Consider the following 137451-nt stretch of genomic DNA (forward strand, 5'->3'; position numbering starts at 1 on the left):
CCCAATTAATCATGTATTAAGTTGATAAAAAGATATTATATATTTGGTAGATGCACCTAATATATTGCCCCTTTATTATTATTTTTTTCAAAAAAAAAAAAAAAAAAGGCTAAATTGATGGTAGACACATAATTAAAAGGGGTAGATTAGGAAGTGTAGTACCACTCATAACAAAACTTATAAAAATGTTAAAAAAAGAAAAAAGTCATTAGTTTTTAATTAATAATTAGAGTGCTTTTTGATAGTGATTTTGAGAAGTATTTATAATATTTATAATAATTGAAAATTAAAATTTTTAAATATTAGAAAAATTAAAAATATTTCATAGAATCACTGTCAAACACACTCTTAGGGTGCGTTTGAGAGTAATTTTAAAAAACGTTTCTAACATTTTTAACACTTGAATGATTAAAATTTTTAAATATTAAAAATATTAAAAACGCTTCCTAAAATCACTATCTAGCAGGCTCTTAGAATTTGATTAGTAGTGATTCTATAAAAAGTTTTTAGCCTAAAAAGTGTTTTTGAAGAAAAGATAAGAATGCGTTTAATAATAAATTTCAAAAATGTTTTTACCATTTTTAATATTTGAAAGATAAAAATTTTCAATTGTTAGAAAAATTAAAAACATTTATTAAAATCATTATCAAAAGCATTTTAAGTTTTTGACAAAATTTAGAAAACACTTTTAAAATTTGAAAAATTACTTGAAGTATTAAAAAATCACTTGTAGTGTTTTCTAGAGAAACACTTGATACGTGTACTTATATGACTTAGACGTCTTGTATTTCTCGGAAAGGTATTTTGATTGAGAGAATTTGGTATGATACTTGTGAGATTAATTATATTGATGAGATTGATATTTCTTCTTAGAACGTATTGATTTTAACCCATAAGCGGGACCACCATCCAATAGCATGTTGTCGCCATAAGTAGAACTCATATTTTTTTTTAGAAAATCTCCTAATTGTTTCAAAGTAACTAGAAAGAGATTTTTTAACAAAAAAGAATTCAATTCAGATATAAGATATCTCTCTAGAAGTTTTCACAACTCAATCATGTACGATGGAATTATAAAAGATTTGATATTTTTGAACTCTGTCTATAACCACTCACTAGAGACTCTTGAGAAACAAATAGAAGATGCGTATCAACGAGATCTTAAAAATATTTGTAAAAAAAACACTTTTACTAAGGACACTTTGAATAAAAACATGTCAAACTCACTCTTGTGTTAGCCGATTTAAAAAATAAATTAGCTAATATAAAAAATATTGAAAAGATGGTAATTAATTATTAGTGATCATTTGCTAAAAGGTAATGTATAAAATGTGAATAAAACTAAAATTAAAGTGGATTTGTCAAATAGTAAAGATTGTTTAAATTAATTATAACTATAAAATTAACAAAAATAATAATATCAAAGGAAGGGCATATCATTTGAAAAAAAGAATTAGGCATTTTGGAGAATGCATTATGTGATGAAGATATGAAATAAGTGAAATAGGGAAAAGTGTCTGGAGACGACCCAGAACTCATCCAGAATTCGGGCTTTTGACTCCAACCCAAAATTAATTTCATTCTTGTGGTAAAACTTTTAAATAGGAACGAAAATTAGTCCATGTAACCTTTATAATTCTCTCAATGATCTTAGTGGGAGTCTCTACCAACCTTTCAAAAGATTCATGATTCTAATCTTGGTAGAGAGATAGAAGTTTCTAAGGATTGAAGATGGGTCTCCATGTAAAATCTTTTCATTATGATCTTGGGTCATAGGAAAGAGGTTTGATATAATAGCTAAAAGGTGTGTTTTTAGGTGACATATATGAATTCAAATAAATTATATTTTTATTTAATGAAAGTATCTTAACGTATATAAACTCATCAAATTAGGTCATCTTTTAATAGAACTCTTGATGAAGCCCCTCATATAAAAGCTCAAGACTTATATGATGAGAGACTATCCTCTCGAGTATAGACTCTTATAATACATTAACCTATCATATTAGGTAGCCTTTAATTAGATTGTGATGGCTCTACAATGATAAAGGTCAAAGAATTATTTGATAGAGGACTTTATCTAATTCAATCTATAAATAAATCATTCCTTTTTCATAGAGCACTTCCAAAAAAGACAATCATTTGTGAATGTTGTCTTCCTTTATCTCTTATATCTTGGATGAGACTTTTGATTTTTAGAAGTACAATGAGGGTGTGTTAAGAGATTCCTTCATGCTAACTTCATCCTATGTATGTAAGTATTTTTTAATTCATTTAAATTACATACTTGACTATGATTAGTGGAAAGTACTCTAATATTACACTACTCACATACGTAGGTTGTATACTTCCAACCTTGATTGAATAGTGCAACCTTTGGTGCAACATACTTATTTATCAGTCCATTTAAAGGATATCAAACTGCTTACGATATGTGAACGGTCATTAAGGATATATTTGGACCTCTATTACCAAAGTATGTGCATTGACTCTTAGATTTGACACCTATTAGATGCTCTCAAATCAAATTATAAAATTGTACCTTGAAAACTTTTCATCTATAATATATGAACTGAAAATAGTTGGAAATAACCTTACCACTAAACAATGTCTAGATTGACATTCATTTCCCACTTGACTTACAGGAGCATATGAAAATCTATATGATGTAGAATAAAAACATAAAACATTCATTGACTTGTTGCATAATTTGGAACATGAAATTGAGCGCTTAGAGGCTACTAAGGCTTATAGCTCCCATCCTGCAATGGAGGGAAATTCATGCAAGGGACTGAGCCTTAAACACAATAACTTTAAGAGAACTTTGTAAAAGGGAAAAAATGACGAACTTAAGTCTCATAAATCTATAACCACCAAGCATAAGCTAGATAAACATAGAAAGAAGAGAAATGTTGGAAAAGCTAGCATGCTTCAATTGTGGTAAGAAATGAGACTTTGCTCATGTTTGCATTGAGTCGATAATTGTACTCCCTAACTCAACGTGTGTACATATCCTATTAAGTAATCAATAGTTATAACCTTTTTAGCATGAATAGTTTATTAGTCTAGCATGGATGGTTTTATTTGGGAATCTTGTTTGGACTATTGGGTTTGTGTTCCTAATTTTCTAGTGTCTTCCCTATGGTATCATTACTTAGCTCCTTTATTCTTGTATTTTTTTTTCTTACTACTACTTGTAGTACCTAATGATGAAAATATCGGTTTTGATGGATATATTAATAACTTGATTTTAAAGATATATCGAGATATATTGGTGAATATGTTAATACAAAATACCAATGGATGAAAATTGATTAAAAAAATCATAAAAATATGAAAAAAAAAACTCAAAAAATGATTAAAATAATAACAATAATACATATATTAAAGTCATTTTAACAAAAAATTGATCTATATTGAAGGATGTAATTAATGTATGTGTGTGTGTATATATATATATATATATATATATATATATATATATTATGAAACTAAAAGGAAAGTAAGTAGGCCTATCAACAAGGGCCTTAAATTGCATGTAAAAGATCAGGGTTCAAGTGCCCCTAGATGGGGAGCAAAATGAAGCCATATTCAAGCCAACCTCCCAACATCCTTCTAGGGAATTCTCTTTTGACTGCAACCTACATCTTGAACCAAGTACCTTTAGAATCAACCACTTACACTCCTTATGAGTCATAGACAGGTAGCTTGACCTACCTCACTTATGACCTAGGGTTACAAGTTATATTCAAGCTAGTTCCCATAGATATGAGAAATTAGGCTTTTGTAAACTTCCAACAATTTAATTATTTAACCAACAAATTGCCTCATTTATTAAATTTTGCACATTTGGTGTCATTTAATCAGATAATGGTCGAGAATTTTTCTTGACAAGCAAAATGGAAGCAACTAGCGCACCAGAATCACATTAAGATGGTCTATGAATTATTCCCTATTATTACTGGATTGTCCAAAACATCTTTTTGCAAAATGGTTTTGGTTGTCCCATTTTCTTTCTTGAAAGTTGAAACTGGCCATTTCATTATTTTGTCCTGGAAAAAAAAAGGTCACAATGGTACTTGTTGATCAGGTCCAAGAACTTGGATGAAATTGTAAAAGCAAAGTAAAAGTGCTCCAAACATATGAAACAACTGAATTATAAAGGCAAAATGTTATCATCCATCTAAACATGAGGATGGCTGTTTCAAAGCTTATATAAATTAGAGGAATTTCTTATAGAGAAAGCAAATTCTTTTCATGAACAAAGCTCCCTACATAAAAATGAAATGATATTCACATAAATGTTGTGTTCTTACTAAGAACTCTGGTGATGTACTTACCAGGATTGGGCTTCATAGACAACTCTCAATATCACTCGGCCGAGAACAAAATCACTGCATGAGGAGATGAACTGGGGAAAAAAACCTTAGTAATTTTTGGACGACTGAGAGTTCCCGTGCCGCATTAGAGTACATTATCTCCTGCTTGTTTCCATCTTCTCTAGCACCTTTGCATTCTTGGGCAAATTAAAAACTCTATGAATGCAATTACAAATCCACTGGAACTATGGATCGGGTTGGATTCAACAATCTAGATAATCATAAGGTGCTGCAACAAACACTTGAAACTCCTCTCTTTGATGTCCAGTAGCTCATTCGCAAATCAACAAAAGTGAACAAGTCCTCGATAATTGGATCAAGTAAATAATCCTACAGAAAGAACACATGAAGCTAAAATTTTCTTCCAATTCTGATTATAATGTTATATAATAAGAGTAGATATGAGACCAACTTTAACAAAAGAATGAACTCTAATGGTCGGCTAAATGAGTTTTCTCTACTTAGATCATGTCAGTTCAACTAAAGATTTTGGAAGCTGAAGATATTTAAGGTGTATATATAACAGTATAGTCATCTTTTCTTCTCCAATCAATACATCCAGCTAAGGAATAACCATATTGTTCAGATCGAGCATTGTCCTTCGTTAAAGCTATCACACTCAAGGATATTATAAACTAAGCATTCAACAGTAAGAAAGTTAACACAAGGTCGACCTTGAACTCTGATTGGATCCTGGAAGCTACCAAGTAAAGAAAAGAAATATATAGAAGGAATATATATCAATTTTTACGCCATGGATGCTAAGATTATCATTAATGAAAATGAAATATGATGAATGCATGTCAAGAGACCAAATGCAAAGAATGAGATTCCTTAACAGAAGTACGGAGCCCCACTTGACTAAGTTTTAGAAGGATCACTCTTAAGCGTTGCTGTACCCAACAAACAATAGAATTATCTTTAATCCATAAACTTAAGATTGATGATAGCATCAACCAAAGAGGGTACGTCCAGTAACTGAAACTTTCTCTTATAGGAATGCCCCAAAATTATTAAGACATCAGTGCATGGTAGGGTACCAATTAATTAATTCCATGATCACCATTTATTTATTTATTTTTAGAACCAATGTGAACTGTGAAGCGCATCAAAGCCCTCACAGTTACTCAATCCCAAGAGCTCCAAATGGGGACTGCCAAACAGAATCTTTTGGATGGCACGTATACTCCCACTGATGAATGCAGACCGACCTGATTGATAGACTTCGGAGGAAAAGGCCAGCTAACTGTACCAGAAGGCTGAACATCGACATAGCTGATAGTCAATGTCTTCATGGAATTGTCGTATATACGAACTGAGGCAACACGCAACTACAAATGCTGCCCCTAAAATCCCATGAGCGGAAGTAGACTAGATCACTTAGTTGTAAATTCAGAGCTTCAGCGGCTCTTCTTGCTGCCCAATTCGATGGCAAACTGTTTCACTTGAAATCACAGCTGTCTCGCTTTTCAATCTCTGTGCTAAGTTATCTCCGCCTTTGTACTTTCACTTGATCCTGTCACTCAAAAACAAAAATAAATAAATAAATACATAAAATTATTTGTATTCTTCCTGCATTTTAAAAATCAAAATAAAGCAAACAATTTATTTCAGTTTTTGGAATTTTTACGTGATGGACTCACTCCAAATCTAAAAGAAAATGAAATAGAAATTGACACTACCTATACAAGAAAAAAAAAATTGTCACTATTTATAATTATCATTTTGGGTTTTTTGTATGTTGGCTATTCTAAAGTTTCCTGTTTTAAAGAGCATTAGAACACCCACTCGGTATTTAATGGAATATTAATTTTATATATATAAATATATTATTTAAAAAAAAAAATTATTTGTCTCTTCTTTGCACTGAAAAATGTGATTGTGTTGCTTCAACATCATGAGCAAAAAAGGAAAAAAAAATGCAATTTCAAAGGATGGAAAATTGTTGTGGTGATTCCCGTAATTATTTTTTTCTCATTTTATTAATGCTAGAGCTTGCTCTTTTTAAAAATATTTTATCTTGTTGTGAATAAGTTCACCATCAATTATATACTCTCTCATGCATGCATGGTTCTACCCACAATTCTTTTTGGTTTTCCTATAATCTCCGCATGCTTTTGCACCTTCTTTCGTAATATCAAAGAATATCATTAATTAGAAAATTAATAGAACAGGAGATAGTTACATTTTCCATTGCATTTCCACCATATTGCATCATTCCAAACACAAATGAATAATAATACTTTTAATAAATGCAAATTTGTTGATTTGATTATGATCATATTTTTCTTTCTTTTATTTGTTGGTTTATATGATAACTTTTTCTTCCTCTAGAAAGGCATCAATACAAAGACCCAATTTCTCCTATTTAAATGACCAAAGTAAATATGGGTGAATATATATATATATATATATATATATATATATATATATATATATATATATATATTTATGTATTTTTATTTGGTGTCTTAAATATTTCACTTGATTCTAATTAGCTTGTGTCGCTAAAAAAATAAATTTCGGAAATCCTTTAGAAATGTGAAAGACTATTATACTGAAGTAATTAAACTATAATTCTCTTTTTCCTATTTATTTTACCAATTAATCTGATCATAATCCCCTTTTTCTATTTGAAAAGAACTGATTTTTCCAACAAACAGGCAATTTAGTGAAAAAGAAACCTAATTGTTGAGGTATAACAACTAGGAATCAGAATTTCAACAGATCAAAAGGATCATTCAACTAGCTTTGTTGCAAGCATAAATGTGAAATGTTTCATGTACTAAGAACATGATCATGAGATCCGGTAGAACGATCGATTTCATTGCAACATATATGAGACAGTCTAAACATACATACATCTACCAAAACTATGCTTTACTAGCAAGCCTGACTCACTTCATGAGAATAGACTAGCTAGCTATTGAAAGTTTGAATTTCCCACACACAAAATTAACTAAATTCATTCATGAAGTTAAGCCAGTACATATGAATAAAACTACTGATCAATACTAAGTATTCTGGTTACACAGACCTATCGTTAAGAAAACTGAACTAGCGCTTTACGAGAAGCTCTTCTGAAGGTTAATAATTTTTGAGCTACTAAGCCTTTATCAGTGTTATATTCAATCTCTGGTGCATAGATAGAAATTTTTTCTAGTACCTTTGCATGCTTAAGGAGAGACCTCACGAGTGCAATCACAATTCCATTCCTATCATGGATTTCATTGAATCCAACAATTTCAACAGTCATGAGGCGTTCCAACGAATGTTTGGAAAGCCTATTCTTGGGCGTCCAGCAGCTCTCAAGAATAGTATAGGAGTCTGGATCAAACTGCAGCTGCATATATATGAAGAATACATCAGGCTGAAATTTTGTTCCAATTTTGATTATGATAATATCATATCATATTTTTAAGACTATTAGGGTTGGAATGGCCCACCATTACATTAGCACCTTAAGCTTCTGGGCTAGTAGCTTAACATGATATAAACCTTGTTTTATGGGACATTAAAAACTAGAACCTGCTCACTTGTTTATTTTCCTCCTTTATCAATAATATATGCAAACTCAAAGAAGGTTGCCCATAAGATAATGTATAGAGCACAGGGCTTAAACTTTTAGATCAAATTGGTAACTTAACAAACAGTTCTAACCCTCCAATATGTATGACATATATTATAGTCCAACATTATCTAATAGTTTAAGCTTTTGGGTAATATAACAAAGACTGTAGCTCGAATACCTTCAAATATTAAGATTGCATGAAGCATATAGTTCATTTCATGAAAATAAATCTGAATGGAAGAAAATTTAGGCTCTGCAGAATTATTTAACTCGACTAATTCTTCTACTGCATTACTTTGGTATCAGAGCATTCCATAAAACCTTGTACTTGTCTTCAAACCAACCCAACCTTCTTCACAATGGCCACGAGCAACAACAGTATACTTTTTAACTATCTGTTCCAATTTTTTATGGAGAACACAAATATTAGAACATTCGGATGCAGACAATCTTTACTTACCAATAGATGGGTTTTCAGTCCAAAATGGCTATAAAAAATCAACAATATCATGGTCAATAGGAACACAATTGCACAACCAAAGCAGACAGGTAAAGTGAGCCAAAGGCTTTGCAGCTTATTCACTGAGAGGTAAGCATTCAGCAAAAATATTTCACCTAGAATTATGAATGCAACTAAATCAAAAGATGCTCAGGATATTTTAAGAAAAGTTTGAAAGGTCTAAGAGATCTATCACCATTAAAAATCACTAGGGAGGGACTCATAATTTACTAATGAGATAAAGTGAAAATATTAATTTAATAGTTTTTCTCTGAGTTATAGAGATCATCAATCAAATGGGAATCCTTGATAATGACATTCAAGAGAAAAAGAATTGCAGAAATTTTTTAAAAAAAGTTTTCTTTCAAAGTTCGACCACATAGCTACTGCAACTTAAGAATCCAAAAAAATATTGGTCAAAATTAATTTTCATGAGTTAATGGAGTCCTTTAAAATACATGAACAAAGAATCAACGAGCATTCCATTGCACTGGATCAATCTTTACAATCAAAATATAATGTGTCTAAGAACAAAGTTTCATATCAAAGCAAGTAAAAGGAAGAGGCTTCTCTCAAACAAGGGACCAGCACACAAGCAAAAGAAAGAACTAGAAGGAAAGTAGATGAGATTTTCACAGATATTGCAATGATAATTCTCGGTTTTTTATTTGAAAAAAATTTGGTCATGATTCGCAAAGACTGTCGATGTTTTGGTTTAAAAATAAAATGGGAAAGAATTACCTGAATCTTTCCAAAGAAAATGATGATTGATTATTTTCCTACATGAAAATTGAACAAGAATATTCACAGATATGGTACTAGGATAGTGCAAGGTCACAATATTGATCAGATGATAGGCAAAAAAGAGACCATTTTGTAGCTAGATAAGAAGGTGTCATCTCAGGTGAAACTTGGAGACGAAAGCATGGAAAGGGTTGAAGGAAAGGGCATTGTGCCTGCTTATGCAAAGGGAGATACGAAATATATAATTCATGGTGAGCATATATGCTGCTTGTTGATATGGATATAGTCTTTAATTTTAAACAAAAATAAGAAGCTTTTTCATTGTTTCTTCAACTCATTCCATATGTCAAATGTCAACAACAAATAAGGACTCTAAGCATAGGCCGCGATGGAGAATTCATTTGAAAGCTACTTTTGGATTAGTACAATGAAAAAGGCATATAGAGGCAGCTCACTTTTTTATGTACTCCTTAACAAAAGGGTGTGGCAGAAAGAAAAAAATAGAACCATTTTTGAAATGGGGAGAAGCATGTGTGTGTGCGTGTTTTTTCCGGTGTCAAAAGCTGTTGGTATAGTTGTTTATATTTTGAATTGGCCTCCTACAAACTAGATTAGACAAAACTCCATATACAGAATGGAATGGATGAAAACCTTAAGTGATTTTCTTAAACTATTTGGTAGTATTGTCTATACTCTTATTCCTTCACAAGAAGGAGAATTTTGATGAGAAGGGAGAGAAGTTCATCTTCATCAACTACAGTAATGGAACCAAAAGTTGGTAATTTCTAAAGACTGTATTTGATGAAGTGGCAACCTAGAACTGGGAGGAAAATCATGCACCAAGGCCAAAGACGAATGAACCATAGACAAATCCAGCGCATGGGGTTAATGCATAAACCTATCAAGTTCTCCAAGATCAAACTCACCTAGTTAATTTCTTTTTTTTCTTTTTCTTTTTCTAGATTTTGAAACTCTACAACAAAAGGAATCCTCAATAAGGGAAATTCATGAATCATGTGATATGTATATATATATATGGGATTTTGATTTTTCGAAGAAGCCCTGCATGAGGAAAAATGGAGAAAATCGATAGATGAAGAGATAGAAATCATTAAAAATAGAAATGATCATTAATTTGCTGGATCTACAGCCCAGTAACATCTTGGATTGAAGTGCATTTACAACACTAAATTTAATGAAGACAACTTTGAATTAAAACTCAAAGCTCACCTGGTAGCCAAAAGTTATTCACAACGGTCAAATATTTGGCTGAAAACCTTGCTAAGTGAGCTTGAAGTTGAAGTGGTCTCATCCTATGAGAACGCTATATAATAATCAAGAAGCAACTCATATCGTCTCTAATCTAGTTTTCCATGAGAACATAGAGGCTTAATACCTTAGAGAAAAGTCTTTAATTTGTTCATAAAAGGTAGCCATGAAAGGTGAAATAGAAATGATTATTAATTTGTTGGATTTACAACCCAATAACATCTCGGATTGAAGTGTTATGAGACTAAATTTAATGAAGATTGTTTTGAATCAAAACTCAAAACTTGCTTGGTAGTCAAAGATTATTCACAATGGTCAACTATTTGGCTGAAAACCTTGCTAAGTGAGCTTGAAGTTGAGGTGGTCTCATCCTATGAGAACACTATATAATAACCAAGAAGCAACTCATATTGTCTCTAATCCAGTTTTCCATGAGAACACAGAAGCTTAATAATACCTTAAAGAAAGGTTTTTAATTTGTTCACAAAAAGGTAACCATGAAAGATGAAATAAAAATGATTACTAATTTGTTGGATGTATAACCCAATAACATCTTGGATTGAAGTGCATTTACAAGACTAAATATAATGAAGACAATTCTAAACAAAAACTCAAAGCTCACTTGGTAGCCAAAGGTTATTCACAACAGTCAACTATTTTGCTGAAAACCTTACTATGTGAGCTTGAAGTTGAGGTGGTCTCATCCTATGAGAACACTATATAATAATCAAGAAGCAACTCATATTGTCTCTAATCCAGTTTTCCATGAGAACATAGAAGCTTAATACCTTAGAGAAAGTTATTTAATTCATTCATAAAAAGGTGGTCATGAAAAAACCTTTTACTTCATTATGAAGTGTCAAGGCTAGTTGGCTAACATATTTACTAAAGCTCTTCCTAGAGATAATATGCTCCACATTGCATTGAAAGGCTTGAGGGAGGAATTGAGAGAGCATTATGCTAACTATTAATTTATGGTAGATTAGACAATTCACTTGCATCTATATATACAATACTGATCTTACAACACTCAACTTTTGTTTTCATTTTGAAAGAAAAACTTAAGTTTCATCTTCTGGTCAAAATTCAGGAGTTTTCCAAAGATTACTTACAAGGGAATGTACAACGTAGAAGGGGGATTCATTTTCAAAAGAAGGGAATCAAGTCTAATAGTGCCAACTATAAACTTCTGTGATCTATGTCGATCACTCTTCCATTTACCTTGCCTAGAACTCCTGAATTCACTTTTTAATTCGAGGAAGTAATTATTTAAAAGAAAGCCTTTTTTTTTTTCAAAACTTGTTTAGGTTGCGGTACCTACCTATATCAAACAGCTTTAACATGGGTGGTCTACAATTGTAAATTGCCTTCCAGCTTCTTTCACTCATAACACAAGAGCTACTTAGGGGTGGGGAGAGGGAAACTCCTTTTAAAGGAAAAGGGATTCATGGACCAATTGGTTGCCTTAGCTTCCTTGTAATGCTTGGACTGCACTCATCTGCAACCACCCTATGCTTTTGCCTTCAAACAATTTTCTAGAAAAGAAGTACTAAAAGATAAACTTTATATATGTTTAATAACCACAAGATTATTTGAGAAACAATACAGAAAACAAGGTTTATAGGCTAAAAAAAAGCTTTGTTAGGACAAAAGCAAACATCTTATGTGTAGAATAATACCAAGATCGACTACTACCTTTGCAAAGTAGATTTCAAAGAAACCCCAGTGAGCCAACATTAATTGTGAAACACTAGGATCAGATTTCCCAATTGTTTGGCTTAGGATAATTCTTACAACTTGCAGATAGTAACTAAATGCAATGATAAAAACATCTGGTTCTCCATGGAAGGACAAACCACACACTACTACAAAAAAAGTAAATAATGATGCTTCATTTTTTTGGCACTTGATAAAAACATCCGGTTTCCCATGGAAGGACAAAGCATACACTACTAAAAAAATAAAATAATGATGTTTCATTTCTTGGCACTTATGAAGCATCAACATTTAATGTGGACAAATACTTGTACAAAATAGCTCAATCTTAATAGTAAAAAGAAAATTAGCTTAAACTTACCACATTTTAGAAGGATTTAATGGTGCTTATAGGAGTTGCAAAGCTTGGCGTGCATTTCTTGGAAGAGTTAATTAATAGAATTATTTTGCAATTGTAGAAAGCGCCATGTTCTAAAAAATGTCATGTTTCAACCTATCATATATAACTTCTAATTCCAATATCTCACATAGCCTGCCAAACATATCCCACATTTCTCACGCCTTGCAACAAACCTTTACTATTCTTCATCAATACTCTTTTGTGAATCCTAATTTTTTAATATCCAAACCACCAAAAGGAACAAATCCCACCTTTGTCACACCTCATGACAAATCCCTCACTGTTCTTCATCTTCTTCTTTAGATAACCCAATTTTTTGAAATCCAAAAGTTAAAGAATTGCCTCTCACATTGTTTGTCTTTTTCTTTTAATTTTAAACCCTAATTTATATTTTTGCTTTCATCCACCCTCGATCCTATGTACCCTTGAAGCTAGTAGACCCTAGTCGAAGGAGTGCTTCAACATTTCTTGTTTCAAAGTTGGTAACTTCCTACATATATATTCATATGTGTTTTTTCCTATTGCTTATTCTTTTTTTTTTTTTCTTTCTTGTTTGGGATGTTGTATGGATAATTTCATGGAAATCATATGCTATCTTAATTTGATTGTGTTTTCAATGTTCCATTTTATCATAGTAAATAGTAATTAGGAATCTTCCTCATTCAATTTTCCATATCCTTTATCTTTTTAATTTTAATCGAATTTTGTTGCTTCATAAACCACTTTGGATCATATCTAGGAACCCTAGTTGTTAGCATTTGTGAAAGGTTGCTTTCCATAGGGTGTACATCTATTATTTTCTTCTTCTTCTTCTTCTTTTAATTATTTTTACAAATTTTATTTTGTTTTTTCTTTTGTCAACTCATAAATTTTACTAAATTTGATTCTAGTATAGGGTTTGTTTGTGTTATTATTATTATTATTATTTTTCTAGTTTTAAAAGATGTGATATGAGAAAGGTTTTGAATTAGTTGACTTGAGAATTGAAGTTGAAGTTTTTGATATGATTTGTTGAGGGGGGTTTTCCTTCACTTTGGAGTAGAAATGTGTATCTTGTATGATTTTTATTGAGGGATATTAGTTTGATTTGAAGAGGGTATTTATTTATTTTTTTTAATTAGTTCAAGTGTGTTTGAATAGGTTGGGAAAATCTATATGAAAGAGGATTGAGTTTGGGTGAATTTCTAAGTATCTTGTTTTGGAATCCAAGGTTTGATGTAGCTTTTGAAGTTTCAACATTATTCGATTGACCCAAGAGTAGATAATCATTTCAAAAGGTAACTCTTCTATTAAAATGTAACATAATCATGATTACTTCCCCAAGATGACACTTTTAAGGAAGCATCATCTTATAGCTTGTATATATGATGCATACAAATCATCATTATTGTCCCCTTTTCCTTTAATATGCGTTGAATTGCATCGTCATTTTATTTGTGATATGGTAACACTAAAGAAATTTAGCTAAAATTTGTACATCAATGGCGGTCAATTCATAGATAGTTTCACATGATAAGCAATTGTTTCAAAGAAAAAGGTTCAAGCAAGAGCAATTGTAAGGTTGCTGCAAAATGAAGATTGGTGAGTTTTTGAACTTAAATATTGAAGCAAATTTTGATAATAGAATTTTCTAGGGCAAAGTTTTTGTAGCCTAAGACATATTAATTAGTTTCAAGGTAGAAACTCTCAAAGCATATCAAATGACAGTTTATAATAGTGCATGTTCACCTATCTAACAAAAAGTCCTTTCTTCAATTGTAAAATTCTGGTTAAAAAAAAAATCTAAATCAATGAAAAATCTCTACAAAATTATTCTAATCATTCTATTTGCAGCAAAGTATGTCGAAAATTCTACTTTAGAGCACAATAGCTTCAACAAAAGGCCTCTTCTCTAACCTCCAAAACTATATATGGCATTTTTAACTTATCCTATGTAAAAAGGTTGATCTTGTTCTTACCTTGGAAACCATCACTTGAATACATCAAACTAAAAAGAGAACACCAGTGATCTTGGCAATCAGTAGTAATTAAACTAGATGAGAATGATTAGAAGTCATTCTTTGCCAAAGCATCCACAGAAAATGAAGAATCAATAAATGACAGAGAAATGGGGAATGATCTATAAAATTGCACCTGTAGGCTGCTGGATGAGGTTTTCTGTGATTCAACCACTTTCCTTGAATTACCATGAGAGGAAGCCATGTTGATTTGTAATCTCTCCAATTGAGGTGAAGTTTGCAAGAAGCATGCTATATCTGAGATGTTCCTTTCTGTAGGCTCCACATTTAAAATTAAATGCTTGCGCGTCGACACTAGAGAAGCCCAAAATCTCTCTTTCAACATTGATAGAATCTAATCCATCAAAGAAAAAGGGAAAACAAATGGAGTCACAAGCTCTATAAATCCAATTCAAAGATAATTGCAGTACAAACTTATGTATTAACTTGTAGATTTCTACTAAGGTCTGCAAAACTTCAATGAGAAATGGGTTAAGATTGTTAATGAATTTTGTTTTATGAGCTTTGGCATACCTAACACCTAACTATCCAAAGCTTTGGACTATCGCATACCAATGAATCAGCGGTGTGTCATTTTTTTTTTTCTTTAATAACATAAGATGAATGGAGTTAAATATAAGTACATTTTCCAGCATAGACAACTTCTTCACATTTAATCATCAATGAAGAAAAAGAAAGAATTTGAAAGAACTTGAAGGAATGTCAAACCATGACTATTTCCTCTCTTTCTTTATTGAACAACCATATTTAATAGATGTATGTTATAATCATATGAAAATTTTGTCCTACACAACCTGCGTACTTTTGCTCATTCTAAGTACCAAGGTCGATATCAAATTTCGTGGAATTTTGGAATTTGTAGTTTAGAACCATGATTAATAATTTTTAGGGACAACAAATCATCCCACCTAGCTTGGAAGAGTTCTAACATTCAATTCTCACAACAACATTCTTGGCCAAGAAGAGGGACTCTGTCAAATTGCTAAAAATATCGCATTGTATTGTATTAATCCTAAAAGAAGAAGAAAACCCAATAATAAAATTTAAATCTTATGCAAAGGGCTAAATGAAAACTTAGAAGAATACTCCTAAACCATTAAGAAACCTATAAGGATAATCTAGTAAACCTTCAATTAAATATAGAGACAGGTGAAGGAGTTCTTCATCCCTGACTTAATTTGACAACCCCACACCATAAAATATTCCACGGTTCTTTTCTTTCACAAACATAGGTATAAATACAACAAAATTGTCCTGCAAAATTTCCTTCTCTCACCAAAGGAGCCTTCCAGATGCAAGCTAACCATAAAACTCTCACTGATTCGGGTAACACCCAATAAGCCAGATATGGATCTGACTTTTTTTACATCTGAAGAACCAGTTCACAAGGGTCCTTCCTCTCTTCATGAAGTACTCATCTATGATGAAAATCTTCTCCTACTGTTCTTTACATAAAGAAACCAGCCTTCGATGCAGTAAAACTTCGGGCTCCAAACCTGATGGGCAGGAACTAATATAATTGAACTGGGAGAAAACACCAACTTCATTGAGAAAGCACCCATTCTTAGAGACTTTGCATGCCAATTTATCCTCCCTACCTTCCCATTAAACTATATCATAAAGATCCCATAGAAAAGACATGAACATAATTATCATGATATTTCCTAAGGAATCACAGATTCCAGTGGCCTCCACCTCTTTTAATGTCCCAATAATCAGCTACCAAGGCATCCTTACTTGTGGGGGTGCTGAATATTAAAATCCAACCAATGTTGCTCAGAAAATAAGAAAATAATAATTTCACAATAAAGAAAAACAAAGAATGTGACACTAAAAGGAGATCTCAAGTTAGGGATATCAATTTTTAGCATATTTAAAAGACTTAAAACTACAGGTTTATACTAGTCTAATCATGATTTTATCATAATTGTTCAATCCACCTAATTCATCTAACAAAAGTGTTTTATCATATTCAGGTTGGAGATCAACCTGTTTTACTATCATGTGTTGTGTGGACATGGTTGTAACTCAATTCATATATAGGCTATTCAGTTATCATGTCATATTAACATGTACAAATATTACAACTTAGCAAGGGTATAATTTGTTTAACTCATGTAACTTCCTAAATTTTAGAATTTAGAAAAAAAGAAAAAAAAAAGGGCACCAACCAAGCCAAATTGTGCTTTACACATTTTAAATATGTCCTAATTGTGTTGACATATATATAACATGTTATGTATGTCAACTTGAACACCATTTGCCTCAACCTAGTACCTGTTTATCACATAGTTACTCTAATTCCATTGTATTTTCCCTATAACAAATAGATTGTGTTCACGTCCAAGAGTTCTAACACATCTATTAAATAAGAATTCTCAATTAATTCATTAGATTTTGAGAATACTTTTACTTGACATAGCATGAACCTGACATGACCTAATCTATGTGCCCATGTGAAGATAAGGTGTTAGCTTAACAAATGGTACAAACTAAGAATGAAAACTAAAACAAATTTTCATTCAATGACGCAATTAGACGAAGAATCGGTATCATATGTCTTGTTCTTTTTCACCTTTGATTGAATTCACATAACCAAGATGCCTTTAATTAACTCATTTTTTCTACTCTAGTACATTTGGTGTGCAAGAGTTGCCAATGTCACTATTTGCTGCATAATGTAATTGTAAAACAAACAATCAATAAGAGTAGCAAAGTGAATTCAAGATCCTTAGACTCCAAGTGGAACTTGGAGAATACAAAATAAAGAAGAGCAAATTGAAGGAATGCCAGTTTTAATTACACCTTGGCTGCATAAAATTATAAATGAAAATGGAATAGGATGAATGCATATGTAATGAACAAATGTGAAAAATGATCAGATACCTTAATACTAGTAGCCCCTACGGTGAGTTTCTCCACATGTCTAATTTTTTGAAGAATTTCTCTTAAGATGTTGCTATATTCTACCAACAAACAGTATCTGTCTTCCACCCATAGCTGAAGATTGATGATAACATCAACCAAAGAGGATAGGTCCAGTAACTGAACCTTTCTCTTGTAGAAGTGCCCCGAAATTTCCAGCGACAGAATGTTAGGGGCTGAAATCTGTAAGACATCTGTACCCCAAGTAGGGTACCAAATTCCATGGATCACCAATCTTTTCAAGCTTTTAGAGTCAATGTGAAGCAAATCAAAACCCTCGCAGTTATTCAATTCCAGGAGATTTAGCTGAGGGCTGCCCAACAAAATTTTTTGGATGGTGCTTTCACTGATGAAGGCAGACCTGATCGACAAACTTTGGAGGAAAGGCCAGCTGACTGCATCAGGAGGTTGAACATCGATGAAGCTCATATCCAGCCTCTTCATGGAATTGTTGGTGTATATGAAGGAAGGCAACAAATAACGTTCAACTGGTCCCCTAAAATCCCAAGAATGGAAGTAGCCTAAATCACTTAGTTGTAGATTCAGCTCTTCAGCGGCTCTTCTCGTAGCGAAATGCAACCATTTGTTCAGAGAACTGTCCAAGTGCAGCCGCTTTCCTTTGTAATCCAAATCAAGGGCCAACTTTTGAATCTTGGGGGAGCTGTGAAGAACAAGAAATGCATCGATGAAGGGAACAAAATTGTTGCTCTTTTCATCCCATTCTCCTAGTTGATCGAAGACCAGGTTGGGAGTCCAAGTCCAAAGTCGTGCCCATCGTTTTGATAGCACACCAGTTTTCACTGCGTCTATCACCGGGAGATACGAAAGAATGTGGATGAGAACAGCGTCGGGCAAGGCGCTGATTCGATCTTCGCCGATTCTTCTGGGAGTTTGATTGGAAGGAGGAGGTGGATTTCGGCAATGGCGTTTGGTCCTCATGATTTTCGGAGGGTTCCTCTGGGCCGTGGCTGCTATTTCGCTCGTTGTCTCCGCCTTCTTCACTTGCTACGTGACCTGAACACAAATGTGAAAATCACTTTTCAATAAATAGGAAAGAGAATGTTTGTCTACGTGCCACACTATGCTATCTGCTTAATCTACAATCTATTGTACGTCTCATTCATCTTTTTCTTGTCTGCATTTTTATTTTTATTTTTTACTTTTTATTTGTCCTTTTGAGTTCTTGAATAATTCATGAGAGGACTCTTTTAATTTTAGCACTCAATCATTACTTATGCAAATTAGCAACATCACGCTTTACTTTGCATAAAGCTTTACTTTGCATAAAACATATTGACTTAAAATTAGAGTTGATTTTGTATAGTCAATATATAAAAATATAATTTTTCAACTTTGAACCAAAATATATTTTGTCCGCTTTACTATCACATTATTTATTTTGTAGGAAACTATCTACCAATATAATTGTTGTTAAGATTCAACTCTATGGGGCTCTAAGGCATTATTTGGATATCAAGTCTTGTGTTTCATATCACTAATGTGTTGTAGATTTATTTTTATAAAAAAATCTCTCGTATTTTCATATTCCTCTATTGTTAATATAGATTATGATGTTTCATATCAGATAGAGGAAAAAGTTCATATCACTATATAAGTATGGGTTCCTTTTAATCATGTAAATGTATTTTAAAGTCATCAAAACTCCTTTGAACCTAAAGTATTTATATGGTTAAGTACGGATCACTACAATTGATATCAAAACATTAGATTATGATTTTGTTAGGAACTTGTTTTAGTTTACTTTAAAGATAGATGAGTGATGGATTAGTTCAAGTTTCAACTTCATCTAATATAAATTCCTATTATTTTTATAATTCTAAATTGCTTAATTGGTTTCTTAGTGACTAATTCAACTATACCTTATGCTTTACAGGGCAACATGCCACCAAGAAGACTAGTATCATCCCAAAACAATTAGGTTAATGATGATATACCTCTTCCACTTGAGGATTTGCCTCCAATGAATGCAAAAGAGCTTTATAGGTTCCTTGAAACTTTGGCTACTGTGGTTGAGCATCAAGCTAGTGCTATTGAGAACCATGCTCATGGTCAATCCTTATCTTCTAAGGGTAGTTCCTTTGATGATTTTAAGAAATTAGGTTTTCCTTATTTTTTTGGTACTTCAAATCTAACAAAGACAAAGACTTGGATTCTTAAGATAGAGAAATTCTTTGATGTCATGGATTGCTTTGAGGAGCTAAAAACCTCTTATGTAACATTTATGTTAGAGAAAGAGGTAGATCATTGGTGGCATACCCAAGAGGCTTTTAAAGGATTAGTTATCTATAGTTTGGAGACAATTTAAGGAGGTTTTCTATAAGAAGTACTTCCTTGATAGTGTTAAACCAAAAAAAGTGGCAGAACTTGTTTTAAACAAACATGAGGATACGATTGTGGCCTAATATAAAGCCAAATTTACAGAGTTGTCACATTTTGTCCCACATTTGATTACTACAAATAAGAAAACAACATTATAATTTCAGGGTAGATTGAAGCCCTACTTGAAGGACAATATATTTATTCTAAATCTTAGTGTTTATTCAAAGGTTGTGGATAGATCCATTATTGCAAAAAAGGCTAATGAAGAGCTTTATCAGTATAGGGAACAACAAAGGAAGAAGAATAGGAGTGATGGTGCTCATGGTAACAAATTACAAAAAAAAAATAAAAAAATGGTCTACTTCAACCGACAATCAAAATAAAGAGAAAACAGTGCAAAATTCAAATGTGATTTATCTTACTTGTGGTAAGAAGCATAGGGGTAGATCATGTTATAAAGAGACTGGAGCTTGCTTTAGTTGTGGGACGTAAGGACATATGATTTAAGATTGTCCAAATAATAAGAAGTTTATAATTGGGAAACTTGAGGAAGAGAATAAAGATGACAAACAAAAGCCTAAGGTCCAAGAGCGAGTGTTTGATATAACTTATTGAGATGTTCAAGCCACTTCTGATGTGGTGACAAGTACTATCCAAATTCACACTTTATTTGCTAGAGCCCTGATTGATATCCAATTTCGATACACGCTTTTATTTCAATATCTTTTGTTGGTTTGTCATGTATGCTTGTTGCTAGCATGAACTTTGATTTGATTATTGCTATTCCTATAGGAGATTTTGTTATTGTCAGTAAAATGCTTAGACATTGCCTTGTGATGAATATTGGTTATAATGAGATGTAAATTGACTTAGTACTCCTTGATCTTTAGGATTTTAATGTGATTTTAGGGATGGATGTGTTAGCTTTCTATCATGCCTCTATTGATTGTTTTGGGAAAATGGTGACTTTCCACATTTTTGGTTAGACTAAATTTAATTTTAAAGGAAAGCATGTGGATAAACCATTGCATATGATCTTAGACTTGCAAACAAGTTATTTGCTTAGGAAAGGTTGTCAAGGCTTTTGACCTATGTCTTAAGTGATGAAAATGATTTAAAACTAGAAGACATACCCATTATAAAATAGTACCCTGATGTCTCTCTAGACGATTTTTCTAGCTTGCCACCAGAAATGGAAGTAAAGTTTGTCATTAATTTGGTACCAGGAACATCTCCAATATTTAAGACCCCATATCGGATGGCACCGATATGGTACTTAAGGAGTTGAAGGTTTAGTTGCAAGAGTCTTTAGATAAGGGTTTTATTAGGCTTAGTGTTTCACCTTGGGGAGCTCATGTTCTATTTGTTAAAAAGAAATATGGATCAATGAGACTTTGCATTGATTATAAAGAGTCAAATAAGGTGACAATGAGAAACAAGTACCTTCTTTCTCATATTAATGATTTGTTTAATAAACTTCAAGGCCATGTGTATTCTCTAAGATCGATCTTTAGTCTAGATATCATTAGTTGAAGATCAAGGGTGAAGATGTACCCAATACTACTTTTCATACTAGATATGCATATTATGAGTTTTTGGTTATGTCTTTTAGTTTAATTAATCTACCTGCTACTTTTATGGACTTAATGAATTGGGTATTTAAACCCTAATTAGATCAGTTTGTAGTGGTTTTTATAGATGATATTTTGGTGTACTTAAAAAGTAGAAAGGGGCATAAGTGTATTTATTGAAAAGTAATTTTCACATTTGTGCTCAAGTCATGTAATGAGTGAAGAAGGTGGAGACAATGAGTGAAATTAATAGCAGCCACAACCCAGTGAAACCTTCGAAGATCATGAGGACTAAACACCATTGTCGAAACCCACCTCTTTCTTCGAATCAAACTCCTAGAAGAATCGATGAAGACCAAATCTGCCTTTTGCCCAATGTTATTCTCATCCACATTATTTCGTATTTCTTGAATATAGATGCAATGAAAACTGGTGTGCTATCAAAACAATGGGCATGACTTTGGATTTAGACTCCCAACCTAGTCTTCAATCAACTAGGTGAATGGGATGAAAAGAGCAACAATTTCATTCCCTTCATCCTCGCATTTCTTGTTCTTCACAACTCCCTCAAGATTCCAAAGTTGGCCCCTTATTTGGATTATAAAGGAAAATGGTTGCACTTAGACAATTCGCTTGACAAGTGGTTGCATTTCGCCATGAGAAGAGCCACTGAAAAGCTAAATCTACAACCAAGTGATTTAGGCTACTTCCATTCTCAAGATTTTAGGGGACCAACTAAATGTTACTTGTTGTCTTCCTTCATATACACCAACAATTCCATTAAGAGGTTGGATATGAGCTTCATCGATGTTCAACCTCCTGAATTAATTAGTTGGCCTTTCATTCAAAGTTTAAGAGATTGTTTCCTATAAAATCCTAACTTCAAGAGTTTTTTTAATTTTTTTATTCATATCGATCTCTTTTATAAATTTTGAATATTTCAAATTGAATTTTTTTTCCTAATTTGAACTCATTGTCATTTTCAATTTTTATCATAATTTGTCACATTTTCAATTGACCACACTTATTTCTTTACTTCTCATTCAAGCCTTAATTATCAAGATTAATTTATCCTAGTGGATGATACCTAAAATCTCTATACTATCATAACTTTTATGAAAAACTATTTTTTGATTGAATAAAAGTTATCTTGGTATAGTTGAATTATAAATTTCTTTTTGATATAATAAACGACAAAATCCATCGATCAATGACTAATTTTGAGTGCAGAATTTCTAATTATGAGAGTGTATTGCTAATTTTGTAAGCATAATTACTAATATTTGAAACAAAATTAAATTTTGAAAATAGAATTTTCCTCTAATTTTTACCATATCCATTTAACAAATGTTGGAATTCTTCACACTTCTAACTTATTCATTTCTTTATTATGATGAAGAAAACATAATATGAATAAATTGTATTTTCCAATTTATACTTATGTAGAATTTTATATACATGAAAAAAATATATGTTTTTTTAAATTTTTACAAGATCATATTTTATTTCATTATTTGATTTTATCATTAGAATTGTTTTATTTAAATAATGAAATAAATTAGTGAATAAAATATTATTTTAAATAATTTGTTTCAAAAAATATTCATTTTATAATATGGCCACTAACATAGAGGCCCTCAACCAATTCTACCATAAAGGCTGAGGATAAACAATAACTCTCTCTTGAATATAGCTTATAGGGTGGGGCGGCACAAATATGTGAATTTCTTGTACCAACCTACATTATCCCACCTTATATCGTTTACCTTATATCGTTTAAATTTTTTTGAAAAAAAAATTAAAAATTTAAAAATATATATTATATTAAAATAAACATATTTTATAAATAATTAAAATATTACATTTTTTTATAACTTATTTTATTGAAAATTAGTGGGACAAAGCAATATCCAAACCCGTTTCAAAATTGTTTTAAAAATCTTAAACTCACCTTAAAACCTCAATACCTAATTCGGTACCTTAGAATTCTCTAATTTTATAGTTTGTAAAAATATATGAATCACACAATTCAATATTAGTGAGAAATCAAAATTATTCATTCACAGTTGCTTTTATTATTGGGCAACATTTGATCAGATGATTAAAAATAATAAGGACTACTTTTCATTACAACATCTTAGACAATCCATTTCCTTGATTAGAAATCTAATACCATTCATGAGGGACATTTGTTTCAGTTTTCAAATATGACCCACAAATACTAGGAGGGAGGCAGACAAGATAAATGTGGATAGAAAGCTCTGACCTGGAGATACTTCAATCCTTTAAAGCCAGCTCATTGGCTGGATAGAACTCCGGAGTCCCACCACCAGCGCTCCGCTTCCAACCTCACATTTCTAACCACTCGTTTTGATTCTTCCTTCATTCCTTTTAAACTGCAATTCTCACCCGAGTTCTTGCAATTGAACTAACTGAAACCAAGCTCAGAGCTGATACAGAGGAGTCAGAAATGGTAGCCACTGTAATGGCAGCAACTGCCAGCTCCAGCACTGGTCTTAGACCAACTCAATTCGTAGGCCAAACCCGGGGATCCAATGCTAACCAGCTTAGAGAAGTTGTTCCTATGGGAACTGGAAAATTCACTATGGTATTTCAATTTCATACATTTATATTACTTATGATGCTATGTTTGTTTTTCCAGTTTGGTTTGTCTGGGTGCTGATTGAGGTTTGTGTTGGCTTTTTGGTTCCCAGGGGAACGAATTATGGTATGGACCGGACCGGGTGAAGTACTTGGGACCCTTCTCCGCTCAGACACCTTCATACCTCACCGGAGAGTTCCCCGGTGACTATGGATGGGACACTGCAGGATTATCAGCTGACCCAGAAGCCTTTGCCAGGAACAGGGCCCTTGAGGTAATTCAAATTCTTCCTCCTGTAATCTGATCTGCATTGCCAAGTGCCAACAATGCCGGAAATGGTAAATTGTCTGTGAACCATGTTGTAGGTAATCCACGGGCGGTGGGCTATGCTGGGAGCCTTTGGCTGCATCACCCCAGAAGTTCTTGAGAAGTGGGTGAAGGTGGACTTCAAGGAACCAGTTTGGTTCAAAGCTGGAGCTCAAATCTTCTCGGAAGGCGGCCTGGACTACTTGGGAAATCCCAACCTTGTCCATGCCCAGAGCATCTTGGCTGTGCTGGGCTTCCAAGTCGTACTGATGGGCCTTGTGGAGGGCTACCGCATCAATGGCCTTCCGGGAGTAGGCGAAGGCAACGACCTCTACCCGGGTGGACCTTACTTCGACCCTCTAGGACTTGCTGATGACCCTGTTACCTTTGCTGAGCTGAAGGTGAAAGAGATCAAGAACGGGAGGCTAGCCATGTTCTCCATGTTTGGATTCTTTGTCCAAGCCATCGTTACCGGCAAGGGGCCGCTCGAGAACCTCTTGGATCACCTTGATAACCCTGTGGCCAACAACGCTTGGGCTTACGCAACTAAGTTTGTGCCTGGATCATAAGCTGTTACATTTCCCCTTCATTCCCATTGTTGGCAGAATCAATTGAATGGGAAGTTGTGTAGATTATTATAATGGATGAATCAAGTTTGAAGCTAAAATGTACGGATAAAAAATCTTCACCGTTTGATGGACTGGGCTTGACTGGTTAGGATTTACCTTCAACTCACTCCAAGTAAAGTTGGCACCCTGGGGTTCCAAATAAGATTGATTTAGTCTATTTATGGAAAAATTTGATAGATTGGAAACAACGGTTTATGCATACCAAATAATCAAACCAATCAATTTTTTCTTAGAAAATTAAACCAAACTCTCTTAAGGCCAATTTTTTCATTTCTTTAATAGAGAGTTAAAATATCTTAATGTCTTCATTTCTTTAAAGGGCAAACAAATGTGTATTTGTTCTTTTTTTTTTTTTTTGCTTTATTAATTAATTTAAAAATTAGGTCATATATCAGATTTATGAAACCCGAAACTGACTTTGACCCTAATTAATTTAATCATGGATTGAAAATCTTCAAAGCAAAATGCACTGGTTCAAGCTTCAGTGGGCTTTCATCCGGGCCTCACTATTGAGTTGCAACAATAGAAATCAGCCCAGTCATAGCCCAATAGTCCAAAATTGGGCCGGCCCTGTCTCAGCCCATTATCACCTATAGTTATATGCAAGGAAGAAAATGTCTCAATATTTCATGAAGAAATATCACGATATTTCGGGATATCTCACGATAAATAGGCGATTTTTTCTCGATATATCGCATGGTCAACGGAAGTCCGCTACAGTGAAGTCAATGTGCTACAGTCCGCTACAATGCCCTCCCCTTTTGCTTCAAAGGGGATTTGGACCCCAAACCTCAATCCACTTGCCATTTGGGTTAATTTGTCCTTATTATATAACGTGGACTAAACTTATATATACTTAAACTCATTATATAAAGAAAATATTAAAAAAATATTTTAAAGAGCAAATTAATTATAATTATTTTATAATTAAATGCAAAATTTTCTTTTTATTAATTATCAAAAATATAAAAATTATATAATTTTCTTCATAATGTTTTTAATATCATTCATACTTAATTAAATATTAAAAATTTATATATATATATATATATATATATATATATATTTTATATTGTTTAATATAATTGAATTAAATGGATTATATTTTAATATTAATGTATATTTTAAAATTAGACATATTATAATCAAATATCGTAATATTATATATAATTTAATAATAAATGTAGACTTATAAAATTCATATTTTTATCGATGCATACGATATTATTATTAAATATGATAAATCATGTTATATATATATCAAAATTTTTAATAAAATAACTTTAAAATGTCTATTATACTTCTAATTATATTATTATGAGGTTTTCTTTATATTTTTATGAGTTTTTAACAATTTTAACCTTACTGATATTTTTTTTTTAAATATTAGTAAATATATCTTCGATATATCCGTAAAATTAAAGTACCGATATATCCGTAATTACCGTTATTTTTATTATTGGTTATATGACAATGTACTAAAGTACTAATCTATATGGCCTGGGCACGAAGTTAGTACGGCACCCGCATGTTCAACATCGCGACACCAGAAAGTCCTGTAAGTATTAATGGGCCTACTGGGCCATAATGGACCAATATCCGCCCGTATTTATAACAATTTCTTGATTGCAGCGTTGTGATGTGCGTATTCCCGCCATTTTCATTTCATTGCTCTTGATTTTCTAGCGATTACTCTGGCTCTTCAGCTAATCTCTTCGGCTTTTTCTTCTTGGGCTAACCTTGCGTTCGGTTGCTGGGAAATTTCTGAGAAAAGCAAAGAAAATTTTTACTCTATTCTGTTGTTTTGGATTCCAAATTCCTTATATTTCATATAAGACTAAACAGGCTTTATTTTATAAGTCAGCGACTGAAGATTTCACGACGAGCTAAGTCGATCGTCGACCTGACCTTATTATTCGTCTCTCTCACGTATAGCTACGCCAATCTTGGTCTCATCTCCTTCGAGTTTTCTCTCCACTGTCTCTACTGATTTTTGCTTTCAGATCCCAACCCTAGTTCTTTTTGTGTATTTGCATGAGCTAGGCTCGCTTTTAGTTTGATTTAAATTTTTCAGGAGGTTGAGGTTAAATCGGACGCTGAAGGTTTGTTAAACTTGAATTCATTTGTTTGACTTCTTTAGATGAGATTGTTGGATTTACTTGTTTTTTCTTTTGAATCAAGCACTTGGTGGTGTTTTATTTCTGAACTTTCTTAACTAGTGAGCTAGATTTGTTATAGTATTGAGTTTCGTTTAGTATTAAATGATGGATGCTAGTAGTTTGGATGATGCACGCAAGCTTTTTGATGAAAAGCCGAGCCACTATTTCATGAAATATCATGGTACTGTTGAATTAGAAATCCATCCATTTCGATACAACCGGATTCCAGTCATTGTATTCCAATCCAAATACATGATTCCAACTGCTCCTCAAATACCTAAATAGTTGCAACAGGCAAGAGTGGATGTTTTTGTTTCTTTAATGAAGAAGTTCTAAATATTAAGTTTCATATTCAGATTTGCTTTGGTACTGTTTGAACAAAATATTATTATATGCATAACAAATTATTCAATCAAAAAATGATTTGTTGTACGCAATGCACCAAATGGGAAATTCACTACTGCCTCATATTTTAGAAACTCCTCTCTCTTAAACCCTAAACCCCAACTAAAAGGATATGAATAGAGAAATGCTTCAATTGCATGAGAGTACAAGAAAAAGCCCATTTCACAGCAACCAAATGAAGCAATGAAAAGAAATGAAAGTTTGAGTCTTTCTATAGCTATTTCAAATTGAACAATTTATGCATTTCTGAATTTTCATTTGTTTTTCAATGATTTAACAGCTACAAACAGGCCATCACTGGAATTCGTTTTCAGATTGTTCTTTCCATATATTCACTTTTGTTACTCCAATCAATTTTTAATGGTCATTCCATAATTTGATTAATTGTACAGAAGTGTTGAGCTTTCACCATGGAAACTGATGAGGTTGAACAGGGCCTTCCTTTTCAGCTTCAATTTGACAAACCAGTCCCTGCTCAGGTGTGTTTTTTACCTTTTCATGCAACTTTCTAATGTAATTTTGTCACTCCTATCTTCCTAGTTTATCATTTTCTGATTCAGTGATTTCTTTGACAGATCAAAATAGCTGAGTGGAACCCAGAGAAGGATTTGTTGGCCATGGTTACAGAGGACTCAAAGATTCTGCTGCATCGTTTCAATTGGCAGAGGTTATGGACAATCTCCCCTGGTGCTTACCTATCCCTTTTTGTTTTCCTTTAGAATCCTTTCTACAAGCCTTTCTTGTGAGTATATTGTTGATTCCAGGTCATATTTTTCTCTTTTGAGAGCTACAAACGACTGTGGAGACCATAAAACCATAACATGTTTGACCTTCTGCAATTAGAGTTATGCTGCAGCATCCTTGGCCTCCTCTGTGGACACCATAAAACCATAAAAGTTTGATGGATGTGTTCTATGCTACCTTATATATCATGGAGTTTATGTGAACTGTCTGCAGCTACTTTTTCTGTTCTTGTTTATTTATTTTTACTTTCATTTGTTTTCTAAATGTTGTAAAATGCTTTTGATTTTATGAAAAAAAAATTTCTCATGTTCAAATGTTTGATAACTTTACTGGTATTGTAAGTTATTGGGAACTAAAAACAATAAATGGGTAAGGTCTATCTGATTTGAAACTGGCCATGTTCCCTTTTTTGATATTTTGAATTCTGCCTCTGGTTCACATTAGTTTAAATTTATAAACTGGAATTTGGTGTTACTTAAAACTATATTGGCAGCTTCACACTGATTATTATTTATTCCTTATTTTACCGTTGCCTTTTAAAGTTTTGTATGTTTGCTTTGTTCTTGATTCTGGATTTACTAAGCTTTTCCAAAATCTTATCTAGGAAGGTGCATAACATCCTTATGTTGGCGTCCTGATGGTAAAGCAATAGCTGTTGGGCTTGAAGATGGGACTGTTTCATTGCACGATGTTGAAGTGAGTTATCTTGGTGTGTTGCTAAAATATGCTATTTAGTTGCTGGCTAGTTTTATTTTTCTCAGGTCACCTAAATTTGTGATTTAATCTTACATCAAATTATAATTGATTTGCATCTTATCTTTTGCTTCACTGTTACTTTTGTTGTCATATTATTATTTCTTTGCCTCTATAGATGGTCACAAAAAACTCAATGGTCATTATGGTTAACCTCCAACTGAGCTTCTGCACATTGTATTCTTTTACAATCCCAGTTTGTAATAATTTTAAAATTCAATATGCTATTTTGCTAATCTTAGTTGTATGTGATGTATTATATACATGGCTGCTGTGTGAAGCATATAATCCTTTTAAATTAGTATTCTCATTACCTCAAAAGCACCAGCAAGGTGGTAGTCATGCTCCAATAACCAATTTTCCTAAAAACCTGAGCTATTAGGATTTGGGTCCACAATGTATTTCATGCTCCAATAATACCAACATATTTGTGGTCTGCAACATGATGAGTTTGTTGTATATATAAAGAAACTTGACATAATAGAATTTAACAAACAAGAGAGAGCCTATAGCAAGATATTGTAGTTGCCATAATGATGGCCTTTCTCGAAAATTATTTTATCTACTCTATGGTGTTTGCAGTTTTATTACTAATTTTGCTCCTGGAGACACATAAACTGATTCCTTGATAACTTTCTTTAATGTGATTGTGAATTCTGATTGATATGTTGGAATAAAAATGCTTCAGTTATTGCACATATTCCTTAACTGTGTTGGTACCATTAATTATTCTCTATGTTGTATATAGACGATGAAGCCATAGTAAATGAATCTTTTCCTCTGTGTATGTACTTTTCTAATTCCTAGTGTCTTTCACATGAGCAGAATGGAAAATTGCTGAGAAGCATGAAGTCCCATACTGTGGCTGTTGTGTGCCTTAACTGGGAGGAGGATGGACAACTGATTGGGGTATATGCAATATGTAGCCTTATTCTTCTTCAGCTCCTTACAGATAATATGATCATTTTGAGTTTGATGTAAAACCTTTCAATTTTTATTTTTATTTTTTGATAAGCAAACAGAGAATCTTTTGAAAGAGTGCCAATGTAAGGGGGTGCACCTAAATATAACAAAAGTATACACAAAAAACAAAACAAAGAATAACAACAGGTATCTGCAAAAAAACAGCCTCAAAACCAAACTATCCGCAGCTAAGACTATCTATGAAGGCCAAGAATGGGAAATTTCCCATTTCTAATGAAACTTTGGACCAATCAAAGAGGGAATTAGCGAAACTCTATTTTTTAACCTCTAGAGTCTGCAAGTTCTTCTCCATTAAAGATTCTGCGGTTTCGTTCTTTCCAAATACGCCAAAACAAGTAAAGAGGGGCCATTTGCCAAACATGGTGACTTTTTTTATCCGAACCCTTAAACTTCCACTTGATGTGCAAATTTCGTACTGTAGCTGAAAACACTCAATTCTGACCAAAAATTGATAAATGGAACATCCATAACACCTTTGTCCTCACAGTGGATCAAAATGTGATCAGCAAACTCTTCACTTTCTTTGCAAAGACGACATCTATTAACTATTGCCCATCCCCCATTAAGCATTCCCCCTTTATTATCATGTCTATAGTTGAGATTTTCCCCCATGCTACTTCCCAAGTGAAAAAAGATCACATAGGAGCTCGGGAACCCCAAATTTCTTTAGCCACAAAAAACCATAAAACCGCTTTACATTGGAGGCTCCCTTCTTTTAAAGTTTTGTTTACATGAAATATATATTATGGAACTTGTAGTGGCTGTTCTGTCTTCTTTGTTTTATCTTTTTCTTTTCTCTGTGTGTGTATCTGCATCGAACGGTATTAGATGATCCTCATTAAGATCAGATGGTGAATTGACCATATCATACAATAGTCATAAGAATTGCCTTATTCTGTAACTCTAATAGGGACTTGTGACACTATCCCTCTTTTAAGGGTACATCTATTAGGACAACATGATGTAAAATAATCCAAAAATTTGTATTCTAAGATAAAATTATTTATCGGATATTTTTAACTGGAAAGCGTACAGTCATTAGTGGTTAGCAGATTTAAAGGATGAAGGCAGTTTCAGTCCCCTGAGACTCAAGCTCAGGTCTGTGGCATCTAGCAAGGCCTTCAACAGAAAGGCCTGCTGAACTGCTGTGTCCTCAATCCACTTATTTATGAAATCCCTTTTTTTACTGATAGTGATCTTTAGAATTATCTAACCTTTCACCGCCTATTTTTTTGGGTTCAAACATGTCAGCAAGTTCCCTTCTCCATATTAGTGGACCTCTGTGTTCTTTTTTAATATTTTGTACTTTTTGGAGGAATATATCATCCTTCTTTGTAACGACTAATTTATTGCAATAAATATGTTGTTTCTGGCATGCACATATAACACACAAGCACATCAATAGACTACTACAGTAAACTGCATTAGTTTCAAACTTCTGTGAGATATTGTATGTTGTTGAACAATTTCATTATCTTGACTCTATTTTCTATTAGCTGTTATGATGTTATTTCTTCAGCAATCTCAGTACCCTTTTCTTTGGGTCCAAGCCTTTAACTATTTCTTGGTTTTGCCTCTCCTAGAGCTGCAAAATTTATTTGCTTTCACAACACCCCACCCCCCTTCCTCCCCCTTTCCTGTAAATTTGATTTCAGGATTCTGGTAACATCTTGGCCTATGAAGACCGTACCTCCCGCTTCTTCCCTCCTGCTCCAAGAGTTCCTCGAATGCCTGGTCTGGTATCTGGAGATACAGGTTTCATGGATGATAGTGAAGATTCATTTGGAGAGCTTTCTAATTCTTCACATCAACGTTTCAACATCCTATGCAGTGGAGACAAAGATGGAAGCATTTGCTTTAGCATATTTGGCATGTTCCCAATAGGAAAAATTGTAAGTTATTTGATTTGGAAAGAAACTTGTTAACCTACACTGATAGACCGATGCCACAAATGAACAGCTGTATGTACTGAATTTTCTGTATGTGTGTACTCATAAATGTTGAAATGAAAATTTTCTTCTGCTACTGATTCTTCATAAGCATCAGTGCATCGCTTACTTTTCAAGCTATATTTTCCCTTCTCACACTGCTCTTTTTTTGTGTTCTTCCTGTTTTATTTCTTATCATACAAAAAGCTGTGGTACTTCGCTTTGCATCCGTGCTAGAACTTTTTTTGTTAATATCCATGGTCCCTTCTTTTATGTCGTTCTGTAATTTATTTTAGTTCCCTCTTTTATCAATTAGATTATTAGTCAATATGTTCATTATTTTTACTGTAGATGAGCCACTTTTAACGCCTTTTTCATTTCTATTTGAATTTCGTTTTGCTTGTGGGATACACCAGAATATACACGAGTTTTCTGTTTCTACTCTGCTTATGGACAACCAAGTTACTTACCGACTTCTAAATGCTTCCATTTGTAAGGTATGGTTATTATTAATGTTAATGCCCCAGTAAATGTTAGTCTCTATTTGATGATCCTCATGAATGTTGGAATATCCTGTTTTCTATGTTTCCTGGTTTGGATGACTTGATTTGCCAAAGAAGATGCAGTTTTCATATTTTGGATAAGAAACAGGGCTTGGGAATGAGTGTAACCAAGGTAATGCTGAAATAGTGGGAAGATCAGGAATCACATTACAAATGTCCATAAAAGGGAAATTTGGGAAAGTTGTGATAGTTTATTAACAAAAGAAGTCTTCTGAACTAACTTGATCATGTTGTTAATCATATTCTTTAATTGATAGATCTTTGCACAGACTCTATCAGTGTTCAACCGCTGAGTGGACTGACCACCATGATCCAACTAGTTTTCTTCTGCTCATTTTAATACCAATTGTTCTTAGGTAAGATGGTGGAATATGGGACCAACATGTGGTATCACAGTCATGGTTATAATTTTAAGTTTCCCAAGAGGGTGAGGAGCGGGAGGGGGATTGTTAGGGTATGGGAGCAGCTATCCAACTAATCAGGCAGTTGAACAACTGAAACTGGACATTGTACCTGTCAAAGAAACAACTGAAACTGGAGATTGAAGTCTATAGATTTTTGGCATGGGAAGCAGAAAACCAGGGCACATAGGGAACCTAAAAATCTTACTTAGTTCAAGGTCTGGGAAGGATGTGATGGAAGTTGGTTGGTTTTCTGATTGAAAGAAAATAAATCCCTTTAAAATTAAAAAACAAAATAAAGGAAGAAATTATATTTCCTGTAATGTTTAAAAAAAAATCCAAATAATTAGCATAATGCAATTATCAGTTATTTACCTAGGTCCAGGCTATTAGTTGTTTATATTCCTTGTTTATACTATGTTGTCTCTTCTATTTTTCCCATCTTTGACCTCTAATGAAATTTATTAATTATTGGGAATAGAGAATCCAAAAGAAACTAAGCCATTATCAGTGCATAATTGATATTCAAATGTGTAAGCTTGGGCATAGAAATCGTCTTCTTGCCTGGAAGGTTCAGCTGTTCAATTAATCTATTGAAAGAATGATCATCTATGTTGAGTTGCTAGCAGCATCTTTGACCCTTTTTATTTCAGATTTCAGTTTTAATAGTTTATTACAGGTTGGCCAGTCTTCTAGAGCAAGCTGATATTGTTATATGTGTTTGCCCTTAGGTTGCTTTGTCAAAAGATCTTTGCCATTTGATAGTCACATGCTCAGGAGAACTTGTTGAAGAAAGTGTTGAATCAAGAGATAGACACATTTTTGGGCATGGTCTACTTGGCTTACACTCTTTAGTGCTTGATACTTCAATCTTTTGGAAGAGGTAACTTCACTGTGCCACAGGACTTGAGATTACTGGCAATTTCTTTGGACATAAATACATACTAAATTGTCTATTCCTCTGAATTTGTCCATCTTGATTTCTCTATGGAGGATTCTCTTTCTATTCTGCTTTTGTTTTCTTCGCCATTTGTCTTGGAAGGCGTGACTCTATGTTAATTCTGAGCTCTGTATCGGTTTAGTTTAGTAACAAATAGAAGTATTGCATCTTTCATGGCTGATTAATATGAATCACATTGAGCTTTCTATAATCAGCAAGTTATAGGACATTGTCATCATTGTGTACTGTTAAATGTCAGAGTAAAATCTTGCCTCCTTGACAGGTTTCCATTAATGGTGAGAAATCCATGTGTCTTTTCTCTTTGCAGAGTATTACACTTATAGTCAGTGTGATCATCATATTCATCACTATTATTACTATCATTATTTTTGTTACTATTACTATTATTATTGTCGTTGTTGAGCCCCACCTTTTTCTAGTGCTATAAGGCTATGTATTTTTCCAGCAATCCATTTTTTATTGTTTATTTATGTCTTCAAAAAATTCCATTGAGAAGTGTGCCTTTTTGTTACATACTTTAGAGCCGTGGACCCACTAAACATTCTGCAGCTCTAAAGTATGTAACAAAAGGGGACCACCTGATATTGTTCACTTTATGTTACTAGTTAGTCTAATTGTTTAATAGATAGTCTAGTCAGACATTTCTGATATTGATGAAAACCTTTTTCTGCATAATCAAATTGATTCTTGTCTTTTCTTAAAGTTTGTAGACTCTGATACATAATTACAGTTGACTCACCTCTCTTTCTCTGCCTCATTTAGGAAGAATGAGCTGCATCAGGTAGCTCAACAGGCTTCTAACATTGAGGATTTAACTGAGGTTATCCGGGCATCACTGTCTGTCATGTGTAAGCAATGGTCTGATGCCATGCACATGTTTCATGAGAAATTCGATTCTCTTTCTTCTCTGATTATTGACCATGGTAACTGCTGATAAAACACTTTTAGTTGAATGGTGATATTTTCTGTTTATTTTTTGTTTTCTCCATTCATGGGTTTCTTCCCCTCTTATATAGGACTGGACTCATCACCCCAGGAGGAGTTTCTTAGCCTTTTATGTGGTGCTCGGACAAGTCCACCACTTCATCAATTTCTAGTTAGCTCGCTTGGTGAAGTGGTACACTCAAACTTATGTAAAGTTTTCAAATTATGATAGAAAATTATAATGTTATATTTGACACAGTGAGTCTATTACTAACTAGGGACTCAAGCGTGTATCTAAGGCTGTGAGTAATGCAGGAAAAGAACTTCAGTTTATTGTCCTTGATCATCTCCAGGTGTGCTATTGTATTTCTCTGCAATTAATGTATATTTGCATTTGCAAGAATTGACTTCTCATGCTATTTTTTCTTGTATATCTTCTAGAACTGAGCCAATCAGTGATTAGATCCATTGTTTGGGCATACGACCAAGAGCTAGGGTTCTGTATATGGAATGAATAGAAGTAAGAAACAGGAAATGCTTCACTTCATCCCACAAAAGCCTTTAATTTATACTGATATTAGTTTGCAATCTGATTTTGTGGACACTGAAACCAGCACAATGTGATATCCTGAGTCTGTAGACACTTCAACATGTTTAGTTCAAATTGTTCATAACATGGTTAAAAGTATCAGCCAATACATTTACTGAAACAGTTTGTTGACTCATCAACAACCAATAAATATGTGTTTGGTTGTTCACGAGTCTGATATACAAGTCGGTATTGTGCAATTCAGCAGTAACTCGATTCCAACTCAAATAGGAATGGCTTGACTTGGCCAATTCATGGGATGATTTGAAGTCGTAACACTGTGTCTTAGGTCTAATGAAAATGGAAGAAACAATAAATAAATAATCTCTGCATATCTCAGAAATTCCCCTCATAAGTCAAGAAAAGACTTCTCAATTCATGAATAGGAATAAGAAATTCAAACTGATTTATTTTCAGATAATTATTGACTTTTATGAATTACCTTTTTATCATTTTCCATTTTTTATTTTCAAGACAACCAAAAATTAATATTAAGTGTAAAAATAAGCATGGTAATGTTTTATGAATTTTGAATTCTTAACAATATCATAAACCAATTTAAATGCATGCTTTCATAACTATATAGATATCATCTAAGCTGGAAATAGAGGATAGGAGATTGGTCTCTTTTACTCCAGGCAAGGTTCCCCATGAGGAATTGGATTAAAGATGTGACATTTTTAGAAGGGAAGAAACCACCTCAGCTTCATTTCTGATTTTTTATTTTTCTTTTTCTGTTGATTTGTCAGTCTTATTTGAGTTTCAGTCTAACCTATCTCAAAAAAAAAAGGGTCTCATGATTGATAAGGATTGCAATTCATTTATGATTGTAAATAATATAAATAGATAGATAGGTAGATAGATAGATTGGGTGGATAGATGGATTGGGTGGCAGGTTAATGCTTGATCCACATGAATAGTTTGGGTGTTGCATTCGAAAATTAGTCTGCAGAAGAGTGAGATAATCTCAATTGGTGAAGTGGAGAAGGTGGAAAGCTAGGCTTCTTTTTTGAGTGTATGGTAGTAGGCTGCTTTCTTCTACACATGTAGGCCTTTCTTTAGGAGCTTCTTTTAAGTCATGTTTTGTGTGGGATGTGAATGATTTAAAAGGAGGTTAGCTTCCCATGCTGGGAGATATATGCCGAAATAGAGAGAAAGTGCTGAAATAAGAGAAAACTTGTCTAGATAGTGACTAACACTTCTTTACCAAATTAACAACCCCAAGAGAAAACTTGCTTGGGGTTCTGTGTATACTACCTGTATACGTTGGGTCCACCCCCTCTTTATGACGTTTGTTAATACATGATTTTGTTGTCTATCGAAAAACAAATTCAAATTCAAATTTGATTTTGCCATGTGAAATATAAAATATAAGTGAGCAAATAGAACCATAGGCATAAAATGTAAACTGTGTGGTGCACCTATGTCAATCAAATGGTATAGAAATATCATCATCATATGCATATACATGAGCAATTACTAATATATCATCATCTAGACAGTCAAAACATCTATAGAAGTGTAGAAATAGCCATCTTAGAATCTAACAGATAGCTTTGACTATCCTATATCATGTAAAAAGGATATTTAAGTTCAAACTCATAATTGTCAATTGAAGGCTGAAGCTGATTAACAATAGACATGGATTTTCAAATTTAACACCCTACAATGAGGCTAACAAGGTTTTTTTTTCTTTTTTTTTTTTTGGCTCATTTTGTTCAAGTTTTGGTGCATTACTGTGTTTATGCTTTACACTTTGTTCTAAGGTTAATTAATTTCTGTACCTAATATAGTTTTATTTTTCATGTTCCTTATGCCAAGGGGATTGAATCAAAACTAAAGATAAATATCCATTTCCCAGCCTGCTGCAGAAATTATTGGATTTCGAATGGGGGAACTCAGAGGCCTTTCAAGATGGCGTACACGCTATAAGGTTATAGGATTGGATGAGAGACTTATAGATAATGCAACAGAAAAAGCTGGTATGTTGCTTGTACAAGTTGAACGCTTTATGATGATTCTTTCATCTGCAGTGCAGCAGGTATGCTTCTCCTTTATTTTTCCTCTCTTCTTTTCCAAATATATAGCCATATGTGTATGAACCAAGGATGAAAATATTGCAAAGTCACGGAATATCAGTAGTTGGATTTTACAGGAATCTCAGGAAATATTGAATGGAAATTCAGAAGAAAAAAATAGCAATGGAATAGGAATTGATCAAAACTCATAGAAATGTTTGAAAAAAATCCACAAAATGTTTCTAAATCCACATAACGAAAATGTTTCTTTTCTTTTATTTTATTTTATCTTATTGTATTTAATGAAACTAAAGGGTTACCTTTACAAAGATTTGAAAAAATACTTATCCTCTGGTCTGTCAAGAATGAAACACAGACATTGAATCTTCTCATGACCACCCCATGCAAAATATGCTTGAGGTTTGGTCTATTACAATTCCCCCCTCCCCCTTCTTCAAGAGCCCAAGAAAATGGCAGCAGATTGTGGCTATTGATTTTAATAATATAAAAGATAATTTAATATATAAATGAGTTATTTTTTAATCCGTGTCTTCAATCAACACAGTATGATTGATTCACCAACTCAATTCTTCGTTGTGTATGAAAGACTCGTAATAAATCATGAAAGCATTTAATTGAAATTTCCTACTTCCACATCATTGCATCATTACATCATTATTTGAGTTGAATAAAGTTTTACAAACAAAAAGGCCAACATTTGACCTCATGAGAGAGATTAATCAACCCTTTGAAATGGTAGAGGCAAATTCTAGTCTTATTTTAAAATGCTTAAATTTTGATATGACTTTTTTGACTAAGTATCAGGCTTGTGCTTGAGTTCTCAGCATATTGTTACACCTTTGACAATGTCCACATTGAAAGCAAGGACATTCATATCTCACAGATTTCTATTATTCTCATCTGTGAGCTCTAACATTTGAATTTCCTTTTTCAGTTTTCAAATTTCTTCAGCTGGCTTCTAAAATGTATAAAGCTTTTAATGTCAGAAACAAGTGATCAGCTTCTACCATTCAATAGGTTTGACTTCTAGGAACTCCTTAATGTTTCTTTGCTTAAAGATTCCCTTTTTTCTTTCTTCTTTTTGCTAATCAAATGTTTTGGTTTTGGTAGTGAACTTGTCATTATATTCTTGAGGTTTTTGTATGATCAAGATCCTGTTAGGCAATTGCTGGAACTATCTGAGGTTGATCACAATATTGAAATTGAATTGTAAGTTACCTTCTCAACCCAGATAATCATGTCTCATATAATATGTTCATTACTCACTGTTAAGTTACCAACTTTCCTAAAAGCTTAAGATATTAAGATTTGAGCCCACAATGTATATTAAGCTAACCCACTCCCTCACTTATATGAGGAGTGCAACCCAAACCCAAACCCAGGCACAGAGAGACAAATCAATAGTGGTAGATAAATAGTAGATATAGGGATAGTAGCAGTAGGAAGGACACAAACTAAAGGTCTCTTAAACTCAATACCTCTAGCTTAGATATCATGCTAAGCTATCAACTTTCCTAAAAACTTAAGCTGTTAAGATTTGAGGCTGCAACGTATACCAAACTAACACTTACAGCCTTGACCTATGTATGATGTAACATGTTTTCTACATGTTATACTAATAGGTGCATTAATGTTTTATCGTGCCTATCCAAAAATAGAATTTTTTTTTTCTTCATGTTTTCTGCATATTGTTTTAGTTTGCCTTAGCCTTGTGCAATTTTGATAGAACTGCATACAGTTAGACATCTGAGACTGTTATTAGTTGTAAACCATTTAAAGATTGTGAATGAGGGTATAGTTCTTTTAATACAAAAAGGAATGCATGACCCTTCAAAAACTTCAGGGGACTGGTACGCAGGAATCTTATCTGTGCTCATTTTGTGTTCATAGTTTTTCCTTCCCACTGTTCATCCCATGCTGGAAATGATATGATTTGTGTTAGATGAACATCCATTTTAATTTGATTTATGTTAAGACGGACATCCATTTTAATTTCTTTTTTCCTATTTTTAGGGACGCCACAAGAAAAATAGAATTGAAGAGAAAAAGGAAAATGCAGCGAGAGTAAAATCTCTGGTTAAAGCCTTGTAGAACATGGGTCAAGCCTGTAAGGAACTAATGATATATTTCTCACTAAAGCTGCAATAGGTATTTATTAACTTGGAAGATACTATAGAAAAAGTTCTAATTTAATAGTGGTTGATAATCACCCCCCAACCCCACCCCCTAAAACACCAGTAGACAGTTGACGAAACGTTTGGATTCCCCAGTCAAGTAAAAATGTTCGTAGACTACATTCTATTAAAAACTAAATTTTGTACTAGAATTATGCTTTCAAACTACTGAAATTCTAAAGAGACAGGCAAGTCCAATTTTCCTCAACATGCCTGATAGAATACCAAAAAATCACAATTTTTTGGCGTTCTCTCTGTAGGTAGACCTCTTTCACTTGTGGAAAATGTTGAGGTTAAATATTTGCTTATAGTAGATTCAGAAAGACCAGCCAAACACTGATGTATCATTAACAAGACAAGAAACTTATTTCCTGTGTTTTCCTTCCTTGCCTGTCATCTTTTCATTTTAATCCTCAATAATAGAGTGGAAACTGGAAGGGTATGTAACCAGGATTCCATTTGTTAAATGCCATTGCTACAGTGGTTTGTTATTGGGGAAAGGTAACATATTCAATACCGTATAATACCATATCTGCACTCTTATTTTGTATCTGAGTGCTTAGTTATATGGGATTTGTAATTTCGAGTATATTTATCTTGCTCTAGTTTATAGAACTTCATGATTTTGACTACCATCCTGCTCTAGTTTATAGAACTTCATGTTTTTACTACCTTATGTTCTTCAATAATCTGGTTTTTGTTACAGGGAAACAATGCAGAAGATTAAAGAACTAGTTCAGCTTGGAGGGTTTTCAGATTCTGAATATCTGCAAAGAACAATGGCTAAAGAATTTCAACAGATGGAGTCTAGGTATCCCTTCTTTTTTTTTCTCCTGTTCCGGGTTCTATATGATTCATAATGTCAAACTGCTGATGAAGATGCTCACATAGCGAAGGATGACACACTGTGCATCTTAGGTTTCCAAATGAGGGAAAATTCTGCTTTGTTTTGTGAAGTGCTCTAGTCAGTTTATTTAGAAGGCAATACTTACGAAAGATGCTCAGACCTAATTTCCAAAAAGCTTTCAAAGAAATATATTCTGGAATTCTATCTCATGATAAGAACTTAGCTAATGATCAACTTCTTTGAATATATCCTCTTGCATTTACTACAAGATATAAATGCCTTCTCAAGTGACTCCATAATCTCAGCTTCAAGGAGGCTTTCGCAATGCCCTTCACTACAGTTTCAGAAAAGATACTTTGTGAGGATTTACTGCCAATGTTTCCTTGTCCATCTTCACCGTTCAATGTTCCTATGTCAATATCATACTACAAGGTACTGGTTCATTGCATAAGTCTTTACAAATTTCTCCCTGAAGATCTTGATTGTGTGCGCCATATTTTAAGTGCTTATCAGCTATTATTCATGAATTTCAATTTGTATCATCCTTCATCCCCATCTATCATCATTACACAAGTAGGTTCTATATTTTTGCTACTTCAGTCCAATTTACAATCTAATAGTTTCCTTTTGTCTGTAGGATATCTCCCAGGCTGTTTCAACTTATCAAACATGTCAACACAGATTTATTGATTACATTGCATTCAAAGTACCTGATGAGTCTTTCTCAGATGTTGCAAATTGTATAGGCATAGCAAGGGGTTTTATGCATGACTCGAGCAGTGTGAAGAAGGGTTATACTTCACTGGAAGCTGTATTATTATCTGTTCCTGATGGTTATCACTGTGTTGATCTTTCTCTATATAAAGTAATGAACTAGAATGCATGCTCTATATATTTTAGTTTCAATACTTGATTTGTTCTCTAATGTACCCTTGTTGAAAACAGGAAAGTCAAATGGTTCTGCTATTAAATGAAACCACCAGCACTTCTGAAAGCTCTGGAAGTGCTCATATGCTGGTTGTACAAGTCACTGACCTTCCATTTGTTTCTGTTCCAAGATCCACCAATTTAAACTATTGGAAGTTGCATGAACTAAAGGTATATCCTTCTTGTATTTGCTGAGCTTATCTAAATTTCTTAGGGTGAGTAACTTATAAGAAGACCAAACTATTTTGTAGGGTTTTACTCCTAAATGTGATTGCAAACTCTGTAAATATTTTAGTTCTAATATGCCTTCATAATCGTTCTTTTGTGTCTTATCTTTAAGGTCCTTTAGCTTTAGAAATAGGCCATCTTTATTTAGTTTATAACCGTAAATAAATTTTAGTAATTTTATAAATTTAAGTATCTATTAATCACAACTAGCAAGTTAGACTTACGCTTGATTGGTGAAGGAAAGCTGAGAATTTTGAGTCTGGAGAGGATCAATGAACCTAAGAGCTGTAGGGTCACCTATGGCTGGATTGAATCTTTATTAGTTACACCCAGTCTTGATTTAAGAGTCCAAATCTCAAGGGAAAATATACCAATTCATTCTCAGGAAATACATTGGCCTTCTGTTCCTGTTCCTTCCTCAATCTCTAGCCTTTGTTCTAAAGCTTTAATTTCTAGGGAAGTATGAATTTCTCCCAAGTCCCAAGTGGAAATCCTTGCTGATTTGCTTCTATTATTTTATGTATTCTTTTGAGTTTCTCCTCACATATATGCGTCTGTTTGGGCCATTCACAGAATTTTTACCTGTTCGAGGTATGCCCTACAGTTATCCAGGCATTCTGGAGCATCGCGTTCCACACAGCATTCAAACAATTAATTTTTGTAGGACTGAAATTTTTCATGAATTTCAATCCTTCTCTTGCTGCTTTTTTGCTAAGTATTTTCTTTTAGGTTCTTTAATGTTTAGTAATCATTTCTCAAGATGATGTGATTTTAGGACTCTATCACTTACCTGCAAATGGAGAATGAAAAGGTCCGAAGCATTCCTCACTCTGCAATTGCTCCCTTGGCAGTGAGTGGTAAGTTTCTAATTTTGTTTCAGTTTGTTATGCTTCTGAAATTTTATAAAGAACAAGTAGTCAACATGGAGTTCAATTGACTGACTCTAAAGAGTGAATGCTGAATTTACATGTTGACTAATGATTGGAATCCTGAAATGTCATACTTATGACTGATTTAAATATTTGCAAATGCATCCATCTGAAATGCATGCATGTGTGTAAACCGTTTCTTAAAGGAAGATCATTTCTCAGATCTGGGACAGTAAACAATGGGGAGAACCTTTAAAAATTCATTTATTTTTACATATAAGGCCCAGTTATGTTTTACAGTACATACATTGATCAGTTAAGAGCTGGTGTGAAGTAGTATAACAATAATGAACAATGAATGCCTCTGTCAGATATTAGAGATTCTTTCAATTAAGAATATGATGAGGTATCTACAAATAGAGCCCAATGAATACCCCATTACAGGGGAGTGTGGGTTGAGATGCTATAAAAAGCCATGATTGCCAAAAATTCAACCGAGGAAAGGACTCTAGATAGAGTTGAATAAAAATAGTTAAAGAGCATGATATACATTACGAACCCAAATCTTACTAGTTTAAGCTTTTAGGAAAATTGATTGTCTAACATAATATCAAAGCCTTGTTTGACAAGAGGTCATGTGTTCAAACCTCATTGTATATTTATTTCCACAATTTACTACCCCATATGTGAGCCCAAAGGAGGCTGATTGTGGTTGTTTGTCTACGAGTTTATCTCTCTATATGCAGGTATGAGGCTGCATATAAGGGAGGGTGTTAAAAAGCATGATATATATCGGGGATCCAAATCTTACAAGCTTAAGCTTTTAGACAAATTTGCTGTCCAACAAAAATAAATAAATGAAGAGAGGAAGAAAAAAATTTTTGGTGCTGTTGGATTTGAATTATTGTGGTCAAGGCTTTCTTGATATGAGTTGATGTTCATGTGGTAACAAGAAAAAAACTAGTGCTTAACTATTTGTTTAGGGGGCATGTGAACTTCCAAGAGAAGTGTGATGTTCTACAAAAGTACATGTGCCATCCAATACTATAGGCAACAAAATAAAAGTTCTTTCATGGGAAATTTAAACTGGCTCTAAAGTTCTTCCAAACTCTTGAGGTTCACTTAAATTCATCCTTGACAAAAATATAGCACACCCATGAATCTTGTCAACCTTTGAGATTGAACATCATGCAATGCTACTTAGCAACTCAGTGCCATTAGTTGTTCATCATCACTGTTATGTCATATTCATCATGGTCACTGATTTAGCCAATATAGCTTAGAGTGCGTGTGTAGTGATTTTTGGAAATATTTCGAGTCTTTCTAATACTTGAAAATGCTGTCTTTCAAATATTAGAAATGTTAAAAATACTTTCAAGAATTACTGTCAAACGCACTTTTAGTTCTTTTCCTATTGATAATGATAAGGTGATTAAAAGAAGGCCAAATACAACAGTGGTTGAGTCTAATATGATTTCAGATCTAAAAGAACCATATCATAGGGGTTAAAAATTAGAAGATACTGTTAGTATAAGTTGATTGTATCACTCACCACCAAGGGGTGTATTTGGGAGTGTTAATTTAGATCGTGGTAGTTTGGACACTTCTTACTTGTGCCAGAAGGAAAAAAAAAAGAGAAGGGAAATTTTGTCACTTAACCTCCATCTAACAATACTATTGGAAGCATTTTCTGTTCCGTCTGTGAGAACCTGAGCGGAAGTATTAATGAAACATTGTTTTTAACGGTTAATTGTTCAGATGTCATGACGCTTTTCTTTAAAATTTAATGTGACAGCATCCAGAGGCGTGGCATGTGTCTTTGCTGCAAGAAAGCGTGCTTTGGTCTACATCCTGGAGGAAGATGAAGATGAAGCCACAGATGCGGAATGATTGATGTTTTTTCTCATTATTTTCTCATTTATGGGTTTTAATAGAGGTTAATTAGAACGGATGTACCATAATAGTAACTTTCCTTCTATAGCACCCATCCAATTGCTTAGATGATCAATTGTAATTTAAATGTGAAACAAAATCCATATGTTAAACCAGTATTAGTTGCCAAGTCATTCGACATCATTTTAAGCAATAGAGAGATCTTTTATGCTAAATTGTAAGAAAAACTGGAAGTTGGCAAGAAATACAACCACCTGAGAAAGTCAGGTGTTTGTAGTTTGATGCAGGGAAGTACTGTGAAAAAAAATTGGTAAAAAATAATACTTTATGATGGATTTTGTTATGAAAAATATGATAGAAAATTAAATATGTTTTAAATTAATTAGAAACTTATATGTTTTAAATATTCTAATCTTTATATAAAAAGTTAAAATAAGTGAAATAAGTTCAAAAATAAAATATAAAAATATTTTATTTTTACTTTTCCCTGTTTTTTTTTCTTTTTGTATTTTTCTTCAACTTTTTGGGGAAAAAATGTTAAGAAAACAATTTTTTTCCAAGTTTGATTTTATAATTAAAAAATTAAAAAATAAAAAATAATTAAAATTAGTTAAAAATTTACATACCTTTAAATTATTTAATGTTTGTATATAAGAGTTAAAATACTTAATAATAAGTTTGAAATAGTAGACATGAAACTTTTCCTCCCTATTTTCCTTCCTTTTTTATTTTTCCTCAAATTTTCCCTAATAAACTTGAATATGGGTTTCAAGGTTTGCACCGGTATGCTGGAATCAATGCAAGTAACAAATCCATTGGAAGCCAAGTAGTTTGGTTTAACGAAGCAGGTCGGTAGACACTGAACATCTCAATGATCAATTAATCTCCTATCCATAATCCAGAAACCCCAGAAGGAAAAGGGAAGAGTAGTAAGCTATAAATTACAACTGCAATTTTTAATAACTCCCAATATGGTAGATGCCATTCAGAATCAACACCAAAGAATTATTGCTGAGGTAACTGGGCTCAATACAACTAAACTGTCATTGTAGCACTTGGAATCATAATGATAATTTGTTCTGCAGAAAGCGTGGTTGGATCAGGCCATATCACTCCTACAATCAACTAAGGCAACAAGTAAAATAAAAGCACATTTTATTGTGTTGGATCTCAACTAACATCAAACAGTAACCACAATAACACATTAGCCACTATGAAAGTGACAAACCTACCTGCCACTTCAACTCCTCCACTCTCAAATTTAAGTCTGAAAAACCAAAGAAAGAAAAAAGGAAAGAAGAAATAAATAACTTGCTAAATTTCCTGGCCTTGAGAAAGATTCCCTCTGAAATCACAGTTGTGTCACCAGCATTTTCAGCTGCTTCAACTCAAACCCGATGGTTATTCAGATCTTGCAGCCAATAATGACGGGCATAGAATATGATCTTGATAAACAGAACACAATTTAGTAAAGTTATCGAGGTGTGAAACAAGCTTACTGTACAGGCAAGAACTGTGCAAGCAAAGAGGTTCCTAGATGTCACGTTGTTATGATGACTCCACCAATTAGCAGTCCAAGGACCCACGCCCCCGAGCATCAATTCAAGTCCCAAGATCAGTCTTTGCTCACGCTGAGAACTTCAGCAGGACAGGAATCAGAAGCAGGGAATAAAACAGGAGTTGAAAACAGCTTGTCTCACTAGCTAATTTATGGTTCATCCAACTCAACAAGTTGAGCCCGTCTTTCAGCAGCCTTCTTCCTAACGAAGATGCCCCATCTCAGTGCTGCCTTGAGCTTCAGCCACCCTACAACAGCTTTGCCTGACGAACGGCTTCGATCTTCATCAAAGCCATAACCTGTAGATGAAGTGGGCATGTATGCTGATGAATAAGGATACCCATCATCAGTAACATTTGCAGAGGCATGACCATGATTGCCCATGTTGAAGATACGAAGCAGGTGCTGCATATCATCATTTTCAAGCATCTCATGACTTCTCATGCGAATCTCATCCTCTGGGAAGAAGTCATCAACTCTATAATTAAGATTTGAAGTCCCAACAGATTGGAAGCCTGGTGTGGTTGCTGGCGGGGGACCAAGGGCAAGCATGCTTTCATTACTTGGAAGTTGCACTTGGTGTGGATTGCCAATCAACTGATTCTGGAGAGGGAATGAGGTGCCATCAAACTGCATAGGAGCATTGAGATTTACGTTCTGCGACTGTATTGGGTATCTGGTGGGCATATTATCATTATACCCTAGACAGAAAGAGTATCCAAATAGTCAGTAAACAAATCAATGGGTTATTACGCACATAAAACAAACACAAGCTCAATGCTTTGCACTAGTAGGAAGAGCTCAAAAAACCATATATCTTCATAAGGTGCCATAGGATTTGCTTAAATTAAATTTGATGAAGATCTGGATCATTCAAATCATGGGAGAGAAAGGATATCTAGAAATTTAATATGCAAAAGAAGTTTGGTATCCCAACATGCACATGTATGATCATTCTTTTTTAATCATTTAATAAAACATGAGTATGTTAGCACTCCTCCCACATTTAGTCATATAGCAAAATGAGTGTATCTTTGCTTCTCTTGAGTTGTAGGAAACATTATGGAAATTGGAAGAAGTTAAAGATATGCCTTTTTTTAGCCTTACCTATAAAGGGAAGAATGTTTTATTCTCCTGTCAGACATTAAAGCTTTTCTGAATTTCACAAAAAAAGAAGGATTTGACTACCATCTACCTTCCTCCCCACACTAACCTTGGTGCAGCCTGATTTGTAAATATGAAATCCACAGCATTGGGGAACTTAATCCTATATCTAAAGAAAAGAATTGAGGAATAAACTGACAGACATTGCAAAATACCAGAATGGGAAATTCATGCCCAATATCTTTTTTCTTTTTTGGTACGCAAGAAAATAATATGAATTAAAAGACACCTAACAAAATGGTGTGCAACCCCAGTAGACGGGAGGTACACAGGACACACAAGGAATGAGAGAAACAACAATGCAAACCCCATTCTCTTGACCCACATATTTCAAACCTACATAGGGTTTTCCCACTCCTCACAGCCCCAGTCTAATAACAATTGAGTGGCAGTCTAAAATGGGTCTTGGGAGAATGATATGAGAGACATTTGAGAGATGTTCTACCCACTCTGGAGAGATTAGGAAGTAGTCCAGCCTTCAGTAAAGACTTTCCATTCTCAACCTACTCCAATTGCCACCACCTGAGAAAGGGATATCCATCAAGTTAAAATCTTCAATAAAACCTGAGAAGCCTCTCAGGCCAAGAAGATCCTACCACTTGAACTTCTCTCAAGAGGGAAGTGAACAACATTAAAATCTCCTACAATAAACCAATGATCTTCCTACAGCCCTCAACTCCTAAAACTCCCCAATTTCTGCCCCCAGCACCAGATTATACACCTTTAAAAATACCTGAATTCTGTCTAACAACAACCACCAATTATCCCATAAATTAAGACCCCCTTCCACTGCCCCTCTAGCTCAGATAGCCACCCCCTCCCAACACACATAAAACTCCAAAAATCTCCCCATCCCATCTCAGTTGATGAAACGTCCAACTTTGATTCTTGATGATAGACCAAATCCACCTTTTATGATCTCAGAAATGATTTAATGATTTTTCTTTTATCCACATCATTAAAGCCCTCTCATGTTCAAAGGGATTATTCTAAAATTTCCATTGATCGACTCGAACTGAATGCCCAATCACCCTCTCATTATTCACAACTGCCAAGTGTCTTCCTCCATAATTCACAGAGGATTGAAGTTTATTCAACTCCCTTTCCTTACATGAGATGGCTCAGTTCCTTGCCTTTTTGGCTGAAGGAAAGATCTTGTATTCCCAATTCTCCAATTTTCTGATTAAAGCCAAGACTTCCTCCTTTTAACCCTCCAATGACATTCCCACATGCTTGACAAATCTTGGTAAGTTCCTATTAACCCAAACAGAATCTCCTTTTGCATCTGCTACAGCAACAAACTCAATCTGTCCTGATGACACCAGACAAACCAGAGTCACAAGTTCCACACTTACTGGGGATTCCAGAAACTCAACACAAGAAATAGAGTCAACCCATGCTGATTCAGAAGAAGGAACCTCCACCAACTCCCCCACAGCCAAGGGTGCCACAATTCTAGCCTTAAGCAAGGGTAAAGAACTTCCAAGGCCAATATCTATGTCCAACTACACTTACCAAAAGGTACAAGGGGAGTGACCTGGTCATTTTGTGGGAGAGAAAACATGATCTAGATCCATGAATGCAACTACTCTGACAGAATCTTTTCCAGGTTTTGCCATTTTGATTAGCAACATGGTTTTAGTTTTATTTAATATCATCAAATCACCCAAATCAACCATTAACATTACACAAAATCTAACTACTTGTATTGTGGGTCATATACTGTAATGGTTTTGGCACCCAAACCACATACCTCCAACCGTTATGCTTGGACCCACAGAAGGCTGCTGTGGTGGAACTGAAACCGGCAAGCTTGGTAAAGTGAGCTGATGGTCAAAGGAGTTAGGATAGTCTTGTGGGCCCATCGCAACTTCAGTCTGAGAAGAACCTGAGCTCTTACTTTGGTTAAAGTTTAAAAGAGACTTGCCATCATACTCTACAACACTAATCCAATTGTCATATGCCTTCTTCACCAAGGTATCCACAAAGACCTGCAAGAACCAAACAATTGGCAGTTTGCTTAGGCTTCTTTTTTCCGTTCTTTTTTTCTTCTTTTTTGCAATTTAAGAAAATAGTAATTTCTTTACAAACATCAAATATAAGTTCACTGCTCAAGAGAAGATAAGTCCTATAGAAACCTTGGTATTCTATGAAATGAACAGCCCATGCCATAATATTGAGCTTGACCATATTGAATTAAATGTAATTTCAGTTTAATTTTGCGATTAAACATAGAGAGAATCGTATGCACAGATATCCAAAGATTAGACCCCACAACTACACTATATAAAAGCTCAAAATAAGCCACTAATTCTTTTTTCACATCCATAAATTTTCATTAGTATAATTATCCTGTTTTAAGGAAATATATGATATTTATTGTTTAGAGATCTGGCAACAGCAGCTTCTAATGGACCAGCCTCTACTTTTAATCTGGAAAGATTCCTCTAGCATGAAAAATTATTAAATGGAGTTAAACCCCATATTATTTTTGTAGTACAATGAGGCAGCACAACATCCAAATGAAATCAAACTATAGGATCACCTACCTTCTGATTGTCAGTAAGAGAATCAGCTGAGTGATATTGTCCACCTGCTATTAAGCCGCTCAACTCATAGATATTGTTGAACACAACGCCTACGCTCCTCACATCATCAGGATAGTAAACATAAAGTTTCCCACTTAGAACACAAGTTTTTGCATGCTCCACAAGAACATCCCACATCTTATTTGACATGCCACTTCCAAGAATCTACAACAATTGGAGACAAATAAATAAAAATTACAATAGACGGATTCAAATTCTGAAATGACAACAAAATGTACATTCTTACATTCCGTAATCTTTGTGAATCTCTAACTACAAGTCGTAGGAAGTCCTCAACAGTGAATATTCCAGCTTTATTCAACCTCTTGTGGAATGACCCATCTTTGCCAATCTTCTCCAATCGCCAAACTTCATCATTCAATGCAGGAGGGTAGTGCTTCTTGTATACTGGGAAAAAAATGATCTTTCAGATTCACCACCATCATCCCAACAGATACACACATTTATGCATATATAAAAAGAAGTAAATAATAATTTGATACTGAACATCAACTCACATTCCCCTCTGTGATCCTTAACAGTGAAGGCATCTGTTTTTGCTTCACGAATACGCATGCCCTCACAATAGCCTGAGGCAACCTTCAGCCCTAGCCTGAACTTCCTGCTCCTTATCCAGCTTGAGTTGTCAGTAAATGTCAGCTCTCCTAGCGTCCCTACACCTTCCTTCAGGGTTACTTGCAAATCACCAGTCAGAAGTGGCCTCTTTCCTTCACGCTCTTTCACCACGTGACTCTCAAATTCTTCTTGATTCCAGCCATCATCATCTTCATTGTTGAAATCACCTTCAAGTACAACAACATCTAGTTTTACTGAGGACTCTGGACCTGATGTTACAACATGCCCAGTGCTTGCATCAAGCAGGACAATATGGATTGTTGTACCCTGCTCCCCTTCTACTTTCCCTCCAGTAAAGAGAGGGAGAGATAACCTGGACCTGAACTGCAGCTGTAAGTTTCTTCCATCAGGCCCTTCTATCCTTTTTGGAGATGACCTGCATTTTCTAATCTCTTAGAAGAACAGACCACTGACATGGAAAGATCACCATGAAGCAAGGAAAAGAAGAGCAGCAGAAATGATGATGTTGAATTTAAAAAAAAAAAAAACAAAACAAAACAAAAATAAAGAGAGAGAGAAAGGAGCAGAAACCCCCAAAACAATATTTATCCAATATTACTACCCTAAGGAAAGTTAGCATCTAGTCATTTCTGTCACTTGAAAACTGGTCCCCCTGAAATTAAATGCAGGGTCCAAACCACCCTTGAAACAGTACAGGCTGCAAGGCCTGGCCAAATACTGTCAACCTCATGCATGATGAAATATGGCAGTACTGCAGGCTGCGGAGCCAGGCCAAATACTGTCAGCTCCATGTACAATAGACATGTAGCAGTAATTTCAGGACCAGAGAGAGAAAGTCAGAGTAACAAAACACTAGATATTGGATACCCTCTTCTGTGATTCCAGGAGTTCACAATCAACAGATCATATTAGTCAAACATAACCACAACATGTATTTTTAAAATATGTACCAACTAGAATGTCCATTTTGAAAGAAGGCAAACTTACAATTATCTTACAACATTCTTTAATTAATAATTAATTTCTAACATTATGTAATGAATTGATAACAAAGTCTCATACCTCCCAGTAAGTTTAGCTGGGCCTAACTTTGCCAAAGCACGCTCCACCTCTTCACTGACCTGTTCACCAGTCAACCAAAGCAAAAACTCTAAGAAACACTCAAAGCATCAGACACCAAATAATTTGAAAGTTGTTTATGATGCATGTTCAAATAGACATTTACAGATGAGATGCTTTGCTTGTATTAATGCATGCACCTAAAAGGGGGGGAAAAAAGAAAGAAAAATGCAACACATGCTCCAGGCAAATCAATGAGCACACCATAGAATGATTAAGTTAGCAACTCACCAATTGATTGATAATTACATAATTCAAATGTGACACGTTTTAACTATTGTACTTCCAAAATTAACATTTTGACTTTGATAACACTAAGACCATCCATGATCTATTAGCTATGTTGGACAATCAAGAAAAAAAAATTAAATTAAATAAATATGCATTGTCTGTCGCTGGCAAGTAGATGAAGCTTCTCATGCTCAGTCCCTGGTTTGTGGATAGTACCAGATGTTCAAATAACAAGCAAGGACCAAGATGACACTTGACATGTGAGATATTGAAATCCAAGAACACTAAAATCCTTTGGAAGCTTGATGCAATTTTAGGCTTCATCTCATTTATTATATCTGGGACATAACTCCTTATTACAGAGCTGTACTATAAACAATGTTCTTTGACATGGCATCAAGGTCATTCATATCCTACACAACTTCAACCACCATATTACAGAAAGTGAGTCATATTTGTGTTTGACATATTAGGAAGCATATCAAAGCACCACAAAGAAACAAAAGATAAAAAGAATTAGAAGAAGAGGAGGAGGAGGAGGAGGAAGAAGAAGGAACAAAGAAAGAAATGAAAAGCATTCATATTGGTACTCTGCCTCTATAAGGTCCCAAAATGTTGTGCTAAGTAATATTTAATTGGCCAGGAAATAAATGAAGATAAATTCCGACCATATAAATTACCCAAAAAAAAAACAACAAACAAAAAACAGAAGGCTGTTATCCTAAATTCTTCACAGAAAGTAAAGAAATCCATATAAGAGGTTATTTATCTTACAACTCTCCGAAGAATAGGTTCCAATGATGAGCAAAGTTTCTGCAGACTATCCACCTTCAGAGCTTCAACTATTACACTGCAAAACAAAAGTACATTTCAACAAACAAAATAACAGGGCATAGAAAACGGAACTAATTAATAATACAAAAAACCCACTGCCTCGATTCCTTTGTTTGGACCTAACAACTCATGTTAGGGTTTCATTTTGGCCACCAACAGCCAGGTTCCATTTCTAATTTGTTTCAAAATCTCTCTACCACCAGTTCAACATTTCCTTCTCCCTGCTTAAGCTCCCATCATGCACCCCAAACCAACCACTAAACACGCGCAAAGACACAATTCAACACTTTCTGTATTTCAAAGAATTTCCATAGCATTAAAAAAATTATAAATATGATTCTTTCAGCTCGGGTGACCAATTTCTCAACAAAATCAAACATACTCACATATACACACAAATTTTTGCAGTTCAAATGCAGGAGCAAGAATCAACAAAAACAAAGTAGAAGCAAGAATTTGTAGTCTCGTTTCATCGAAAACAAGTTTAGTTTTGAAGATTATTGTGTAGGTATTCTGCTTTGTAGTCTCCTTTAATAAAATAATAAAAAATGAAAAAAAGGTAGAAGCAAGAATCACTCAAAAGAAAACAGAAATACAACCAATTTCTCAACAAAATCAAACATACTTACAGACACAAATTTTCTCAGCTAAAAGTAGAAGCAAGAATCAACAAAAACAAATTACTCAAAAGAAGATAGAAATACAGTAGAAACAAATAAATACCTAGCCAGAGCAGGTCGTTTCCTATCAGACTGTCCTTCTTCCGTTGAAGAAGGATCCAAAGCCCTCTTTTCCCTCGCGAGGCTGTTGGATCTCTCCATATACCTAGTTTGCATTTTGTGAGCTTCCAAACAACCCTCCCGTTTGGTCAGTGAGAAAAATGTAAGACGGTAAACCAAATCAAACTCTGAAACAACAAATTTGCCTCCACCAGAACCCAAGCTTAGTCCTAACCGAGCTCTTCACCTTCAGAAGACCAAAAAACAACAAACAACAACAAAAGGCACTAACTTCAGCTCCGAGATTCTTTTCTTGTCTTTCCTTTTTCCTTTACCTCGTTTTCCCAGCAACCAAACGGAGACTCAGTTCTCAGACTCCCTTTTTCTGATCTAAACAAAAAGAAAACAACAAATCAGAGATTCATTCACAGCGGGTGAAATTTCTAGGAGATTCGAGCGAATGAGAAAATGAAAACAAAAAAATTTTGAAAAGCGGGAAAAATGAGAACCTTAGAAAGTTGGCGGAATCTGAGAAGTTTCAGCGAAATATCTACGAATTTTCGTTCTCACTTTACGTCTCAGTTTTCTTTTCTTCTTTTCTTTTTTCCCCTTTCATTTTAACTCTCCCTTATAATGACGGCTGAAACAGTAACGCATCCTTTGTGGTAGTTGGATGGCGACTGATCTTCGACTGCATACGATCGTTTCATCTCCGCCGTCGGTCTAGGGAATCTGAGGGTTCATAAATATTATTTAGTCCCGCCACGTGCGGGAAACGATGCCACGTATGGTCTTAGATAACGCCAGCCGTTCTCGTGCATGTTTGATTGCGTCCACTGTTCTACCCTTTTGAGATGTTGAAATTTTGAATTATGGCGGATCACTTTTCCAAAAATAATTTAAAATTTTAAAATTTTAATTATTTTTTTATTGTTATTTTCAAAAAATACAAGCATCAAAGTTTGAAAATACGCTTGACGTATCAAATCAATTTTTTATATTTTTAAAACCTTAAAAAGGACAAAAATCGAATCATAAGAGAAGTGAAAAAGGTTTTCGGAAAAATTCAAAGTAATAAAAAAATAATATTTTAAAATCGGTAATCCTAATTTTGTCTATTATTTAAAAAATAAAAATAAAAATAAAAACCCGTAACGCTAGAAGCCAATTCTTGAGATCGTTTTCGTAATCGATATGTACGAATGTACTGAACTTTAAAAACACTGGAGGGATGGGTGGAATTGTTAATTAACGCGTGCGGGTAATTATTGGATGCTAAAATCTGAAGTTTCGTAGTTATGACTAATGAATGATTGGTGAGGGCGTTTTGCAATGTCAATTACTAATGGTAAAGTGGAGATTTGGATGAGAAAGAAGGAAGGGGAGGAGTGGGGAGTGAGAGAGTAGAGAGAGCATAACACTGACAGTTGAGGTGATCGGGGAGAGTTGTCCCTTCCAGATATGTGCAGTGACTGTGGGTAAGATTTATGATTTAAGGGCTGCACCACATGCGGATTTGAACCCCACACACGTCAATGGGATAACAGGAGTAGTCAATTTATGATGGCATTACTTTATGGAAAGATTCTAGGCTCCGTGTAACTGTTGGATAAGAATACGGTTATGCTGTTCGACGTGACACTGGCTTTTGGTGGCTTCCTCCTCCTCCACGCCCCACTCTGCGTCTTTCCTCGGTATCTCTGTTTCCTTTTCTCTCTTGTTTTGTTCCTAGTTTTTACCTCCTCATAATAATGATAATAATTAATAAGCAACCATTTTAATTTAAAGCTATTATGAAATGTGCTTTGCTATTCCTAACTCTAGTTGACTGACACAATTGGCGGTTACAACTTTTATTATTTCAGGTGATACGTATTATTCTTGGCTGATTGTTATTTCATATTTTTTTTTATTTTGGATTTATTTGTTTATTTATTTATTTATTTCATATATTATTGAAATTTCCAATGAAATGGATTCCATCATTCAACATGTTAATGTATTGGTTTTTTTTGTTTTTAAAAATTATTATTTTTTAAATTATTTTATTACCCCAAAGTCTCGTATTGACATATTCAAATGGAATATTTGACATCAAAGATAGGTACTTATGTTTCGAGTTTGAAACTTATGTTTCGAGTTTGAACCTTATAAGATAAGATAAATGATATTATAAAGTGTACATTCTAATCAAAATTCACCCTTATAAATGAATTAGAAATACTTGAAAACAACCAAAAATAATTATTTTGATGGAAGTATGCAAAACTTTAAATATATATATGTTGAATGATTGAATGTTCAATAGGATACTCAAGCATTACCTTGAAGTGCTTTTGTTCAAGAAATTTTTAAAATTTATTAAGAAAATTCTCATCTTCGTTAAAAGTATTGTTCTAGTTTGATATCAATAAAAGCCTATAATTTTTGTATAAAAATTATTAAAAATCTCATTTTTATAGGTGTGCAAAAAAAAAAACTATACAAATACAAAGAATGTTATTATTTTACCGTAGATCCTATACTTTCAAAATCAAGGTTTGTTCAAAAAACCTTGAAAGTATTTTCAAGAAGAAATGGTAGAAGCTAAGGATTTGTCAAGCTTTAATACAATTTTGAAGAGATTTTCCAAGAAACATAGGGGCGTGTTGCAGCACGGATGTGATGACTACGGTTAAATGATAGTAGACATAAGGCTTGGCAAAAATAAAGTAAGCTTCTTTCATATTTAGTAACTTTTTGTTGCATTTGATGAACTTATAGTTTTTGTATTTGTAAAAGTGAAGTCTATAGGTATTTTATCACATAATAATACAATGTCATTGTACATATCAAGTATCTTTTGATTTATCTATATCGATTCCAACATTCATATGATTGATCAAAAATGATAAATTAATTAAATTAGTTAATCAGAGATACACATAAAAGAAGTTTAATTTGGCATGTCATTTTTCGACATAATTTGAGGACTACCTATTCATCATCCAAAGTTTTGTGATCAATAATATATTCATAAGTGGTATGAGAGCAAGTTAAAATTTCTAAAAATAATCTATTTTCAGTTTCAATTTATGTTCTTAAATCACGAAACCATTAAGAATGGGATCTTTAATAAAATGTTTCTATTTCTCTTATGGTAATAATCATAAATTTTTTTCTTCAAATACTAGGCGAAAAAGTATGGAATACAATGAAATTTGGGTGACTACCATCAATTCTTGTGGACAAAAATAGTAAATCCATGGTGAAATCAAATCCAAACAAGAATGACGTAGACTTGAGGATAAAGCTAGGTAAGTCAATGCAAATACATTATAATAATTTTTCAATGGTGTGAATTTTCTCGAGTTTCATAGAAAGTAACATGTAAATATGCTAAAAAGACTTTGGATCTCCTAGTTTTCATACATAAAGGCACTTTTATTGTAAAGTTATCTAAATTTAAATATTGATATTTACTTTTAAAAACATAAAAGTGGTAGAGGATGAGATGTCCTCCGATTTTTATACTAAAGTCAATGACATGGTAAACTCAAGCTATAGCCTAGGTTAAAAAATTCATAAATGTAAAGAAAGTGAGATTAAAGCCACTTAAGAGAGCATAGATGTTGTCTCTTTTCATGTACATGAGTGGGTAGAATTTCTTCTTTGAGATGCCCCTTCATTTTCTAAGAAGTTTGAGAGGGTGGCTTGAAAACTTTTAAGAATGATCAATAGAATTTGAGGATGAAAATGAACCTATGCTAACTTGTACTGAGGTAGCCATGTTTGTTAAAAAATATTGTTAAATTACAAAAGAAAATTTCCAAGAAGATTTTAGAATTAAGGCATATTGCTACAAAAGGTAGAATTGTCATTTTCTTTCCACGAGACTAAATACATTTGTTGGTAATGGCAATTACACTCAATTATTATGGCTAAAGTGAAGTTACAAAACTATGGATTCAAGTAAGATGTCGTGTTTGTCTTACATGATAATTTGAGTGCAATTAGCATCTCAAAAAATCTCATCATTTACTCTAGGACTAACCAAATCAATATTTGTTATCATTTCATTAGAAATATTGTGGAAAATAGAATTATTTCATCAAAGTACATTACAAAGAATCAAATTTTGGATTCATTTATGTAGCATTTACATGTTCTTTAAGTTTGAGGCCCTTAGAAAATCTTTAGGCACATGTCCCTTCAAGTAGGTTACGTTGTCAAGGTTCTCCATATACTTTGAGAAGTCTTCCTAAATTACTAATTTGAATTTTGAATTATCATAAGTCATAACTTGAACATTAAATAACCATTGAATGTATTTAGTGCATGTAGAAAGATTTCATCAAGTAATTACCTTATAATAAAGTTAAATAATTAAAAGTGAAAGCCATTACTTGTAGGATTGAGAATATCCTTCAATATGGTAATGGCTAGAAAGAAAAAAAAAAGTTTTCACAAAATAATAATAATAATAAAATAAAATAAATCCAACTAATATAATAAAAAAGGAAATAAATTAATTTTAAAATATCAATAAATAGAAAAGTTTTGGAGATTAATATATCACATAACCTATATGAATTTACATGTGAAACTTGAAAAATTATGTTAAACAAAAATCTAGTTGAACTGAACTCAAATTTACCATATTATCACCATTTTCCTATAATTGATCAAGTGATTTTTTTATGTTTATTGAGATAAGTAATTAGACAATAAGTTGATATTTTAGAGTCGAATCATTGATTATATATAGAAACAAAGAGGGGCGGAGCCAGCTAATACTTGAGGGAGCATTTTTTTTTTTCACCTAATACAATAAAAAAAGAAAGAAATTAATTAGGAAATATTAATAAATAGAAAAGTTTTGGGGATTACTATATCACATAACCCATATGAATATGCATGTGACACTCAAAAAATCATGTTAAACAAAAATCTAGTTAAATTGAAACTCAAAAAGTCATGTTAAACAAAAAGCTAGTTGAACTTATTCTACCCCCAAAAATAGATGATTGTTTTACTTTCCCTCAACTTATTTTCTAACTTTGTTATTATATATATATATATATATTGATATGATTAGTTCGATATTTTGTTTAATGTATATAAAAATCTTTTTTCTTACCTTGTATTTTTTATTTTTTTTAGAATTGTAGTACAGAGTGTAGTTTTGCTTTTGTTAATTTAATTTCATTTTGGATGCACTTTTTAGTATTTAGAAAGTTTTTTAAAAGAAAACTTCATCAAAAAATCATGTTTTGAGCACCCCATTGATGCTCAAATGTTGACCAATAAGTGAAAAAAATATATAAAACAAAGTGATTTAAGAGAGGACGCTAAAGCGGGTAACACAATGAATAAAACGAATCATAGGGAAAGCGTCTTGGAGCACCAGCACGAGCTAACCTTATGGAAACCGTGTTTTCGATAACACGTTAATATAGTTTTATTAGGAACAATTATCTTCTTGATCAATCAAGAGATAATACGTCGACCCACCGTGGAAGATAAAAACTAGGAAATGTTCTAAAATGACCTAAATGAAAATTTAGTGTGACAACCAACACCACTATATATATAGATGCTACTCACTTTTTTTTTCTTTTTTCCTTTTTATCTTCTATATAATTTGTTTTTTGGCTCAAAACTTTTTTCTCATTTTTTTTTTCTCCTTGAACACAACATTCATTAGTGCATGTACATCTGTCAGCCATTCTTAATCTTGTTCTTCTTCTCTATGATTTTGGGACTTAAACTTTGAAGACTTTTATTCACAAGAGATCATATCTAATATTTTTGAGAATGAAAGATACAAATCTAATTAAGATATCATTTTGTCCCCTTTAATCAAAATTCGCCTGCTCTAACTTTGCCAGCTCTTTCTTATTAATCAATTAGACGGTCATCACATCAACAACTCATCAGCATAATTTCTACAAAATGCAAAAAAAAAAACAAAAAAAAAAAAAACAAAAATAAATAAGACAAAAAAAATTAATTCCCTTTGTTTTCCTTGGTTTTGGTTATTAATTTTTTAAACTATCATCGTAATCCGTGTAAAACTTTCTTTGGCCTTATCATTATTATTATTATTATTATTATTATTGCTTTTTGGGTTTTCGTTATTCAATTATTTTAGATTCTCATCATCATAGTTTGTGTAGTGGTAGTGAATAATTAATTCTCCTTGGCCTTGTCTAATGATGTCCATGGGAGTGAATGAGGCTAAGGAGACGTCGCGATTTGTGACAGTGGGCTCAAGTTTAACCTTTTTCTGTTAGGGCCCTCGTGAGTTCTTCATGCTTTGGTGCAAGTTTATCGTTTCTTCATTAGGGACGCTCGTGAGTTCCTCAAGCTTTGCAACATGTGGGGCGCCGGGCCTCATGTGCGCTATGCGCCTTGGTAGGAGACACTGACAAGGCTGTCTCGTAACCTTCATAAGTCATGACAGTGTGAGGCACTCGATGAATAATAGCACGGGCATTATCATAAATGGCACTGCCTGCATTGGAGTGAGACCAGTTCGTCTCCATTAAAGCTCTCTCTTCTCTTAATAACATTTTTTGTTCTTACGAAAAAAGGAAAAGAGTAGTCAAATTAATACACCCACAATTAATGCATTCTCATCATGCACGGATACCCATGTCGAGTGATACAAGCGGTCAATCTTTCATACTAGTGTGGACCATCCTCGTCGGGACAGAGACCAAGAAAAAAACATCATATATCTCATTTATGGAGGGTGGGCGACAAAGAAAAGCATGCTGGATAGAGCCTTTTGGAGGAAATTCTTATATTATACAGAGAAAACAAAGGTGGAAAGAGGCTATGCTGCCAATTAAACGTGTTTTGCAGAAAAATCGTTTGGACGTATGTCTCGAATAATTGGAGCCCGAGCGGTGACTGCTGGTGAGGTGGCTGAGCTGCTTGGACTGAAATTATGTGGCAAGAGCTTCCGTGAAGCTGCTTCCGATGACAAGGTAGCAAAGGCTGTAATAATACAGACTGAATGCTCCAAAAAAGCTATAATATTTTTGAAAAGCATTTCGATAATGCCGGAAGGAAAAGTACTGCCACTAACAGTATGTGCATAACGATGCTGTCCCCTTGTCCTGTTGCCCTTAATTTTAGGTTGCCTATGGGAACGGCAAAACATTGTGCTGCGTACGTTAACGGTAAAACGAGCGCAGCGTACGTTAACGGTAAAACGAGCGCAGCGTACGTAAACGGTAAAACGAGTGCAGCGTACGGTCAATGTTAAACGACGTCGGTTTTAGTTGTGGTACGGAGGGTGCAGAGGATGATACGATACGACGTCGTTTGAGGTTAGTTTCTTTGGGAAAGGGAAAAGACTGGAGTTGAGTTGCCGCCGGAGAGAGAAGATAGAGGGTTGAGTCAATGGAGACAGAGGCGGAGACAACGGGCTCGAGGCAGGAAGGCCTAAGTCCTAATCACAGCGCCGGAAACGGGAAGGACGCCCGGAGAGATGGTGAAACTGTCGCACCGACTACAACCCTAAAACAACCTTCTGGTGATTGCTGCTCTATTTATGGTTGTTTTGTTATACATTGTGTTGAAGTTTTGGTCTTTTATCAATGTCCAACCAGTCGATTGCGTTGGACCTTAACCCCTTTTTGATATCTGAGAGAATCCGTGCTTCGTTTTTGTTTGGTTGTTTTTGTAACGATAGATTTTTGGTTCCAAAACCTAAAAAAACTCATCTAAATTACTTTGCATGGCTAGATTATACTCAATAGAATGGGCGCTTGATTATTGAAAAAGGGGTGAAAATCGATTTTCATTCTTATACTTCCTCGGCAACTTGATGGAGTGTAACATCAACAGAAATCGAGAAATTACTCGCTTGTTTGGAAAATATGCTCCTCTCTATGCTGGCATTGTCAAATTCAATCCTCCACAAAATGAACTGTGGGAAGTTGGACCAGAACCCAACCATGGAGGGAATTTAGGAATAAAAATGCGCTGGAAAGTATCAAAAATGGGGAGGACTCGATATTTATTGAGATTACCAATCCCTTATGATCGACTTAAAGATCCCCAGGCCTGAAGATCCACTTTTTCTCTTATTTCATAATAAGTTTTGTTCTCCTCTGTCCTTTTGGATAGTTATTAACGCGAATACTTGAAGAAGTTGTTGAAGCTTACCCCTTGGTGAATCTAGTCTGTTTCATCGATTGTGTTAAGACTTCAAAGATTGTTAAGTTTAGCTGTCATAGATTGAGTTATGGGTGATTGGGAATGGTAAAAAAGTATCATGAAGTTGTATACTGAATCATGAAGTTGGAGATTTGGCACTAATAAACCTAGAAATTGGGAAATTCCACTTCCTTTAGTTTACTCGAGAGAATCAAATGCAGTAGGTGCCTAATTGTCGTTAGTTTAATTAATATTATAATATTGTTAACAAATTTAGGTCAGTTGTCAGACATGAAACAGCTTTGGTAACATGGATGTGTCAATGTAGTTGGAGGATTATTTTTTTGAAGATGTGAGGAGTATTTGTTCCCCAAAACAAAAAAGAGAAAAAAGTAATGGCAGGATACTTGGCACATTTTCTTATTTGTTGACAGGTGTTTAACTGATTTAATTTGAAAGTTTTTAACGACATATAGTTTAGTTGAATCATGCAATTTTGATCTCATCCAATTACATACACTAGAAGCCAACAAAGATTTTTTTTTTCTATTTTCTTTCTTCTTTATTCCCCCTTTTGAACACTGTATGTGCATTTGAGGAGATTTTGGATATTTACAATGTTGATATATGAAGTAGTCAATATATTTTCCAAATCATATTGGCTGAGGCTGATAAGGTGGAGCAGTTTTCAGCCAATGAGAACAACTATAGGTATAGTTGGAGTGGATTATTTTTGCTTGGCAACCATGTGTTTGATCTAGAATTCTTTCCACTAGATACAGAGTGTATGCTCCCAACCTCGTGTTATTCTTCAACCCTTCCTTCAATTACTCGTGTTAATTGGTTAACACCCTCCACTGATTCACTGAACTCGATTGGTAGTGGGAGAAGCAGCTGATTTAGCATAATTTGAATTTGGAATTACCAATTTTCTATTATTCCCTCAAGTGAGAAGGAAGTGGCATTGGTATGCTGAGAAGGTTTTGGCTTAAAGCAAAAGAGCCCTCTGCTGAGTAGAATTGTATTGATTATGGCATGTGGGTTGATCTGGTTCTATGACTGCATGATGGGGGGGTTGGTGTTTGATTTGATTGGTAAGGGACAAGGAAGATAGTTTACATCTATTGTATTTATTTAATGTATCTGTTTTTTTTAATCTTTCTAGCATTATCTTTTAATAATCTTTTATATGATGGATAGTTTGATGGTGAATGTAAATGCATCCATCTCACAGTGTGAATCAGTTTCTTTAAACTTTTAACACTGGAAGCGATGTTATTTTGTTGCAGAAATGGCTCAAATGGTTTGTGGTTCTTGTCGCCGCTTGCTTTCTTACCCACAAGGAACCAGACATGTTGAGTGCTCTTGTTGTCAGACGGTCAATTTTGTGCTCGAAGGTTCCTCTCTGCCCTTCTTCCTAACAAAGAGTTGGCTTCTGTCCATAAAAAAGTGATCTTATTATTAGCAGTTGTACTTTCAGGAAATATCATTGCAATTTATCTTATGATATTATTGTCCTGAATATGAAGTTTCAAGGATCTTACATAAGATGGAATTTTAGATATGTGTGAACAACATATTAAGGTTCTTGCTGCTAATCTGACATTTTTTTAATAATCAAACTATAGGGCTAGCCCATAACTGAAGTGAAAGAACCTTCCATCTGAATGGTACTGCTATTCCACAAGACCAAGCAATCGATCTTTTATTGGCTCATTATTGTCTGTCTGAACAACCTCCAACCAAAAAAAGACCAGGTGATGGGAAGCACCATAGAAAGTACCATATGAAGACTTAAGAGACCCTGTATCACCAGGACACTCACATGCACATAATAACCAAGGTCCTTTCATCTGACTGTTCAGATTTATGCCAAACAAGAGAGTTCAGATGTCACATAAGCACCTGTAACTTATTATTTTTTTTCCCTTGTAGCAACTTAATTTAGGCATAGGGCATAATCCCAACACTTTATTGTTTAGATCACCTCCCAACCAAGGTTAAGGAAGCTCACACTGCTTGATCCTCCTTCCCTATATGGAGACCACGCATAACTAATGTGGGCCAGGAAACTATCTGTAAGTCCAGTGGTTGGGCGTCATCTTCAGAGGTGTGCTGGTGATGCTGAGTCAATTTTTTGTTTTCCACTGCCCAACACACCCACATATGGAAATCAAATTTATCTCTCAAGATTTTGCCATTAGCTTAAATCTAGAACATAATCGTCTGTGTACAGAAGTTTGCTTTGGCTTAGTGAAGTATTAAATCTTGAGAACTATATCATAATGGCAGGATTCTTTTTAACATTTCGATGCTTCCCTTTCCAGCTCATCAGGTCGGGCAAGTGAAGTGTGGCAGTTGTGCTGTGCTGTTGATGTACCCATATGGAGCTCCATCAGTCAGGTGTTCCTCTTGCCGTTTTGTCACCGAAATTGGGGTATGTAGTCTAATGGCTTTGCAACCTTAAAACACCCTGCGACTAACTGAAATGCTGTGTATAAATTGCACACACCCTACACAACCACATGACTAACACTGCTTTGGTGCTTGTTCTTTCATTTTTTTTTTCTTTGGCAAAACTAGAACTTCTTTAAAATTTTATCAATGAATTACAGAAAAGTTCATTATCTGCAAGGCAGTTATGCAATCCACTAAGGTTGTCTTTGAACTATTATATCATGTGGACTACTAATAAGTTGCATGTTCCTACCAACAGCAGGAAAAAGAATAAAAGACAAAAAAAAAAAAAAAAAAATGGAAAGAGAAAAAAGCAAGAAGAAACAAAACTACCCATTTTAAATTGATCTTGTAAAAAATACTTAGATGACTACCTTGATAATGCTAATAAAGCTTATGAAATAACTTCACAATGATTAAGTAGAGCTTGAACAACTATACTTCATTAAGGTTGTCTTTGAACTAATATATCATGTGGACCACTAATAAGTTACATGTAAACAAACTTAGATGACTACCTTGATAATGCTGATAAAGCTTGTGAACAAACTTCACAATGATTAAGCTGAGCTTGAACAACTATGCTTCTCAGACATCTTCAATTCATACTTAGGAACTAATTATGATTGATAAATTTTATGCCATTCAAGACTGATCATGTTTCTGATATTTGTGTAGGTGCATAATAGACGCCTTCCATTATCTGTACAGCAAGGACACCAATTGCCCTTACATTCCTACACTGATAATTAAACTGCCTACATCTGTTGGCAGACGAGCTTGGGGATCCCAACCTGTAGCTTCAACCTTTTTTCTCGTCTTTACTGCTGAGTCTAGTGGGTGCTTGATGACAGATTGACAGTAGACTACACACTTGTTTCTCTAAATGCAGAGAATCCTGCTTGTACAGAAAAAGTGATTATTTCATTATTTTCTTAATCAATTAACAATCTCGTGCAAACCTTACAGTTCCATTTTTGCGTTTTTGCAATCCCGTCATAATTCATATGATCTGTATTTTTGTTGCGTTGCTGTCCAGTCATAATTCTGAAAAGAGAAGGCACGATTTCCGCCCATGTGAAGCGCATTTCAAGATTCTTATGATTAGATTCGGTACAGAAAGGGAAAGAAAAAGGGGAAAAATTCAAAATGAAAAAGAAAAAGATGACCCATCGAGCTTTACTGCAAGTTGGCCATTATTCTGCACGTGTGTCGTTATATGTTGTCCAGGTATCTCACATATAAATAATAGTACATAGTTTAGTAGGGTTGCAGGTACTCTCGTCTCTTCTTTCGTAAACATTCTTCTTGTCTGTTCCTTTGGATTTCAAGTCATTAAAAGTAGTAGTTGAAATTCCAAGTTTGGCTGAGCAGATTAGTTGTCTTAATTATGGAATCGGGTGGTGGGTGAGTGGGTGATAAATAAACCTCAACCCTCTGATATTTTTGTTGCACGGTGAAGTCACAAAATTTGCACTAGGTTTTGGCTAAATTTTGAGTAAACAAATGGAGCTATGGGAGGGAGGGAGAAGTTTTAAAGAATATTTGCAAGTTAATAAGGACAACATTAATTTCACCGACCTAATGTGGAGATTTCTTAAGTTATGTTTGGTTTTCGGAAAATGTGAGGGAAAGAAAATAGAAAGAAAAAAGTGAAAGGAAATAAAAAATAGATTTAAAATTAATAAATTATTTTTATATATTTCTTCAAACTCATTTTATTTTATTTCCTTTGTTACATAAAGATTAAATAATTTTAATTATATTTAATTTTTTTTTTAATTTATAATGAAATCAAATATGAGAAAACCATTTTTCTTTGCATTTTTTTTTCTTTCCTCGTTACTTTCGAGGAACCAACGTAACCTTGGTCATTGAGCCCAATTACATTGTTGGGTTGATCAAAGCAATACACTTACAATGGATTGGGTTCGGAAAGTACGCACCAAACAAAGGGAAAAGTATTTTATATCCATTTAAGAATATGACAAAAATAGAACCCGTCTATTTGAAAAAAAATCACAAAATACAATCCTCTAAAATTCAGTTCCTATTTTCTATATTTTCTGTTCATATATGCATATGAAAATATACTTCTTCTTTTTTCTTTTTTTCTAGATTAAAGGTCCAAAGGTCCAACAAAATATTTATTATACTAAGTTTTATGCTATATTCGGCTTCAAAAACGTATTAAGAAAAAAAATATTAAAAATAATTTTTTTATATTTAATTTTATTATAAAAATGTTAAAAAATTAAATTTTATATATTTTCAAAGCTAAAATGAGTAAATTGAATCTAAATAGGTAAAATGAATTTCAAATACCATACAAAAATAATTTTTAAATTTAAAAACAAAATATTTCCTTCACCTCTTTTTTCTTCTATTATATATTCTCCCTCAATTTTTCAGAAAGCAAACATAACATTAAATTAAGCCTAAATTTACATAAAATCTTGGCCATTTGGAGCATCAACTCATTTCCTGTAATGCAACTGTTATCATCTGCATGGTATTGAACCAAAATGGACAGAAGAGCTGATTTTGGGCTACCAATATTTCCCACATCATTACTGGGGGAGAAAAAAAACAAGAATCCTGAAATTATCAAGTATAAGACCCTGTAAAAAAATAATATTTAAATTCTCAAACTAGACATCTAATCCAGTCAAAATAGCATACCATAATCTGTTACAAGTAGGGCAATAGTGAATCTATCAGAACTACAAAAGTCGTGTCCAGAAAAATAACCAAAGCTGCACTATCCAACCACAACTTAAATTTCCTCCACTCAGGTGGGGTGTTGCTTAAAATTCTTCTGAAACGAAAAGGCACTTTGGTATTGCTAATTTTCATAATATAAAGAAAAAAAGGAGGATTGGTGGGAGGAGGTAGAGCTAGTGTATCTTCTTGTTCTTTTTTCCCCCCTTCTTTTTGTCTCTTTTCCTTTGCAGTTTTGGCTGTGATCTGTGTCTCACGACTCTCTTGAATGCTTTCTTCTTACTCACAGGTACATTGTGCTTCTTCTTAGATCCTACAATTGCTGGAGGTGCTGCTCCTTGTGTCTTTTCAGTCAGATGGTTCTCTTCTTCACGGGAGATCTCACTTGTTGTCACTATGACTTTGGTGTCACCATTGTCATACATTGTTGTTCCTTTCATCAAGAAAGTCCAAGGCAAATATTGATGAGTAAAAACCAATGTGTGAAAACCTAAGCTTGTGTTGAGGGAGGGCATATGCCCCCCCACCCCCTGAGCCTTTATTGGCTCCACCACTGTCTCTACATTTCAGTGTGTAAAAAAATACAAAGTACTACTTATATGTTAAGGTTTTCTAAGACTGCATAACAAACAATAAGGACATTCAAATTTACCATCAATAACATGAAAATGGTTACTAACCCCAAAAATGTTTTGAAAATCAACAGCACCTGAACCTTGATGTTACCATGTCTACCATAGCACTAACCACAAGCAGGTATCGTGTTAATATATAGACCCAGCGGAGAGTGATTACTGTTTCACATCTTAAGAAAAGGGACCAATACTATAACCAAGGACACTCCTTGCTGCTGCAAGTGAGGGAGGCTGACAGCCAAATACGGGATTCAGCCAGCCATGAGTGCAGTGTAATGTATGCATATTTTTTTCCAACTAGCTTAGAAGAATTACCAGAAACTGACGCAATTGGCTCATCAACTCCATCGTCTTGCTCATGCTCATCATCACATTCATCAGGTTCTGAACCAGTGGCTGTTGGTGCACCGCCATATTGAACCAATTCCCTTTCCAGCTTCCTCTGTGGCAGAAGTTGGATATTAGAGCTAAGACATACAAATAGAATGCAAATGCAGACAAGAACCAGTAAGATGCTAATGATCTAAGGCAACAAGTAGCCAGACTAAATTGCATCAGATTTTTCATTTTTCTCAACAGCAAACTGTTTCAGGTTGGATTACAGCAAGACACATCAGAAATAGAGTTACTTTTCTATAGGGTCAATTCATGGTTAGAGGTTAACCACATTCTTCATTTCTGTTCCACCACCACACAAAACACAACACTTAACACAACACTCCAACCCAAAACCTCATCAATTACTCCTCCACCTATTGCTACTTTCTAAATTTCCAAACTGTAGACCTAAAGCACAAACAATGCTGAAATAAGAGCCTGATTGGTCACTAATGGTTCTCGAGATAACCGATCATAATTCATGACAGCATCAAAACCAGGTCTGCAAAATTATTTAGTCAAAACCCTGAATGGACTATGAAAACTACATCTTAAAATAATTACAGCCCCTAACCCAAGCTGTAGACCTCTGATTCTTCACTGGGTTGCAAGTGAATGCTGCATGTCACTACAAGATGATCAAAGCAACAAGAATAGAGATGTATTTATGATTACTAATTAACAGGGAACTTTTTCTTTAGATGCCACAACCAGTCTGCCACTTCATCAGACACCTTCACTATTGAATGTGATGTAAAAGTAAGATTTTGAATGCGATATCATCTTACAAAGAGTCAGGTGTTGAATGTGGCTTCATTTGAATTACTCGCCTGGTATAGCATGGCCAATTTTGGGCCATAGATATTTTTTGAACTAGGACACTTGGGTTGGAGGTTGATAAAGATGCTACACCCTAAAGTTACCATGTAGTTTGTTTGAAAAGTCTCTAGGTATATATATAGAATATAACTAATGCCTATATATAACTTATGTTCTTTTATCCATTTTTAACTTATTAAATTTCTAAGAAACTACATTAAGAGAACCCAGAACTTGAAACAAAGAGTACTTTGTAATTGCTTTGTACTCTTTTTGAAATCTTTAGTGGATTGATCTTGCTAATACCGTGAATGTAGACACACTACCGAACCAAGTAAATTATTTGTCTTTGTGGGTTTGTTTTGGTCTTCTTCTACATCATATTTGCATAGATTTCACTATCAATTTCACAGATCCATTTGCTTTCTCTCAACAAATTGGTATCAGAGCACATAATGGTGAAAAAGGCAGTCAGTGAAGATGTCTGAGTCATCATCATCTAAAAGATTGTGATCTCAAACACTAAATTTGAGATTGAGAAATTTGATGGGTTGAATCATTTTGAAATGTGGTAGAGCAAGGTCAAGGATGCACTTATCCAATAGGATTTAATGTGGCAGTGGAAGAAATTGAATAATCATGCTTGTAGCAAATTACGCCTAACTAAGAATGTGAAGGCTTTTATCATTGGTGAGACTATCGCATATCAAATATGGAAGAAATTAGAAGGAAAGTACATGACAAAAAGTGTTGAAAATTGTTAAGAAGGTATGACTGTAACTGCTCATTTGACTGAATTTGATATCATAAAATTCTTGCTGATTTGAAAATTTGGATGTTAATGATGATGAAGATAAGGCATTATTGCTTTTGAATTCATTGCCTAACTCATCACTTGACCACAACCTTGCTTTATAGGAAATAAAATATTAAATTTAAAGATGTCTTAAATGCATTAACAAACAAAGGAAATAGAAAACTAGATGTTCAAAAGCAAAAAAATTCCTTGCCACAAGTTTTAATTGTAAGGGGTAGATCTAATGAAAAGAAATTTGGAAAAAAAAGGAAATCTAAGTCAAAATTGAGAGTTCATCCTGCAATATATGAATCTCCATTTTGCATCATAAAGGACATGGGAAGAAGGCTTGTCCTAAACTACAAAGAAGAGAGAACAATCAGAAACCAAATGCTTCATGTAGTGAAAATTCTGATGATTCAGACTTTGCCTGACTTCTAAGTTCTAACTCATTGGTTTGCTATGTATGTAGATGACTAGGTATTGGACTCAAGATGTACCAACCATATGCGTCCCAATAGGGACTGGTTTTCTAGTTTTTGAAAACTAGATGGAGCAATTGTGTTGATACATCCTAATAATGCCTATAAAATACATGAAGTAGGTAGCATCAAGTTGCGCTTGTATGTTGTCCAGTATGTTCCAAATTTGAAGAAAAATCTTATATCCTTGGAAACACTAGAATCCAAAGGATTTAAGATCATTATGGCCGGTGGAGTCATAAAGATTGTGTTAGGTGCACTTACAGTCATGAAGGGCACCCACATGGTAATTTGTAATTTTTTGCAAGGAAATACAATAGCAGGGGGGGACCAACAACCTCGAATCAACTTCCTGGTGAAGTTTTTGATTCCTGAAAGTAGTGGCATATGAGACTTGGTCACACAAGTGAAAAGGCATTACGGAATCTTGTAAACAGGGTTCGTTAGAGGGTGTTTCTACTTCCTAGTTGGAATATTGTGAACATTTGTATTAGGCCAGAACACCATGATGAAGTTTGGTACTGCAGTTTACTGCACCAAGGGAACATTAGATTATGACCATACAGATGTTTGGGGACCTAAGAAAAAAACTTCTCTAGGAGATAAGATTCGGTTTGTGACTTTTGTTGATAATTACTCAAGATGTGTGTAGGTGAATCCAATGAGATGTAAAAGTGATGTTTTTAATATATCCCTCAAGTGGAAGACCATGGTTGAAAAATAGACTAAAAAGAAAATTAAGAGGCTCAAATCAAACAATGGTGGGTGGGGAACATAACTCGAATCCTTTTATGCAGAATTGTGAGAAGAAGTAATTGTGCAACAGTTTATAGTCACAGATATTCCACAGCAAAATGGGCTGACGAAGAGGATGAATTACACATTGTTAGAGAGGTGAGATGCACATTGTCAAATGCAAGTTTAAGAAATTTTAGGTTGAGGTCATAACAGATGCATGTCATCTTATTAACAAATTACATTCTATAGCACTTGAAAGCAAGACTCCCATAGAGATATTAGTCTGGTACTCTTGCATTTGATTATGATTCATTGCATATATTTGATTGTCCTGCTTACCACTATGTTTTAGAGAATAAGTTTAAAGCCTTGAGCCAAGAAAGCAATTTTCTTGGGTTTTAACAGTGGTGTGAAAAGTAATCATTTATGGTGCCCTATGCAAAGGAAAATACTGTGAGCGGAAATGTTGAATTCATTGAAGATGTTACATTGAAACAAGATGCAGTGCACAATTCAAAGAAGGAATTTTCTTTAAATGGAGTTTCACATAAGGTGGAGTTTGAAGTTCCCATTGAACAAGCTAAGATATCTCCTCTAGATCATTCAGGTATGGTTCAGATGACATTTTAGATGAAATAGAACCTGCTTCACCAAGATCCATTGAATATTTTCAGTCAATTTCAGTAAGTAGACCACGTGGAGATATACAACCACCTGCATGATATGACAACATGGTTGCATACGCATTACCCGTTGTTACTGCAGATATTCCTGACACTTAGAGCAACCAATTTAGAGTCCTCAAAGTGTAGGTTTGAAATTAGCAACGGATGAGTAAAACTCTCTCCATAAAAATAAGACTTGGAAATTAGTACCACTTCCTCCAAGGAAGAAGGCTATTGGATGCAAGTTCATATATTGGGAAAGGTAGTGTAAGTTTCAAGGCTAGATTAGTTACAAAAGGATATGCATGACATAAAGGTATTGACTATTGACTATACTGAAATGTTCTCTCCTATTGTTAAGCATTGATTGTTGCTAGCCCTTGTTGCTCGGTATGATCTGGAGTTTTCTTAGTTAAATGTGAAAACTTTCTTTCTCTGTGGTGATTTAGATGAAGATTTATGTTTGTATCAACCTGAGGGTTGAAAAGAACCCGAAAAATAACAATTTGTTTGTAAATTGACCAAATCATTATATGATTTGAAACAATCCCCTCAACAATGGTGCAAGCAATTTTATCAATCTATGGTAGGGAAGAATTACATCAGAAGCCAATTTGATCAGCGTGTTTATTTTAGCAAATTATCTAATGGAAAATTTATTTATTTGCTAATATGTATTGATGATATGATATGTTAATTGCACGCAGGAGTATGACAACATTTGAGGTGTTGAAAAATCAATTGAAAACTAAATTTGAAATTAAGGCTCTTTAAGAGGCCTGAAAATTTCTCGGAATGGATAACAGGGGATAGAAGAAATGGGCTTGTTAGATTGTCACAAAAACAATATTTATAGGTATCGCTTCAACGTTTTGGTATGACTTCTAAAATAAAGCTACAAAATACTTCTTTGGCACCTCAAAAGAAACTTAGTGCAGAGATTGTCTCCTTACTTAGACAAAGAAGTTGAGCACATGAATAATGTGTCATATGCTAGTGCCATTGAAAGTTCAATGTATGTCATGGTTTGCAGTAGGCCTGATATTTCACATGTTGCAAGTATGATTAGCAGGTATATGCGCAATCCGCGGCAAAGACATTGGCAAACAGTGAAATGAATTTTAAGATATATTCTTAGCACTAATATTAGGGTAGTATTTCAACAAGGAAGTTCAGCAAAAGCTATGTGTTTTGTGGATATGGACCATGTAGGTGACCTTGATAAGCACAACTATACTACAAGTTATGTATTTAAACTCATAGGTGGATCCATTTGTTGGAGATCAACATTGCAAAAGGAGATTTTAGAAGAAGGGGATATCCTACTTCAACAGATTGCTACTGCAGATAATCAAATTGATATGTTGACAAAGATGGTTTCTAGGGTCAAATTCAACCATTGTTTGGACTTGATCCTTGTTGAGGGGATATGAGTACCATAGGGTATATGTGACTGCAAGATCCTTGAAGATAGTTTGGTTAGTTTCAAATCATTCTACGGTTGGAGATTGTTGAATGTGGCTTCATTTGAATTACTCGACCTAATATTGCATGGCCAATTTTGAGCCTTAATTCGTTTTGAACTAGGAACATTTGGGTTGGAGTATATTCATCAGTTTTTTATTTTTGAAATTCCTGAAAAAACAGCCTTGAGAAAACCTAGAACCTGTTTTGAAATCTTTAGTGGATTGATGTTGTTGCTATCGCATAATTGTTTGTGTCCTTGTGGATTTGTTTTATCCTTCTTGTGCATCGTATTTGCACAAATTTCACTACCAATTTCACAAAATCCATTAGCTTTTTCTGAACATCAAGCACATCATGAGATCAACCAACAAGAAAATGAAAATCAAGGAACTAATCTTTTAAGATTCTGTAGACTCGCACAAATGTAATTAAAAACAAAAGGGGCACAATGTACCCGTTCATATTCCACCTCATAACGAAACCCGCAGCAATAAACCAAAACTAAACCTACAAGTAAAGAGCAATATAGGGGGTTAAGATTTCAACCTTTTTACGCTCCACAATACGCTTGATTCTCTGAGATTCCTGTAACTTCTGCTGCGCTTCCTTTCTCCTTTTCTTCTTTCTCTTGTGAAAACCCCCCACAAAATCCCTTATCAAACCAACCAAAAAAACAAAAAAGAAGGAAACAAAAAAAACACATTTAGCGATGAACCACGAGAATACTCAACACCCAATTACAAAACAAGAAAAAAAAATCATCAAATTTCGAGTTCGATTAAGTTCAACTTTACAAGACTGCGACCAATATAGGAAGGAAGAAAACAGGACTTTTTGTGAACCTGAGGTCCTTCTCGTTGAATGAAACGGAGAGAGCTTTGTTCCTGAGAGCCCTCTTCTTGATGTGCTTGGCGTGGGGTGGTCGTGGCTGTCCACCTTCTTCTTCCACCTGTGCTTCCATCGCACTGCGGCTGCCCAAGGGCCTTCGTTACCTGTGTTTTGAGTTTTGTTGATCCCATTGGTTCTGGCTTGGATTCTTTCCGACCCGTTCTGAGTGGATTCGGGTCATTTTTTGCTACGGGCTGAACCGCTGAAGGGTGATAGACTGATAGTACTTGGAATCTATATGAATTAATTTGAATCCACTCCGGCCCTTTCTGAGTGAATTTGGCGTCTTGTTTGGATATGGGCCGATAGTCATAGCCCGATCTGGAAAGTGTTTTCCAAAAACAGTTTTAAAAAGTAGTTTGGTCTTTCTCTTATTTTTTTGTAAAACCTAAAATGTTTTTATCTTATTTTCATTATATTTTAAAAATAAATTTTATATATACTATTTTATTTTTAATCATTCTTCATATTTGTATAATTATTTTTAAAATAACCCTAAAAAAATAAATAAAAGCAACCAAAAAATATCTTCTAAAAACACTCCATTTTTTATTGTTTTCTAGTCACCAAACATTTTTTTATTTTTACCTTTTTTATTCATAAGAATTAGAAGACAGTTTTCAAAAACCAATACCAAATACCTGTTAATGTTTTTATAAACGGATATATATCTTGAATTTATTTTTTACACAATGTATTTTCCTTTTCAAAAGATTATTAATATTATGAAAGCTACATGTTTTTATGGATGATAACCTATGGATAATAACTTCTTCACCCATAATTTTCCATAATTTCTTTTTCCATTGTTCTTTCTTTCATCCTATTTAGAAAATGATAATAGAGAAGTCATGGCCTACCTAATTTATTGGACTAGTGTCAGCCCCTTAGCCACTTGATTCAGACCCGGAGAAATAGGCCTCATGGGTAGGCCTTGCACCCATGAGAGCCTAGGCGGAAAGCAAGGAAAGCCTGGAGGTTTGGTGGTTCAAACCCCAGGAGCTAAGTGTGGGGATCAGGAATGCGTCAGGCAATCTGAGAAGATTTGGGAATGTCTCGTCGAGTGTATCTTGCATTAAAGATGATTGACAGTTCAGGAAACTTGGTTTGCTTTTTTATTGTGGGCGGAAATGGATCCTACGAATCGCGAGTATCTGACAAGTCAAGCTATTCGGGGAATCTAAATCATTGGCCACGGATGTTCTCCGGATAAGCGTTACCGAAGGATCCGGACATGTCTACCCGGGGAAGTTGAATCGTCCTCCTCTCTCATCCGGCGACAGGCGCCGACTATGAAGTACCCGGAGAAGGTGGAACGTCGGCCGGACAGAATTCCGGATGTGAGATATCGGGGTGGAATAAGTGAAAATTTCCGTCCGGGTGGAATGAGCAATGCCCTGTGCACCAAGAGGGAACAGCTATAGGCGCAATGCCATGGCTCGTTGAAGCTGAACCTGACGAGTGGGAACAACAGGCCCAGGCCATGGGCACCTTGACATGGCTTAGGCTCACGCATCAGTGTGGGGGAGGCACACTGATGCAGCATGGTCAGCTAGTGGTGCATGCTGCTTGGTTCCAAGAGCCTTGATCAGAGACGCGTTGGTGGGCACCCGGTCACAAGAGGCACCTTGAGGGGAAGGAGGTAGCTTGTTAGGGGAGGACTCTCCGACAACTTAATGAGGCAGGCTCGAGGAGATGGCAGCTAGTCAGAGCACTAGCTGGGGCAGCTAGTCAGAGCACTAGCTAGGACAGCTAGTGATCAAGTCAGTCAGCTGCATGGACTGGTAGTGGGCTGAGGCACTGCTGATGATGATGCTGATGCAAGTGGGTGGTTTTTCAGCAGGCCACCATCTAGGTAGTGGGTGGTTGTGCAAGCAGTTCAGGGCAGTTATGGGCGGTTGCATAACCACTAGGGGAAAAACTGCAGGGTGAGTCTTTTAAAATGGCTCCTGCAGCCTTGAGAAGAGAGAGCGAGAGAAGAGGGAAAGTGTCTCTGAATGCTTGGGATGTAAGCATTGCTCTCTGACTCGGGGAAGCAATTTTGTATCTTGTAGTTGAGATTAATACAAGTTGGAAAGGATTTCCTGTAACCTCGTTGTGTCCCTATTTCCTTTGATTTGCTATTGTTTGTGTACATTTTGAGAAAGCTGAGAAGAAAGGTTGGCTAAGGAAGGGTCCTTAGCACCGCGTACTAGGTGAAAAATTTAAGGTAATTTTCGAGGGTGTGACAACTAGTATCAACCCCTTAGCCTCTTGACCCGATATTGAAAGGTGACAACTAGCATCCTTGAGTGTGCCTAACTTACAATAAGAAAAGATCATCTATTTTTCATTTTAATAATCATTGCGGATGTTGATCAAGGATGAACGCCGTGACAGTGATGGCGGTGCTTTCCAATCATTAGTCATGCATTGCGACAAACAAAATGAGTTGTTAGAACTTAGAAGAGAGTACGAGGTACGTTAGTATTATATTCATTAATCTCCTGATTATTGGAAGAGAAGTGCGGGGCACATTTCGAGTGGGATGTTTCTTTTGTCCGCATAATTGATTCCTTGCAAAATGAGGAATTATTTAATTATAAATAAATATGGTTAGAAATGCGGGTAGAGGAAGAGTTTCTACGGTGATCAACCAACCAACCAACCAGTCTGGAATGCCACACCTTGAAATCAAAGCTCAAAAATAGCAACCACCCCTTCCGGAAGTTGGCCGACATGCGCTGTCCATATATTTTCAGCAACTCTATGCCTAATATGCCAGCTTTTCTATTTTTGAAGTGATCATGACCCCCACCTTCCAATTGGGTTCAGTGTGGCCCTTCTAATTATTAAAATATAGGACTTAATTTTAATTGCTTAAAATAATAGTCCATTTCTTGCCCCCATCCTTTTATATATATTTTTTTAATTATTTGAAATTGTGATTTGATTTGATATGCATAGTTGATATTTAAATTAATGATATGATTTAAAGTCAAAAATAATTTTAAATAATAAATAAAATAAATTAATTTATTTTTAAGTTTATATTTTTATCTTACATTTTTACTAACATTTGTCATAATTATCTTAATAATTTTCTTTATTACTTCACGACTTTCACTATTATTCCATATCTTTTATTTTTATTATAATTTGTGATGATAAATATATCAATTTAATAATTTAAAACATATTTTAAATTATTTTTATAAATAACATAAATACTTAAAATAAAAATTAAATAATAAATTTTAAGTTGACAACTTAATATAATTTAACTTAAATAATTGAATCAATAACTTAAACATTAAGTTTTACCAGACATTTCCTTAGTCTCGATAATAATACTAATTCCTATTATTCATATGTTATGATATAAATATACCACATCAATTCGTTGTATATAGGTAATGAAATTCTATTGATGCAAAATGTGCATCTAGTAAAAATGAACCTACAAATTTGTTACTCATGAATTGAGCGTTTTAATTTTTAACCATTTAATAAGTGGAGATACTTGTACATGGTAAATAATAAAATTCCAATAATCTGATATCGTATTTTAAAATCTTGATTCCTAAATTTATATTAAAATCATATTTTTTAAATTCGATTTCAAACTTTTTTTAAAATAAATTTATTAGATTAATCGAGGGTATCAACCCAAAATTATTCGATACCAATTAAAAAGATCATAATTTCCTATGATAAATTGGTATTTTTATTTTGAAAATACAAATAATAGTGTTTATAAAAATTTTAGATAAAAAAATATTTTTTTAAACCCTAAAAACAATAATTTTTACGAAGTTTCAAATTCGAGATTCTATTTGAAATTCAATATCGTCACAATAATAATCATTACATTTTTGACTTATTATACCACTAAATGAAAGAGTTAAAAAGCAAATCAAATGGTGGGCCCAATAGACAAAGTAGAGGAAAAAAGTAAAAACCCATCTCCCTTATGCTTATACCAAAAAAGGGTTTTTCTTTAACTTTTTTCTTTAAGAATTTTTTTTTTGATGTTCTTCAAAAACTTGTCTCTCAAGAAAAAGATGATATTTAGGGAAATTTGAATAAAAAAACCATGAATTGATAATCAACGCGGAGGCGCGTGAGCGCGGAAACGAAGTACCAACAACCAAAGAAAAGGGGATTCAACTACTCAAAGCTGTGTCCTCATTGCTTCTAAATCCGGTTTACTATATAACCGAACCAAACCGGACCCATTTTCTTCACCAGCACGTATTTGAATCTTTGGTTACTGCGCCAAACCTCTGTTCAACCCCAAGAGCCAATGGATCAACCGGAAAGTCAACCTCTCATCTCGGACCGGTTTCTGATCAATGGAACCCTAACGTCGGTGGATTTCTGTGATGACGGCAAAATTAGGTGGTCGGATGGCCACACTGACCGGTGCTTGGCGGTGGAGAAGGAGGTTCTGGGATTTGCCTCGGAAGGTTCTAGAATCCGGATTAGGGCTATTGTGGAGAATGGAGGTGGACTTTGCTGTGTCGGAAGCAGAGGGAAATTGGTGAGGAAAGATTTCGTGTTCGAGATTGCGTCGGCTGATTCGCACAGACTTTGGTGTCAGAAGCTTCGTGAATACATCGACTCTCTTGGTGAATTTTCTTTTCTTTGGAGAACTTTGAATTCTGCTTCCTTAGATGTGATTTCGTGATATATTTTCTATTTTATTTTTGAATTACATTTTCGTTTTGGATGTGAGAAAAAAAAAAAGGAAAAAAAAAAGCAAGAAAATCTGAGTTCGAATGTTATATTTTGCCCCATTTGTGTTTTTAGATAATGAATTCAATGAAGATTTCCAAAATTTTATGTAATGTTTGGTTCGGGAAAATACTAAGGAAAATGGTAAGAAATTCTCATGCTTGTTCTTACTGGAAAATATGAAACAAAATCATATGTAATTAAAAATTAGACAGAAGGTTATGTAAGAAATTAAAATAAATTAAATAAGTATTAAAAATATATATGTAAATAATTTATTGACTTTATTTTTTATTTTCTTTCATTTTTTTCTTTCCTTCACTATTCCCTTCTCTTTTCTTTCTCTCGCATTTTTTTCTCAAGTCCCAGCAACCAAACATATACAGATATACTTAGTTTCTTTTTTTCCTTTCCACATATTCTCAGCCGCCACACGGAGCATTGGGATGACATGGAACTTAGAAGGATTTGGTTTTGAAATTGTTCCGTTTGATTAATTTTGATGTTTGGATGTGATCTCTAGATGTATCATGTCATGTTTCTTTGTTTATTTTAAATAACTATCTGGCTCTATTTGATACCTGAAAAATAGTAGGGGAAGAAAATAAATTTGGAATTCTTATTTGATTAATTATTCTTTATTGAGCTGCCAATGGCTCGTCTGATTTCTGGATTTTTTATATCTGTCATAATTAACAGTTGTGACCTGCTCCTCTTTTAAATAGGCCGGCCAAAAAGGCTGTTTGTTTTTGTCAACCCATTTGGTGGGAAGAAATCGGCCTCAAAAATTTTTCTGGATGTTGTAAGTCCATTGCTCAAGGATGCTGATATACAATTAACAATCCAAGGTTTTATTTTCTGCAACCCCAGACTATGCATTGATTGTTTGTGTTTTACTTTTCAAGGATTATTGCCCATGTGTCCTAATTTCATTTTGGTCCTTAGAAACTAAGCATCAGCTACACGCAAAGGCAGTTACTCAAACATTGGATCTCTCAAAGTATGATGGCCTCGTTTGTGTCAGCGGGGATGGAATTCTTGTTGAGGTTAGTTGGCTATGCTTTATTGCCATATGGGTTGTTACTATGTTTTTGTTGTAAGAGTAATAACTTTAAGGAACACCATAAAGTATTTCTGAAAGAAAATTCAAGGAGAAAATGAGTTTTTATTTTGTTTGGATAAGCAAAAAAAGTTATTATTCTTCATAACTAGAATGTTATATGATTTTTAAGGGAACAAAAGTGAAGCCAAAAAACAGAGTGTAAATTTGGCTGAATGCTTCTATCTTCTTGTTAAGTAGGTGGTACATGTCCCATTTTTCAATGACTTCAATCCTCCTATTGGCTAAATAATTAAGTTGAATTTGATCAAGACATTTACTCACATGTTTCATCCAAGAATATTCTAGAAGTCATTCATTCTCTAGATCTAGTTCCTTTTGAGGCATCTCAGAGTTTTACGGAATCTTTCTTTATCTGTTTCATAAACATGATACCGCATGCAATAAACTGCCTACATTCTCTTGTCAAGGGAATATTGTTGTGTTGGAGCAGGTTCATGAGGTAAAGGGCCGACTTAAAGTTTTCCTACCCTAGATTAATGAAAGTTGGATTATCTTAGCTATTTATTATACTGTTAGCTGCTTAGCTTACGGAGAGGTGATATATTGTGTATATGTTATAATCACAGTACTATGATTTTTATTGTTGGACACCTTTTGTGTTTGGCCTCATGCAATCATTTTCGGTGAAGGCCCTGAATCCCAAATTCTTGGGGTAACATGTATGCCATGTAATTTTTCACTAAGGTCATTGTGATTTGGTATCCTCTTATCTGCCTAAATCTGTGTGTTATTACTCAACCTTGAGTTAGGTGTGATTTCTGATCCCTTTCTCTTTCTTATAATTTTTTCACATTTTAGTAGGTAGTAAATGGACTGCTTGAAAGAGATGATTGGGATTCTGCAATAAAGATGCCTATTGGGGTTATTCCTGCAGGTTTGTCACTGTAATCGATCTCTGTGTCCTCATTAATCTTTAATTTCTTCAATTGTCACCCTCAGGTAAGGTAGGTGGGCAAGAGATTGCATGCCATTCTGCTCTGATGAATGGAATAACATATTTATTATTTTAGTGTGCCTAAGCCTTCCCCACTGATAAACAGGCATCCAAATACAAAATCTAAAAGGGGATTGTCTGCTTATGAGTAAAGCAATTATGATCTGTAGTCCTACTTGCAGGGAAGCTAGATTCTATTAATTGAAATTTGACATAGAATGTTTCTGGATGCAGGAACAGGAAATGGCATGGCTAAATCTCTTTTGGATTCAGTTGGTGATCCTTGTTCACCAACTAATGCTGTTCTTGCTATTATTCGAGGTTACACAGAGCGTCCATTAACATTTTTGCATTTGAAATATTGCATTTCTTTTTATCCGTTGGTAACTTGTTTTTATTAAAGAATTGTTCTGCTACATATCTAACCCATTGACAGGTCATAAGTGTTCACTGGATGTGGCTACCATCTTGCAAGGGGAGACCAAATTTTTTAGCGTCTTGATGCTTGCTTGGGGTATGACCAAAATTTCCACCACTTGTTTATGCCATACTCTTGGAACTGCAAGTGACTGTTGAACTGGATTTTTAAGACAAGCTTTCTAAGAATATGCCTCTGGATTTACTAGAATAAGCTTTCTAGTGGATTTGTTTGATTTTGATAGCTCTACTTTGCCTTACTGACAGAATTTTAGTATTCCAGGTCTGGTGGCAGATATTGACATTGAGTCTGAAAAATATAGGTGGATGGGAAGCGCTCGTTTAGATTTCTACGTATGTCCTGAAATATTTCCTTATTTCTTATCTTCTATGACTTCAATTGCATTAATAATCATATGGAATTTTCCTCTTTTATACCATATAATGTTTCTAACCATTGTAGAATGCATAAACAGGCACAAACATATATGCCATATATGTAAAATGCATTGAAAGAACATTTTCCTGTAACTAAGTGATCAAGATATGATAGTTTGATGATGCCTATAGCATGCAATTTCCCTACCTTGGTATTGCTTTAGTGCACCCATTTTAAAACATAGCTTGGATGGTGTTATAGATCCTTGTTCAGAAGATTAGCTGAAATTAGAACATCAATGTTACTAAACTGTTCTTATTATTCAGGCTCTGCAACGAATATTGCATTTGAGGAAGTATAATGGATGTATATCTTTTGTGCCTGCACCTGGCTTTGAAGCTTTTGGAGAGCCAAGTACTTACAAAGGTGAATCTACTAGTGGACTCAATACCTTCAATCCAAGTCAAGAGGAGCCTATTAAGGTTCAACAGCATGGTTATCAGGGACCTAATATTGAATTGGAGAAATTACAATGGAGAACCATTGATGGACCTTTTGTTTCCATCTGGCTTCATAATGTGCCTTGGGGTGGTGAAGACACTCTGGCAGCACCTGATGCCAAGGTTGGTCTCCTTTTCTGGTTTTTTTTAAATTCATTAGCTTGTGTCGCTCTATTTCTCTCTCTCTCTTAAATCTCAATTGATTGTGTGACATTGCTTGAATTGTTTACAAGGTGTAAACAATAGGGTCAACTCCTGCCTATTTGATTCTAGATCCATGGAAACAAAAACAACTTAGGGAAAAGTAAGGCCCTGTTTGGTAAATGTTTTTGAAAACAATGTTCTGTTTTAGATAATAGAAAAACAAGAAAACATGTTTGACAATCAGAAAACAAAAAATAGTTTTATATTCTTAAAAACAAAAACATGATGTTTTTCAGAAAACATCTTTTAGTTGTTTACACTTATTTTTTAAGGATTATTTTAAAAAATAATTATACAAACATGGAGAATCATTAAAAACAAAATACTACATAAAAAATTTATTTTTAAAACATATTTAAAAACCTAAAAAATAGGTTAAAAACATTTCAGGTTTCCAATTTTAAAACTGTTTTTGAAAACAGTTCCCAGGCTTAAATGAATATTTTGAAATGCCTAACCTTGTCATTACCAAGTGAATATAAATTTAGAAAGCAAGGCAAATGGATAAGTTGCAAACTTCTATTTTGGACCAAATTCAACTTTTTTAGTGATTATTGGAGTTAACTATGCACTGTGCTTTATAATCATGAGAAAGCCTTTTTGAAGGTGCTTCTAGTTCCTGGAAGGAAGCAGGTATTACCTGCTTTTTTTAAAGAGAAGCTTCAAGGTCCATTGTAGTGGTTGCAAAAGAAGTATTTCTTAGTACAACAACAAGAATTGTATATTATTGTCACTACCTTTATATTGAAATGCTATCTGAAACAGGGTTCTTGCTCATGAATGTTCTTTCTTCTTTAGTTTATTTTGTTGCAATGAGAAAGCAAACTGCTGTGCTTGGAGCCTTGGACAGGTTCCACTGAAAAAGATGAAGCAGTTCCAGAATAATGTGGAATCTGGTATTGCTAGTAGAGAGAAGATTTATGTGTGTGGTTGTGGGGGGTGGGGTGGTTATGGAGTTCGTTCTCAGTTTGAGAACTGAATCTTTGCATCAATCTAGGCCACTAGAGGTCATGCCTTGTTAGGTCACTTCTGTATGCATCTCATTTGCTTTATTGTGTTGCATGTCTGAGATTTGGGGTTGACTTGGATTTGTATTTTTCCTTTTTTTCTCTAGTGCATTGTTTTCTGAATTATTTGTAGTATCTTTTTTTTCCCTGGAGAAATTAATTGCTTTTGTACCCACTCATGCTTTTTCCTCTTTCTCTTCTGGTTAATTGATGGAGAAAATATTTGGTATGGGTTTTATATTCTTAACCATAACTTTGCTGAGTCTAAGAAAATGCAGAATAAAAAACCAATTCTCAATAATACATTCTGAGCCCTTAAAAACCCTTTCTTTTCCTCTTCTTTTTCCCCTTTTCTTGGGAGAAGTGTTCTCCACACGATGCTTTATTTGGTAAATGAATATGGCCATTGAGCTATATATATATATATATTACGTATATAAAACCTAGTGAATTTGACCATATGACTGGAGCCTATCTTGTGAATGTATGTATTGTTCGTTCATCTGCTTCGAAAAGCCTTTCCAAAATAAGCAGAGACATATATGCATTTGAATTTATTGTTTTGTGATCTTTATTATTTGTAGGCATACATGACTTTGGTTTATTCTCTTTTTTGTCCTGGTTGATATGCAGTTCTCAGATGGTTACTTGGACTTGATTATTATACGGGATTGTCCTAAATTACCCTTGCTAGCATTGATGTCGGAATTGAACAAAGGAAATCATATCAAATCACCTTATGTCATGTACTTTAAGGTGAGTTCTTTTTATCACCTGCTACCTCATCTTGTCTTTCTTATGTTTTCCTTTCCAGTTCCACCATATAAATTAACAAAATCTACATCTTCACATAATTTACTGGGGTATAAGACTCCTTGACGAACAGATATAAGTCTTTTTAGTTTAGACTGGGAAAAGGGAAAAGGGAAAAGGGAAAAGGAGAATCCCCTACTCTCCCTACTCTGTCTCTGCAACTTCAATTCTTCATCTCTCTCTCAACTCTATCCACTTTACCCTTTCCTTGTGACAAATACAGGTGAAAGCGTTTGTTTTGGAGCCTGGTCCTCGCACTGAGGACCCAACCAAGGGAGGGATCATAGACTCAGATGGTGAGGTCCTGGCCAGAGGGAATGGGACATACAAGTGTGACCAGAAGGCCCTGATGGCCTATGACAACCTCCAAATTGCAGTGGATCAAGGTTTAGCTACTGTTTTTTCCCCCATATAGTTTATTGAATATTGGTTTTTTCAGGTCAGTTTTATAGTATGAATGCAGAGGGTATGTATTAGAAGGAATAAATGATTTTTTTCGGGTTGTATTCTGAAGTCTTCCTGCACAGGACCACTAATTAGAAAAATGGGATTTAAAAATATATAAGCAAAAAAAAAAAAAAAAAAAAAATCATTGAAGTTACCTGTTAAATCCATTTTCAATTCATTGCTTGATTTTATGTTTGAACATGATTTGATTTTTGGAGGCTGAAGTTTTGGCCCTCTGACTTTTGAACTTCTAGATTGGTTGGCTCAGGTTAATGTGATAATATGTCAATTTTTATACATCAAGTTGTTTTGAGTCACTTCAGAGAAAGAGATAGCCTGTCAACAATTTAATTTTACTTCCTAGGGCATGTTACACGAGATTGAAAATAAAAATCATTGATAGCGCAGAGAAGCTTACATATTCCTAGACTAAGGCTGCGTTTGGAATATCTTTGTTTGAAATCTTTTTCCTAGACTAAATTTCTCTTCAGAATTTACTACATAGGGGGGGCCCAACGTTAGATTATATCAATGAATGAAAATAAACCGAACGCTTTCGTTTGTTATATAACGGCCGCCACTGCTTCCTATTCAGTCGGCGGGCAGAGCATCACTTTCGTTTTGGTTCAGTTATTGTTAGAAAAAGGAAAAGGCAACAGAAAGCCATCGATACATGTATATATATATATATATATTAGGCCATTGCGGAGAACCCGTGAACGTTCATAGGATTTGGTTCAAATAATGCATCGCCCTAATCATACCAAAGCTTGATTTATTATAGTTTTTTATTATTATATCGACCCGTCAAACATTTCAATCATACAATAAACTTGTCAAAAGCTTATTCGGCTTTTATTTAAATTAAAAAATAAAATAAAATATTTAATACGTTTGTCTCGATCGAATATTTTTGACAAAACGGGACCATATCTCATGTAATTTCTTTAAAAAAAAAAAAAAAAACCTTCCATTATTATACCGTTTATTTGGTGCGGCAGATGCGTGGTGGCCACGGACTTGAGAAATGCTGATTAAGAAACGCCGAATGCGTGAAAAGTCATAGAAGCTACTTTTTTGGTTATCTTACGTGAAGGGCAAAGCTTCAAGCTCTACATTACATTTATTTTGCTTACAATAATTTATCATCATGAAAACATACAAATGAGTGGTTACATCAGCTATGGTTACCTAATTCCAACTTTCCAAGTCGGTATACGAAAAGGTGTTTTACCCTTTAGCGTTTCAAAATTCAACATTTTGCCCATTAAATTTATTAAAGGGCAACACTCAACCCCTTAATTACAAAATTTTCATAAAATTATAAATTTTTTTTTTTTTTTATCATACCTTCTTAACGCGTTTTATATTTTACCCTCTCTTGTTCAAAACTCAACATTTTACTAATTAAATTTATTAAAAAACAACACTTAACCTCCTAATTACAAAACTTTTATAAAATTATAAAAGAATTTTTTTTTCCACACTCCCATTTAAACAGTGGCTTAAATTTGGGTAGAATTAAATAGTTTTAAACTCAATTTTTCTAAATGTCTTCAAATTATGATAATTACCAATTTTCATTTTTTTATTTTAAAGAGATATTTACATATCTATCCGTATTTTTTGCTTGTAGTTGTAAAGCGTGACAACTTTAAACTTAAAGAGTAAGTATTTTTCTTTACATTTCAACCTTATTTTTTATTTTAACTTTGACATGTCATTTATTGGTTTTTTAATAAGTTGAAGGAGCAAAATGTAGTTTTTAAAAAAATTTAGGAAATAAACTCTTGAGTTTTGAACATGAGAAAGCAAAATGTAAAACATGTTAAAGGTTAAAAAGGTAAAATATATTTATCCCTATATATATATATATATATATATATATATATATATATATATATATATATATTTGGACCATATAGATATGTTTTAAAATAGTGATAACCCATTAAAATCAAACAGATGATATGCATAATAAAAATAAATAAATCATTATAAACGATGTCCTTAAACTTAATGTAAAATTTTATCTATCTTATTACATAAGGGTTGGATGAAACTTAATCTATTTGGTCATTGTTTTTTTATTTAATCTTATAATTTATTGTATTTGTCTTAATCTATAATCTCGTAGGACATGCATCATTCGTGATGTATATATAAAAATTAATTATAATATCTCATTTGAAAGATAATTTTATTTTATTTTTATAATATTGCATATATAATAGGATTCTTTTTAATTATATAACAATATTCATAAGGACCTTTTTAACCGTCTAATAGATAATATCGGTATGGAGGTTCGTGGCAAATTACCCAAATGACAAATACATTTAATATATCATAGTGATTAGTTAAATGTGGTTGATACCCATGTGAAGTATTATTAATTGGTTGAAATTTTCACGGGCTTGACTGTATGTGCATGCGTTGTTACTTTTAATATGACTGTTAATTAATGGACTTTGAGGGAGAGTGCATGATTAATTTAATTACGTGCCGACGTATTTGGCATCGGTGCAATTGTTGAATAGCATTCATCAACGTGGCCACTTTGCATGCACATTTACCTTGGATTGGAGCAACCAAAAATTACGTGGGAAACATGAAAGTCATGGATGACCAAACAAAAACCAAAATTGAAATAAAATAAACGGGAGCATGCATGGTGGGAAAAAGCAAATTAGATGCAGTCAGCCTAATCAGGCCGCCCTGTGCATGTGTTTGTGGGTCCTATCATCATCGGACATGTTTTCCTTCGACGTGGACTTAAATAATTGGAGACATCGAGATATTTCATGACCCATTGCCCGTCCCTATAAAACGTGTTTCCACGTAGTAAAAGACCAAACGCTCCATCATCCTCCTACTAATCATACACATTAGGTGAAAAGGCAGAAATTGCAAATTTGAGGAGAAGAGAAACAACGAGGAAGGGCAGAATTGCAGATTCCGTTCATACCAAACTTTATCACGTTAAATTATTAATTTTCTTAAAACTTTAAGTTTATAAGATTTAGATTCCATATATATATATATATATATATATATAATATTCTGTTTAATAATATTCATGTTAAGGAATATGAATAATAATGAAATTATGAAGAATCGACTCTCGTTAAATCAAATTTTGATAACATACCGAATCATTAATTTTTTTTGAAAGCTTAAACCTATCAAGATTTGATTGCAATATATATATATATATATATATATATATATATATATATATATATTATATTTTTTGCATAATATTCACTTCAAGGAATGAATTTATGGTGTGTGAACAACTTTGACGCTGTTGCCTTCTTCACTCAATTGTTATATGATCTTGAAAAAAAATAAAAGTGGTTGGATAAGTGTTTTAAACACACCTCTTCGATGTCTAAGTCAGTTTAAGAAATTTTAGGCATAATTAATATGTAAATTAGTATACATAATTGTGTTTTTAAGGTTGATGTCTTTATATAGCGGAAAGTCTTGTAATGATGTTTGTGTATTTATGATTGATATTTATTACTGTTTTATTGACATTAAGTTGCTTAGCCCTACAATTATTTTTTAAAAATATATTTTTTTATTAATACCTTAAAATGCATTATGGATTTAAAAATAGTTTTTGAATTTGCATACTTTTAAAAAAGAATTATAGATTTAAAAATAAATTTTAAATTATCATATTTAAACAAAAAATCCCCAACAGAGCGAGAGAAGTCCTTCACATTGCGTACACTCGGGAGTTCCCCTTCAACCACGCTACCATAATGAGTAAAAACAGAACACCCTCGTTGTCCTCAAGATTTACAAGGAATCAAACACACCATACATATTTCTCAAGAAAATTTATCTCAAACATTAATTAATACAAAGCCAAAAATATCTACATGCCGCTTGTAAAAATGATTATCGTCCAACATATTTCTCATTATTATTATTATTATTATTATTATTATTATTATTTGAATGAAGATGAAAAAAAGGGCAACAAATAAAATTGAGGTGAAATGCATAAATTCAACCAAAAATCTGACAGAAGGGGAGTATGGGCTCCTTTGGAAATTTGATGAGTGGAGACAAAAGGGTGTGGTGAAGTGATAAGTCTCCTAAGCCTATACTCCAAGCAACGTGCCTTGGCCCTGCTCCCTTGGTTGTGTGTCACGTGTGTTTCGGCAGCTACGTCAAGTTAATGTTGTGGACTCCACCACCTACTGGCCTATTACCTATTCTCTTCTCTCCCAACAAATCTCTGCCTCTCGATCCCTCTTGCATCTTTCAAACTCAGTCCTCTCTCCAAGTTCTTCTTCCGCCTTTCTTTCTTTTCGACTTTTGTTGCATAAATTATTATTATTTTTAAATATCATTTTTTTTTAAATTTTATTGAAAAAAATATATCTTCTACTACTTTTGTTAAGTGGAAAAAAAATGTGTATCTTATTATCTTTCAAAGTCCAAAAAATTAAGTTATTGAATGGATACTTGTTATGAATTTAAATATATAATAAAATTTGAATTATTAAACAAAATATATAATATACAAAGAAATGAAACCGATGGGAGTATCTAAATAATAAAAGTTTGGTATAAATTAAGTCATGAAAAGACATGTGAGACACTTTTTTTGAATTAATGGCATTTTTAAAAAATAAATGCAAAAAAGTACTCTTTCATATGTTAAGAGACACTTTTATTGAATTATTTTTTTTCACTTATTCTAAAAATATTACTTATTTTTTGCATTTGAGTTATTCGTGCCAGGAATGGTCTTAAATTCATAGTTGAAGTATATTTTGTTATATAAAGAATATTATATCTAATGAAAATATTGTTGAAATTAGATTCTTTATAAATAAGAAAAATCAATAGAAATATCTCTATGATTAAATGATAGGATATATATAAATATAAAGAAAATAAAAAGACTCTAGGTGGTATAAGAGGGCTTACAAAGTTCACTAGGGTGGGAAACACATGGGATATTTGGAGACTTAATGGCCATGTACTATTTTTATCAATTGTAATATTTTATATTGTATAGTTCATATAGTAGAATATTATTTCTTACATGATTGGTCAAATCACATGAAAACCTTGTGTACTTGTTTTAATTGTTTTATTTTTTTACATTATTTTATTTATATGTTGCAATATTGAAACTTTAGCTCACAAGTGATATTAAAACCTGGGTGAATAAGAACCTTTGATTGAAGGTGTCTAGATGAATCTTGTTTGAAGATTTTAGGAAGAGTATATAATAAAAAATAAAATAAAATCATAAAAGAGAATTGCAAAACAAAATTTTTGGTAAGATGAAATCAAATATTCTCTATTATAATGTGATCCAAGAAACAAGAAGATTGTGACGCACATGAAGCCCATAGTGCATGAAGGAACTGCGACACACGAGAAGAGCTACAAATACAAAATAAAAAATAAATAAATAATAAAAAATCCAATTGACTCAATGAAATTTGATTAAAGGTGGTAATTGTTAGGAATTGTCTCATATCCTCTCTCTCTCTCTATATATATATATATTGTAAAATGAATATTGTATAGAATATTTTTTAAGTTTATATGTGATTATAATTAAATATTTATAAAATAAGGAAAGTTAGTAAAAATTATCTTTATAAATATTTTAGATTACAAAGAAAAAAAGTTATCATAAGAGAGATACGAGTTTATGGAGATCATACGTGGATTGATGGTTTATACATGGTTAAGATAAAGATTTTTGAAAGAGTTAGAGAGAACGAAACATTCATGAAGATAATATAAAAAATAAATTTTAACTAAAGATGGAGTTGATCATTCTCTCGTTAAAATGTGATACAAAAAAATGTGTTATACAGACATAAAAAATCGATTTAATGAAATTTGATAAAGGCGAAGATAATTATAAAGTTTTTCAAATTTTTAATTAGTATAAATACGGTTCTCAAACTATATTAAAATTTAGTACATACTTGTATGAATTATTCTATTTTTTAAATTATAACTTCCTTTGATACAACAAATTGCTTTTTATTTTTAATATTCTTCCATCAATGTGTTACCAACATTGAAGCTTTCCAAGCACAACTTTGATCTGACACATCCTATAAATGCAAAGTTTACCTTCAACATTTTAAGAATGCCAATACCCACCACTACTTTTTCTGAGCACTTTTTTCCTACTAAAAACCCACTTTTCTGCCACGCATTAAAAAAAAGGAAGATGAAGAACCTGTTGGTTGGATATTTGGATCGTTTTCTTAGGAAAAAAACAAAACAAAAAGGAAAAAACCACTTTCAAAATGACCGACATAAAGAGCGAAAGTCATCATTCACATGCCTCTCCTTTTTGTAATTTGTAAATATCTTGTCGGAAGTTATCACATGGGCATGTGGCTTTCCGCCACCGATTCATACGTTGTGACATTTTCTTGTTACCATGTTAACTTTGGCCTGGCAAAGAAACAAGAGAAGCAACATTGTTATATGTGGCCAAGATTCCACCTTTCAGTTTAGTATTCATCATCTCTCAACTCTTGCTTTGTCTTCTTTTGTTTCCACATTTCTCCACTCTGTGCCCGTGATTTCCTACATTTCATCATCGAGTTTCATGCTCATCCCAAACGAACACACACATGCATACACACGTTGGAGTTAGGTTTGGACACCCGAGTAAACACATATGCACATGTGTTGGAGTTAGGTTCGGGTGTCTAAGTAGGGTTGACCCAACCCGATTCAACAACATTCCAAAAACACACATATGTCGGAGTTGGGTTCGGGTGTCAAGTAGGATTGACCTAACCCGATCCAACAAAGAGAGAAATAAGGAATAATTTTTAGAAGTTGTCCCTGTATAATAATAATAAGAAAATTCACTCTCTTTCACTTTATGAAAAAATATCGAAAAAAACACGCTTTTATAAGAAAATTTTCTATTGAATTTCATCTAAATTTTTTGTTCTCCATGCAAAAAAGGGTTAAGACATTTGTACTATGAAACGGAGGAATTATCAAATTTTTGTAATACCATTTCCAACTTGAAATTCGATGAAACAACTAATCTGTATTTGAGGCATTTCAAAAGTTAATTTCAAGTCTTATTTCATATAATATATAAATTAAATAACTTAAAATTATATAGCTTTTTAAAAATATTAATTACATTTGATTTTTAAAAAAAATTTCTAGAATAGAATAAAAAATAAATCAAACACACATTGGGTAGTTATGAGGCTCAAGTGGCGTTGGGATCCTATTTGAAAAAACATTAAATAACATATAAAATATAGAAATGGGTGAATTTTGACATTAATTTTTCCAAAAAAGCAAATTACAACTTTCATAAATGACATCGATATGTCCCATGAATACCAATTCTTTGTTCTAAGGTAGGAGGAATAATTGGGTCCAATATAGCATGAATCATTATTATGGACCAACTGTCCAAGTCACTGTCAAAACAACATGTGTTTCCAATATTGGCGCTGTTCAATTCCACTGCATGCACATGAGACTGATTCAAAAACTAGGAATTGCCCATTTGAAGAGGTCAAGTGGCAAAAAGAGAAGGTAAATAACCATAACGGCAAACAAACAAGTGAGGAGAAGATAAAAGGTGGTGATCAGAGATAGCGTCTTTGTCTCTCTCAAAGACTTTTTCTTGGTTAATATTCCGGTTGTCTCTCAATTTGACATTTGGGTCATATGAGGAAATCATGAGACTAATGAGTAGGGATCTCCTCTTATTTTTCTTGCAATCTTCCGCACTCGTTGTGCCGCATTTGCCTCCTGCTTTTCCTTTTCTAGAAGGCCTTTTCCCACTTGTCAATCCTATTTAGTCCTATACTCCAAATACCCAATAAATAAAAATAAAAATAAGTAAATAAATAAATTTTAAAATTCAACTTTCAACCATGAATTTGGATGAGGGGATTTTGGAAAATATATTGTATTTTTAAAAATACATTTTTATAAAAAAAAAAAAACATGATAGTTCAAAATATTTTTAAAATTACAATATTTGTAACAATTAAATAAAAATTTGTTTTGAATTTCTTCAAAAACCCGATTAATTTCATTCACTCTCCTTTTCAATCTTAAAGGAGGCTAGTAAAATTAATCTAATTAATTGTTATGCCTTTTCTTATTTTATATAATTAACATAAAAATAAAATTTTTTAAAAATAATTTAATATGTTTTCAATTGTCATAAAATTGTAGAATTTATTAATTGTTACTTGATTTTAGCTTTATTTGATTTTATACAAAAATTTATCTATAAATTCTTGGTATTAATAGGATATATTTGAAATTTATTTGTTTATTAAAAAATTTAAAAATAAAATATATACTTATGTACATATATGAAACTAACAAAGTCATTTTTTTCAATGACTTTCATGTATTAATTGAATCAGTTTGTTAATTCTAAAATATTTTTAAAAATTAATAACTTGAGATATACTTGTTTAATATATATATATATATTAAAAATAATTTTAAAGAAATACATGTAATTTATAAAAATCAAATTTAGATATTTTGGCTTTTTAAAACTATTTTTTTTTATTTCTCTATTTTTAGAAACATTATTTATTTATTTTCTTAAAATTATGAGTTTGTTTGGCCATATGATTTAAAAATTATTTTTTATTTTAAAAAACAAAAAACTACTTTTAAAAATTTCTAACTTTATTTGGTTGTTGATATCAGAAAATAATTTTTAAAAACAAAGTGAAATAAAAAAGGATTTTCAGAAAACAAATAGAAGTTATTTTAACTGGTTTTTAAAAATAAAATGAAAACACGCCCTGTTTTGTTATATTTTTAAAAACTATTTTAAGTTAAAGAATACGAAATAATTTTTTTTAAAAATAAAAATAAAAATGTGCCAAAATAACCATATATTTCACTTTGTTTTTAAAAATTGTTTTCAAATAACGACTACTTCATAGTACTATAAGCTTTTTAAAATAATTTTCAGTTTTTAAAACAAAAAATTATTTTAAATCATACAGAAAAATGTAAGAAAAACAATTATTTTAAAATCCAATGACAATGTAAGAGAAAGAAAAAAAATAGTTGCAATTTCACCAATTTCATAAAGTTCACTGTGGATAATAAAACCAAAAGAAACCGATAACGAAATATGAGAAAACCGATAACGAAATATGAGAAAACCTAAGGAGGCTATTGGCCTTAGTCATGATTCATGAATGAAAAGTAAAGTGAGAAACATCCAACGAGGAACCCGTTCCCTACCTTCCTTAGCTATAAAGACATGGTCGGAGGGTCTGTCATTGTATGTGACGCTCTTTACCACAATCGCTCCAATCGCTTAAGACCATGATCATGATGCTAATATTTATTTAGTCAGATCAACATTAATTATTAGACATTTCGCCATAAGTAAAACGTTATGGTTGGACTTGGATCATCCTCCAACCACCCTACTGTCCACATTTCCCCTCTTTCCCTCCGAGGTGTTATTTATGGGTGGAAGGAAACCATCTCACTTTCCAGTGCCGTCCTTTCTCCTGCCTCATTTCTTAGTTGTAATGGGGAACGTGTTGATGATGCTTACACACCTTACCTCGTCACCTTTGCATGTGTAAAATTTATTTATTTATTTTTATTTTTATCTTCACTTTTCTTTAACCTAATTATCTCCATGGCTTATCAAATGTGAAAAATATGAAAAATCAACTCAAATGATTTGTTCACTTATAATATTATTGTTTTATGATTTGATTTACTGATATGATTTTTTCTTTCAAATAGGAAGATTAAGAGCTAGATAGAAACCGAATTTATATTATGAGTGCCTTTTTGGGAATTGTTAGTTTTCAAAAACATTTTTGTAATGTTTTTTCACAATAAAAATTTATTTAGAAATTTAAAATGTTCCTACCATCTTTTATGTATTTTTAAATATAATGTATATTTTCTTCAATTAATTTCTATATTTATATAATTATTTTTTTAAATGATTATAAAAAAAAAAAAAGTAAAATCACCTTAAAACAATTAAAACATGTTCTAAAAAAAAAAAAAATCATATTTCGAGAATAATTGAGAATCAAACTATTTTTATATGATCAAAAATAAAAAACTATCATCATGGTATTTATTTATTTTATTTGAACAGAAAAAGTCATATATAATATTTGACTTGTTTTATTCCATTAAAAGCAACTTACCCATATTAACTAATATAACTAAATTCAACGTATTAATAATAAGTTCACTTCAATTATATTAATTGATATTAATATTCTACTTTTAAACTAATAAAAGAACCTGATTTTAAAAATATATAAATATTTAATTAAATTTTATTATATTTAATTTTCCTAATACTTTTTTATAATAGATCAATTTTTTTTTGGGAGAATTATATTTTGAGGATAGATGGGCCCCCAAATTAACAAAAGGTCCATGTAACTCTTCAAATTGAGCCCAAGACCCAATGAAAGTATGGAAATTGAGTTAAAGGATATCATCCTTCACTATTTCCAAAAATGTCCTTTATTGATTTTGAGAAAAAAAAATTAATATTTTTAAAAAATACTTTTATTTAATTTAATATTTTTTAAAATAATTTTATGTAATTTAATATTTTTTAAAATAATTTTATTTAATTTAATATTTTTTTAAAATAATTTATTTAATTTAATATTTAAAAAAATATTTAATTTAATATTTTTTTTAAATACTTTAATTTAATGTAATATTTTTGAAAAAAAATTAATTTAATTTAATATTTAAAAAAATATTTAATTTAATATTTTTGAAAACTACTTTTATTTAATTTAGTATTTTTAAAAAAAATTATTAAAAAAAAATTATTTAACTTAATTTTATAAAATATTTTATATATGTTCTTAAAGGGTATATTTGTCCATTACTATTTCATATCCTTTAACTCAATTTGAAAAGTTATATGGACCTTTTGTTAATTTGGGAGCCCATCTACCTTCAAAACATAATTCTCCCTTTTTTTTTTTTTTCGTCAGTTGGCCACTTTTTTCTCAATCATAACGGAAAGTTTAGTTGAGAGAAGGTTATGTTATAACGGGGTTGCATTGACTAGATTGACGGCACGATAAATAAAGACAAATCCGTAATTTAAACCTTATTAATTTCACATCTTTCTAAAAAGCTCCGATGTTGCAAAACAAGGGAGAACAGCCATTAAAGTAGGCACCAAAACGTACTAAAAAGTAAAAACTACAAAAATGAGACATCTATTTAATCATTAATGATTTTATTTTACTAATAATCCTTGTATTTAGTGACGTGTCTCTTACAAGGTTTGACTTGGATCATATTTTTAGAACCAAAAAATATTTAAGGAAACGTGTATTATTACAACAGTACTATAATTAATAATATTAAATTGACCACCAAATATCCTTAAAAAAAAATAAAAATAAATAAATTATAAAATATATTTTATATATATGAAGTAATTATTTCGTGTGAAACAGTAAAGTGGATACGGCATTTAAGTAGTAATTCAATACTGGATTCGAAAATATTTTTTAGGAAGTAACGAACCAGAAGAAGAGTCTGGTCTAGTTTGAACACGAGGCGTTGAAACATGAGGCGCGTGTAAAAAGGAGGCGAGGCGTTACGTGATTGCATGACCCTCGCGGGCCATGCACGATATTCAAACGCTCCGCCACTCTCGCCTCTACGTAAAAAGTCTTGTACTCGCCTTCACACTCGACCCCTTCCTTCACGTGGGGCATTTTGGTAAACCTAACCGTCGCGCATGGTGCGTAGCTTGGGCGAATGAAATGACGGAAGTGCCCCTGCCTCATCTTTATCGGCGTGTATTTTTGTTTTTTTTTATAAATATATTTTATTTGAGATAATATGGAATTTTTATCCAATGACGTTAGAGAGAGAAAAACAACAAAAGGAGAGGGTGGGGAGAGAGAGAAACGACGACGCCAAAAATAAGGCACGACTCGACTCGACTCGACGTGTTCTTAAAGCCTCTTTGTATTTATATTTTTCTCTCTCTTTCTCTCTCGTCTGGTAACGTTCCCTTTCTCGCTCTAAGACCCTCGCTTTCTCTCTCTATAAACGCCTCCTCATGATTATAGATCAGAGGCCACAACCACCGCTTCCTCCGTCATTTTCAGCTTTGTTTGCCAGTTTATTTGTTTCGTGAGTGTTGTGTTATCAGTGTATCTTTAGGGTTTATGTAGAAGCGGCTTCTGTCTCTGGTGTTTTCCTTTTGTTTTCTTCTTCTTCTTCTTCCTCTTCTTTTTTTTTTTTTTTTTTTTTGGGGGGGGGGAAGGAAGGGGTTGTGTTTGGTGTTGCGAGGCTCGATGTCGTCTTCGACGGTGAAGATTTGCTTCAATTCGGAGTGTACGGACCGGAAATCGGAGCGGCTGAGGAAGGGGTGGCGGACGCGGTCTGGCGACTGTGTGGAGCTATGTGATCGATGCGGGTAAGGAGTTCTTGCTGTTTGTTGAGTGATCGAACTCGTTTTTGTTGATGTTAGGTGTGTGTGATTCAGTGTTTGGCGATGGTGAATGGGTTAGTGTGATTTTACTCCTGGTTTTTAGGGTTTTAGTGGTGGTTTTTGTGGACTTTTATTGTGATTGAGTTTTTCGTGTATTGATTAGGAGCTGAGACTGGGTTTGTTGAGGAGGGTTTGGAGCTTAATCTTTGGAAGTTGAGCTCAGGATTGTGAATTTAGTGATGTGAAGTTTGGTCGAAGAAGTTGAGAATAAGCGTTCTGTTCAATGAATGCGTTCTAAGAGTAGACTTTTCCGTTCGACTGACGTCTCTGAGATAGGTGCTAGAAGCAATGGAAATTTCATTTAAGGAAAATGTTTTCAATGTTGTGTCTGTTTTTGCCGGAAAAAACGGTTTCCTGAAATTTTCTATGAAATTTGTTTAAGGCTTCATTCAAGTCTTCACTGTGAAATTTGGGGAAACTTCATTTCTTCTCTTCATTGGGATTTGGGAATATATATCGGTTTAAATGTTAAATTTTATTCTTCCCTTGCGATTGCCCCTTTTACTTATTTTATCTTATATATATTATCTGAGAACTATGAAGCAGTTTTTCTTGGATAGCAAATCCAACGAAACAGAAATATTCTATTTGTAATTTCCACATATGTTGGAATCACCTACTTAGCTGTGGAGTTATATTTGACATATTTCTATGGGGTATGATTTTTTAGATATAGGATGGAATTAACTTGCATCCAATTTGAAATTTATTGCAAATCCTTAACCTTGTATTCTATTCTGTTGCATTGTATATTTATGATAGGGTGTTTTTTGATGTAGTTAGCTTTTCCTTTAATGGATTATGATTATTGACTCTAATTCTATGTGACTCCAGTTCTCTTTATGATGAGGGAAGGTTCTGTGAGACTTTCCACTTGAATGCTTCTGGGTGGCGTGGTTGCAAGTCATGTGGAAAGGTGAGTAGAAAATTTAATCTTCTCTGTTTTGCATTATACTGTTTCCAGGATATTATGGTCAATTTACTTGCTTTCTGAAGTATTGTAGGTGTGAAATAGATGGCTTACATCTAGCAACAAATAAATAAATAAATATTTTTATATCCAAATCTTCTAAGAGTTGGATCTTTCTCTGCAGCGGGTTCACTGTGGATGCATTGCTTCAATTCATTCATTCACGTTGTTGGATACTGGAGGAATTGAGTGCATTCCATGTGCAAGGAAAAATGTTGTTTTGGTATGAAGGACTTTGATTATTTCCTATTAAATCTAATCTTAAAGGTTCTATGGTCTTCATTTGGATACTTATCATCTATCTTCCTAGTGTTACTGCTTCACTTGGGTTGTCGGCATTTCACTAGTTTTGCCTATTACAATTAAGCTCATGTTGTAGGACTTCCAATTTAAAAAGGTTGAATTTGCCATGGAGTTTGGGGTTGAATATTTGTTTGTTTTCTTTTTATTTAGTTATTTATGTTTTTGTAGAGGGTACTGGCAGTTGAGGTTGGTTGTTGTTAAGTAACAAATAATTTGGGTCTGAGAGCTTGCTTGTAATGTAGTTGGATGCATGCGCTAACAGTACCAAATGTGTAAATATACTGTGCAAGTGAGAAACTGTTAACAATTTTGTCATTAACTTACCTATATAAAAAAAGACAATTTTGTCATTAACTTACCAATGTAACTATCATTAACTTACCAATGTGGCCATGGCCACCACAAAATTATAAAAGGAAATGATACTGTTGTTTTAATGGATTCTCTAGACTGCTTCCCCAACAGAAATGATATCTTGCCCTTCATTTTTTATTTCTAAAAATGAAGGTTATTTGTGTTTTATGTCTTGTTGAATGATTGATTGAGAACATTGTTTTCTTTCTTTTTTTTAAAAAAAAAGCTTATACTCCTTTTAGCGGCGGGTAAAACCGCCTGTGTAAGTAAATCTAAACCACAACTAAGGGTTAACTAGGCTTCAATGGTTTAGACGAATGCTATAACAATGGTTTCATTCACCATTATTTTTCAAATTTTTTAATTTTTTCCCTTTCTTTGCTTTTCTTTTTGTTTATAAAAACATTTGACACTTGGCTCACCTCTAAGATAAGGTCTTGTTTCTCTCTTCCAAGTCTTCCTGTGACCAACTCATAACAAAAAGAGAGGGAAAATTCGGATTTTTTGGTGTTTGGGTATCATTTGGGTTTTCATGTCCATGGTCAGCTTCTTCTACATACTATGGAACATGAATCTGTACTAAAAAAAAATCAATCAGGTTTTTTGTAGTTGTATGTCCTTTGGCAACGTTGCCATCCTCGTCTTCTCCATTCTCTTACGATTTTCTTATGATAGCCAAATTAAGAAAATATACATTAGATAAATTGCCTACAAAGTGGGAGTGCAACCCAAGTGCATAGGCAGTATAAAATTATGATTTTCTTACGATAGCCAAATTAAGAAAATATATATTAGATAAATGGCCTACCAAATGGGGTGCAACCCAAGTGCCTAGGGCACACATTTTTAAGTGGGCTTTAAGGTATTGCTAGTGCTAGGCACACATTTTTATTACACATGCTTCAATGGAATCTTATGGCCTATCAAAACAAGATTCATTGGTCTAAATCTATCCTAGACTATCAATCAAGAAATCTAAAAGTTAAAGATTAATGTCCCTTACCTGACATTTAACCCATGAGAACAAAGATCTAAGACAACGATTTTTTGCAACCAAGTTCAATTTTATTCTCTAGAAAGTTCTTTTGTTGCCATCTTTCCTTGAGGCTAGAATAAACACAAGGGGGCCATCTTTCGATTAGACTTTTGTACTTTTTCCCACAAAAACACAATGTCATCTTTGAAGTACCTCTTTAGATGCCCTTAAGGCTTGGTTCAAAGGGTAAAGAGTTGGCTGGGATTGTGGGAGGGTACTAGGTTCGAGTCCTAGGGGTGAAAAAAAAGAGTGCCTCCTTAAAATTATGGGGAGGGACCAAGACAACCAAAAAGAGAGAAGACTCAACTTGATAACCTAGAAGTTTGTTGACCATGGATTAAAATATGATGTTTGGACTCCTCTTGTTTGTATAAACGACAAGAACAGACAAACGTTGTCCATGTCTCGTAAGCTGATCTAATGTAAGAATTTTTTCTGTTGCCATTCTAAAAATGTCTTCATACCTCCAATTTGCCCCATGTAAGTTAAAGTTCTTGGGAATAGGTTCCTTTTTAAGAAAACTATTAACATTATATATATATATATATGGAATGAAAAGAAAACTTCAAAATGCGGAGAATCTAGTACATGAGAAATATTAAAAGAAAAAAAAACCCTAAAATGGTAAAGTATAAAATGAAAAGGGACTCATCAAAGAGACTACAAGCCATGCCTTAGGCCAACACCTAGCTTGCAATGAAGTCAAGAAAAGAAAAGTTGCTTACCCTTATAGAGTCATTAGATGAATGATGATTTTTTTAATCAGTCTTTAGACGAATGATGATGATGATGATGAAGACTTAAGGCAAAGGTCTTTTAGTCTTAAAATTGATAGCTCTCTTCCTTCAAAGCTTTTTTTTCCACCCGGTTCCTTCCAAATGTGCTAAAATAGGAATAAATGCACTTTTTTTTCCACATTTTTGTTGCCTCACCTATAAGGCAAAACATTAAAAATGGTGAGACAACGTTGAAGAGATACAAAAACTAAGATAGTAATGCCACAACTATCTAGTCACCCCACAATGAGGGAGATTTTGATTAGCCAAGTCCTCTATCTTTCTTGTACAAACAACATAAATTGACTAATATCTTGCCACTTCTCATCTAATAATTAGTAGTAAGTTGTTGGTTGGATTGACTTTTTGGAAGTCAAAATCTCATTTTTTAGCTTGACAAGATCTTCTATATGCATTTAGGCAATTTATTGAAAGTGCTTTAGCTTAAAAGCAACTTAATGTGAAGTAAGGATAATAATGCTTCTTGTGGAAGGTTTTTCTAGCTTATGTAAGAAGCTATTTTATGTTTATGAAACTTTCATAATACCGAGATTGCCACTCTGAAATCATTGCTTCAAATTCATCCTTAAGTTAAAGCTAAAAGTTATTTGAAGTGAATCTCAGGGTATAGTGCTTTGGAAATTAATCAAGGGTTGCAAGTTCAAAACTTCCTAGACATTTAAGTGGTGTAGGGCAGAGGGGTAGATTATACTTAGGGTTTGCTTTACTCACTGTTGGATAATTGCCATGCTATTGTGGTGGATTCCTAGTTATTAAAAAGGAAAAAAGATTATTCGAAACAAGGTCTAAGAATCTTTTCCCTAGGTATATAGCAATAAAAAACTGTGTCTTGACGGGGCATAGTAGACAAGATCGTTGAATTTGGGAAGAAAGAAAGGAGTCTTAAGGGCATTGCCTAAGTGAAAGACTTACAGAAAACTGACCCTTTGAAGAACTCTTCTTTATTTAAAAGCCTCCTGGAAAATGACACCTTTAGAAGGCTCCCTTTATTTAAAAATCCTTCATCTTCCTCCTGATACTGCACTTGTAGGTTAGTAATCAGGAAGAAATATGACCATTCTGTATGATTATCTTATTAAGGAATTCATATTGCAGGGTCCATATGTCATTAACTGCAACTTTAATGTTTAATCAACAGGCTCTATGTCTTGTTTTGACATTGTTTTGTAACAATTTTATCCTTTCATATAGCCTCTCACAGACATCATAAAATTTTTAACCACACATTCTTGCTGTCTCTCTAGAGACATGTGGATCACTAAATTACTAATATTCCATTTCTGCACAAGGCTTTGCTTTATGTTTTATTTTTTTTACCTTTTAGATCATTTTTATTGAAATTACCGATGTATTATTTCTGCATGAGATCTTGCTTTATCTTTTATTTTTTACCTTCTAGATCGTTTTTATTGATATAACCAATATACTATTTCTGCACAAGGTCTTGCTTTATGTTTTATTATCTTGCCTTTCAGATCATTCATTGAGTTTGCCATTTGTCATTTTAAAAAAATATATATATATTTTTTAGGTTTTTTTTTTTAATTTTTAGATTTGCTCCTCTAAAATCATAATGAAACCAGTTGTTTTTATTGCAGCATAAAATGCTGCTGTTTTTTCTCTGTAATATATCTTAACAAAGGACAGTTTAAAGTCTATCATTGGCTGCTGGTTCCTGCTTCATAAATTACATTGGTCTTGATTTTTCAAATGTGTTCTATAATTTATTCATTTAATAATTGTGTGGGTCATATTCTGTATTTCAGACACCAAATCCAGCATGGCCACCTCATTTTTTTCTTCCTTTACCTGAGAGACTTAAAGACCCTGTCAAGAACTGGAGCCAGAGCCAGCCTGTTGGACCCTGGCATGCACCCAATCTGTTCAATACTTCTATTCCTCAGTCTGATTTGCGTCCAAGGATGCCTAGTGAAGCTGATTTGTCAACTGGTGTTGATAGACTTATTGTCAGTGAGAGATCATCTGCCTTTTCCATGGAAAAGAAGAAAATCGAAGATTCATCTGAAAGATCAATGAATGGAGGCCTAAAGCTGGGTGCATTGGAAATGCTTGAGAATGGGAATTCTGGTATTTTGATCCTTTCTCTGCATTTGCTGATGTCTTATCATGTTCTTGCTATGGCAGGAAAAATGTTCCAGTAAGTACAATTGAGTGGCTGCTAAACCTGATGTTTAACTGCAGGAACCAACTGTGAGGAGCAACCGGCTTCATGTGTAAATATACCTCAGCAGTCATCCTCTCTAAATGATGATCATTCTGCTCCACTTCTTAGTTTGGCTGTGCCTTATGCTTCATCAAGTGAAACAAATGGTCAAACTGTGGTTTCTGGAACTCTATCACAACCAACCCCTTCACCTCCGCTAGCGAAGAAGTTCTCTGGTCATCCACATAATGGAGTCGATTCATCCGGTGAAGCTCAGGTACGCAATGGAAGGCCTCGAGGAGATGCCCGAGGAAGAAATCAATTACTTCCTCGATACTGGCCAAGGATAACTGATCAGGAGCTACAACAAATCTCTGGAGAGTATCCTTTGATTACATATGATTTTCTTTGTATCTTAAGATTTTTAGATGAATTCATTTTTTGTTCACCTTATTAATTATAATTTTCAATGCAGTTTGTAGCTCTGCATTCTATTCCTTATTCCTTGAATATGTACGTCTAATTTATTCTGATTCTGAAGATTCATTAGAGTTTGCTTTATATAATTAGATGCAAAATGCCTGTTGAACTTTCTATTTACAATTTAGCATCCTATAGACCTTAACCATGTGTAAGTTCAAATTCTGTAATCACTCCTTTGTTTGAAAAGATGCTAAGTGCTAGTGATGCTGGGCGTATAGGGCGTTTAGTGCTGCCAAAAAAATGTGCTGAGGTGAGTGCTCAAACCTTCCTAGCCTTACTGTTGACTTTTCTCAATATGTTCTTTAGTATCTATGTTAGAAGATTGAAAATAATTCTTGGTTTATTGGAGTTATTATGATTTTTGCTGAGGCATGCATTTTTGCTTATTTTGGAACTTAGTCTCCATGGAGCTCACAGAATACTGATGGATTGACCTTCTCGTCTCTCTGGTTTATGTAGTCCTTTCATATTTGGTTGCTTTCTTCATATTTGACGTGATGCTTTAAAATTTATTATTAGTTGTAGTCTGAACTGCATGTTAAAGTGATTCATCATTGAAGCAGTGGGGATAGCCATGCCAGGCGGGGCCAGTCAAATGGTCACATGTCATTTATCCGATGAATGCTTTTAACTCAGTTGTTAATTATATGCCTTAGATACCCTAAACACTTGGGTTAATGATGGTTTGTTGAATTGGGTTGAATTCCCTATATTCTTATTCGCTTAACAATATTAGAAATAACATTAATAATACTTGTAATGGCCTATAAAAAAAAAGGAGGGGAAATAGTAATACTCATAATGGTGGGGGCTTGGATTAATAAACGATAGATAATATGTCATCCTTAACAAAGAAAAAATAAATCATTTGCAGTGATTGAAAATGTTAGAACAATCGCTGTTATTTTTTCAATAATGTAAAATGGGCCAGTTTTTTGTGAAATGATAACTTCTCGGGTAGGTTGGATACTAGTTCTTCAATGGGACCTAAACTAACGTCATTCATAATTCCAATGATGTAAACTTCCCTTGCCTTATATCACTGATAGCCCTCATAGTAGTTGTGACAACCGTTACTAAAAATCATGTTGCTTTACAAAATTTGTGTAATTTATTGTGCACAAAGCTTTGGTTTACACCTTGTTGACTTTTATAGAACTTCGTCTTTGATTGTTTGACATGACAGTTATGCTGTTATGCACAATAATGGGAATTTCTATTGGCCGTTTGCATTTTAGATATAGATTCTCTCTTCATTTTCCATTTATTTTCTATTATGTATTAATATGCACTCATCATGATACAGGCGTATTTCCCAGCAATTTCTCAGCCTGAAGGATTACCTCTTAAAGTCCAGGATGCAAAAGGTCATGAATGGATATTTCAGTTTCGATTTTGGCCCAATAATAACAGCAGAATGTATGTTTTAGAGGGAGTTACTCCTTGTATACAGTCGATGCAATTACAAGCAGGTGACACAGGTAACCATTCACTGGAAAAACAGGCATCTGAAGTTATCATCATGCAGATATTTTATCTCTTTATGTTAAGCAATGCCTTTTCCTTGATTTAGTTGGGGTAATAACATTAGTATTGAAATAGAGGGTGGCATTAGTTTTGCACCTTTAGGAACCTCTGTTTCTCTTGTCCTTTCCCACTGTCATTTTTGGCTTTATGCTTTTGGACATGGTTTTGTGCTGCTTTGGTTTGTTGCATTTCTTTTTAATTTTAATTTTTGGGTTTATTCTTTGATGTGTTTTCATATTATGACTTAATTTAACTGACAGGAAATGGAGGTGAATACACCATTTCCCTTCTTATTAGATTGATTGCTGTGGGAAAGAGTGGATTCCATCAATATCTGTTCTCCTGCAAGATAATTTTTAACCCTAAGATAGCTTCTTGTCTTATGAACACAGTAAAGGATTGTAGGAATGCTTAGATTCTGTTGCTTTTAAGTTTTTCCTGTTGACCAAGTGGTTGCAGGAAGCATAAACTTTACTCATATTTTACTTTGCTTCACTCTCTTTTGCTACATTCCTTTTTCCTCCATGAGTTCACAAAAAATCAAACACAAACAAATTTTTTGGTGGTTTTTACATGTTGATGGGATGTCTTGTCCTTCTGTTTTTCTGACTTTAGAATGTTGCCTGTAAATTTTAGTTCTCCTATTTACTTATTTCATTTATGTTTGTATGTTTGTGATTTTTCTTTTTACAACTCCTTAAGTGAGCAGGGTCTTTATTCCCAAGTGTGAGTGTGTGTTGGTTATCTGGTTTTCAGACTCAGTTGATTCTATTTCTGCAGTAACATTTAGTCGATTAGAACCAGAAGGGAAGCTGGTTATGGGATTTAGAAAGGCTTCAACTGCTCCATCATCTGATCAGGTTTGGTCTCATACAATAACCAAGTACCTTAGCCTGGCTTTAAATTAGTATTAGGGAGATTATATGATGGGTATTTTAAGTGTCATAACCAGATGTTCTTTGTTTCCTTTTTTAGCAACAATCACAAATGCAATTATGTACAAGAAATTGGTTTTTTATTCATGTTCGACTGTGTTGTTCTTTCTAGGATATCGTAGCATCACTTCTATAGCTTTTGTCCAGACAAAAGTGTGACAAGAAAATTCAGTATGGATTATTTTCATGTGATATATGACCTTTCAGTTTATACATTTTTTACTTTGCCATGTTAGTCAAGTTGGGAACAGGATGACGTTGTTGAGCCAGACAATAGGTATAAGGAAATATGGATTTTCTGGAAGTCTGTTCTTCAGAAATTTTTATCTCTGTAAACAACCGATTATCTATATCAATTGTAAAATAAGCCAATTTCAAACTTCATATCAAATTATAAAATTTTCTATCAAATTGAATTATATTTGTTTTGCTGCTAAAAAATTTGAAGTTTAGACATTGCAGTCAAGCATTTATTTGGGTTTGCATTAGAGTCCGTTTGGTAGTGATTCTAGGAAGCGTTTTTAATATTTCTAATAGTTGAAAATTTTTATCATTCAAGTGTTAGAAATGTTAGAAATGTTAGAAACGTTTTCTAGAATCACTCCCAAACGTATTATTAGACTGGTTTACTCTGATTAAAAAAGGGGTTTTAGTAAACCTCGCATACTTATCTTATGTTTCTTTCTATTGACAGGGCAATGAAACAATAAAGACTGGCAATGGTGGGTCTACGCATGGAGATGTTAGTATTAGAAAAACTAAAACTGGTGAAGTTGCTTTAACTAATCGTCATCTAAAAAGCAGTTTAGGATCACCTAGCTTTTCATCGATGGATCAGTCTGATTTGGCAGATCCTGCAAGTGCATGGTCTAAAGTTGATAAATCAGGATACATAGCAAAAGAAGCACTTGGTGCAAAATCATCAATTCCTAGAAAGAGGAAGAATAGCACCTTGGGTTCAAAAAGCAAGCGCCTTAGAATTGAAAATGAGGATCTGATAGAGCTGAAGTTAACATGGGAAGAAGCTCAAGGACTGCTTCGCCCACCCCTTAACCATGTTCCCAATGTTGTGGTTATTGAAGGCTATGAATTTGAGGAATATGAGGTACAAAGTTAATGTTAGTTTGTTGTTCAAAATGAAATGCACTTTCAATGATTGTTTTTTCATTTTCTTGCTACATTTGATGTGTGTGTGTGTGTGGTGTATAATTGTTGTCATGTCAGCATGCTTGTGCCCGGTTTCGATATTTAGGATAATGTGGTTCCATTTACAACTTCCCCCACACAATAGTGAACACCACATCCATGATGCTGGCTCATCAACAATAAGCTTGCAAGCTAGATTGCTTGAACTTGCCAAAATCTGGAAATAATAATAATAATAATGATGATGCACCCAAAATCTTTAGATGTCATTGGCATCCAAAGGGTTCCTGCTTGGTTCAGTATGATTATGCTAGTTTGTTCATAGATCTATCATGCCATATGCCCCATTTTCCCTTGACAATGTCATTGTTCTTCCTTCTATCATCACATACAGGAGCTTTACCTTAAAGGTGGTCATGGTAGTGGGTTTTGAGCTCATTAGCCAACTGCTTTATGCTTTAAAGTAGCGAGAATGGTATTCCTCTGTGGGACCAAAAATTAGATGGTGATAATGGGGAGTGTGGTGGGTGGGTTGTGGTGTGGCTTTGTTTTTTCAATATCATCTTGAGACTACTGTATAAGAATTTGGGCTTCAGACCTTATTTGTTATAATATTATTGGTTGTGTTTTACACTCAAGTCTTTCATAGAATTTTTCTAGTTCTTGTGTTATGCTCTCTTGGTATTGAAATCCTTTTTATTTTTTACCTTAATTTGGGAAATTATAGTGTGCTAAGGAGCTCTTTATCTTTTGAATTTCTGTCACTATTTAACAGGAACCGCCAATAATTGGGAAGCCAACAATTTTTGCAACTGATGATATGGGGTAAATAACTTGTCTTTAACTCTGAGACTTGTTGACATTTCTATGTTCATGTTAGTTTCTTATGTTATCCAGAGATTTGAATTTGTAAAAGGAGTTTTCTTTTTGCTTTTCCTTAACCATGATTTGTTCTTTTTCCCAGATTTTGCCAGATGATTTTATCTCCTAAATTTCTATTCTAGGAACATGCCAGTATAGGATTGTCATCAGATTCATTGTGTGAAGGAAGTTCTTTTTATACCACTAATTCTTTATCACACTATAGTTCATTTTCCAAGATTTCATTTGAGGATTTTATCTGTCTGTCTTGCACTTCATAAAATTTCCTATACAATCCTATACTGGCATGTTCCTAGAATCATTGAATGAATGCAGTCCCACAGGCTATATGTAGGAGGATTTTTATTTTATTTTATTTTCTTGGTTGTTTATTCTTAATTATGCTATAGTCCTTTTTCCGAGGTTCCAGCTTAAGATTTTGTGTATTTGTTTTGCACTTTCGTAAATCTCATAGGATCTACTTTCCTGGCATATTCTGAGATTCACTGAGTGAATGCTTGGTCTCCAGTTTATGTTCAAAAGCTGCAGAATATCTACAAACTTTCATCACTTTGACCTTTGATAATCTTATTTCAGTTGCCATTCTTGGAATACAATAGTACTCTTTATATTTCTATACTGAAACTCAAAATAGCATCTATTTTGGTCAAGCAAATGCCAATCCTGTGTTCCATCTGTATCAGTGAAAAGATTCAGTGGGCCCAATGTGAAGACTGTTTTAAATGGCGCAAACTGCCTGCTGATGTTTGTCTTTCCTCAAGATGGACCTGTTCTGAGAACTCATGGGATCCAGAAAGGTACAATCATCAGATTTCTACTATACCAGCATGGGTTTTGTGCCTCTGTCTTGAATGCTCTCTTGTTGTGAAAACCTGTTTGCTGCCTGTCACCTTTCTTCAGTGATGATATGGTTAACAGTTGTGCCTCTGCTCCTTTTGTCTCCCTGTGGGATGTAAATGGGTAGTTTGGGTAGGCAAACTTTCTTGAACTCAAAAAATTTTTAGAGCTTCATCTGACCAATTCCTGTTTGAGACTGCTGGCCTTATGATGCATTCCTGTTTAAGGACTAACTCTGATGGTATGACCATTTCAAAAAATTTCAGTTCTCCTTTTTTTTTTATTATTATTATTTTTTTTTATGATCCACCCCCTTGTTTTTGTAGTGTGTTCAATTTGAACTATATAAAACATTCATTTATTGGTGCGGTAATGGTTGTTGTGACATGCATTGCCACAAACCACATGTGCACATTTCTATTACAGAGTCATGCAACTCAATATTTATATCATGTGTTTTGCTAGGCCACTTTTCTGGACTTGTTTCTCAGGTGCCCATCATTCATCACCATAAAGTATCAACTGTCCTGTTCTGTTTTGTGACATTTATCCGTGAACCATAAAGTATCAATGGCCCAAATTTGTTCTCAATCTGATTGATATAAAGCCTATTGCACAGAGCTTCAAAGCATCTTGTCTACAAACTCCTGTCGCTTGAAATGCAAAGCTGTTGCACACATTATTTTGATGGGTTTCTGGTTTTTCTATTTTTTATTTTTTTATTTTAATTTCAAGAGTGCAAAGCATGTATCTGCTTGCTCAGTCTTCTTCCATTGGTCTTGTTATTCTAAACATTTGAATCCATGTGACAGTAGCATGTCTAGGAGTTCTGTTAACATGTCCAGATCCTTTTTGCCACCAGGTCTTCATGTTCAGCAACTCAAGAAATAACAGCGGAGCAGTTGGAAGATCTGCTACCCACTAGTAAGACGGGTATGACTTGCTTGAAACAAATATTGGGATTTTCTTTTTCTCAGTAAACAAATGTTGTCCAGCCATGTATGATTCACAAGGAGTCCAGTAATCTTGGAACACACTTTCAAGACTATTTCTAGTATCGTCTTTCTTTTTTCATTTTATTTTTGAATATTTGCTACTATTGTTCTTGTTCTATGGTAATTCTATTCCCAATTTGTCAAATTTGCATTTGGTTTTGTGATTGTGTTTGGGCAGCTGCTTCTAAGAAAATGAAGGCTGCTAAACAGGACTCAGATACCATTGAAGCTTTGGAGGGCCTGGACACTCTTGCTAACCTAGCTATCCTGGGAGAGGGTGAGGCACTGCCACCATCTTCCCAGGCCACAACCAAACATCCCCGGCACAGACCTGGATGCTCATGTATAGTCTGCATTCAGCCCCCAAGTGGTAAGGGCCCTAAACACAAGCAGACATGCACATGTAATGTCTGCCTAACAGTGAAGCGCCGATTTCGCACCTTGATGATGCGACGAGAGAAGAAGCAGTCTGAGAAAGAAGCAGAAACTGCACGCAAGAAGCAGCAAGAGCAGTTACTGTTGCCTGAGAAAATAACTGATGATGACCCATTGCTCTGTAGTAACTCTGGAAATAGTGGACCAAACAAGAAAAAGGTGGTCAATGAGGGTTCTGATGATGACCCAAACAAGAGGAAATCCCTGACCACCTCACCTTTTAAAGGTCAAATTGACTTGAACATTCAACCAGAGCGGGAGGAAGAGTCATCACCAGGTTCTGATTCTGGCAGCATGATGAGGTTGCTCCAAGATGCCACAGAGAGGTGTCTCAGGCAGCAGCTGTCATCAAGCTCGGCTGGCAACAGAAGTTCATCTGGAAATCAGACACACTTGGAGGAAGATGAACCAGAGGGAGAAAAACTTGGCAATGGTCTTGACCCTGGTACAAGTAAACAGGATTCTGACATCAACCACCCTGTAGCTTTATCCATGAATGCATCAGCATCCACATCTGCCACTGGGTAGATAAATGGTGCCTCTCATGCAAAGGTAGATTGGCATGAATTGCGGTTATCAGTTTGTTTATTCAGGTCTGTACATAAAGCAGAGGTAGGAAATGGATAATATGGGTTAGAAACCAATAATTTTGCTGTTCAGTATGCTATAAATGTTGTCCTATCTTACTGTAGTATTACATGAGAATATATGCCCAAAGTCTTAAAAAGTAGGGAAGGAGCTATTACTTTTTCTCTTTTTGGGAGCTCTCCTTTCAGCCCTTATGCTTAGACATGTAGGATGTAATTAAGCTCTGTTTTCTTTTTCTTTCCATTCATTCATAGAGAAATTGCTTCCGGGTGCTTTTAACCTCTTGTTACGCTGCTTTGTTTCAGCAATCAGACTGGTAATTAAAGAAATGAAATTTAGATTAGCATGACTTCGATATGCTGTATTATGAATTCCATTGCTTTTAATAGTCTCTGCAATCTCCAGATGAGACTCTGGGTTTACAAATGCTGAGAATCTCTTTAAGGAATGCAGGGTGTTTGTTTGCCCATCAGATGGGGGTATTCTCAAAATGCTTGTCAGTACAATTTTTGCCTCTTGAGTTGATGTGATGTGTAGCCCTGGATTCTTGAATCTCTTATGTTTGCCATATATGGCCTCTTAAGGTCTCACGTTATTGCATTGGTGAGGTTTTAGCTTTTAAAATTTGTCTATATCATTAAGGGCAAATAATTACTCCATTTTAGCTTCCTAATTAGGACATAAGTTCAGATGGGGGTGTGGGGGCAAGGACAAAATTGTCTCTTTTCTTTTTTTTCCAACAACAAATTGACATTCTTGTTTCTGCTTTTGCTTTTAATATTATGCTAGATTTTGTTGCCATTGGCTTTTTTTTTTTTTTTTTTTTTTTTTTTGGGGGGTATCTTTTTGTTGTAAAATATGGAGATTAAAGTCATACTTAAAATTTTATGTTTCTTTCTCTAATATCAATCAAATGACAAAAAAGAGGTTATCTCATCCTATGGGTCATTGATTATAGGTCAAGTATGATCCAATTGCCAACAATTAGGTTTAAAATGCTCTAACTGATATCTCTTGGTGTATCAGCTTTTATAACTAAATTTTGTTCTCAGAAAAGAGGGTTTGATTATTTTGCATTTACTCCATTCCTTGTCCATCCTTTACTCCATTACAAGCACTTTAAATGGTATTCAGCACTTTCCAAGAAGCCTGCTGTCATCATTTTTCATCTTGTCTTTGTCACTGAAATATTATTCTCTGTTGTCTCAGTCATGCTACACATTCTGAAAGATATGCTGAGTGCTTTCCATGAAGGGAAGTGGGGAACCTTCACCCTTTCTTTTTTGTTGTTGAAATATGATTGCCTCTGCCCACACCAATATTACCACATAGTTTGGGAGGAAAGAAATTAATGTAGGACTGAGTCAATAATGAATGATGGAATGCCAAATGGTAATTTATGAGCCTCCTTTGATATTATCCTCTTTTAAACAACTGCTTAACTTAGGGTTTTAGATTATTGGTTGAGTTTCTCTTCACCTCAAATTCATTACAAGCCTCCAAAAAGGCTAATTCTACCAATAAAAAAAAAGGGGAAATCAGGATATGCCCATTTGAGAGTAACCCTCTTGTCAAATTGTTACCTTTTCTCTCTTCCTCCTCCAGAGGAAGAAGAATACCAAAAACCCTCAAACTTGAAACACAAAATCATAGTTTTTTTTTTTTTTTTTTTTTCTGAATTTTTGAATTTTCCACTAGATTGTACCGAGACACATTTAGGGGACAAGAATCTGATACAGAAAATCAGTCAAGATGAATGATTTGTTCTCGAGTTCGTTCAAAAAGTACACGGACCTGAAGCAGCAGACCTACATGGACGACATGGAGTCCGGGAAGGAGGCTGTAAACCTGGACAAATTCTTTGAAGATGTTGAGAATGTGAAGCAAGACATGGGTGGTGTGGAGAAGCTGTACAAGCAATTACAAGATGCCAATGAAGAAAGCAAGACCGTCCACAATGCCAAAACCATGAAGGATCTACGTGCCCGGATGGACTCAGATGTCACCCAGGTCTTGAAACGGGTCAAGATGATCAAGGGGAAGCTCGAAGGGCTGGAACGCTCCAATGCAGCGAGCCGCAACGTTCCAGGTTGTGGACCGGGATCATCTGCAGACCGAACGCGTAGCTCAGTGGTTAGTGGATTGGGGAAGAAACTCAAGGACATGATGGATGATTTTCAGGGGCTTAGAGCAAAAATGTCAGCGGAGTATAAGGAAACAGTTGAGCGGCGGTACTACACCATAACAGGACAGAAGGCGGACGAGGACACCATTGAGAATTTAATATCAAGCGGTGAAAGTGAGAGTTTTCTGCAAAAGGCCATACAGGAACAAGGGAGAGGTCAGATCATGGATACAATATCAGAAATCCAAGAGAGACATGATGCCGTGAAGGAGATTGAAAAGAACTTGATTGAGCTCCACCAGGTGTTCTTAGACATGGCAGCTCTTGTGGAGGCACAGGGTCAACAGCTCAACGACATTGAAAGCCATGTAGCCCATGCTAGCTCCTTTGTGAGACGTGGGACTGAGCAGCTTCAGGTGGCCCGGGAATACCAGAAGGGCTCCAGAAAGTGGACCTGCATTGCCATAATTCTTGGGGCTATTGTAGTCGGCCTTCTCCTCTTACCCATTTTACCAACCTTGATATCAATGTTACCCAAATGAAGGAAAACCCAAGACAAAGGAAAAAAACAGACTCATTAACCTTATAGCGTCAAAAGAGTTTAGTGGAATTGCATTTCAATCTTGTAGTTAGATGTTGCATCCGATTTCAATGAACGGGGCTTTGATGCTAAAGAAAACCTCCAAATCTTTCGGTGAATGAATGAATGCATCTAAAGAGGTTGAGAGAGTAAACACGAGTTTCCTAGAAATAAATTATTCATGAGACATGGTTGGGAGATGCCATTCAATCCAAATTCCTCCCTAACACACCCAAAGTCCATCCATTTCACAATGTGCATATATTTTTAAGGCTTATAAGACTACAAACATCGTCTTCCATTCCTTTCCAGTTGGAGTAAATGAAAGCCAAGTTTTTCGTAAGCTGCTTTGAGGAAGACAACAGACTTCCATCAGGTGATAGGTTCCTGGAGTTTGTCTTGCTCCAGATGTTTTCTAGCCATCTAAAATCAAGAAATTCACGACTAGGGATTTGGTTTGGAAAGGCAAGGATACAAACAAATGGAGCAGGGGCCTATGTTATGAATGCAATTGTTGAGGAACTCCTGAAGGAAGGGAACAGGGTAAAGATCCCATTTCCTTGGCCTGGTTTTAATTGGATGTCTTCATAAAGTTGAGGGACTTCTGAATGGGGGAACAGGGTGAACATCCTCTCTCTCAACACTATAAATTTGTCTTAGCTTTTATCCACATGAACGCTCTAAGTTGGCCCTTGTCCGGGTTCAGAATTGATATCCAAAGCCACATAAAACAAACCGAAACCTGAATAGGTATTATTGATGAATGAAGTCAGAGCAGCAACCCTTTTCGCATTATTCCAAATAAGTATTTGTTATTATTCTCATTTTTCTGTACTGGAGTTTGAGAAGAAATAAAATCACATGCAGCACAACTTGCCGATACGGGTAGATCACATCACAGCCCCATTGTAGAATAAAAGCCTCCATTCTCAGTCCACTTCCAGACTCCCACCACCCGCCTTTAAAACATTTCAATTGGAGCACGATGATCCAAATAATGAAAAAAGACAAAAGGTTTGCCAATGAAATACAAGTTTGCTGGTTTGTATAATACAAGTTTGCCGGTTTGTATAATACAAGTTTGCCCGATTGTTTTGTTGGTCAATGAAGGAAAGACAACTCTCTGCCTTCAAACAGCACATCTGCTATAATACAAGTTTACCAGCGCAAGCCAAGGTAATTTTCACTATAGTTAAGAAAAGGTCTCCCAGCAGCTTCTATCGAGCACAGGCACACAAGGTTATGCTTTAAGAAGGATGTCTAAGAAATGTCCCCTTTTTGCCTGTATCCACTAGAGGTTACCATCTAAACGCTTCCCTCTTAAAGATGAATACTAACAAGAAATCAATCATACATGCTGAAGTTTCAATCCTTAGAACTTAAAACTCAACCACCATGCTGAAGCTTATAACTTTGTCAAACTGATTAAGAAAAAAAAGGGTATAAACTCTTAACCAATATGCTACAATTCCCTCTGAAGATCATCTCATCCTCATTTACTAAAGTTCATTATATGGAATTGCCACTTGATTCTCATAACAAAATGGAGAAAAAGGATTGTTCCCATCATCCTATGTATCCCTCCTTCATGTCTCAAGAATCTTGGGTTTTTAACCATTAATGTATTAGATGGAATCTAAGGAAGAATCACTGATAAAAATTCATATATATATATATATATATAATATGAAAACCATGTCTTCTAAATAGAGGGGAAGAAACACACTACTATTACCAAGATGACCCATAAATGGGGGATGAGATATACAATAAACAAACTCCAAATGAGAGATTATACAGATGTTAAGAGACTGCCAATTGCTGCTACATGTCGCTGCAAACAAAAATCCCGAATCAAATTAAAGTAAACTCATCTCCATAACATAGAGTAAAAATTATATCATTGGTAATTACCACAAAATATTGGTATGGAGATCCACAATGCCATCTTTGCCAAAATGTGTAAAGTGTTACAGAATAAGAGGTCACTTCCACAATCATCAAGGTTCTACCAAATACAAGACAGTATATATTAAATCACCCAAACAAAACATAACAGGGATGCCTATATACATGCTTACCCCAATAAATCAGGTACCAGCATTAGGCAACGCAGCCATGAAGGAGTTGTAAGATGACTCTAGATCAAAGTGAAGCTGCCGAGCTTGCTGCTCTGTTAATTCATCAGCAGCTCCCATCTTTGACAACCTCCCAATCCACTCCTTCATCTTGGTCTTCCCTTCATAATCAGGTGGCAAGATGCTCAACTTGTTGAGAGAAGCAAAGAGGTCCGACAGCAGAGGATGCACCTGATCAACCGCCACCATGTTCAACTTCAAGGAATCCATGGCTGTAATGAAGTTCTGCACGCACTCTGCCACAACGGCGGCTGAGGTAGTGGCTGATGCAGCTGCAGCAGACCGATGCTCAACTGTGGCAGGCACTCCGGAGGTCACAAGGCGGTTGATGGCTGCAGGGCAATCCATTTTGTAGGTGTCTGCAAAGCGCTCAATGCTAGGGATGGTATCTTTGAGCGTGGAAGCAAGGGTTTTGAAATGGGCAATGAGTTTTTGACATTCTGGCTCATACTCAGCCGATGAAATTATGTCACGAACGTAAGCCTTTTCAAGCTTTTCCGTGGCTTTTATTATAGCATAGAGTTCTGCAAAGTTCTCATACATTTCTCTTTCTCGCTTGTCATTCCATAGCTTGACCTCCATTTGGTTATATACGTAAATCTAGATAATGGGTTTTGATCAATTAGGGTTTTGCGTAATGGAGAAGAGGACGGGACACGCGCAAAGAGAACCAACCTTCTTCGCTGAACAACAATCACAGAGAAGAGAGCAACATCATAAAACTCATCAAATTAAACAACATAAGAAGCACAATGTTGTAGATCACAAAACACAAGCATCAGTCTTCAAAAACAAACATAGCCATTAAAAAGATCGACAAATAAAGGGATCCGCTTGGTCACCAAGAAAATGCAAGAAAGAGCAATGATTTAAGACCCAAAAAAGAAAAAAGAAAAAGAAAAAGAACGCACTCATCCTCGCCCTAACACACCCATAAAAAGCTTAGCAATCTGGGTTCTCCATAAAAACAACAGACAAAAACTTGCCCTCTTATGTTTTCCTCCGCTTTCTCAGCAACCAAACAAAGACATAACAAATAAAAATCCAAAAACCGCTTCGAACAACATCCATTTCTCAAAAATCCACGAATCAGAAAAAGTAAAAATAAAACTCGTAAGAACGTAAGCCAAAGAAATCGAAGCTTTTGAATCAAAAGCTTAAATGATTTCCCTGCAAAATGAAGCCCCTAATGTCTGAATAAGACGATTGACTGGAAACTCACCGATCTATTCGAGAAGAATTAGGGCAATAAAGGGAAGAAGAAAATAGAAAATCGTATAGAGATAGAGCGGGGACTTACAGAGAAAGTAAAACGCAGCGTTTTGTGGGGTGGAGGTTGAGGAGATGATGAGTAATGGAGGAGAGAGGAGAGAAGGGAGGAAGAAGATGGGGCGAAGGAGTGGGACAGAGAGGTTGCGTGTGGGTTGGCCCATATGTTATATACTTACGCCAATATTATGTGGACTCTCCCGCCTCATTATTCCTCACACCTCCTCCCCTCCCCTCCCCTCCCCCTTCCCCTATACCCTATAATTCCATATATCCTTTTATTTTATTTTTATGGAAAAAGCTATTAATACTTTAATTTAATAAAAATATATTCAATTTTAATTGATTTTTAATAATTTTTTTATAACCAAAATGTGTTCAGATATTAAAAAACATTCCTAATTCTCTTGTAAATTGTAATCATGATCATTAATCATTGCCTTTAATGCCATTAATAGTTGTTTTAGGTGCGAATCATATTTTCATTTTTTTATTAAAGAAAAAGAATTATACCAAATAATTATAACTCCTTTTTATATGACTTTATTTCTTTAATTGTATACAAAAATAGAAAAATTGCCAATTTTATGTCATTAAATTTCGATTATCATATGAAAAATACGTTTTATTTGTCAATATTTAATTATTTATAATCAATTAGGATGTAAATTTTTTACAAAATAAACTCCATTAATTTGGATCCACTGACGATGCTATGATAAGACTAGTCATAAGGGGCACGTTCCTAGAAACTCGGAAAAGTGGGGCCTAACTCCATGTGGACATTTAACAACTTGGGCTCGGCCGGCTTCAAATTTCAAGCTCAGCCCACGGCCCATTCATCACATTCACCTACCTTCACAGAGAATGAGTCAGGTCTGCTCGTCTGAAAATAGTTGTCAAGTTTTTTCACAACAGTTTTTAAAAATTATTTTCTAATGTTTTATTAAATAAAAATCTCTTTAAAGACTTAAAAATAATTTTTATATTTAATTTTTTATTTTTAATCATTATACATATGTATACAATTGTTTTTACTTTTTTGAGTTATTTTAAAAATAATTATATAAACATGTATAATAATTTAAAATAAAATTTTAAATATAAAAATTATTTTTTTTAAATATTAAAAATAAGTTAAAAACATCGCAGCTCAAACATGCTTTTATTTTAAAAAACATTAAAAAACTATTTTTCATAACTATTTTAAAAAACAATTAGCAAACAACACCAAAATCTTCTCATGTTTTAAAATATTGCTATCAAAATTTTTTAAACTTAGAGTAATAGTTTTTTTTTGTTTTTTTTATTTTTATACTTCCATGTTTTCATACCATTTTTAAAAACTATTATTCTTTTAAAATAAGTTTTTATTGTTTACATAAATAAATAAATCTTACAAAAGACTTTCACCCTTATACAATGACTCCCTGGATCATTGCATTTTTTAAGACCTCAGGAAGATGATTGGCAAGTTGAGGACAAAAATGGCTTCCACTGTCTAGATGCCCAGGAAAAGAACCTCAGGCTTATCAGATAAAAGGAAATTGTAGTGATTATAATGAAATCAGTTGTTAGAAATGACTTAGAGAATATACAAAAATTGAATAAGAAATTGGTCAAGGAATTTACGATCAAATATCTTAGAAATCTTTCGGCCTGGTATTTTTAAAAATTTGTATTTTAAATTTATTTTTAAAATAGAAAACAAAAAATAGTTTTTTTTATATTTTTTAAAAAAATTAGAGTGTTTGGTAAAATGTTTTAAAAAATATTTTAAAAAAATAAAAAGATAAGAAACTTGTTTGAATGAAATAATTTGTATCGTTTTTAAAGACAATGTATTGTTTTTATTTTATATAAATTTTGTAAAATTAATTTATAATAATATGAAATCAAATTTAAGTCTTATTAAAAAACAAAAATTGAATTTATAATTATATATGAATTAAAGATAAATAATTTTTTTTAATTATGAAACAATCTTTTTATTGTAGTGAAAAAAAAAATTATAAGATAAAAATGATTTTAATATTTATCTTTAATGCAAGTCAAATAAGTACTTTAATTTTTTTTATTATGATTTCTTATGCCTTTTTTAGAAACTTTTTTTAAGTTAAAGAATCAAAATAATTTTTTAAATGTTTTATAAAATTAATGATATTTGGTAAGTTATTTTTATAAAAAGATTTTAAAAATAAAAAACAAGAAGACTTGTTTGGATAAATTATATATATATATTTTAAATTGTTTTGATTTTATAAAAATATTTTAAATTCAATTTATATAATATTAATTAATTAAATTTAATTGAAACCTTATTGAAAATGAAAATAACTTAGTAATTACAAATAAATTATAAAATATGTAGTTTTTAGTAAAACATAAATAGCAATATTATAATAAAATCATAAATTATATTTTTAGTATAAAATATACTATTTTATTATATGTTAGAAAAATAACATTTTATTATATTGATAAATTCATGGTATTAATGAGTTCATTATTTAAGTTTTTAATTAATTTTAAAAATTAATAGATTTATTAACAAATTCAATTCATTAAGTCTTGTTTAATTTTAAATTAATTTATCTAGCAAAAGAAAAAATTGGAAAATAATAGTTCTATGTTGAAGATATAAAATAAAGTATATGTTTCTCTTTAGTAAGTGAGATCTGATCTGATGGAATAGTCAGCTAATGTATAAGAGATGATTTTATTGGAGCAACTATAGATGGTGGGACAGTCATACGAGCATTTCAAGCTTCAAGAGCTTCATACAATAATTTAATATTTAATGTTTGATATAAGAACATTATTGTAAAGTTGTGGGTGAAAAATAAAAATCGAAGTCTATGACTCCACTCCGGTTACCAAACGGGCCCTTAGTTAACCCTTTGGGGTTTTACCATCACCTTGAGAGGCAAACGCGGCCTTAGTTCACTGTCTGGAGGGGTTTCAGGAGGAGAAACATGGCGATTGCAGAGGAGCTGTACCCTAGCCAGGAGGACCTCCTCTACGAGGAGGAACTGCTTCGGAACCAGTTCAGCTTAAAGCTGTGGTGGAGATACCTCATCGCTCGAAGCGACTCACCCTTCAAGAAACGATTCTTGATCTACGAGCGAGCCCTCAAAGCCCTCCCCGGAAGCTACAAGCTCTGGTATGCTTACCTCCGCGAACGCCTAGAAATTGTTCGCAATCTCCCTATCAAACACTCACAATACGAAACCCTCAACAATACCTTCGAGCGTGCGCTGGTCACTATGCACAAGATGCCACGAATTTGGATCATGTACCTCCAAACCCTAACCGATCAGGAGCTTCTCACTCGGACTCGAAGAACGTTCGACCGTGCTCTCTGCGCACTACCGGTGACCCAGCACGATCGAATTTGGGAGCCCTATCTCGTATTCGTGAGCAAAAAGGGTGTCCCCATCGAGACCTCGCTTAGGGTTTATCGGCGGTATTTGAAGTATGATCCCACCCACATTGAGGATTTTATTGAATTTCTTATGAATTCAGGTCTTTGGCAGGAGGCAGCAGAGAGATTGGCCGGGGTTTTGAATGATGATCAGTTTTATTCGATTAAGGGAAAGACAAGGCATAGGTTGTGGTTGGAGTTGTGTGATTTGTTGACCAAGCATGCTACAGATGTTTCGGGGTTGAATGTAGATGCAATAATTCGAGGTGGAATTAGGAAGTTTACTGACGAGGTTGGGCGGCTGTGGACGTCACTTGCGGATTATTACATCCGGAGGAATTTAACTGAGAAGGCGAGAGATATTTTTGAAGAGGGTATGACCACAGTGGTTACAGTGAGGGATTTCAGTGTGATTTTTGATGCTTATTCACAGTTTGAGGAGAGTATGCTTGCATATAAAATGGAGAATATGGATAGTGATGAGGAGGAAGATGGCGCTCAAGATAATGACACTGATGAGGAGGAAGATATTCGTTTGGATATTAATCTTTCAGTGGCAAATTTTGAGAAAAAGATCCTTCATGGGTTTTGGTTACACGATTTTAATGATGTTGATTTAAGATTGGCTCGATTGGAGCATCTCATGGATAGAAGGCCAGAGTTGGCAAATAGTGTCCTTCTCCGGCAAAATCCCCATAATGTGGAACAATGGCACCGGAGGATTAAGCTATTTGAGGGAAATCCTACAAAGCAGATATTGACTTACACTGAGGCTGTGAGAACGGTTGATCCCATGAAAGCAGTGGGAAAGCCTCATACTTTATGGGTTGCTTTTGCTAAGTTATATGAGAACCACAAAGATGTTGCCAATGCCAGAGTTATTTTTGATAAGGCCGTGCAAGTGAATTACAAAACTTTGGATAATCTGGCTAGTGTGTGGTGTGAGTGGGCAGAAATGGAATTGAGGCACAAGAATTTTAAAGGAGCACTAGAGCTGATGAGGCGTGCTACTGCAGAACCATCTGTTGAGGTCAAGCGAAAAGGTAACCTGTCCTCCATTTATTTATTCTTTATTTTTTATTTTTTATTTTTTTTCCTTGTTCTTGTTATTTGCTTGCTTGGCAGATCTGTTTATAATCTCCACTACCACAATTGATACCTACATGGTTGCAATGATTAAATATTCTAACATTCTTTGACTTGAAATCTCTTATGTCCAGAATGAAATCCAAATCCTGTGTAACATCATGGTGGGCTTTTAAAGTCAAATTTTATGACATTCTGTTGACTAGTTGATTTTGTACAATTGGATTCACACTCTTTTGCTATCAAAATATGAAAATAGATATGGACTGAATCATCTTTTTGTTTTTTTTTTTTTTAATGATTTGAAGAGTACGAAATGACATATATATAGGTTGTTCAAGACCTATTAAAATCGGAGACTCTATGGTTCTCAATCTACTCTAGAATAGGAAATTAAATTTGAATTACATATTGTCTATAAAAAAAAATAAAAATTGAATTACATATCATAGTCCCAAATTTAGCTCCCTAAAATAACAAAATTAATTAAATCAAATATCCTAAAGTAACGCAATTTTTAATACTCCCCCTTCAAGTGGCTGATAGATGTCTATCATGCCCAACTTTCTAGTCAAGTAGTCAAATGTAGGTTTTAGTAGCCCCTTAGTAAATATATCAGACAGTTGTTTATTCATTGGAATACATGGCATACAAATAAGACCACTTTCTAATTTTTCTTTGATGAAGTGTCGGTGAACCTTTACATGTTTGGTTCAATCATGTTGCATCAAATTGTTGGCTATATTAATGGCAAATTTATTGTTAGAGTAAAGCTTCATTGGGGCTTTCATATTGGTTATTAATTCTTATAATAACCTCTTTAACCATAGAAGTTCATACATTCCTTGAGTAACAACTCTATATTTTACTTTTGTGCTGCCTCATGCCACAGCTGATTGCTTCTTACTTCTCCATATAACTAGACTTTCACCTACCATGGTATAGAAACTTAAGGTTGACGTTCTATCTTTAACAGCTCTGGTCCACTCAGTGTCAATATATGCTTCAACTCTTAGATGTTGACCTTTTTTGAAGAGTAAACCTTTACCAAGTGTTCTTTCTAAATACCTAAGTATTCTGTGTACAGCTTCCATGTGTTCTTTATGGGATTAGTACACAAATTGACTCACCGCACTTACTGTAAATACTGTACAAGTCTCGCGTGTGATAGGTAGATAAATTTACTTACTAGTCATTGATTCCCTATCTACTTTCTTGCTCTTCTTAGATAGTCTAAGTTTTTCCCTTTTTTTTTTTTTTTTGATAAGTAAAGAAATTGTATTAAAAGAAAATGGTATACGCGAAGTATACAAAGCAACCAAAAAGGTACGAATGCACAAAAACTAGCAACCACACCCTAAGAAGAACCTAACCAATCTACAAAATCTAGCATGGACATAGAGTCATCCCCAATGTACAATCTAGCCCAATCCCAAAATGGATATAAAAAGAAGCTTTTGAAAGTTCAGTCTAAACTTTCACAATTCTCAAAGGCTCTCCTATTTCTCTCCCTCCAAATGGTCCAAAAAAGACATAAAGGAGCAACTTTCCAAGCCTTCTTCCTTTTTCTACCAACAAAGGAGCCTCCCCAACTCAAAAGCAAACCTCTCACCAAAAAGTTCATCATCCATTATGCATCAAATAAAGCGAAACTTAGCTGCCACAAAATGCGAGCTTTCAAATAATGTAGAAGAATATGATCACATGCTTTTTCTTCTTCTTTGCACATATAGCATCTATTAGGCATCTTCCAACCTCTTTCTGCGCTGATCCTAAGTCAAAATCTTGGTTTAAGTTGCCTCTAAAGCAAAGAAGCTTACTCTAATTGGAGCCCAGAGATTCCAATCTATACCATGAGGGAAAGGATCCGTTCCCTTGCTAACCAAGGAAGAGTAGAAGGACTTAAACTAAAAAGATGTCATTCTTTGTATCCACCCACACCAAAATATCCTCAAAATCCAAAGAGGGGGAATGACCATGCAACCTCCCAAAGAAGTTATCTACTTCCTCTAACTCCTAATCATTCAACTGTCTAAAGAACCTAGGATTTCAACTACCACCATCCCAAACATCAACCACCCAAGCATCCTTAGAGGTGGCTATGGAAAAAAGATCTTGGAAACCATCCCTCAAAGGCACATACCCACACCATCTATCCTTCTAGAACTTCACCTTGTTCCCAGAACCAACCCTGATGCAAGTGTTGACTTTAAAAGCTTCCCAACAATTTCTGATTGACTTCTATACCCCTACTTCATACCTCTCTCTCACCCTTTTCATGCACCAACCCCCATCCTCTTGCCCATACTTGCCAACAATTACCCGTTTCCAAAGAGGATCTCTTTTAGTTGCATATCTCCAAGACCACTTTCCTAAAAGGGCCTTATTAAAGGACGGAAGGTTTCTAAAACCCAAATCCCTTTTCGTTTTTTCCATGCACACAACTGACCAACTCAATAGATGTGGCTTGTTAACCAAATCTCCCCCTCCCCAAAGGAAATCCCTTTCTATCTTTTCCAATCTAGCCACTACACTAAAATTCAAAAACTCGTTCTTTTTCCAGCAACCTCTTGAACTGGGCAGCATCTTTGCCATTCTCCCATTCAGCTTCACAATACTAATCCCACTCTTGCCAAAGACCCTTAAGAATACCATAGTATTTCATGACACCTTGAGCTCCTTGTTTTGTTTCATGAATTTGGGTCTTGATCTCATATACTTAAGCCGAATTGCCCAAGCCTAAGAATGTCTCATTGACTGCATCCCAAATCTCTTTTGTGTTGATAAAAACAAATGTCTGTCCAATTTTTGGCTCCATTGAATTAACGAGCCAGGTCATCACCATCAAGTTTTTTGCCTTCCACGTTTGAAAAGCTACCTCATCTTTTTTATTTTCGGTGGTTGTGTTGCTTAAGTGAGAACCAAAATTTCCCTTGTCTTGGATAACCATCTTTACAGATTGAGATCACTGCAAATAGTTTTGTTCATTTAGTCTGTGAGATGTAATCCGAAGGTAAGGATTATCTGTGGCAGTTGCTTAAAATGCACATTGTGTCTGCTCAATGTTTGACTTGGATGTAGCTTTGTCACTTACACTGACATAATTTTGAATAGAGTTGGAATAGGGTTTTTTATGAGAAAGAAAATACATGAAAGGAATAGAATTAGAGGTAGGCTTTAATACCATGAAAACAGAGATAGTGAAATTAACTAATAAAATCTTCTAAAATAACACAATTTTCAACAAAATAGATTTAGATTTTTGATCCCTTTCAATGGCTGCTTGACATATGGAAGTTGCCTTTCAAAGAACGGACCTTAGTAAATGATGTAAGAACTCTTTTAATGTATTCTCTTTTTGGTTACCCCTCCATTAATAAACCAGGAATTGGAAATTTTTATTATTTTTTCAACAGTTAGTAACAATAACATGAAAACACAAATTCTCTCCATGTTTTGATTTTTGGTTAAATATCAGACTTAGATTGATTGGTGAATACCACCATCAACATAGAAATTTTAATATGTGTGTGTGTGTGTGTGAGTGAGTGAGTGAGAGAGAGAGAGAGATAGTGCCTTAGCAAAGGCTACTCTTTTGCCTTTAGCTATCAAAATAAAATTGGATATTTGCTGCCTTGCAAAGGTTGCTTGACATATTAAATTGTACATAGGTGGAGGCTCATAGATTGGTTGGGTCTTTGTTGAGGGAGGGAGTTTTTTTTGTGTTCCTTCTTTTCTGTTTCTTTTATTTTTAGTGCTCATTGTATGCGACCCGTGTGCCTTCGCTTTTTGCGTTTATATGATACTTTCTCTTATTTATTGTAAAAGAAAAAGAAAAAATGGAAGTGGCCCTTCTCATTGGGCTAGTTTTTGTGGATCTGGCTGCTTGGTTACTTGCTAACCAACTTTTGTACATCTTTGAAGGATTGCTCATCCTCCTTGTATTTATCAATTGATAGATGAATGAACTTTGTTGTTTCTGATATATATATGGAAGTAGCCTTTGAAAAAGCAGACCTTTTTTAGTGATCAGAGAACGGCTTTAATGGATTCTCCTTTTGGTTGTCCCTCCATTAATGTTTCAGGGGTTGGACATCGTTGTTATTTTTTTTTCAACAGTAAGTAACAATATCATAAAAATGCTGCAAGTTCTCTTGACATTTCTATATTTGGTTAAATATCAGAGAGAGATCGTTGAATACCACCATCAACATAGAAATTTTAGTGCTTGTGTGTGTGTATGAGAGAGAGAGAGAGAGAGAGAGAGAGAGAGCTCCAGTGTCTTATATGCATTCCATGTGCTTGAAATCTTGCCTTGTCAGTTTCAATTAAGAAGTGATACCATGTTATAATTTGTTCTACTATCTTAGAAATTGGAAGTTTTGATCTAGAACTGTTCAAATTAAGAGCAAAAGCTGGGTTCAAGTGAAAGGGTAATTTTAGAACTGATAACTAACACCTTCATTTATGGTTTGCATGGCATGCAGTGGCTGCTGATGGGAATGAGCCTGTGCAGATGAAACTGCACAAGTCCTTGCGAATTTGGACATTTTATGTTGATTTGGAAGAAAGCCTGGGAACTTTGGAGTCCACACGTGCTGTTTATGAGCGGATATTGGATTTAAGAATAGCCACTCCACAAATTATAATCAACTATTCATTGCTTTTGGAAGTATAGACATTCCTCCTACTATTCTTCTGTTTTGTTCATTTATTATTCATTTAATTTGTTTCATTGGATGGATATTAAATATTTCATATTTGATCTGTGCAGGAACATAAATACTTTGAGGATGCTTTCAAGGTGTATGAAAGAGGTGTAAAGATATTTAAATACCCTCATGTAAAGGATATATGGGTCACATATCTGTCCAAATTTGTGAAAAGGTATGGGAAATCCAAATTGGAACGTGCAAGAGAGTTGTTTGAGCACGCTGTTGAAATGGTATGGTTATTTTGATCCCTTTAATCGTAGTTTAATGATTTTAGTTGCTTGGTTGTTTTGGTTACCATCTAATTGATGTGTGTTTTGCATTGCTGAACTGTGTTTGAGCTTGCTTCTGGAGGTGATCATGTCATCTTTGGAGAAGTTTTAGTTCTCTGTTGTGTGGATTGAAATGTCAAGTCAACCACCCACCTACTCCAACCTATCCCTTTGGTCATTAGTTTAGTGCTAAACAATACCATACCACTCTCCATAAGGATTTGAGTAAACTTCCCTGAAACCCCAAAGCACGAACTCACAGATGGATACTAAATGAGGCAAGGCTCATTGACAGCAGATGTCAAAAATTTTCTGCTTAATTTGAATAGCATGATTGGTCATGAGAATTCTGAGACTCTGTTCCTTTTAGACCGACATATGTATATGTCTGGTACACATTTAGAACAAGAAAATAAGGTTCAATAAATGGTTGGGCATAAGGTTTACATAAGGAGTGCCCTTGAGGCCTGACTCAAGTGGTAAAGGGATGGGGAGGGTTTGTGGGAGGTTCCAAGTTCAAGTCCCCTTGGGGACAAAAAAATTACCTATAAAAAAAAAGGGTTTACACAAGGAGTCAATGTGGCATAATCCTTAGTAACTAAGTTTAGACCTTCTGTGTAAAATTGAACCCAAAATTTTATTTATTCCTTTCTGAAAATTTGTATGTGATTAGTAGATCTTTTAATTAAGTTGCTTGCTTCATTTTGGTTCTTGGTGCTTCAAATTTTAGCTTAGTTGCCTGTTTCACTGTTTATTTAATGGTGCTGTAACAATCAAGGAAAGAATTTGTTTAAAAGAATTATTTGTTTCATTTTATTTTTTGATAGTCAAACAAGCATATATATATATAAAAGACACCAATGAAAGAGCAGGGCCACACCCCAATTACACGGGAGGTATACAAAGGGTGCCAAAACAACAAATAGAATTACCTCAAACATGCACTCAAGACACCCCCCCACTAACACACACTAAACCAATCAATAATATTTGCTTCATTGAACAAAAGATGCATAAGCACATGTTCTAGGTCAAGTTTTTAGGGTAGTTTCTTTTGCATTATTACCATGAATTTGAGTGTGAATGCAGCATAATGTTTCTATGGGTTGGTTACAGCATAATGTTTGTGCGCTCCCGTCTTCTTACTTGGGTCTTCCCTTGGGTGCTTGTTTCAAGGATGTAGTATTTTGGGATGGCATGGAGGAGAAGCTTTGGAAAAGACTATTGATTTGGAAAAGACAATATATTTCCAAATGGGGTAGGCTTATCTTAATTCGGAGCACTCTTTTCAGTATAACTATTTATTTTATGTCTCTGTTTAGTATTCCAAGGAGAATTATATTGAGGTTGGAGCAGATCCAAAGGGATTTTCTTTGGGAAGGAGGGGCCCTTGAGAGGAAGCCTCATTTAGTATGTTAGTCTATTGCTTGTTTAGATAAACGTAAGGGTGGTTTGGGATTGAGGAATTTGGCATTGCTTTATAAGGCCCTCTTGTGCTAATGGAGTTGGCGTTTTGTAGTGGAAAGGGAGGCCTTTTGGAGGTAAGTTATTTATTGGAAGTATGGGGAAAAAGAGGGTGGGTGTCGTTGATGTGAAGTGGGAGAAAGGCTTGGGGTAGATTTGTGGAAAGCCATCAAGAGAGAATGGGATGTTATGGGTGGTAATGTGATATTTTCTATGGGGAATGGGAGGAGGGTTAGATTTTGGAAGGACAGATGGTATGGTGACGATCCTTTGTGCACCTCTTTTCCCTCCTTATTTGCTATATCCTCATCCAAAGAGGCTTGGGTGGAAGATATTTGGAACCATTCTGGAGGGGAGTTTAGGATCCTCATTTCTCTATGCGACACAACAATTGGGAGGTGATTGATGTGGAGTGTTTTTTCCAAAGATTGCAAGAAAGAAGGGTGTGTAGAGATATGGAAGATTAGGTGGTATGGACAAAGTTAAAGGATGGTAAATTTACAATCAAATCTCTCTGTAAGGCTTTGGAACTGGAGAGACGAGGATTTTCCTGCAAGTGTAATTTGGAATTCATGGGTGCCACCAAGGGTGGGTTTCTTTGCTTAGGTAGCTGTTTGGAATAAGGTCTTAACCTTGAATCGGATTCAGAGGAGAGGGTAGTCCTTAGCAAACAGATGTTACTTGTATCTTTCAGAGGAAGAGTCTCTTGATCACATCATTTTGCACTACAAAATGGCAAGGAGTCTCTGACACTTGTTGTTTTCTTTATTTGGGCTGTCGTGGTTACTTCCGGTATCAGTTAGAGAGACGTCGTTAGGCTGACATGGTTTTTTTGTGGGTAAGAAAGGGAAAAAAGTGTGGCGAGCTACTCCCTTGTGCCTTTTTTGGATAGTTTGGAAGGAAAGAAATAGTAGGGTGTTTAGAACTTGCTTCAGGGTTGGTTCGGGGAACAAGGTGAAGTTTTGGAAGGATGGATGGTGCGAGGATTTGCCATTGAGGGATGTTTTCCTGAATCTTTTTTCTATAACTTTCTCTAAAGATGCTCGGATGGTTGATGTTTGGGACAATGGTAGTTGGAATCCTAGGTTTATTAGACAATTGAATGATTAGGAATTGAAAAAGGTAGACAACTTCTTTGGGAGGCTGCATGTTCATTCCCTTTCTATGGATTCTGAGGACTTAGTGGAGTGGGCGAACACAAAGAGTGGTGTTTTTTTAGTTAAGTCCTTCTACTCCTTGGCTAGTAGGAGAGCGGATCCTTTCCTTCATGGTATAGTTTGGAACTCTTGGGCTCCTATTAGAGTTAGCTTCTTTGCTTATGAGATAGCTTGAGGGAAGATTTTGACTCTAGATCAACTCAAAAAGAGGGGTTGGAAGATGTCTAATAGATGTTATATGTGCAAAAAAGAAGAAACGAGTGATCATATTCTTCTTCATTGTCCAAAAGCTCGTATTTTGTGGCAGCTGAGTTTTGCTTTATTTAGTGTTCAATGGGTGATGCACACTTCAGTGAGAGGGTTGCTCTTGGGTTGGGGAGGCTTTTTTGTTGGTAGAAAAAAGAAAAAGACTTGGAATGTTGTTCCTTTATGCCTTTTTTGGACCATTTGGAAGGAGAGGAATAGGAGAGCCTTTGAAATTGTGAAAGTTTAGATCATTCTTTTAAAAGTTTTTTTTTTGTATCTATTTTGGGATTGAGTTAGATTGTATATAGGGGATGACTCTTTGTCCATGCTTGATTTTGTCGATCGATTAGGAACTCTGTAGGGTGCAATTGTTTTTGTGTATCTGCGCCGTTTTGCTTTTATTTGCTTGTATACATCGTGTATACTTTTTTTTAATACAATTGCTTTTACCTATCAAAAAAAAGAAAAGAAAGAAAGAAAGAAAGAAAGAAATAGTAGGGTGTTTGAAGATGAGGGTCATTCGGTACAAGGGTGTAAATTTTGTTTCATTTGTAACCTTTGGAAGTGGGTTATAAGGGGTTTTTAGGTTCCGACCCTTCTTTTGTTGTTGATTTTGTAGATTGGTTGGACTCTGTTTGAGGGGGTGTTGTTTTTGTTGGCCCCTGTTTTTTTTTTTAGGCGCTCTTAGGCATCCTTTGTATACTTCTTGTATACTTTGGGGCGCTTTTCTGGAGTACCTTGTTTTAATATATTGCTATTTACCCATCAAAAAAACAATCTAATGTAATGAATAGTAGTTCAGTTGGAGGGGCAAGAAGGTTTATAAACTTAGGTTTCAGGAGTGTTTTCTGTAGAAACAGCATTTTTCATCTTTCAGCCCTTGGAATGAGCTGAACTATCTCTGAAAGACATTAGCATCCATTTCTATTTGTAATCATCCTCTGCATTCAAAAAGAATCTGGAAGCATATGCATTAATGAATACTCATATTAACCAGATCCATTGGTTTGTTGATGTTGTTATGAAACATAATTTATCTGTATGTAATTTTTTTTATAGGTTTGTTTTTGTTATTTTTATTTATCAAGCTGAAATGTACTTTTTCTATCATTATTAATTTGTGATAATGCTGACTTCAAAATGTTTATCTTTTGATTGTCTATCAGGCTCCAGCTGAATCTGTGAAGCCTTTGTATATGCAATATGCTAAGCTGGAAGAGGACTTTGGTTTAGCTAAGCGAGCTATGAAGGTTTATGATCAAGCTGCTAAGGCAGTTCCTAACAATGAAAAATTGAGCATGTATGAAATTTACATTGCACGTGCTTCTGAAATATTTGGCATTCCAAAGACAAGAGAAATATATGAGCAGGCGATCACATCCGGTGTTCCAGACAAAGATGTGAAGACAATGTGCATGAAGTATGCAGAGCTGGAGAAGAGTTTGGGTGAAATTGACCGTGCCCGTGGTATATTTGTATATGCATCTCAACTGGCAGATCCACGATCAGATGCAGATTTTTGGAATAAGTGGCATGAGTTTGAGGTCCAGCATGGTAATGAAGACACCTTTAGAGAAATGCTTCGAATCAAACGAAGTGTCTCAGCTAGCTACAGCCAGGTAATTCTTCCTTGATTTTTTGGTTTTTTGGTTTTTGTGTGTGGATCTGAAAAGAATAATTCATTGATCATGAATTGAAATGTACAAGAAGGAAAAGTCATGACTACAAAGAGGCACAAAAGAGTCCCTTAAAGGAGCCTGAAATAAAGTCACTATATGTTTTCTTTCTTCTTTCCCTAGCTGCCTCCATTTTTTTTTTTTTTTTTGTGCAAACTAAAAACACATGGACCTTGTTTGCCCGTTAGGGTGTCCAGTTGGTTAGAGCAAATACCAAGATGTGTGGTAAAGACATGGTTCTGGGTTTGATTCTTGCTGCTAGTTGAATTCCCTGCATCACCTGGTGCTGGTCAGCATCCCAAGGTTTGGGTCCTCATGGAGAGTCTGACAGGCTTGCCCATGGAAGGTTCCTCGGTTATAAAAAATTACATTGACCTTGTTTGGCTCATGGAATGGCCAGAATAAGACTCTCATCTAGATTATCTGTTCTAGGAATAGGTGTCTTGAGATATGGTGATTTCTCATTCTAGTGTTGGAATTACCCTGGTTTTAAAGTTAGGAAAAGATATCTATTCTCATTGAAGTGTTTGGTTGGTTTAGAGAAAGAACCACCTGATTTGATGATTTCCATTACTACCCTTTTAACTCCACCTATAATTCATCTATTCTATTAAGTATTATCTTGTTGGTCTTGAAATGCATATGGTCTATGATGTATTGTTTTGTTAGTCTTGAAATGGATATGGTCTATGATGTATTATCCTGTTAATTTTGAAATGCATAAAGTCTATTAAGTATCATTACAGTATTTGAATACATATGATAAGATTTGAATTTTACCTATAAAAAAAAATTACAGTATTTGAATATATATGGTTCATTTTCATTTAAATTTTTTAATGGATGTAACTAAACTATTTTTCATCATTATCCTTTCATTGCATTTGGTGAATATGCTTATCAGATCAACAACCGCTGAACATATATAATATGATTATGTATGACATCAAGCATACATTGTCCGAACATGTGATTATTTACTGATCCCCAAAATGTGAAAGGCCATATACACTGAAGGGTATATTGTAGGACTTATGACTACGATGGTAATTTTTTTTTGAATGTAAGCATAGTTGTTTAGATATTCTATCTATTCTCTAACAGAATAGATACAAATAACATTTTGAGTGTAGCAATGATTGTATTTATCTGCTTTGAGGGACTAGAGGGATTGGAAGTGTTGGTGAAAGATTTGCTTTAAATACTTTGTATTTGTGTTCAAATTTTGTTTGGATTGTTGCTTCATCTCCTTGTTTGATTTCTTAGACAGTCTTAGAAGGGCTAAGGTGTTGGCATTTGATTTTGGCACAAAAACTAATTTTTGACAGAGTTTAGGTTCAGTTCTAATTTTTGTTCTTCTTGCAGACACACTTTCTACTTCCAGAATATCTGATGCAGAAGGATCCAAAGCTGAACTTGGATGAAGCAATGGACACATTGAAGCAAGCCGGGGTCCCTGAAGATGAAATGGCCGCCCTAGAAAGGCAGTTAGTGCCAACAGCCAATAACACTGCTGCTAAAGAGAGCAGTCGGAAAGTTGGTTTTGTTAGTGCTGGAGTGGAATCACAGCCAGATGAAGGAATAAAAGTAACTGCAAATCATGAAGACATTGAGCTGCCAGAAGAGAGTGACTCGGAAGATGAAAAGGTGGAGATTGCCCAAAAGGATATTCCAAATGCGGTGTTTGGAGGTTTGGTCCGGAAGAGGGAAGAAGCTGATGGGGATGGGGATGGGGATGGGGATGAGGATGGAGCTGCCAGTAAAGATAAAGACCGAGACAGCCAACTTGGTGCACTGGAGAGAATAAAAAGACAAAGGCAGGCCTGATTTCATGTATGCATCTGGAACTAATTAATCTATGTATGAAATTTTGACCCATTATTTTTCACATACAAACTCTCGGTAGTCCAAGGAGTAGTTGCCTTTCAGAAATGAACCACAAGATTAGTTCATTGAATACTAAACTTGTACGTTTCCATCGGCACGTTGTTGTGTCCATCCGGTATTATCACACAGGGACGCTCTCACTTCACAGCTCAGAACCAACTCTTCCCAACCTGGGAATCGAGATATGGTTTCATTTTCCCTGAAAATCTCCAAGAATTCCATATGATGGTTTTCTGTTTTTGCTTTTGCCTTTTTTTTATTTTTTCTCCCCTCCTAATTACAGGATGTTTTGGGACGCCGGGGTTTGTCGCATGGGCATAACCTCTAGGAATATTAAGCCCACCAGTCAAACCACAATCACCACCATTTTTACCGTAGCTCACTTAATTCATCAAGCTCTGGATAAGGAAAGAGTGGAATAAAAAATTGCGTCTGTTGAGAGAGAGAGAGAGAGAGAGAGTCACCGCCCAAACAAGCTCAATTCAGTTGCAAGTTTCAGCCTCTCAGATGGTTTTCATGCTACCAAACAAGGAGTGAAGTCGGTGCAGTTCATGAAACCCTTTATAAGGACAAATCTTGGCCTCTAACCTAAATTTTCCTTCATTCAATCACAAAGAGACACATCATCTCTAGAGATAAACCCCTCAAAGCCACTCTCCACACGATATTTCATCATGAAGCTTCCCCTCTGGCAAGACAGGCTGGTGCCAAGTGCCCGCCCACCACTCACCATCAACATGCTCTGACCCATCTCAGCGGTGGTCATTCGGATAAGTAAATGATAACTACCTTACCAGTCACGTCTTAAGCAGGGATAATTATAGTTTTCTTTGACTTGACTAGTCTCTGCCGGAAAACTTGACCCAGTTGGACTCAGGCTTCAATTTTTTCAATACAAACATTTCTACCTGCTTAGCCAAAAATGGTAAAACGTGTCCCTCCTATTTGAAATTTGAAATGACATCGTCATCATTTTTTCCAATTTTTTAAAAGTAAATCTATCCTGAAGAATAAAATTATGTGCAAATTAATAAAATTATCCAGGTCATTCATTTAAACATGAAAGCAAGCACACTAAATTTCCCTTTTCTTTTTACAAACCATGATGTGACTATGTTTTAGCTCCCACTAAGGAAGAAAAAAAAAACATCTAAAATGAAAAAAATGGAAAAACAAAAACACAAGTTCTCGACCACAACCCTTTTTTGGACTTCTGAAACAGAGTGAATATTTTAAAAAACAAATAAAATATTTTCTATTTTCTATATCTCTAGCCCCATGATGCCTCTTCAATTACTGGGCTCCACGGCTGATCATCTCCTTGTACTGATTCAATGATTCTTGTCTCTGTAACATCATCTCCTCGTTAAACTTCTTTATGAACGCTTCAACTCGCCGGTTCAACTCATCCTGACTCAGCGACGGATCTTTCCTGAGCTTCACGGAGTCCAGAGGCGAAGTGAGAGAGGGTGGTGGGTTGTTCGTACGGTCCTTGAACGTCTCTGATTTGTTCGCTCTCTGAGGTGACGTGTCCTCTCTTACTACGATGTGACGCCCATGATTCTCCCACGTATCAGATTTCTTCAGGTGTCTCGTCAACGGCATGTGACGGCCGTCCGTTATCATCTTCCATGTGTTCTCCAGTGTCTCGTGTCGTTTTGGCTTCGATACTCTTAGAACTTTTCCTCCTGAAGCTTGAAGGACAACGAAAATATGAAATGATCCGTTTACAAAAGATTGTACTTTAATAATGAAAGGAAAAGAACGAGCTACTACGACTGTGCCGTTGGAAAGGTCATTTTCTTATCCTGTTTGATTGCCAAGAAAAAAGGAGGAAAAAAAAATTAAAATTAATGTATATTTAAAAATACACTTTTCAACTTTTTCACATCTTTCTCCGCACCATATTCGGAATGTTAAGATCCAATCCAAGTGCCATTAACAAATTTTGCATGTCAAATAGGCGCCATCAGTTTGAACTTTCCAAGCCACCAAACAGACAAAGCATCGTCCTGGCCTTGCCATGGTTGTCACCAATGGAGAAGGAAAGGGCAAGCAAAAACGACACCGTTTCAAAGTAATTTCCATGGATGGAAATTAACACGTGTAAAGGTCCGATAACAGTAATAATTTATAGAATCTGACAAAAATAGCCGGAATAAATTTGAAACTGAAATTTTATTATCGGTGTTCAAATCTCTAGAGGAAGGCAAGGGTTGGTTGGTGTGGTGAGCTACCGGCTAGCTGAAATGGAATTTTATCGGAAAAAATTATAAATAAAGGAGAGTTCATTCAATTTCAACCAAATGCAGAAATTCAATTAATAAACAAATAGTACCTTCGGGACTGGCTTTAATCGGCTTCCGGTGACCGAACCTAGAAGAAACCAGAGGTTTCTCCGTAGATAAGAGACACTCCAGCGGAATCTCGGACGACTCTCTCCTCAAGAGCGGCGATGGCGGCAGCGGCGGAGTTGTGGACCTCGAGATCATCAACTCCTCTTCATCTTCAACCACCGGACTGTCCGCCACGGTCTTCACCTCCGAAATCGTAACTTCACGCTGCTCATACACTATCGGCGTCTCCAAGCCGACAAACTCCGGCGGGTTCTTCATTTCGTAAGTGAACTCAGTCCTTTCATCTTCCGGATCCTTCGCCGCCGTCTCCGGCCGATCTTGGTGGTTCATTCGGTGAAACTTTGAAGAAGCAGCGATGGTGATGATGATGCCATTGATGATGACGTAGAGATAAGGAGGTTTGAGCCACGAGCGGAAAGAGCTCCACATCACAGGAACTCCGGAAACAGCAAATTCTGAGATAACCGGTATGGATTGCCTCAGAATCACAGCCATGGACACAACACCAATTGAGATCAGTGCAACTTTGAGGGAGAGTAGCCACGTGCTAGAGCTTCGAGACACGAACGCCATCCTTTCCGGTGAGTAGAGTTTGTGAGTTGGTCGGAATCTTTACCTTCTACGGTGAACAGGAGAGTCCAAACAGTCTTTCAAGTGGGGTGACTCGGAAAGAGTGTAGAGTATGAAGATATATAGAGGTCGGGGTGGAGGACGCGGTTTCTGACGATGAAGTATGGGCCGTTGGATCTGAGACTTTGTGGGCCCTGAGTACCCAAGCCCATGATGCTTGACTATTATGTACATTGGCCCACATTTAAAAAAAGGCTTATACTACAAATTAAGAATTAAGTTATGGATGATGAGGCCCATCCAAAGGGTGCGGGTGGTTTTCATATCCATCTTATTTCAGTATTTTACCAGAATACCCTTATATATATATAATATTCATTTACAAATATCTTTCTTTAAAAATAGATTGATTAGGATATTATTCAAGCTTCAATGATTAAAAATGATAATCGATTTTAAAAATTTATCATTTTTATTTTGTTACCAAGTCCAATCAACCAAACCACCTAAATATTAAAATTTGATTCTTTGTATCATATATTTTATCATTTTTAATATTCCACCTACTAAATAATTTTTATTTGTTCAATGTACAATGAACACCTTTAGGAGGATAAATTTGCATTTCACATCAAAAGGAATCCATATTAGTTTTATTGAATATTTAACAACTTATATTCCGAATCTAAATTATTAAATAAAGATAAAGATAAAATCAAAGTTAGATACAAATAAATAAATAATAATAAGGTAAAAGAAATAACATTTGAATACTGATATATGAAATTTATACAAAGATGAGATGATTGTTGAGACATAAAAAAAAAGATGTATGTGGTCATATTATTTTTAATTTAAATGCGGATTTTGAATAAGATACCAAAACTATATAAAAACAACATTTCGGTTATTTTTTATATATGAATATGACAAAAACAATGAGAAACACTTAAACTAGTATTCAACAATGATCATTAAGAATATGTAGTTTTAAGAAATGATGAATTAATTGTCCAAAACAATGGATTCTTAAACTTAAAAATTAAAGATGACTAAAAAATAGCAATAAATTATTATAATAAAAAAGTAATATTTCTAATTGTAGGTAGATGAAAGGGTTGATTGTATCCATCAACTCCTTGTGTTCAAATATCGTGGGCACTTAGATGAATGTACTATAAGGTTAAAGTATGCATCTTTCTTTATAGCAATTACTGTTAGAAAATTTGGTAGCGCCTGAGGTCTTATAAGTGGTATCAGAGTCGAGGTCAGGAATTCCAACCCCCAAATATGTCATGGGGGAAATTGTTGGCAGATCGAAGGATTTACTACGTTTATCAACTCTTCTTGTGTTCGAATGTCATGAGCTTTTGGGTGAGTTTGAGGTCTTATACTAATTTTATTATATTATTAAGATGGGATATTTGGAAATTATCTCATGCTATAAATGTTTATAATAAGTAAATAGAACAACACATTGTTTAGTTAAAAAATATGTTTATAATATTAAGCCGATGGTCAATTTTTTTTAAAAATGTTATAAAATTTGGTTCCGAATATTATTATAACTTATCTGGGCTTCTAATTCATAGTATATTTTCATAAATGAAAAAAAAACGATCATTATCCTCAAGGCAAAAACTTTACTTATTTAAGAAACTCCCAATCAAAGTGCACAAATGATGACATAAGAAATGGTAAATGTAAAGAGAAGCTTCAAGAAACAAAAGCTTTCTTGAGAGGGGGGTCAGACTTCAGAGTGCAATAATCTTTCTAGAGAAGCTAAATCCGGAAGCGGTGTTTTCAGGAAATACAGAATTTAGTAGGCAACAGTACTTTGTTATGTTTTTTAATGCGTCAGAGACATTTGAATTTTTAAGTGATCCAAATTCTCAACGGTCATGTACTATGTATATATATAGTATATGACCGTTGCCCGCGGAAGCTTGTCCCAGGATCCTGGAGCGGCGGTCCCATGGCTGCGGCGTGGCTTGGCCACTCCACGTGACCGATGCCCTCGTATCTGCACCACCCTAGTCCACACTCCATGCTGTTCGCTATTTAGAAAGGTTTTCTTTCTTTCTTTCTTTCTTTAAGAAGAAAGGGGAAAAAGCATCTTGCTCTTTGGGCTGAGAGCCTGAGACGGTGCGGGACATTTTTCTTTTGTTTCAAGAATATGAGTGAATTATTTGATGGGCCCATATGATTGGGTTGAATTTGGTACGTTGATTGAGGTTCAAGCTTGTGCCATAGATGGTCTACCAAATTATTTTAAAATTTTTCAGTTCAAACACCACCTTTGATTAAAAAATGTTATTTTTTTCAAGTACCCTTTACAATTTTTCTTAAATTTAAGAATATAAGGTTTCTTAACGAGGATGGTATGCGTGTGTGGGCAGTTGTTACTGGTGGGAGTCAAAGGAGAAGGTGATTGACCCACGATTAGGGCAATACACGTAAGTGGTATAGTATTCACTTTTTCAATTCATGCCAAAATTTGGGTAACCGTCAAAATCATACCGTTAACAAATCTTCCCACGAACTCAACTAACCCCCACAACCCACAAGCTGACCATGCATTCTATATT

The 137451-nt window shown here is 34.3% G+C and overlaps 12 protein-coding genes across 23 annotated transcripts; 7 read left to right on the top strand and 5 right to left on the bottom strand.

Annotated features, from left to right (window-relative positions):
- Positions 1-5500: 5500 nt before the first annotated feature.
- On the bottom strand, positions 5501-18508 carry LOC104878092 (F-box protein At5g03100). 2 transcript variants are annotated; one of them, XM_059740209.1, is made up of 4 exons: positions 17483-18508; positions 14712-14930; positions 7546-7722; positions 5501-5895 (listed from the first exon to the last, which is right to left on the bottom strand). In XM_059740209.1, exons 1-4 carry the CDS (start codon positions 18458-18460, stop codon positions 5866-5868), a joined length of 1404 nt encoding a protein of 467 aa, XP_059596192.1. In that variant the 5' UTR covers positions 18461-18508; the 3' UTR covers positions 5501-5865. The 2 variants fall into 2 exon arrangements, with proteins under 2 accessions (XP_059596192.1, XP_059596191.1); XM_059740208.1 differs by lacking the exon at positions 5501-5895 and having other exon boundaries at positions 7319-7722.
- A 5321-nt stretch (positions 18509-23829) lies between these two features.
- Positions 23830-25071, top strand: LOC100854348 (chlorophyll a-b binding protein 13, chloroplastic). The gene is made up of 3 exons (XM_003634951.4): positions 23830-24040; positions 24147-24308; positions 24400-25071. The coding sequence occupies exons 1-3, from the start codon at positions 23903-23905 to the stop codon at positions 24907-24909; spliced, it is 810 nt and encodes a 269-aa protein (XP_003634999.2). The 5' UTR covers positions 23830-23902; the 3' UTR covers positions 24910-25071.
- A 2852-nt stretch (positions 25072-27923) lies between these two features.
- LOC100255109 (anaphase-promoting complex subunit 4) lies at positions 27924-44572 on the top strand. Of its 2 annotated transcripts, XM_019218033.2 has the most exons (20): positions 27924-28012; positions 28109-28220; positions 28882-28973; positions 29856-29939; positions 31670-31906; positions 32359-32439; positions 33638-33789; positions 34630-34790; positions 34884-34984; positions 35070-35144; positions 37242-37421; positions 38354-38436; positions 38530-38628; positions 40300-40404; positions 40746-40872; positions 41078-41305; positions 41386-41538; positions 42169-42186; positions 42371-42452; positions 44260-44572. In XM_019218033.2, exons 1-20 carry the CDS (start codon positions 27944-27946, stop codon positions 44352-44354), a joined length of 2334 nt encoding a protein of 777 aa, XP_019073578.1. In that variant the 5' UTR covers positions 27924-27943; the 3' UTR covers positions 44355-44572. The 2 variants fall into 2 exon arrangements, with proteins under 2 accessions (XP_019073578.1, XP_010646155.1); XM_010647853.3 differs by lacking the exon at positions 42169-42186.
- Positions 44573-45495: 923 nt separating this feature from the next.
- LOC100256775 (calmodulin-binding protein 60 C) lies at positions 45496-53792 on the bottom strand. Its single transcript, XM_010647858.3, has 9 exons — positions 53677-53792; positions 53172-53557; positions 52389-52464; positions 51327-51385; positions 50186-50679; positions 49915-50075; positions 49629-49832; positions 48833-49070; positions 45496-46616 (listed from the first exon to the last, which is right to left on the bottom strand). The coding sequence occupies exons 2-9, from the start codon at positions 53282-53284 to the stop codon at positions 46066-46068; spliced, it is 1896 nt and encodes a 631-aa protein (XP_010646160.1). The 5' UTR covers positions 53285-53557; positions 53677-53792; the 3' UTR covers positions 45496-46065.
- Positions 53793-60289: 6497 nt separating this feature from the next.
- Positions 60290-64747, top strand: LOC100265410 (protein LOL2). The gene is made up of 4 exons (XM_002273928.5): positions 60290-60692; positions 62608-62715; positions 63646-63755; positions 64454-64747. The coding sequence occupies exons 1-4, from the start codon at positions 60560-60562 to the stop codon at positions 64526-64528; spliced, it is 426 nt and encodes a 141-aa protein (XP_002273964.1). The 5' UTR covers positions 60290-60559; the 3' UTR covers positions 64529-64747.
- A 1632-nt stretch (positions 64748-66379) lies between these two features.
- Positions 66380-73570, bottom strand: LOC100256799 (ribosomal RNA-processing protein 17). The gene is made up of 4 exons (XM_003634952.4): positions 73319-73570; positions 73023-73128; positions 67447-67573; positions 66380-66929 (listed from the first exon to the last, which is right to left on the bottom strand). Exons 1-4 carry the CDS (start codon positions 73435-73437, stop codon positions 66673-66675), a joined length of 609 nt encoding a protein of 202 aa, XP_003635000.2. The 5' UTR covers positions 73438-73570; the 3' UTR covers positions 66380-66672.
- Positions 73571-77415: 3845 nt separating this feature from the next.
- On the top strand, positions 77416-84067 carry LOC100248229 (sphingosine kinase 1). Its single transcript, XM_002270907.5, has 10 exons — positions 77416-77974; positions 78806-78928; positions 79026-79126; positions 80005-80077; positions 80372-80458; positions 80574-80651; positions 80838-80908; positions 81260-81556; positions 83278-83400; positions 83681-84067. Exons 1-10 carry the CDS (start codon positions 77650-77652, stop codon positions 83870-83872), a joined length of 1470 nt encoding a protein of 489 aa, XP_002270943.3. The 5' UTR covers positions 77416-77649; the 3' UTR covers positions 83873-84067.
- An 11825-nt stretch (positions 84068-95892) lies between these two features.
- Positions 95893-110249, top strand: LOC100253361 (B3 domain-containing protein Os07g0563300). Of its 3 annotated transcripts, XM_059739917.1 has the most exons (14): positions 95894-96373; positions 97283-97364; positions 97543-97641; positions 101675-101996; positions 102111-102453; positions 102709-102805; positions 103862-104036; positions 104863-104942; positions 105712-105759; positions 105856-106122; positions 106939-106988; positions 107729-107842; positions 108745-108815; positions 109056-110249. In XM_059739917.1, the coding sequence occupies exons 1-14, from the start codon at positions 96252-96254 to the stop codon at positions 109838-109840; spliced, it is 2655 nt and encodes an 884-aa protein (XP_059595900.1). In that variant the 5' UTR covers positions 95894-96251; the 3' UTR covers positions 109841-110249. The 3 variants fall into 3 exon arrangements, with proteins under 3 accessions (XP_059595901.1, XP_059595900.1, XP_059595899.1); XM_059739916.1 differs by having other exon boundaries at positions 105712-106122; XM_059739918.1 differs by lacking the exon at positions 97543-97641 and having other exon boundaries at positions 95893-96373; positions 105712-106122.
- Positions 110250-110921: 672 nt separating this feature from the next.
- On the top strand, positions 110922-112699 carry LOC100854510 (syntaxin-124). The gene is made up of 2 exons (XM_010648667.3): positions 110922-111292; positions 111599-112699. Exon 2 carries the CDS (start codon positions 111653-111655, stop codon positions 112565-112567), a length of 915 nt encoding a protein of 304 aa, XP_010646969.2. The 5' UTR covers positions 110922-111292; positions 111599-111652; the 3' UTR covers positions 112568-112699.
- A 1557-nt stretch (positions 112700-114256) lies between these two features.
- LOC100261868 (vacuolar protein sorting-associated protein 28 homolog 2) lies at positions 114257-116274 on the bottom strand. Of its 7 annotated transcripts, none has more exons than XR_785287.3 (4): positions 116044-116274; positions 114687-115426; positions 114520-114613; positions 114257-114439 (listed from the first exon to the last, which is right to left on the bottom strand). XR_785287.3 is itself a non-coding variant. In XM_010648668.3 (3 exons), the coding sequence occupies exon 2, from the start codon at positions 115323-115325 to the stop codon at positions 114696-114698; it is 630 nt and encodes a 209-aa protein (XP_010646970.1). In that variant the 5' UTR covers positions 115326-115426; positions 116044-116271; the 3' UTR covers positions 114257-114439; positions 114687-114695. The 7 variants fall into 7 exon arrangements, 4 of the variants coding, with proteins under 4 accessions (XP_010646970.1, XP_019073991.1, XP_002273612.1 ...); XR_009466697.1 differs by having other exon boundaries at positions 115966-116260; XR_785286.3 differs by having other exon boundaries at positions 114520-115426; positions 116044-116260.
- Positions 116275-118781: 2507 nt separating this feature from the next.
- On the top strand, positions 118782-132033 carry LOC100267056 (uncharacterized). The gene is made up of 5 exons (XM_059740011.1): positions 118782-120479; positions 125010-125194; positions 125297-125467; positions 129540-129992; positions 131415-132033. Exons 1-5 carry the CDS (start codon positions 118988-118990, stop codon positions 131874-131876), a joined length of 2763 nt encoding a protein of 920 aa, XP_059595994.1. The 5' UTR covers positions 118782-118987; the 3' UTR covers positions 131877-132033.
- Positions 132034-132963: 930 nt separating this feature from the next.
- LOC100244739 (uncharacterized) lies at positions 132964-134962 on the bottom strand. Of its 2 annotated transcripts, none has more exons than XM_010648666.3 (2): positions 134275-134962; positions 132964-133624 (listed from the first exon to the last, which is right to left on the bottom strand). In XM_010648666.3, the coding sequence occupies exons 1-2, from the start codon at positions 134864-134866 to the stop codon at positions 133230-133232; spliced, it is 987 nt and encodes a 328-aa protein (XP_010646968.2). In that variant the 5' UTR covers positions 134867-134962; the 3' UTR covers positions 132964-133229. The 2 variants fall into 2 exon arrangements, with proteins under 2 accessions (XP_010646968.2, XP_002273372.3); XM_002273336.4 differs by having other exon boundaries at positions 132964-133630.
- Positions 134963-137451: the final 2489 nt, after the last annotated feature.

This window comes from Vitis vinifera, chromosome 10, assembly GCF_030704535.1.
Source record: "Vitis vinifera cultivar Pinot Noir 40024 chromosome 10, ASM3070453v1".
Taxonomy (NCBI): Eukaryota; Viridiplantae; Streptophyta; class Magnoliopsida; order Vitales; family Vitaceae; genus Vitis; species Vitis vinifera.

What these genes read in the sequence shown, in the direction of transcription:
- LOC100261868 (XM_010648668.3), bottom strand. Translation starts at nt 115,325, where the DNA reads ATGGAGGTCAAGCTATGGAATGACAAGCGAGAAAGAGAAATGTATGAG.
- LOC100854510 (XM_010648667.3), top strand. Translation starts at nt 111,653, where the DNA reads ATGAATGATTTGTTCTCGAGTTCGTTCAAAAAGTACACGGACCTGAAG.
- LOC100255109 (XM_019218033.2), top strand. Translation starts at nt 27,944, where the DNA reads ATGGAAACTGATGAGGTTGAACAGGGCCTTCCTTTTCAGCTTCAATTT. An exon ending in TTTCATTGCACGATGTTGAA is followed by an intron (nt 28,974 to 29,855) that starts GTGAGTTATCTT and finishes TCACATGAGCAG; the next exon opens with AATGGAAAATTGCTGAGAAG. An exon ending in TTAGCTCGCTTGGTGAAGTG is followed by an intron (nt 34,985 to 35,069) that starts GTACACTCAAAC and finishes ATTACTAACTAG; the next exon opens with GGACTCAAGCGTGTATCTAA.
- LOC100244739 (XM_002273336.4), bottom strand. Translation starts at nt 134,866, where the DNA reads ATGGCGTTCGTGTCTCGAAGCTCTAGCACGTGGCTACTCTCCCTCAAA. An exon ending in GATTAAAGCCAGTCCCGAAG is followed by an intron (nt 133,631 to 134,274) that starts GTACTATTTGTT and finishes TTGTCCTTCAAG; the next exon opens with CTTCAGGAGGAAAAGTTCTA.
- LOC100267056 (XM_059740011.1), top strand. Translation starts at nt 118,988, where the DNA reads ATGGCGATTGCAGAGGAGCTGTACCCTAGCCAGGAGGACCTCCTCTAC. An exon ending in ACTATTCATTGCTTTTGGAA is followed by an intron (nt 125,195 to 125,296) that starts GTATAGACATTC and finishes TGATCTGTGCAG; the next exon opens with GAACATAAATACTTTGAGGA. An exon ending in TCTCAGCTAGCTACAGCCAG is followed by an intron (nt 129,993 to 131,414) that starts GTAATTCTTCCT and finishes TTCTTCTTGCAG; the next exon opens with ACACACTTTCTACTTCCAGA.
- LOC100256775 (XM_010647858.3), bottom strand. Translation starts at nt 53,284, where the DNA reads ATGCAAACTAGGTATATGGAGAGATCCAACAGCCTCGCGAGGGAAAAG. An exon ending in CCAGCTAAACTTACTGGGAG is followed by an intron (nt 50,680 to 51,326) that starts GTATGAGACTTT and finishes TAGAAAATGCAG; the next exon opens with GTCATCTCCAAAAAGGATAG. An exon ending in CTCTTACTGACAATCAGAAG is followed by an intron (nt 49,071 to 49,628) that starts GTAGGTGATCCT and finishes TGGTTCTTGCAG; the next exon opens with GTCTTTGTGGATACCTTGGT.
- LOC100256799 (XM_003634952.4), bottom strand. Translation starts at nt 73,437, where the DNA reads ATGGAAGCACAGGTGGAAGAAGAAGGTGGACAGCCACGACCACCCCAC. An exon ending in TTCAACGAGAAGGACCTCAG is followed by an intron (nt 73,129 to 73,318) that starts GTTCACAAAAAG and finishes TGGTTTGATAAG; the next exon opens with GGATTTTGTGGGGGGTTTTC. An exon ending in GTATTGTGGAGCGTAAAAAG is followed by an intron (nt 67,574 to 73,022) that starts GTTGAAATCTTA and finishes CTTCTGCCACAG; the next exon opens with AGGAAGCTGGAAAGGGAATT.
- LOC100248229 (XM_002270907.5), top strand. Translation starts at nt 77,650, where the DNA reads ATGGATCAACCGGAAAGTCAACCTCTCATCTCGGACCGGTTTCTGATC. An exon ending in TGTTCTTGCTATTATTCGAG is followed by an intron (nt 80,459 to 80,573) that starts GTTACACAGAGC and finishes ACCCATTGACAG; the next exon opens with GTCATAAGTGTTCACTGGAT. An exon ending in CTTATGTCATGTACTTTAAG is followed by an intron (nt 83,401 to 83,680) that starts GTGAGTTCTTTT and finishes TGACAAATACAG; the next exon opens with GTGAAAGCGTTTGTTTTGGA.
- LOC100253361 (XM_059739916.1), top strand. Translation starts at nt 96,252, where the DNA reads ATGTCGTCTTCGACGGTGAAGATTTGCTTCAATTCGGAGTGTACGGAC. An exon ending in CTACAACAAATCTCTGGAGA is followed by an intron (nt 102,454 to 102,708) that starts GTATCCTTTGAT and finishes ACCATGTGTAAG; the next exon opens with TTCAAATTCTGTAATCACTC. An exon ending in ATTACAAGCAGGTGACACAG is followed by an intron (nt 104,037 to 104,862) that starts GTAACCATTCAC and finishes CTATTTCTGCAG; the next exon opens with TAACATTTAGTCGATTAGAA.
- LOC100265410 (XM_002273928.5), top strand. Translation starts at nt 60,560, where the DNA reads ATGGAGACAGAGGCGGAGACAACGGGCTCGAGGCAGGAAGGCCTAAGT. An exon ending in AACCCTAAAACAACCTTCTG is followed by an intron (nt 60,693 to 62,607) that starts GTGATTGCTGCT and finishes ATTTTGTTGCAG; the next exon opens with AAATGGCTCAAATGGTTTGT. An exon ending in GGTCAATTTTGTGCTCGAAG is followed by an intron (nt 62,716 to 63,645) that starts GTTCCTCTCTGC and finishes TTCCCTTTCCAG; the next exon opens with CTCATCAGGTCGGGCAAGTG.
- LOC104878092 (XM_059740208.1), bottom strand. Translation starts at nt 18,460, where the DNA reads ATGAGGACCAAACGCCATTGCCGAAATCCACCTCCTCCTTCCAATCAA. An exon ending in TAGGGGCTACTAGTATTAAG is followed by an intron (nt 14,931 to 17,482) that starts GTATCTGATCAT and finishes TTGATGGATTAG; the next exon opens with ATTCTATCAATGTTGAAAGA. An exon ending in CCTCATCCAGCAGCCTACAG is followed by an intron (nt 7,723 to 14,711) that starts GTGCAATTTTAT and finishes ATATATATGCAG; the next exon opens with CTGCAGTTTGATCCAGACTC.
- LOC100854348 (XM_003634951.4), top strand. Translation starts at nt 23,903, where the DNA reads ATGGTAGCCACTGTAATGGCAGCAACTGCCAGCTCCAGCACTGGTCTT. An exon ending in GAACTGGAAAATTCACTATG is followed by an intron (nt 24,041 to 24,146) that starts GTATTTCAATTT and finishes TTTGGTTCCCAG; the next exon opens with GGGAACGAATTATGGTATGG. An exon ending in CCAGGAACAGGGCCCTTGAG is followed by an intron (nt 24,309 to 24,399) that starts GTAATTCAAATT and finishes ACCATGTTGTAG; the next exon opens with GTAATCCACGGGCGGTGGGC.